The sequence below is a fragment of the Chiloscyllium punctatum genome, chromosome 47 (genome assembly GCF_047496795.1).
Source record: "Chiloscyllium punctatum isolate Juve2018m chromosome 47, sChiPun1.3, whole genome shotgun sequence".
NCBI lineage: Eukaryota > Metazoa > Chordata > Chondrichthyes > Orectolobiformes > Hemiscylliidae > Chiloscyllium > Chiloscyllium punctatum.
In genome coordinates this window covers 57872909-58017087 of record NC_092785.1, presented here as the reverse complement: position 1 = coordinate 58017087, position 144179 = coordinate 57872909, and the positions used below count along the sequence as shown (strand labels likewise).

At 48.2% G+C, this 144179-nt stretch overlaps 1 long non-coding RNA gene across 5 annotated transcripts; it reads left to right on the top strand.

Annotated features, from left to right (window-relative positions):
• The first annotated feature begins 42353 nt into the window (after window positions 1-42353).
• Window positions 42354-130197, top strand: LOC140468640 (uncharacterized). Of its 5 annotated transcripts, XR_011955781.1 has the most exons (11): window positions 42354-42473; window positions 73761-73889; window positions 77146-77228; window positions 80370-80456; window positions 81470-81561; window positions 84187-84291; window positions 89203-89308; window positions 92065-92147; window positions 101645-101751; window positions 122614-122683; window positions 124885-130197. It is a non-coding gene; the product is annotated as an uncharacterized lncRNA (long non-coding RNA). The 5 variants fall into 5 exon arrangements; XR_011955779.1 differs by lacking the exon at window positions 81470-81561; XR_011955782.1 differs by lacking the exons at window positions 80370-80456; window positions 81470-81561.
• The last annotated feature ends 13982 nt before the right edge of the window (window positions 130198-144179 follow it).

Here is a 144179-nt window from a genome sequence, read left to right as displayed (position 1 = left end):
GAGAGTGGGTGAGAGAGAGAGTGGGCGAGAGAGAGAGTGGGCGAGAGAGAGAGTGGGCGAGAGAGAGAGTGGTGAAAGAGAGAGAGTCGGCGAGGGAGAGACTGAGCGAGAGAGAGTGAGTGGGCGAGAGAGAGAGAGTGGGCGAGAGAGAGAGTGAGCGAGAGAGAGAGTGGGCGAGAGAGAGAGTGAGCGAGAGGGAGAGTGGGCGAGAGAGAGAGTGGGCGAGAGAGAGTGGGCGAGAGAGAGAGTGGGTGAGAGAGAGAGTGGGTGAGAGAGAGAGTGAGCGAGGGAGAGTGGGCGAGAGAGAGAGTGGGCGAGAGAGAGAGAGAGAGTGGGTGAGAGAGAGAGTGGGTGAGAGAGAGAGTGAGCGAGAGAGAGAGTGGGTGAGAGAGAGAGTGGGCGAGAGAGAGAGTGGGCGAGAGAGAGAGTGGTGAGAGAGAGAGAGTGGGCGAGGGAGAGACTGAGCGAGAGAGAGAGTGGGCGAGAGAGAGAGAGTGGGCGAGAGAGAGAGAGTGGGCGAGAGCGAGAGTGGGCGAGAGAGAGTGGGCGAGAGTGAGAGAGGGGGCAAGAGAGAGAATGGCTGTGAGAGAGAGTGGTGAGAGAGAGAGAGTGGGCGAGAGTGAGAGTGGGTGAGAGAGACAGTTGGAGAAAAGAGGACGAGAGGGAGACTGGGCGAGAGACAGTGGGTGAGAGAGAGAGTGGGCGAGAGAGAGAGTGGGCGAGAGAGAGAGTGGGCAAGAGAGAGAGTGGGAGAGAGTGAGAGAGGGGGCAAGAGAGAGAATGGCTGTGAGAGAGAGTGGTGAGAGAGAGACAGTGGGCGAGAGTGAGAGAGTGGGCGAGCGAGAGTGGAAGAGAATGAGAGAGGGGCAGAGGGAGAGAGTGGGCAAGAGAGAGAGTGTGGGTGACAGAGAGTGGGCGAGAGAGAGAGAGGGGATGAGAGAGGGAGTGGGCGAGAGAAAGCGTGTGAGTGAGAAAGTGGGAGTGAGAGAGTGGGTGAGAGAAATAGTGGGAGTGAGAGAGTGGGGTGAGAGAGAGTGGGTGAGAGTGAGGGAGTGGGCGAGAGAGAGATTGGGGTGAGAGAGTGTGGGCAAGGGAGATAGTGGGCGAGCGAGAGAGTGGGCGAGAGCAGGTGTGGGTGAGAGAGTGTGCACGTGAGAGTGAGAGAGGGGGCAGAGAGAGATAGTGCACGAGAAAGAGAGTGGGCGAGAGAGAGGGAGAGAGAGAATAGACGAGAGAAAGACTGGGCGAAAGAGTGAATGGGTGAGAGAGAGAGTGAGGGTGAGTGAGAGTGTGGGGGAGAGAGAGGGTGGGCAAGAGAGAGAGTGGGCGAGAGTGAGGGTGGGGGAGAGAGAGATAGTGGAAGAGAGAGAGAGTGGGTGAGAGAGAAACTGGGCGAGTTAGGAGTTGGTGAGAGAGAGAGTGGGAGAGAAAGAGTGGGCGATAGAGACAGAGTGGGCGAGAGTCGGTGAGAGAGAGTGGTGAGAGAAAGAGTGGGCGAGAGAGAGAGTGGGCAAGAGAGAGAGAGGGTGAGAGAGTGTGGGCGAGAGAGAGTGTGGGCGATAGAGAAAGAGTAGGCGAGAGAAAGAATGGGCGACAGAGAGTGGGTGAGAGACAGTGAAGGCGAGAGAGAGAGTGGGTGAGAAAGTGAGAGGGTGAGAGAGTGTGGGCGAGAGAGAGTGTGGGCGATAGAGAAAGAGTAGGCGAGAGAAAGAGTGGGCGACAGACAGTGGGTCAGAGAGAGTGAAGGCGAGAGAGAGAGTGGGCGAGAGAGTGTGCGTCAGAGAGTGGGCGAGAGACAGTGGGCGAGAGAAAGAGTGGAAGTGAGAGAGTGGGGGTGAGACAGAGTGGGCGAGAGAGAGTGTGGGCGACAGTGAGTGAGGGGGCAGAGGGAGAATGGGCGAGAGAGAGTGGGTGAGAGAGAGGGGGCAGAGGGAGATAGTGGGCAAGAGTGAGAGAGTGGGCAAAGGGAGTGGGCGAGAGAGAGTGTGGGTGAGAGAGAGACTGCGCAAAAGAGAGATTGGGTGAGAGAGATGTGCGAGAGAGAGAAAGAGTGGGCGAAAGAGAGTGGGCGAGAGAGAGATTGTCGAGAGAGAGTGTGAGTGGGCGAGAGAGAGAGTCTGGGCGAGAGAGAGAGTGGGCAAGAGAGAGAGTGGGTGAGAGAGAGAGTGGAAGAGAGAGAGAGAGTGGGTGAGAGAGAAACTGGGCGTGTTAGGAGTTGGTGAGAGAGAGAGTGGGAGAGAGACAGAGTGGGCGATAGAGATAGAGTGGGCGAGAGTCGGTGAGAGAGAGTGGTGAGATAAAGAGTGGGCAAGAGAGAGAGTGGGCGAGAGAGAGAGGGTGAGAGAGTGTGGGCGAGAGAGAGTGTGGGCGATAGAGAAAGAGTAGGCGAGAGAAAGAGTGGGCGACAGACAGTGGGTCAGAGAGAGTGAAGGCGAGAGAGAGAGTGGAAATGAGAGAGTGGGGGTGAGACAAAGCGGGCAAGAGAGAGTGTGGGAGAGAGTGAGTGAGGGGGCAGAGGGAGAGTGGGTGAGAGAGAGTGGGTGAGAGAGAGGGGGCAGAGGGAGATAGTAGGCGAGAGAGAGAGTGGGCAAAGGGAGTGGGCGAAAGAGAGTGTGGGTGAGAGAGAGTGTGGGCGAGACAGAGAGTGGGTGAGAGTGAGACTGAGCGAGAGTGAGAGAGTGGGCGAGAGAAAGTGGGGGAGAGAGTGAGAGTGTGGGCGAGAGAGAGTGGGCGAGAGAGAGTGGGAGAGAGTGAGAGAGTGGGGGAGAGAGAGTGGGCGAGAGAGAGTGTGGGCGAGAGAGAGAGTGGGAGAGAGAGAGGGCGAGAGAGAGTGGGCGAAAGAAAGTGTGGGCAATAGAGAAAGAGTAGGTGAGAGAGAGAGAGTGGGCGAGAGAGGGAGTGGGTGTGAGAGAGAGAAAGGGCGAGAGTGAGAGAGTGGGTGAGAGAGTGAGAGGGCTAGAGTGAGAGATTGGGCGAGAGAGAGTGTGGGTGAGAGAGAGAGTGGGTGAGAGAGAGAGAAAGGGCGAGAGTGAGAGAGTGGGTGAGAGAGTGAGAGGGCTAGAGAGAGAGTGGGTGAGAGAGTGTGCGACAGAGAGTGGGTGAGACAGAATGGGCGAGAGAGGGAGTTGGCGAGAGAGAGGGGGCAGAGGGAGATAGTGGGCGAGAGAGAGAGTGGGCAAGAGGGAGTGGGTGAGAGAGAGTGTGGGCGAGAGAGAGAAAGAGTGGGCGAAAGAGAGTGGGCGAGAGATAGAGTGAGTGGGCGAGAGAGAGTGTGTGGGTGAGAGTGAGAGTGAGTGGGCGAGAGAGAGAGTGTGGGTGAGAGTGAGAGTGAGTGGGCGAGAGAGAGAGTGTGGGTGAGAGTGCGAGTGAGTGCGCGAGAGAGAGAGTGTGGGTGAGAGTGAGAGTGAGTGGGCGAGAGAGAGAGTGTGGGTGAGAGTGAGAGTGAGTGGGCGAGAGAGAGAGTGTGGGTGAGAGTGAGAGGGGGAAGAGGGACATAGTGGGCGAGAGAGAGAATGGGCGAGAGAGAGAGAGTGGGCGAGAGAGAGAGAGTGGGCGAGAGAGAGAGTGTGGGTGAGAGTGAGAGTGAGTGGGCGAGAGAGAGAGTGTGGGTGAGAGTGAGAGTGAGTGGGCGAGAGAGAGAGTGTGGGTGAGAGTGAGAGTGAGTGGGCGAGAGAGAGAGTGTGGGTGAGAGTGAGAGGGGGAAGAGGGACATAGTGGGCGAGAGAGAGAGTGGGCGAGAGAGAGAGAGTGGGCGAGAGAGAGAGAGTGGGCGAGAGAGAGAGTGTGGGTGAGAGTGAGAGGGGGAAGAGGGACATAGTGGGCGAGACAGAGAGTTGGCGAGAGAGAGTGGGCGAGAATGAGAGATTGGGCGAGAGAGAGAGTGGGCAGGAGAGAGTGTGAGCGAGACAGAGAGTGGGTGAGAGAGTGAGAGGGCTAGAGTGAGAGTGTGGGCGAGAGAGAGAGAAAGGGCGAGAGTGAGAGAGTGGGTGAGAGAGTGAGAGGGCTAGAGAGAGAGTGGGTGAGAGAGTGTGCGACAGAGAGTGGGTGAGACAGAATGGGCGAGAGAGAGAGTTGGCGAGAGAGAGGGGGCAGAGGGAGATAGTGGGCGAGAGAGAGAGTGGGCAAGAGGGAGTGGGTGAGAGAGAGTGTGGGCGAGAGAGAGAAAGAGTGGGCGAAAGAGAGTGGGCGAGAGATAGAGTGAGTGGGCGAGAGAGAGTGTGTGGGTGAGAGTGAGAGTGAGTGGGCGAGAGAGAGTGTGTGGGTGAGAGTGAGAGTGAGTGGGCGAGAGAGAGAGTGTGGGTGAGAGTGCGAGTGAGTGGGCGAGAGAGAGAGTGTGGGTGAGAGTGAGAGTGAGTGGGCGAGAGAGAGAGTGTGGGTGAGAGTGAGAGTGAGTGGGCGAGAGAGAGAGCGTGGGTGAGAGTGAGAGGGGGAAGAGGGACATAGTGGGCGAGAGAGAGAATGGGCGAGAGAGAGAGAGTGGGCGAGAGAGAGAGAGTGGGCGAGAGAGAGAGTGTGGGTGAGAGTGAGAGTGAGTGGGCGAGAGAGAGAGTGTGGGTGAGAGTGAGAGTGAGTGGGCGAGAGAGAGAGTGTGGGTGAGAGTGAGAGTGAGTGGGCGAGAGAGAGAGTGTGGGTGAGAGTGAGAGGGGGAAGAGGGACATAGTGGGCGAGAGAGAGAGTGGGCGAGAGAGAGAGAGTGGGCGAGAGAGAGAGAGTGGGCGAGAGAGAGAGTGTGGGTGAGAGTGAGAGGGGGAAGAGGGACATAGTGGGCGAGACAGAGAGTTGGCGAGAGAGAGTGGGCGAGAATGAGAGATTGGGCGAGAGAGAGAGTGGGCAGGAGAGAGTGTGAGCGAGACAGAGAGTGGGTGAGAGAGTGAGAGGGCTAGAGTGAGAGAGTGGGCGAGAGAGAGTGTGGGTGAGAGAGAGAGTGGGTGAGAGAGAGAGAAAGGGCGAGAGTGAGAGAGTGGGTGAGCGTGAAACTGGGCCAAAGAAAGAGTGGGTGAGAGAGAGTGGGCGAGAGTGAGACTGGGCGAGAGAGAGTGAGTGGGCGAGACAGAGAGTGGGCGAGACCGAGAGTGGAAGAGAATGAGAGAGTGGGCGAGAGAGAGAGTGGTAGAGAATGAGAGAGTGGGCGTGGGAGAGAGTGGGCGAGAGAGAGAGTAGGAGAGAGAGTAAGAGAGTGGGCGAGAGAGAGAGTGGACGAGCGTGAGACTGGACGAGAGTGTGAGTGGGCGAGACAGAGAGTGGGCGAGACCGAGATTGGAAGAGAATGAGAGAGTGGGCGAGAGAGAGAGTGGTAGAGAATGAGAGAGTGGGCGTGGGAGAGAGTGGGCGAGAGAGAGAGTAGGAAAGAGTAAGAGAGTGGGCGAGAGAGAGTGTGGGTGAGAGAGAAAGCGGGCGAGAGAGAGAGTGGGCGAGACACAGTGTGGGTGAGAGAGAGACCGGACCAAAGAGAGAGTGGGCGAGAGTGTGACTGGGCGAGAGTGAGAGAGTGGGCGAGAGAGAGAGTGGGAGAGAGTGAGAGAGTGGGCGAGATATAGAGTGGGTGAGCGAAAGAGTGAGAGAGAGAGAGTGAGAGAGTGGGTGAAAGATAGTGTGGCCGAGAGAGAGTGGGCAAGAGGGAGTGGGTGAGAGAGAGACTGGACGAAAGATTAGGTGAGAGAGAGTGGGCGAGAGAGAGAAAGAGTGGGCGATAGAGAGAGTGTGGGTGAGAGTGAGAGGGGGGAAGAGGGACATAGTGGGCGAGAGAGAGAGTGGGCGAGAGAGAGTGGGCGAGAGAGAGAGAGAGTGGGAGAGAGAGTGGTCATGAGAGAGTGTTGGAGAGACAGAGAGTGGGTGAGAGAGATAGTGGGCGAGAGAGAGAGTGGGCAGGAGAGAGAGTGGGCGAGACAGAGAGTGGGTGAGAGAGAGAGAGAGAGTGGGCGAGAGAGAGAGTGGGTGAGAGAGAGAGTGGGCGTGAGAGAGAGTGGGTGAGAGAGAGAGTGGGCGTGAGAGAGAGTGGGTGAGAGAGAGAGAGAGAGTGGGCGAGAGAGAGAGTGGGTGAGAGAGAGAGAGAGAGTGGGCGAGAGAGAGAGTGGGTGAGAGAGAGAGTGGGTGAGAGAGAGAGTGAGCGAGGGAGAGTGGGCGAGAGAGAGAGTGGACGAGAGAGAGAGAGAGAGAGTGGGTGAGAGAGAGAGTGGGTGAGAGAGAGAGTGAGCGAGAGAGAGAGTGGGCGAGAGAGAGAGTGGGTGAGAGAGAGAGTGGGCGAGAGAGAGAGTGGGCGAGAGAGAGAGTGGGCGAGAGAGAGAGTGGTGAGAAAGAGAGAGTCGGCGAGGGAGAGACTGAGCGAGAGAGAGAGAGTGGGCGAGAGAGAGAGAGTGGGCGAGAGAGAGAGTGAGCGAGAGAGAGAGTGGGCGAGAGAGAGAGTGAGCGAGAGGGAGAGTGGGCGGGAGAGAGAGTGGGCGAGAGAGAGTGGGCGAGAGAGAGAGTGGGTGAGAGAGAGAGTGGGTGAGAGAGAGAGTGAGCGAGGGAGAGTGGGCGAGAGAGAGAGTGGGCGAGAGAGAGAGAGAGAGTGGGTGAGAGAGAGAGTGGGTGAGAGAGAGAGTGGGCGAGAGAGAGAGTGGGCGAGAGAGAGAGAGAGTGGGCGAGAGAGAGAGTGGGTGAGAGAGAGAGTGGGCGTGAGAGAGAGTGGGTGAGAGAGAGAGTGGGCGTGAGAGAGAGTGGGTGAGAGAGAGAGAGAGAGTGGGCGAGAGAGAGAGTGGGTGAGAGAGAGAGAGAGAGTGGGCGAGAGAGAGAGTGGGTGAGAGAGAGAGTGGGTGAGAGAGAGAGTGAGCGAGGGAGAGTGGGCGAGAGAGAGAGTGGACGAGAGAGAGAGAGAGAGTGGGTGAGAGAGAGAGTGGGTGAGAGAGAGAGTGAGCGAGAGAGAGAGTGGGCGAGAGAGAGAGTGGGTGAGAGAGAGAGTGGGCGAGAGAGAGAGTGGGCGAGAGAGAGAGTGGGCGAGAGAGAGAGTGGTGAGAGAGAGAGAGTCGGCGAGGGAGAGACTGAGCGAGAGAGAGTGAGTGGGCGAGAGAGAGAGAGTGGGCGAGAGAGAGAGTGAGCGAGAGAGAGAGTGGGCGAGAGAGAGAGTGAGCGAGAGGGAGAGTGGGCGAGAGAGAGAGTGGGCGAGAGAGAGTGGGCGAGAGAGAGAGTGAGCGAGAGAGAGAGTGGGTGAGAGAGAGAGTGGGCGAGAGAGAGAGTGGGCGAGAGAGAGAGTGGTGAGAGAGAGAGAGTGGGCGAGGGAGAGACTGAGCGAGAGAGAGAGTGGGCGAGAGAGAGAGAGTGGGCGAGAGAGAGAGAGTGGGCGAGAGCGAGAGTGGGCGAGAGAGAGTGGGCGAGAGTGAGAGAGGGGGCAAGAGAGAGAATGGCTGTGAGAGAGAGTGGTGAGAGAGAGAGAGTGGGCGAGAGTGAGAGTGGGTGAGAGAGAGAGACAGTTGGAGAAAAGAGGACGAGAGGGAGACTGGGCGAGAGACAGTGGGTGAGAGAGAGAGTGGGCGAGAGAGAGAGTGGGCGAGAGAGAGAGTGGGCAAGAGAGAGAGTGGGAGAGAGTGAGAGAGGGGGCAAGAGAGAGAATGGCTGTGAGAGAGAGTGGTGAGAGAGAGACAGTGGGCGAGAGTGAGAGAGTGGGCGAGCGAGAGTGGAAGAGAATGAGAGAGGGGCAGAGGGAGAGAGTGGGCAAGAGAGAGAGTGTGGGTGACAGAGAGTGGGCGAGAGAGAGAGAGGGGATGAGAGAGGGAGTGGGCGAGAGAAAGCGTGTGAGTGAGAAAGTGGGAGTGAGAGAGTGGGTGAGAGAAATAGTGGGAGTGAGAGAGTGGGGTGAGAGAGAGTGGGTGAGAGTGAGGGAGTGGGCGAGAGAGAGATTGGGGTGAGAGAGTGTGGGCAAGGGAGATAGTGGGCGAGCGAGAGAGTGGGCGAGAGCAGGTGTGGGCGAGAGAGTGTGCACGTGAGAGTGAGAGAGGGGGCAGAGAGAGATAGTGCACGAGAAAGAGAGTGGGCGAGAGAGAGGGAGAGAGAGAATAGACGAGAGAAAGACTGGGCGAAAGAGTGAATGGGTGAGAGAGAGAGTGAGGGTGAGTGAGAGTGTGGGGGAGAGAGAGGGTGGGCAAGAGAGAGAGTGGGCGAGAGTGAGGGTGGGGGAGAGAGAGATAGTGGAAGAGAGAGAGAGTGGGTGAGAGAGAAACTGGGCGAGTTAGGAGTTGGTGAGAGAGAGAGTGGGAGAGAAAGAGTGGGCGATAGAGACAGAGTGGGCGAGAGTCGGTGAGAGAGAGTGGTGAGAGAAAGAGTGGGCGAGAGAGAGAGTGGGCAAGAGAGAGAGAGGGTGAGAGAGTGTGGGCGAGAGAGAGTGTGGGCGATAGAGAAAGAGTAGGCGAGAGAAAGAATGGGCGACAGAGAGTGGGTGAGAGACAGTGAAGGCGAGAGAGAGAGTGGGTGAGAAAGTGAGAGGGTGAGAGAGTGTGGGCGAGAGAGAGTGTGGGCGATAGAGAAAGAGTAGGCGAGAGAAAGAGTGGGCGACAGACAGTGGGTCAGAGAGAGTGAAGGCGAGAGAGAGAGTGGGCGAGAGAGTGTGCGTCAGAGAGTGGGCGAGAGACAGTGGGCGAGAGAAAGAGTGGAAGTGAGAGAGTGGGGGTGAGACAGAGTGGGCGAGAGAGAGTGTGGGCGACAGTGAGTGAGGGGGCAGAGGGAGAATGGGCGAGAGAGAGTGGGTGAGAGAGAGGGGGCAGAGGGAGATAGTGGGCAAGAGTGAGAGAGTGGGCAAAGGGAGTGGGCGAGAGAGAGTGTGGGTGAGAGAGAGACTGCGCAAAAGAGAGATTGGGTGAGAGAGATGTGCGAGAGAGAGAAAGAGTGGGCGAAAGAGAGTGGGCGAGAGAGAGATTGTCGAGAGAGAGTGTGAGTGGGCGAGAGAGAGAGTCTGGGCGAGAGAGAGAGTGGGCAAGAGAGAGAGTGGGTGAGAGAGAGAGTGGAAGAGAGAGAGAGAGTGGGTGAGAGAGAAACTGGGCGTGTTAGGAGTTGGTGAGAGAGAGAGTGGGAGAGAGACAGAGTGGGCGATAGAGATAGAGTGGGCGAGAGTCGGTGAGAGAGAGTGGTGAGATAAAGAGTGGGCAAGAGAGAGAGTGGGCGAGAGAGAGAGGGTGAGAGAGTGTGGGCGAGAGAGAGTGTGGGCGATAGAGAAAGAGTAGGCGAGAGAAAGAGTGGGCGACAGACAGTGGGTCAGAGAGAGTGAAGGCGAGAGAGAGAGTGGAAATGAGAGAGTGGGGGTGAGACAAAGCGGGCAAGAGAGAGTGTGGGAGAGAGTGAGTGAGGGGGCAGAGGGAGAGTGGGTGAGAGAGAGTGGGTGAGAGAGAGGGGGCAGAGGGAGATAGTAGGCGAGAGAGAGAGTGGGCAAAGGGAGTGGGCGAAAGAGAGTGTGGGTGAGAGAGAGTGTGGGCGAGACAGAGAGTGGGTGAGAGTGAGACTGAGCGAGAGTGAGAGAGTGGGCGAGAGAAAGTGGGGGAGAGAGTGAGAGTGTGGGCGAGAGAGAGTGGGCGAGAGAGAGTGGGAGAGAGTGAGAGAGTGGGGGAGAGAGAGTGGGCGAGAGAGAGTGTGGGCGAGAGAGAGAGTGGGAGAGAGAGAGGGCGAGAGAGAGTGGGCGAAAGAAAGTGTGGGCAATAGAGAAAGAGTAGGTGAGAGAGAGAGAGTGGGCGAGAGAGGGAGTGGGTGTGAGAGAGAGAAAGGGCGAGAGTGAGAGAGTGGGTGAGAGAGTGAGAGGGCTAGAGTGAGAGATTGGGCGAGAGAGAGTGTGGGTGAGAGAGAGAGTGGGTGAGAGAGAGAGAAAGGGCGAGAGTGAGAGAGTGGGTGAGAGAGTGAGAGGGCTAGAGAGAGAGTGGGTGAGAGAGTGTGCGACAGAGAGTGGGTGAGACAGAATGGGCGAGAGAGAGAGTTGGCGAGAGAGAGGGGGCAGAGGGAGATAGTGGGCGAGAGAGAGAGTGGGCAAGAGGGAGTGGGTGAGAGAGAGTGTGGGCGAGAGAGAGAAAGAGTGGGCGAAAGAGAGTGGGCGAGAGATAGAGTGAGTGGGCGAGAGAGAGTGTGTGGGTGAGAGTGAGAGTGAGTGGGCGAGAGAGAGAGTGTGGGTGAGAGTGAGAGTGAGTGGGCGAGAGAGAGAGTGTGGGTGAGAGTGAGAGTGAGTGGGCGAGAGAGAGAGTGTGGGTGAGAGTGAGAGTGAGTGGGCGAGAGAGAGAGTGTGGGTGAGAGTGAGAGTGAGTGGGCGAGAGAGAGAGTGTGGGTGAGAGTGAGAGGGGGAAGAGGGACATAGTGGGCGAGAGAGAGAATGGGCGAGAGAGAGAGAGTGGGCGAGAGAGATGGAGTGGGCGAGAGAGAGAGTGTGGGTGAGAGTGAGAGTGAGTGGGCGAGAGAGAGAGTGTGGGTGAGAGTGAGAGTGAGTGGGCGAGACAGAGAGTGTGGGTGAGAGTGAGAGTGAGTGGGCGAGAGAGAGAGTGTGGGTGAGAGTGAGAGTGAGTGGGCGAGAGAGAGAGTGTGGGTGAGAGTGAGAGTGAGTGGGCGAGAGAGAGAGTGTGGGTGAGAGTGAGAGTGAGTGGGCGAGAGAGAGAGTGTGGGTGAGAGTGAGAGTGAGTGGGCGAGAGAGAGAGTGTGGGTGAGAGTGAGAGGGGGAAGAGGGACATAGTGGGCGAGAGAGAGAATGGGCGAGAGAGAGAGAGTGGGCGAGAGAGAGAGTGGGCGAGAGAGAGAGTGTGGGTGAGAGTGAGAGTGAGTGGGCGAGAGAGAGAGTGTGGGTGAGAGTGAGAGTGAGTGGGCGAGAGAGAGAGTGTGGGCGAGAGAGAGAGAGTGGGCGAGAGAGAGAGTGTGGGTGAGAGTGAGAGTGAGTGGGCGAGAGAGAGAGTGTGGGTGAGAGTGAGAGTGAGTGGGCGAGAGAGAGAGTGTGGGTGAGAGTGAGAGTGAGTGGGCGAGAGAGAGAGTGTGGGTGAGAGTGAGAGGGGGAAGAGGGACATAGTGGGCGAGAGAGAGAATGGGCGAGAGAGAGAGAGTGGGCGAGAGAGAGAGAGTGGGCGAGAGAGAGAGTGTGGGTGAGAGTGAGAGTGAGTGGGCGAGAGAGAGAGTGTGGGTGAGAGTGAGAGTGAGTGGGCGAGAGAGAGAGTGTGGGTGAGAGTGCGAGTGAGTGGGCGAGAGAGAGAGTGTGGGTGAGAGTGAGAGTGAGTGGGCGAGAGAGAGAGTGTGGGTGAGAGTGAGAGTGAGTGGGCGAGAGAGAGAATGTGGGTGAGAGTGAGAGGGGGAAGAGGGACATAGTGGGCGAGAGAGAGAATGGGCGAGAGAGAGAGAGTGGGCGAGAGAGAGAGAGTGGGCGAGAGAGAGAGTGTGGGTGAGAGTGAGAGTGAGTGGGCGAGAGAGAGAGTGTGGGTGAGAGTGAGAGTGAGTGGGCGAGAGAGAGAGTGTGGGTGAGAGTGAGAGTGAGTGGGCGAGAGAGAGAGTGTGGGTGAGAGTGAGAGGGGGAAGAGGGACATAGTGGGCGAGAGAGAGAGTGGGCGAGAGAGAGAGAGTGGGCGAGAGAGAGAGAGTGGGCGAGAGAGAGAGTGTGGGTGAGAGTGAGAGGGGGAAGAGGGACATAGTGGGCGAGACAGAGAGTTGGCGAGAGAGAGTGGGCGAGAATGAGAGATTGGGCGAGAGAGAGAGTGGGCAGGAGAGAGTGTGAGCGAGACAGAGAGTGGGTGAGAGAGTGAGAGGGCTAGAGTGAGAGAGTGGGCGAGAGAGAGTGTGGGTGAGAGAGAGAGTGGGTGAGAGAGAGAGAAAGGGCGAGAGTGAGAGAGTGGGTGAGCGTGAAACTGGGCCAAAGAAAGAGTGGGTGAGAGAGAGTGGGCGAGAGTGAGACTGGGCGAGAGAGAGTGAGTGGGCGAGACAGAGAGTGGGCGAGACTGAGAGTGGAAGAGAATGAGAGAGTGGGCGAGAGAGAGAGTGGTAGAGAATGAGAGAGTGGGCGTGGGAGAGAGTGGGCGAGAGAGAGAGTAGGAGAGAGAGTAAGAGAGTGGGCGAGAGAGAGAGTGGACGAGCGTGAGACTGGACGAGAGTGTGAGTGGGCGAGACAGAGAGTGGGCGAGACCGAGATTGGAAGAGAATGAGAGAGTGGGCGAGAGAGAGAGTGGTAGAGAATGAGAGAGTGGGCGTGGGAGAGAGTGGGCGAGAGAGAGAGTAGGAAAGAGTAAGAGAGTGGGCGAGAGAGAGTGTGGGTGAGAGAGAAAGCGGGCGAGAGAGAGAGTGGGCGAGACACAGTGTGGGTGAGAGAGAGACCGGACCAAAGAGAGAGTGGGCGAGAGTGTGACTGGGCGAGAGTGAGAGAGTGGGCGAGAGAGAGAGTGGGAGAGAGTGAGAGAGTGGGCGAGATATAGAGTGGGTGAGCGAAAGAGTGAGAGAGAGAGAGTGAGAGAGTGGGTGAAAGATAGTGTGGCCGAGAGAGAGTGGGCAAGAGGGAGTGGGTGAGAGAGAGACTGGACGAAAGATTAGGTGAGAGAGAGTGGGCGAGAGAGAGAAAGAGTGGGCGATAGAGAGAGTGTGGGTGAGAGTGAGAGGGGGGAAGAGGGACATAGTGGGCGAGAGAGAGAGTGGGCGAGAGAGAGTGGGCGAGAGAGAGAGAGTGGGAGAGAGAGTGGTCATGAGAGAGTGTTGGAGAGACAGAGAGTGGGTGAGAGAGATAGTGGGCGAGAGAGAGAGTGGGCAGGAGAGAGAGTGGGTGAGAGAGAGAGTGGGCGTGAGAGAGAGTGGGTGAGAGAGAGAGTGGGCGTGAGAGAGAGTGGGTGAGAGAGAGAGAGAGTGGGCAAGGGAGAGAGTGGGCGAGAGAGAGTGTGTGAGAGAGAGAGAGTGGGCGAGAGAGAGAGAGTGGGTGTGAGAGAGTGGGCCAGAGAGAGAGTGGGTTAGAGAGAGAGTGAGCGAGAGAGAGAAAGTGGGCGAGAGAAAGAGTGGGCGAGAGAGATAGTGCACGAGAGAGAGTGGGCGAGAGAGAGAGAGTGGGCGAGAGAGAGAGAGTGGGTGTGAGAGAGTGAGCGAGAGAGAGAGTGGGTTAGAGAGAGAGTGAGTGAGAGAGAGAAAGTGGGCGAGAGAAAGAGTGGGCGAGAGAGATAGTGCACAGGGGAGAGTGGGCAAGAGAGAGTGTGTGAGAGAGAGAGAGTGGGCGAGAGAGAGAGAGAGAGTGGGCGAGAGAGAGAGAGTGGGCGAGAGAGAGAGAGAGTGGGCGAGAGAGAGAGAGTGGGCGTGAGAGAGCGGGCGAGAGAGAGAGTGGGCGAGAGAGAGAGTGTGTGTGAGAGAGAGAGTGGGCGAGAGAGAGAGAGTGTGTGAGAGAGAGTGTGGGCGAGAGAGAGAGAGTGGGTGAGAGAGAGAGAGTGGGCAAGAGAGAGTGTGTGAGAGAGAGAGTGGGCGAGAGAGAGAGTGGGTGAGAGAGAGAGTGTGTGAGAGAGAGAGTGGGCAAGAGGGAGGGTGGTGGAGAGGGAGAGTGGGTTAGAGAGAGAGTCAGCGAGAGAAAGAGTGGGCGAGGGAGAGTGGGCGGGAGAGAAAGTGGGCAATAGAGAGAGTGGGTGAGAGAGAGAGTGGGCGTGAGAGAGAGTGGGCGTGAGAGAGAGTGGGTGAGAGAGAGAGAGAGAGTGGGCGTGAGAGAGAGTGGGTGAGAGAGAGAGTGGGTGAGAGAGAGAGTGGGCGTGAGAGAGAGTGGGCGTGAGAGAGAGTGGGCGTGAGAGAGAGAGAGAGTGGGCGAGAGAGAGTGTGTGAGAGAGAGAGAGTGGGCGAGAGGGAGAGAGTGGGTGTGAGAGAGTGGGCGAGAGAGTGAGTGGGTTAGAGAGAGAGTGAGCGAGAGAGAGAAAGTGGGCGAGAGAAAGAGTGGGCGAGAGAGATAATGCACGAGAGAGAGTGGGCAAGAGAGAGCGTGGGCAAGAGAGAGAGTGAGTGAGAGAGAGAGTGGGCGAGAGAGAGTGTGGGCGTGAGAGAGAGTGGGTGAGAGAGAGAGTGGGTGTGAGAGAGAGTGGGTGAGAGAGAGAGTGGGCGTGAGAGAGAGTGGGTGAGAGAGAGAGAGAGAGTGGGCGAGAGAGAGAATGGGCGAGAGAGAGTGTGTGAGAGAGAGAGAGTGGGCGAGAGGGAGAGAGTGGGTGTGAGAGAGTGGGCGAGAGAGTGAGTGGGTGAGAGAGAGTGGGCAAGAGAGAGCGTGGGCAAGAGAGAGAGTGAGTGAGAGAGAGAGTGGGCGAGAGAGAGAGTGGGCGTGAGAGAGAGTGGGTGAGAGAGAGAGTTAGCGAGAGAGAGAAAGTGGGCGAGAGAGAGAGTGGGCGAGAGAGAGAGTGGGTGAGAGAGAGAGTGGGCTTGAGAGAGAGTGGGTGAGAGAGAGAGAGAGTGGGCAAGGGAGAGAGTGGGCGAGAGAGAGTGTGTGAGAGAGAGAGAGTGGGCGAGAGAGAGAGAGTGGGTGTGAGAGAGTGGGCCAGAGAGAGAGTGGGTTAGAGAGAGAGTGAGCGAGAGAGAGAAAGTGGGCGAGAGAAAGAGTGGGCGAGAGAGATAGTGCACGAGAGAGAGTGGGCGAGAGAGAGTGTGTGAGAGAGAGAGAGAGTGGGCGAGAGAGAGAGAGTGGGCGAGAGAGAGAGAGTGGGTGTGAGAGAGTGGGCGAGAGAGAGAGTGGGTTAGAGAGAGAGTGAGTGAGAGAGAGAAAGTGGGCGAGAGAAAGAGTGGGCGAGAGAGATAGTGCACAGGGGAGAGTGGGCAAGAGAGAGTGTGTGAGAGAGAGAGAGTGGGCGAGAGAGAGAGAGAGTGGGCGAGAGAGAGAGAGTGGGCGAGAGAGAGAGAGAGTGGGCGAGAGAGAGAGAGTGGGCGTGAGAGAGCGGGCGAGAGAGAGAGTGGGCGAGAGAGAGAGTGTGTGTGAGAGAGAGAGTGGGCGAGAGAGAGAGAGTGTGTGAGAGAGAGAGTGGGAAAGAGAGAGTGTGTGAGAGAGAGTGTGGGCGAGAGAGAGAGAGTGGGTGAGAGAGAGAGAGTGGGCAAGAGAGAGTGTGTGAGAGAGAGAGTGGGCGAGAGAGAGAGTGGGTGAGAGAGAGAGTGTGTGAGAGAGAGAGTGGGCAAGAGGGAGGGTGGTGGAGAGGGAGAGTGTGTTAGAGAGAGAGTCAGCGAGAGAAAGAGTGGGCGAGGGAGAGTGGGCGGGAGAGGAAGTGGGCAAGAGAGAGAGTGTGTGAGAGAGAGAGTGGGCGTGAGAGAGAGTGGGCGTGAGAGAGAGTGGGTGAGAGAGAGAGAGAGAGTGGGCGAGAGAGAGAGTGGGCGAGAGAGAGTGTGTGTGAGAGAGAGAGTGGGCGAGAGGGAGAGAGTGGGTGTGAGAGAGTGGGCGAGAGAGTGAGTGGGTTAGAGAGAGAGTGAGCGAGAGAGAGAAAGTGGGCGAGAGAAAGAGTGGGCGAGAGAGATAGTGCACGAGAGAGAGTGGGCAAGAGAGAGCGTGGGCAAGAGAGAGAGTGAGTGAGAGAGAGAGTGGGCGAGAGAGAGAGTGGGCGTGAGAGAGAGTGGGTGAGAGAGAGAGTGGGTGTGAGAGAGAGTGGGTGAGAGAGAGAGTGGGCGTGAGAGAGAGTGGATGAGAGAGAGAGAGAGTGGGCGAGAGAGAGAATGGGCGAGAGAGAGTGTGTGAGAGAGAGAGAGTGGGCGAGAGGGAGAGAGTGGGTGTGAGAGAGTGGGTGAGAGAGTGAGTGGGTGAGAGAGAGTGGGCAAGAGAGAGCGTGGGCAAGAGAGAGAGTGAGTGAGAGAGAGAGTGGGCGAGAGAGAGAGTGGGCGTGAGAGAGAGTGGGTGAGAGAGAGAGTTAGCGAGAGAGAGAAAGTGGGCGAGAGAGAGAGTGAGCGAGAGAGAGAGAGTGGGTGTGAGAGAGAGAGTGGGCGAGAGAGAGAGAGTGGGCGAGAGAGAGAGTGGGCGAGAGAGAGAGGGTGGGCAAGAGAGAGAGTGAGCAAGAGAGAGAGGGTGGGCAAGAGAGAGAGTGGGCGAGAGAGAGAGTGGGTGAGAGAGTGTGTGAAAAGAGAGAGTGAGTGAGAGAGAGAGTGGGTGTGAGAGAGAGTGGATGAGAGAGAGTGGGTGAGAGAGAGAGAGTGGGCGAGAGAGAGAGTGGGCAAGAGAGAGTGGGCGAGAGGGAGAGTGGATGAGAGAGAGTGGGTGAGAGAGAGAGAGAGTGGGCGAGAGAGAGTGGGCGAGAGAGAGAGTGGGCGAGAGGGAGAGTGGATGAGAGAGAGTGGGTGAGAGAGAGAGAGTGGGCGAGAGAGAGAGTGGGCAAGAGAGAGAGGTGAGAGAGCGCGAGAGGGGTGAGAGAGAGAGGGGAGAGAGACATGGGTGTGAGAGGGGTCAGAGAGAAAGGGTGAGATAGTGAGGGTGTGAGAGGGAAGGGGTGTGAGAGAGAGACAGGGCGTGAGAGAGAGAGGGAGTGAGAGTGAGAGGGTGTGAGAGTGAGAGGGTGTGAGAGAGAGAGGGACTGAGAAAGAGGGAGTGAGAGTGAGCGCGAGAGGGGTGAGAGAGGGAGAGGGTGTGTGAGAGAGAGGGAGCGAGAGAGAGGGTGGGTGAGAGAGAGAGTGGTTGAGAGAGAGTGGGCGAGAGAGAGAGTGAGAGGGGGGCAGAAGTAGAGAGTGGGCGTGAAAGAGAGTGGGCGAGATGGAGTGGGAGAGTGTAGGGGGCAAGGGAGAGAGAACGTGTGAGAGAGGGAGGTGAGAGAGAGAATGAGGGTGAGAGAGCGCGAGAGGGGTGAGAGAGAGAATGTTAAGAGCGAGAAGGTGTGAGGAAGAGAAGGGGGTGAGAGAGAGGGGCTGAGAGAGAGGGGATGAGAGAGAGAGAGGGTGAGAGAGAGAGGGGTGAGGGAGTGTCATGAAAGAGAGGGGTAGAGAGAGAGGGAGAGAGAGGGGTGTAAGGAAGAGGGGTGAGAGAGGGGCGTGTGAGAGAGACAGGGGTGAGACAGAGAAGGCTGAGGGGGGGTGAGAGAGATGTGAGAGAGAGAGGGTGAGAGAGAGAAGGAGTGAGAGAGAGGGGGGTGAGAGAGGGAGAGAGAGGGGTGAGAGAGAGAGGGTGAGATATAGAGTGTGGGTGAGATAGAGTGGTGAGAGAGATAGAGAGGGGTGTAAGAGAGAGGGGTGTAAGAGAGAGGGGTGAGAGTGCGGGATGAGAGAGAGGGGAAGGGAGAGAGAGGGAGAAAGAAGGAGAGAGAGAGTAATGTAAGAGAGAGGGGTGAGAGTATGAGCGGGCTGAGAGAGGGATGAGAGAGAGGGAGGAGTGTAAGAGAGAGGGGGTAAAAGAGGGATGATAGAGAGCGGAGTGAGAGAGATAAGTGAGAGAGAGAGAGAGGCGTGAGAGAGAGAGACGGGGTGAGACAGAGGGGTCGAGAGAGAGGCAGTGTGTTAGAGAGGGCAGTGAAAGAGAGAGGGTGAGAGAGAGAGGAGTGAGAGAGAGAAGGGTGAGAGAGAGGGAGAGGTGTGAGAGAGAGAAAGGTGAGAGCGAGAGAGAGAATGTGTGTGTGTGAGAGAGAGGTGAGAGAGAGGGTTGAGAGAGAGAGGTGTAAGAGAGAGAGGCTGAGAGAGAGGGGTGAGAGGGAGATAGGGGTGAGAGAGAGGGGCGTGAGAGAGAGAGACAGAGAGAAGGGCTGAGGCAGAGAGGGTGAGAGAGAGGGGTGAGACTGTGAGAGGGTGAGAGAGAGAGAGAGAGGAGTGAGAGACAGAGAGGGAGCGAGAGAGAGAGTCGGGTGAGGGAGAGAGAGGGCTGAGAGAGGGGTGAACGAGAGAGAGAGGGGTGAGAGAGAGCGGGTGTGTGAGAGAGAGAAAGGATGAGAGAGAAGGGAGTGAGAGAGAGGAGGTGAGACAGACATGGGGTGAGAGAGAGAGGGATGAGAGAGGTGTGATGAGTGAGAGAGCGTGTTGAGAGAGAGGCGATGAGAGAGAGAGAGAGGGAGAGAGAGGGACGGGGTGAGAGAGTCAGGGGTGAGAGACGGGGGAGAGAGAGAAAGGTGGCGAGAGAGACAGGGGGCGGGATTGAGGGAGTGTGTGAGAGACGGGGTGAAAGAAAGAGAGGGTGAGAGAGAGGGGTGAGAGAGAGGGGTCAGCTAGAGCATGGAGTGAGAGAGAAAGGGGCGAGAGAGAGAGGGGTGAGAGAAAAGGGTGAGAGAGAGAGGGGTCGAGAGTGAGGGAGTGTGTGAGAGAGGGGCGTGAATGAGAGGTGAGAGAGAGGTGTGAGAGAGAGATGGGTGTGAGAGAGAGAGGGGAGAGAGAGAGGGGAGAGAGAGGGATGCGGGTGGGAGAGAGAGGGGTTGACAGAGAGAAAGGGTGGGAGAGAGAGGAGGTGAGACAGACAGGTGGTGTGAGTGGGGCGTGAGTGAGAGGGTGAGTGAGAGTTTTTAGACAGAGAGAGGGGTGAGAGAGAGAGGGGATGAGTGAGAGAGGGTGTTGAGAGAGAGGTGGCGAGAGAGACGGGGGTGAGATTGAGGGAGTGTGTGAGAGATGAGTTGAAAGACAGAGAGGGGTGAGTGAGAACATGGGGTGCGAGAGAGAGGGGTGCGAGAGAGAGGGTTGAGAGAGAGAGGGGTGAGAGAGAGAGGGGTGAGATAGAGAGGGGTGAGAGAGGTGGGTGAGAGAGAGGGGTTTGAGACGATGAGGGTTGAGAGAGAGGTGTGAGAGAGAGTGAGAGAAAGAGGTTTTGAGAAAGGGGTGAGAGAGAGGGGTTTGAGAGAGAGTGGAGGATGAGAAATGGGTGAGACAGATAGAGAGAGGTTTAAGAGACAGGGGAGAGAGAGTGGGATGAGAGAGCAGGGTAAAGAGAGAGGGGAAGAGAGACTGAGTGGTGGAAGAGAGAGGGGTGAGAGTATGTGAGGGCTGAGAGAGGGGTGAGAGAGAGGGAGGAGTGTAAGAGAGAGAGGGGTAAGAGAGGGATGAGAGAGAGGAGTCAGAGAGAGAAGGGTGAGAGCGAGAGAGAGAGAGGGTGAGAGAGAGGGGTAAGAGAGAGGGTTGAGAGAGAGAGGGGTGAGTGAGAGAGGGTGTTGAGAGAGAGACGGCAAGAGAGATAAGGGGGCGAGATTGAGGGCGTGTGTGAGAGACGGGTGAAAGACAGAGAGGGTAAGAGAAAAGGGTGAATTCTAGGGGTGAGCGAGAGCATGGGTTGAGAGAGAGAGAGAGAGGGGTGAGAGAGGAGGCGAGAGAGAGGAGTCAAAGATAGAAGGGTGAGAGCGAGAGAGAGAAAGGGTGGGAGAGAGAGGAGGTGAGACAGACAGGTGGTGTGAGTGGAGGGTGAGAGAGAGTGTGAGAGAGGGGGGTGAGACAGAGAGAGGGGTGAGAGAGAGAGAGGGGATGAGCGAGAGAGGGTGTTGAGAGAGAGGTGGCGAGAGAGACAGGGGGTGAGATTGAGGGAGTGTGTGAGAGATGGGTGAAAGAAAGAGAGGGTGAGAGAGAGGAATGAGAGGAGTCAGACAGAGAAGGGTGAGAGCGAGAGAGAGAGAGGGTTGAGAGAGAGAGGGGTGAGTGAGAGAGGGTGTTGAGAGAGAGGCGGCGAGGGAGATGGGGAGGAGATTGAGGGAGTGTGTGAGAGACGGGTGAAAGACAGAGAGGGTGAGGTAGAGGGGTGAGAGAGAGGGGCATGAGTGAGAGAGAGAGGGTGAGAAAGATAAGGGGATGAGAGAGAGATGTGTGAGCGGTTGAGAGAGAGCGGGTGAGAGTGTGAGATAGAGTGTGGGTGAGAGAGACCGTGGGTAAGCGTGGGAGAGAGGGTGAGGTGGTGAGAGAGAGAGGTTGAGAGAACGAGAGAGGGGGTGTGAGATAGAGGGGTGAGAGATAGTGGGGTTTGAGAGAGAGTGAGAGAGAGGGATGAGTGAGATAGTGAGTTGAGATAGAGAGAACGGGTGAGAAGAGAGGTGAGGGAGAGAGGGGGTGAGAGAGAGAGAATGTGTATGCGAGATGGTGTTGAGAGAGAGGGGGTGAGAGAGCGAGACAAGGTGAGACAGGGGTGAGAGAGAGGGGGTGAGAGAGAGGAGGGGAGACAGACTGGAGGTAAGAGAGAGGGGGTGAGAGAGGGGGTGAGAGAGAGGGTGAGAGAGAGGGTGAGACAGGCGGGGAGAGAGAGGGGTGTGAGAGAGAGGGGAGATGAGTGAGAGACGGTGTTGAGAGAGGGGAGGTGAGAGAGAGGGGGAGAGAGTAATGGGGTGAGAGAGTGACGGGGGTGAGAAACAGGGAGAGATGGGGAGGAGAGAGGGGGGAGAGAGCGCGGTGTAAGAGAGAGAGGGATGAGAATAGGAGAGGGCTTAGAGAGGGGTGAGAGAGAGAGGGAGGAGTGTAAGAGAGAGGGGGGTAAGAGAGGGATGAGAGAGAGGGTTAGAGAGCAGAGGGGGAGAGAGAGCTGAGAGAGAGAGGGCTGAGAGAGACGGGAGAGAGAGAGAGACGGGGTGCGAGAGAGAGGGCGAGAGAGAGGCAGTGTGTGAGCGAGGGCGGTGAAAGAGAGACAGGGGCTGAGAGACAAGGGAGAGATAGAGGGGGTAGAGAGAGGAGGGACACAGAGAGAGGGAGAGAAAGAGAGGGTCGAGAGAGAGGGGCGAGAGTGTGAGGGGGACAGAAAGAGGTGGTGCGAGAAACAGGGGGCGAGAGGGAGGGAGTGTGTGAGAGACGGGGAGAAAGAGAGAGAGTGAGGGAGAGCGGTGAGTGAGAGGGGAGAGAGAGCATGACATGAGAGAGGGGTGAGAGAGAGGGAGTGTGTGAGAGAGGGGAGTGAAAGAGAGAGAGGGTGAGTGAGAGAGGGTGAGAGAGAGAGAGGTGGCTGAGAGAGAGAAGGGTGGGAGAGAGAGAGAGGGATGAGAGAGCGAGGGGGTGAGAGAGAGGGAGTGTGTGAGAGGTGGGTTGAAAGGGAGAGAGTGTGAGAGAGAGGGGTGAGGGAGAGAAGGGTGAGAGCGAGAGAGAGAGTGGATGAGAGAGAGAGAGGGATGCGAGAGGGAGGGTGTGAGAGGGGGTGAGAGAGAGAGTGGGTGAGAGAGAGAGGGGGATGAGAGACAGAGAGGGGGAGAGAGAGAGGGGTGAGAAAGAGAGGGGTGAAAGAGAGAGAGGGGTGAGAGAGAGCGGGGTGAGAGAGAGAGGGTAAGAGGGAGAGATTGAGGGATGAGAGAGAGGGTTGAGAGAGAGAGGGGTGAGTGAGATAGTGAAGTGAGATAGAGTGAACGGGTGAGAGAGAGAGAGAGAGGTGTGAGAGAGAGAGGGAATGAGTGAGAGAGGGTATTGTGAGAGAGGCAGTGAGAGAGAGGGACATGGGAGAGAGGAGGTGAGAGAGACGGGGGTGGGAGAGGGGGATGAGAGATAGAGAGGGGTGAGATAGAGAGGGGTGAGAGAGTGAGGGGGGTGAGGGAGAGAAGGGTGAGAGCGAGAAAGAGAGTGGGTGAGAGAGAGAGGGATGAGAGAGAGGGTGTGAGAGAGGCTTAAGAGAGTGAGGGGGTGAGAGGGGGGTGAGAGAGAGAGCAGTGAGAGAGAGAGAGGGATGAGAGACTGAGAGGGAGTGAGAGAGAGAGAGTCAGGTGAGGTAGAGAGAGGGGAGAGAGAGGTGTGAGAAAGAGAGGGGTGAAAGAGAGTGAGGGGTGAGAGAGAGAGAGACGGGGTGAAAGAGAGAGAGGGTAAGAGGGACAGATAGAGGGATGAGAGAGAGGGTTGAGAGAGAGAGGGGTGAGTGAGATAGTGAAGTGAGATAGAGAGAACGGGTGAGAGAGAGAGGTGTGAGAGAGAGGAGGTGAGTGAGAGAGGGTGTTGCGAGAGAGACAGTGAGAGAGAGAGGTGTATGAAAGAGAGAGGAGGTGAGACAGACGGGGGTGAGAAAGAGGGGGTGAGAGATAGAGAGGGGTGGAGAGAGAGGAGCTGAGACAGACAGGGGGTGAGAGAGACGGGGTGAGAGAGAGGGGATGAGAGAGAGGGTGAGAGAGAGTGGTGAGACAGAGAGAGGGGTGAGAGAGAGGGGGATGAGTGAGAGAGGGTGTTGGGAGCGAGGCGGTGAGAGAGAGAGTGGGAGAGACAGTGACGGGGTGAGATAGTGAGGGGGTGTGAGATAGAGGGGCTGAGAGACAGGGAGAGAGATAGAGGGAGAGAGAGAGGAGGGAGAGAGTGAGGGGGAGAGAGAAAGGCGCGAGAGAGGGGGGCGAGAGAGAGAGAGAGACGGCGAGAGAGACGGAGGTGAGAGGGACTGTGTGAGAGACGGTGTGAAAGAGAGAGAGGGTGAGGGAGGGGGTGAGAGAGGGGGTGAGCGAGAGGTTGGGGTGAGAGAGAGAGAGGGTGAGAGACAGGGGTGAGAGAGAGGGGGTGAGAGATGGGTGAGCGAGAGAGAGACGGCGATAGAGACAGGGGGCGAGAGAGAGGGGAGTGTGTGAGAGACGGGGTGAAAGAGAGAGAGGGTGAGGGAGAGGGGTGAAAGAGAGGGGTGAGCGAGAGGATAGGGTGAGAGAGTGGGGGTGAGAGAGAGAGTAGTGAGGGAGAGAGGGGAGAGAGAGTGACGTGGTGAGAGAGTCAGGGGGTGAGAGACAGGGGGAGAGATAGAGGGCGAGAGAGGGGGGAGAGAGAGGGGAGAGAGAGAGGGTGGAGAGTGTGACGGGGAAGAGAGAGAGGCGGGAGAGAGAGGAGGCGAGAGAGAAAGGGGCGACAGAGATGGGGTGAGAGAGAGGGAGTGTGTGAGAGACGGGGTGAAAGAGATAGAGGGTGAGAGAGGGGTGAGAGAGAGAGGGGTGAGCGAGAGCATGGGGTGAGAGAGAGGGGGGAAGAGAGAGAGGGAGATGAGAGAGACGCAGTGTGTGGGGGGGGTGAAAGAGAGAGAGTTTGAGAGGGAGAGGGGTGAGAGAGAGGGGTGAGAGAGAGGGGTGAAACAGAGGGGTGTGAGAGAGAGAGGTTGAGTGGGAGAGAGGTGAGAGAGAGGGGCGAGAGAGAGGGGATGAGAGAGAGGGGGGCGAGAGAGTGACGGGGTGAGTGAGGGGGTTAGAGAGACAGGGTTTGAGAGAATGGGCAGAGATAGAGGGGGAGAGAGAGGGGGGAGAGAGAGAGGGGGGTTGAGTGAGAGAGTGTGTTGAGAGAGAGGCAGTGAGAGAGAGAGGGGTTGGGATAGAGAGGAGGTGAGGCAGACACGGGGTGAGAGAGAGGGGTGAGAGAGAGGGTGAGAGAGAGTGGTGAGAGAGAGTGAGGTAAGAGAGAGGGGTGAGAGAGGGCTGAGAGAGAGAGAGATGGGTGAGAAGAGGGGTAAGAGAGAGAGATGTAAGAGAGAGGGGTGAAAGCGAGAGAGAGAGAGAGGGTGAGAGAGAGGGGTGAGAGGGAGATGGGTGAGAGAGAGAGAGGGCTGAGAGAGAGTGGGTGAGAGTGAGTGGTGAGAGAGATTGTGAGCGAGAGAGAACGTGAGTGAGAGAGTGTGAGCAAGAGACGGAGGGAGTGAGGAAGAGAGGGGGTGAGAGAGAGAGCGGCGTGTCAGGGAGAGTTTCTGAGAGTTGGGTGAGAGAAAGGGGGTAAGAGAGAGGCGGGAAAGAGAGGGGGGGAAGAGAGAGGGGTGAGAGAGGGGGTTGAGAGGGGTGAGAGAGAGCGGAAGAGAGAGAGAGTGGATGGGATGGGGGAGAGAGGCGCGAGAGAAGGGGAGAGAGAGGGGTGAGAGAGAGGGATGAGAGAAAGGGATGAGAGAGTGGGGTGAAAGACCGGTGAGAGAGAGGGGAGTGAGAGGGGGGAGAGACAAGAGGGAGAGAGGAGTGTGAGAGAAATGGGGTGAGATGGGTGGAGAGAGAGGGGAGAGAGAGGGGGGAGAGAGAGGGGAGAGGTAGGGAGAGAGAGGAGGAGAGAGGGAGTGAGAGAGCGGGAGAGGGGGGAGACAGAAGGGGAGAGCGGGGGTCAGAGAGAGGGGGAGAGAGGGAGGGGTGAGGGAGGGGGAGAGATGTGGCGAGAGAGAGTGGGGAGAGAGGGGGGAGAGGGGGGGGAGAGAGAGGTGGAGAGAAAGGGGAGGGAGGGGTGAGAGTGAGGAATGATAGAGGGGTGAGAGAGGGGGGAGAGGGGGAGGAGGGGTTGAGAGAAGGGGAGAGAGGGGGGAGAGAGAGAGGGGGTTGAGAGGGATGAAACAGCGGGAGACATATGGGGAAGGGGATGGGGAGAGAGGGGGTAGAGAAGGGGTAGAGAGAGGAGTAGAGGGAGAGGGTGGCAGAGAGAGGGGTGACAGAGAGGGGTGAGAGAGCGGTGAGAGAGTGGTGAGAGAGAGGGGAGTGAGAGAGGGGTGTGAGAGGGGGGAGAAACGGGAGGAGAGAGGAGTGTGAGAGAAGGGTGAATGAGAGGGGGATGGGAGAGATGGTGTGAGAGAAATGGGGTGAGATGGGTGGAGAGAGGGGGAAGAGAGAGGGGAAAGAGAGGAGGGAGAGAGGGGAGAGGTGGGGTAGAGAGAGGAGGAGAAAGAGGGAGAGAGAGCGGGAGAGACGGGGAGACAAAGGAGGGAGAGCGGGGGGCTTAGATAGAGGGGAGAGACGGGAGGAGAGAGGGTGTGAGAGAAGGGTGAGAGAGAGTGGGAGGGGAGAGAGAGTGTGAGAGAAATGGGGTGAGATGGGTGGAGAAAGGGGAAAGAGAGGAGGGAGAGAGGGCAGTGGTGGGGGAGAGAGAGGAAGAGAGAGGGAGAGAGAGGGGGAGAGAGAGGGGAGAGAGAGGGGGGAGATGGGAGAGCGAGGGGCAGAGACAGTGGGGGGAGAGAGGGGGAGAGAGAGGGGGAGAGAGGTGTAAGAGAGAGGAATGAGAGAGAGGTGAGAGAGAGGGGAGAAGGGGAGTGAGGTGGGCGAGAGAGATGGGGGAGTGTGAGGGGTGAGAGAGTGGTGTGAGAGAGAGAGGGGTGAGACAGAGGGGTGAGACAGAGGGGAGGGGAAGAGGGTGAGGGAGGGGAGAGAGGGGGAGAAGTGTGAGGGGGAGAGAGGGGAGAAAGGGGGAGTGAGAGAGGTGGAGTGAGAGAGGGGGAATAGAGCACAAGGGGGCAGAGAGAGGGGGAAGAGAGAGAGAGAGGCCGGGAGGGAGAGAGGGTGAGAGAGAAATGGGTTGAGAGTGAGAGGGAGTGTGAACGAGGGGTGAAAGAGAGGGGTGAGAGAAAGGGGTGAGAGAGAAGCATGAGAGAAAGGGGTGAGAGAGGGGGCAGAGAGAGGGGGAGAGAGGGGGAGGGGGAGGGGGGGAGGGGGAGAGTGGTGGGGGAAGATTGATGGGCGAGAGAGAGGGGGGTGAGAGAGAGGGGGAGAGAGGTGGAGTGAGAGAGGAGTAGAGAGCACAAGAGGGGCAGAGAGAAAGGGGAAGAGAGAGAGAGAGGTGGGGGAGAGAGGGTGAGAGAGATGGGTTGATAGTGAGAGGGGATGTGAGCAAGAGAGGTTGAGAGTGTGAAGGGGTGAGAGAGAGGGGTGATAGAGTTGGGTAGAGAGAGGGTCGAGCAAGAGAGTGGGGCGAGAGAGGGGGCGAGTGAGTGAGAGAGAGAGAGAGGGGGCAAGAGAGAGAGAGGTGCAACTGAGCGGGAGGAGGGGATGGAAATGAGAGAGAGAGTCTGAGAGAGTGAAAGAGCGCATGAGAAGGGAAAGAGAGAGAGAGAGAGAAAGATAGAGAGGGGACAGAGCGTGATAGGGAGAGATAGCGGGCAAGCCAGAGACAGAAGGATGAGGGAGAGGGAGACGCAAGGGAGAGAGAGAGACGGGTGAGAGAGAGGGTTTGGGTGAAGAGTGAGTGAGGGGAAGGGAGAGAGAGAGTGAGAAAGAGAGAATACGAGTGAGGGGGTGAGAGCAAGGGAGAGAGAGAGTGAGAGAGAGAGAGAGAGATGTCTTGAGGTAGCAGTGCTAACCACTGAGCCATTGTGCCGCGCAGCTGGTCAGTGCTAGGCCCATTGCTGTTTGTCATCTATATCAATGATTTGGATGAGGATGTTTAAGGCATGATTAGAAAGTTTGCAGATTACACTAAAATAAGTGAGGAAGGTTCTCAGCAATTGCAACAGGACCTTGATCAGCTGGGGAATTGGGCTGAGAAATGGCAAATGGAGTTTAATACAGACAAGGGCAAGATCTTGCATTTTGGAAAGTCACATCAAGACAGGGGTTTCATGGGGCAAGGTAGGGCCTGAAGGAGTGCAGTGGGACAGAGGGACCTTGGATTCCAGGAGCACGGCTCTCTGAACTCAGGGAGACAGGGCAATGAAGAAGGCTTTTGGCACACTGGGCCCTTCACCAGTCAGGGCATGGAATATCGAAGTTGGGAAGTTCTGTTGTAGTTGTGCAGGATGTTAGTGAGGCCGCACTTGGAGTATTGTGTTCAGTTTTACCCACCTTGCTATCGGAAGGATGTTATTAAACTGGAAAGAGTGCAGAAGAAACTTACAAGGATGTTGCCAGAACTCAACTAGACAGATATAGAGAGAGGTTGGACAAGCAAGGACATTTTCTTTCGTGTGTAGGAGACTGAGGGGGTGTCCTTATAGAGGTGTATAAGGTCATGGAAGGCATGGATAGGGTGAATACACTCAGTCTTTATCCAAGGCTTGGGGAATCAAGGATGAAAGGGCATCAGTTTAAGGAGAAAGGGGAAGATTAAAAGGGAACCTGAGGGACAATACTTTTACCAGAGGGTGGTACACATACAGAATGAACTACCAGTGCAAGTGGTCGAGGAGGATCCATTCAATAACATTTAAAATGCACTTGGACAAATACATGGAGAGGAACGTATTGGAATGATATGGGTCAAGTGCAGGGAAACTGGGTTAGTGTGAATGGACCAGTTTGGGCCAAAGAGCCTGTCTCCATGCTGTAGAACTCTATGACTCTATGAACATACCCAGGTATCCCATAATACAGAAGCGACCAAAGCAATATGCACACGAGCCGGTACAAATGTGAAACAGTCCTGCAGAATTTGGCAGGAAGCCAGCCTGGCCTTGCAGTGAAGGATTCCTGGTACAGGAGCTGTGGTGAGATGCCCAAAGAGAACCTGGGAAGGAAGCTGGAAAGCTCACTCCACTGCCGATAGCCTGGAGGACCCCCGGCTGGGATAAGGCAGCTGGGATCCGGTCACCCAAGGGAAACCTACAGGCTGTGACAGAGCTATGTCCCCGACACAATGAGCAGGACAGAACAGGGCAGGAAAATCTCACCCACATGGAACTACTCCAGTTCCAATTGGGAAGAGCCCAATCCAGTGAAAGGAGGGTCTCTGGGGATGGGGAGGCAGCCTCAGGTTACATGGACAATCTGGAAGTACAGTGTATGAGCTCCAAGCAGCTGCATGGGTCCTGTACACCTACAACACGGAACAACTCACATCAGGCCCTAGTAGGGGGTGTCAGGAGCAAATACAATCCCTAGGGAACAAGGACTCCTCCCAGAATGGGATAATGTGTGCCTTTGGGGTTCTACCTCCCCAGGGAGATAATGACAGGCCCCACACTGACACATCACAGATGGGGTCTCCCACTGCCTGTCTCCCAGGTAACTGCATCTTTTGCCCCCAGCCCTGACCCACAGACGGACCCAGATTCCATGAATCCTGTGGTTACCCAGTGTAAAGCAGCTTATGGTCTCACTCCGTACACAACAGCCATTCCAGGCACCCAGCTGGTGGGCAGCACCAAAAAGGCCACTCTGTTTGATCCTGTCTCAAACCCAGATACATTTTTGAATGAGATAGACCGACAGTCTGTCATACACGGACTGGATGCTGACAAATAAATTAAATTAATCACCATGTGACTTTGTCCAGCAGGCCATTCAGCCCTCGCTGAGGGACAACAGTGAGGGAGGGACATCCACGATGAAATGAAGGCAGCGGTCCTCACTGCTCGAGAAAAGTCCCATCCCGGGTTAGTGACAAACAGCGTAAATATTTGTTCCAGGAGAACACCCACACTAACATTCCTCACTGTCAGTTACAGCAGTTCACCAAGGGCTGGGTTAATGACAGCTGTAAGGACACTTTCGGTGGGCCACTGGGCTTGGTGCAAGGGATTCCAATTATCCCAAGGGACAATGTTAGGATGGGGATCTTTGAAGTTGAAAGTATCGGAATTACATTAAAAAAGGTATTTGGATGGGTTATCATGATTCCCTCCCACATGCTGTGGAGATAGAGGGGACATTGACAAGGACCACCCTTACGTAAATGTGAAGGAACAGGCCATACCACGGCATTCCCATCGCCTGTCATTAAATAATTCGGCTCCTCTCACATCAAGCTGTGGTCCTAACTGCACTCACCTTCATATATCTCGGGATACCGGTGGTTAGGATTGCAGGCTGTAACAGATGGGTACGATCATGGTGAATAATGCTTGGATACACCCCCAGGGACTGGAAGGTAGATGGAACTCCCCGGGTGATCACCTTAGTTTCATTCATTTGCAGTGTTTGAGTGTTCCTGTCTGGGCCCAGTATTGATTGCCTGTCTGTAGCTGCTCGGGAGCTGGTTTTGGTGGTGAGCTGCCTCCTTGAACTGTTGCAGGTGGTGGACTCACAATGTCCTTCGGGAAGGGAATTCCTGGAGTTTGAGCCAGCAGGTCTCATTCCCTTGCATTTATTCTGCTCACTGGATGTTGGCGATGCATCACTATTCTGTATGGATTCTCAGAACGGAATATGTTTTGTCGAAACAGTTTGGAGAGCCACAGTCACTCAGTGGTTAGCACTGTTACCTCACAGCGCCAGAGACCTGGGTTTGATTCCACTCCTGAGCGACTGTCTGTGTGGAGTTTGTACATTCTCCCTACATCTGTATGGGTTTTCTCCCACTGTTCAATGGTGGGCATTTTGGACAGATTGCCCGTAGTGTCGAGGGATATTCAGGTTCGCTGGAATAGCCATGGGAAATGTAGGGTTTCACAGATATCATCAGGGGATAGATCTGAGTTGGATTCTCTTCAGAGGGTCATTGTGGTCTCGATGGGCTGAAGGGCCTGTTTCTGCTCTGTAGGGATTCTATGATATCACTTATCAGCCATATGACAATCGGTTTGACCAATGTACAAAATGGTTTTCGCTCAAACAGCAGGCTACTCTGACAACAAACATAACCAGCTTTTAAAATTAGGTTTGTAATTCATTGTATAAGCTTCTTTCTATTCAAAAGACTGGGTGGGGGAGGGGGAATGGGTAAAATGTTCCTGCCTCCTTGCTAAAACACAGATAGACAGCTAAGAGATGCTGGGTATATTGGACAAGTTATACTCCCAAATCACAAAAGCCAGACAGCAGCCAGATGGTTATCCCATCAGCATAATGTCAAAGGCAACAGTTCCCCTGGGCAGACATATCCCTAATAACGTCTCCACTAAACAAAGGAGGGCCCAAACAGGAAGGTACCGGGTCCTGCTACACAAAGAAACTAACAGGAACAAGCCATCCAAATGATTAGCAACGCTTTACACTGTTAACTGATTCTCTGAATTGGCCAGAAGTATAGAAAGTTCTGGGAAACCATCCAGAAATGAACAAAACCAGGGATCACCTGCAGACTGATCTCTTGAATTTTCTGGAGGCTTTCTGAGGTGACCAACATGGCAAGGGACAGAGACCAGCTCACCATCCAGAGAGAGGGAGAGAGAGTGGGAGAGAGAGACAAGCTGAAGGAAACCTCAGGAGCATGGGAGAGAGGGAGTGTGAAAAACCATTGAGAGAGAGAGAGAGCTGGAACCAACTGGAATACTGAGTGTCACCCCTTCAGTCTGTCCATGCTTTAACGCCTGTTTGTCTCAGTCTGACTTCCCCTTCTCTCTTTGTCCTTCTCTCTCCCTGTCTGTCTCTTTCTCTCAATCTGCCTTTCTCTCACACCCTCCCTCTCTCTGTCTGTCTCTGCCCCATCTTTCTCTCATCCCCCTTCTCCATCCCCACTCGCTCTACCTCTCTCTCTTTTTCTCACCCTCCCTTTCTCTTTTTCTTTATTTCAGACCTGAAAGTGCTCACCCAATTTTGACCCCGCTAAAAACATTTGCCCCTCATTTTAACTCTCCTCAGAAATTTATTCCCTTCCCCAAAAACCTTCCCTCCCAAATGCCTACCTTACCAACTGTGCCCCCCTCAAATATTTCGCTGCCCCCAACATTGCTGTGATCCCCACTCCCTGGGGCAGAGGGAAATGAGTGGAAAAGTGTGGAGCTGGAAAAGCCCAGCAGGTCAGGCCTGACCCATCGACTCTCCTGGCTGACCTGCTGTGCTTCTCCAGCTCCACACTTTGTAACTCTGACTCTCCAGCATCTGCAGTCCTCACTTTCTCACACAGGTAAATGAGTCTGGGTTGACTGACTCGCCTGAGACGATTTTAATGTACAGCAAGATCCCAGTCCGAGAATTACAGAAGGTTTACATCACAGATGGAGTCCTTTCTGCCCATCATCCCCCCTCCCCCATTAAATGATCCTTGACCGGTTCAGGATCCTCAGGATTGGCCCCTGAATGGCCTCATTGACTATCCTTCCTGTGCAGACCTCTTCACAACCCTGTCTCAGATTTTGCATCACATGCTATCCCTCCCTCCATCTCTCTCTGACAACAGCCCCTCCTTTCTCCACCAACCCCAAAACTCCATCAAACCCTCCCCCTGTCTCTGGCTGTCCCAGTCTCTCCTTGTCTCCCACTCTCCCCCTTCCCATGCAGACTCACAGTCCCTGGGCTGGAGGACATAGTGCAGAGACTAACTCACCTTTTGACTGACTGCTGTAATGCACAGCAAGATCCCACTCTGAAACCGTCGCCAAGTACACACACTGTCCTTCTCCCTCAATAGATGTCCTTCCCACTCTCTATCTCCCTGTCTCTCTCACTCTGTCCTTTTCTAACTCCGCGTCCCTGACTCTTACTGCCCATTTCTCTCTCTCCACTTTCTCCATCTCCACTCTCTCCATGTCTCTCTCTCTTTTTATCACTCTCCCTTTCTCTTTCTCTTTTTCTTTATTTCAGACACACTCAGAAAAGTACTTCATGTTCCTTCCACTCACCCCCTCCCCACAGTGGGGGTAAAACCTGGGAGAGATCAGGCACTGAGGCAAGCTCTTCCCATTGCCCCTTCCCCAGTCACTGGGACAGAGCAGAGGGGTCCAGGGAGAAAGAGGGAGAGAAACTACAGGAGAGAAAGAGAGATGGACGGACAGACAGTGAGAGGGAGGGAGAGAACAAGAGAAAGACAGGCAGGCAGAGGGGGGTAGAGGAAGTGAGAAGAACTGAGAGAGAGCAGACAGAGACAGAGAGAGAGAGAGAAAGAGAGAGAGTTAAACTCCAGGAAGAGAAATACAATGTCAGACAGATACAAGGAGAAAATGGGAGGAGAAAAACAGGGAGAGTTCAGGCAGACAGCAAGACAGAAATCCCAGGGAGAGATATAGGACAGAGAGAGAGAGGAGTTACAACAGCAGAGAGATAGAGCTGAGAGAGTGGGGTGGTAGTGGGGGCTATGATGTTGCTAGAGTGATGTACAGACAGGAATAGCAAGATCCCACAGAGCTGAGAGACAGATGCAGAGAGAGATGAGCAAGGTGTTAGTTTTGTGAAAGACTGAATGATTAAGCATTCCTGAAAAACCAGGTGAGGTGACAAAGGGGGAAGGGAATCTACTGGGAAATGTAAACAGGACAGAGATGTGAAGGATGGTGAGAGATAGGGATTGAAGGAAAGATGTGGGAGAGAGAACTGGGAAAAACAAAAACAGACATGAGAGCTGCAGAGAGAGAGGGAAGGAGTGAAATCTGTGGGATCAGATCCCTCTCTAGCATTTTGCTCCTTTCTCTCTCCCCGTTCCCACAGACGGCCTGAATCCCACAATTTGTGTGTGTGTGTGTGTGTGTGTGTGTGTGTGTGTGTGTGTGCTCTCGTCTGATAATTCCTTATCGCAGAATAATTTGATTCTCTGTCTCTGTACTGTCCGGGTTTCAGCTCCCAAATCAATACTAAATCATTCACGATTCTATTGAATAGTAGAGCAGGCTCGAGGGGCTGAATGGTCTCCTCCTGTTCCTATTACAGATGGTCTTATGTCCTTAACACTACCTCCCAGCTCTTGGTCCCCACACTGGAGGTTATGACTCCACAAGGCCCTGATCTGTAGAGTGCTGCACTCTTCCGTGAGTCTCGGAGGGAACCAGTCTGATTTGGATTGGAGTTGGAGCCTCTCAGTGAGAAGTGAAATCTCCTCGAGGTTCCCCTCAGTCTCTCACTGTAAGGTGGAGCAGGCCAGTCTCGGGGAAGCAAACAGCAGGCCCGGTCTGCCCTGTCCTCCAGCTCCATTTCAGAAGGCCACATGGGAGGGGCTTGGTTCCTTCATCAGCTTCCCATGCTCTCCCTTCTGGGTTAGGGTGGGGGCTGAATGGCCTTGCTCCTGGCTCTTCTTGAGGTGCAGGCTGGCAATGATTGTGTTATACACGGCATGCCCCTGGAGTGAGGTTGGTTAGCTCAGTTGGCTGGTCAGTTAGCTTACCACACTAGCTGAAGTTACTCTGAAGGACTCTCCTTCCCAACCTTTCCCCTCAGTTGGGCCCTGGTGACCCTCTGATTAAATCCCCACCAGACCCCACTCTGTAATGAGGAGCTGTCCCATGCTCTGGTAAGACTACAGTGACATTTCATTGGTTTGTTCCTGGAGCACTGTGTGCAGGACTAGTCACTGCATTGTCAGAGGGATGTTAGTGTGTGGGGAAGGTTTACTGGATGAATCCCCACTGGAATGAACAGCACTCTCTTTCCCCCAGTTAATTCACTCTTGCAGCCTTTGTGTCTTTGGAGACACGAGGACCACCTCACCTGAAACAGCAGCTGGATTTTATATTCATTAGATTGGCTAGTTTACACACACACAGACACACACACACAGACACACACACACGCAGACACTCACACACATATACCCACACACACACAGACACACACACACAGACACACACACACGCAGACACTCACACACATATACCCACACACACACAGACACTCACACACAGACAGACAGACAGACACACACACGCACAGACACACACACAGACACACACAGACACACACACACAGACACACACACACACAGACACTCACACACAGACAGACAGACAGACACACACACGCACAGACACACACACAGACACACACAGACACACACACACAGACACACACACATACACACACATACACACACACACAAACATACACACACACACAGACACTCACAGACAGACAGACAGACAGACACACACCCACACACAGACACACACACAGACACACACAGACACACACACACAGACACACACAGACACACACCCACACACAGACACACACACAGACACACACAGACGCACACACACAGACACACACACACTCACACACACTCCCTCAAGCACACACACACAGACACACACACACTCCCTCAAACACACACACACACACACTCCCTCACACACACACACACAGACACACACACAGACACACACACATACACACACACACATACACACACATACGCACACACACACATATACACACACACATACACACACACACCTACACACACACACACACAGACACACACACACATACACACACATACGTACACACACACAGACACTCACACACAGACAGACACACAGACACACGCACAGACACACACACAGACACACACAGACACACACACACACGCACAGACACACACACAGACACACACAGACACACACACACAGACACACACACAGACACACACACACTTACACACACACACATACACACACACAGAGACACTCACACACAGACAGACAGACAGAAACACACACGCACACACACAGACACATACAGAGAGACACACAGACACACACACAGACACACACACAGACACACACAGACACACACACACACAGACACACACTCCCTCAAACACACACACACACAGACACACACACACTCCCTCAAACACACACACACACAGACACACACACACACACTCCCTCAAACACACACACACAGACACACACACACACACACACACACACATACACACACACACACATACACACACATACACACACACACACATACACACACTCATACACAAACACACATACACACACACACACATACACACTAAGACACACCCTCAAACACACACAGCCACACACTCTCACATGAACATTCACTTTCTCTCTCACGCACACATATACAGACACACAGATTACACATGCATCCACTCATTCACACACACAAACACGGGCAGTCTCTCTCTCTCAAACACACACACACACACACACACACACACACACACACACACACACACACATACACATACACAGCTGTAAAGGCATGGTTGAGGTTTTGCTGGAGAAATGATTTCTCCGAGGACTGAACCCTGATCTCACTTGATGACTGCTCCGGGGGACAGACAACAGCTACAGAAGACTTGTTGGATCTTCCTGTGCACCACCTCTTGTATCGACAGCATTATTCTGTTTAGGTGCCTGCTTTTCTAAAACATCTCCAAGCAACAAGTAACAATAGATTGATGAAAGATTTCACCCAAACCATGTTTCAGACACATGCTGCTGATCATGCTGTTCGTGACCCTCTGACAGTGTGGCACTCCCTCAGTACTGACTCTCTGACACTGCAGCACTCCCTCAGTACTGACTCTGTGTCAGTGCAACACTCCCTCAGTACTGACATTCTCACAGTGCAGCACTTCCCCCAGATTGATCCTCTGACATTGCGGCAATCCCCCATGACTAATCCAACTGATAGCGCAGCACTCCCGCAGTCGTATCCTCTGACAGTGCAGCATTCCCTCAGTACTGACCCTCTGACAGTGCAGCACTCCCTCAGTACTGACCCTCTGACAGTGCAGCACTCCCTCAGTACTGATCCTCTGACAGTGCAGCATTCCCTCAGTACTGACCCTCTGACAGTGCAGCACTCCCTCAGTACTGACCCTCTGACAGTGCAGCACTCTCTCAGTACTGACCCTCTGACAGTGCAGCACTCCCTCAGTACTGACCCTCTGACAGTGCAGCACTCCCTCAGTACTGACCCTCTGACAGTGCAGCACTCCCTCAGTACTGACCCTCTGACAGTGCAGCACTCCCTCAGTACTGACCCTCTGATAGTGCAGCACTCCCTCAGCACTGACCCTCCAACAGTGCAGCACTCCTTCCGTACTGACACTCTGACAGTGCAGCACTCCCTCAGTACTGACCCTCTGACAGTGCAGCACTACCTCAGTACTGACCCTCTGACAGTGCAGCATTCCCTCAGTACTGACCCTCTGACAGTGCAGCACTCCCTCAGTACTGATCCTCTGACAGTGCAGCACTCCCTTGGTACTGACCCTCTGACAGTGCAACTCTCCCTCAGTACTGTTCCTATGACACTGCAGTACTCCCTCAGAACTGACCCTCTGACACTGCAACAGCTCCTTGGCACTGCGCCCCTGACGGTGCTGCAATCCCTCAGTACTGACCCTCTGACAGTGCAGCACTCCATCAGTACTGACCCTTTATCAGTGCAGCACTCCCTCAGTACTGACCCTCTGACAGTGCAGCCCTCCCTCAGTACTGACCCTCTGACAGTGCAGCACTCCCTCAGTACTGACCCTCTGACAGTGCAGCACTCCTTCAGTACTGACCCTCTGACACTGCAGCACTCCCTCAGTACTGACCCTCTGACAGTGCAGCACTCCCTCAGTACTGACCCTCTATCAGTGCAGCTCTCCCTCAGCACTGCTCCTTTGACACTGCAGCACACCCTCAGAAATGACGCTCTGACACAACAGCATTCCCTCAGTACTGACACTCTGACTTTGCAGCACTCTCTTTGTACTGACATTTCTACAGTGCAGCATTCCCTCTGTACTGATACTGATACAGTGTGGCATTCCCTCAGTACTGACCATCCGACAATGTAGCCCTCCCTCAATACAGATGCTCTTACAGTGCAGCACTCCCTCGATACCGACCCTCCAATAACGTGGCATTTTCTCAGTACTGACTCTCCGACAGAGCAGAACTCCCTCAGTACTGACACTCTGACAGTGCGGCACTGCCCCTGTCCTGCACTTCTGATAGTCTGGCAATGCCTCAGTACTGAGCGAGTGGCAGTGCAGCACTCCCTCAGTACGGACCCTCTGAAACAACACTCCCTCAGAACTGACACCCTGACCGTGTAGCGCTCCCTCAGTAATGAACCTTTGAGTGTGCATCACTCTCTCAGTACTGACCCTCTGGCAATGCAGCAATCACTCAGTACTGACTGTCCGACACATAGTGTGGAGCTCCCTCAGTATTGACCCCCTCACAGTGCGGTGATCCCTCAGTACTGACCCCCTCAGAGTGCGGTGATCCCTCAGTACTGACCCCCTCACAGTGCGGTGATCCCTCAGTACTGACCCCCTCACAGTGCGGTGATCCCTCAGTACTGACCCCCTCACAGTGCGGTGATCCCTCAGTACTGACCCCCTCACATCGCGGTGATCCCTCAGTACTGACCCCCTCACAGTGCGGTGATCCCTCAGTACCGACCCCCTCACATCGCGGTGATCCCTCAGTACTGACCCCTCACATCGCGGTGATCCCTCAGTACTAATCCCCTCAGAGTGTGGTGCTCCCTCAGTACTGACCCTCTCACATCGCGGTGATCCCTCAGTACTAATCCCCTCAGAGTGTGGTGCTCCCTCAGTACTGACCCCCTCACAGTGCGGTGATCCCTCAGTACTGACCCCCTCACATCGCGGTGATCCCTCAGTACTAATCCCCTCAGAGTGTGGTGCTCCCTCAGTACTGACCCCCTCACAGCGCGGTGGTCCCTCAGTACTAATCCCCGCAGAGTGTGGTGCTCCCTCAGTACTGACCCCCTCACATCGCGGTGGTCCCTCAGTACTGACCCCCTCACAGTGCGGTGATCCCTCAGTACCGACCCCCTCACATCGCGGTGATCCCTCAGTACTGACCCCCTCACATCGCGGTGATCCCTCAGTACTAATCCCCTCAGAGTGTGGTGCTCCCTCAGTACCGACCCCCTCACATCGCGGTGATCCCTCAGTACTGACCCCCTCACATCGCGGTGATCCCTCAGTACTAATCCCCTCAGAGTGTGGTGCTCCCTCAGTACTGACCCTCTCACATCGCGGTGATCCCTCAGTACTAATCCCCTCAGAGTGTGGTGCTCCCTCAGTACTGACCCCCTCACAGTGCGGTGATCCCTCAGTACTGACCCCCTCACATCGCGGTGATCCCTCAGTACTAATCCCCTCAGAGTGTGGTGCTCCCTCAGTACTGACCCCCTCACAGCGCGGTGGTCCCTCAGTACTAATCCCCGCAGAGTGTGGTGCTCCCTCAGTACTGATCCCCTCACATCGCGGTGGTCCCTCAGTACTAATCCCCGCAGAGTGTGGTGCTCCCTCAGTACTGACCCCCTCACATCGCGGTGGTCCCTCAGTACTGACCCCCTCACAGCGCGGTGGTCCCTCAGTACTAATCCCCGCAGAGTGTGGTGCTCCCTCAGTACTGACCCCCTCACATCGCGGTGGTCCCTCAGTACTAATCCCCTCAGAGTGTGGTGCTCCCTCAGTACTGACCCCCTCACATCGCGGTGGTCCCTCAGTACTAATCCCCGCAGAGTGTGGTGCTCCCTAAGTACTGACCCCCTCAAATCGCGGTGGTCCCTCAGTACTAATCCCCTCAGAGTGTGGTGGTCCCTCAGTACTGACCCCCTCACAGCGCGGTGGTCCCTCAGTACTAATCCCCTCAGAGTGTGGTGCTCCCTCAGTTCGAACCCTTTCACAGTGCGGTGCTCCCTCAGTAGTAACCCTCTCACAGTGCGACACTCTGACAGCATGGCCATCCATTAGTACTGACCGTCAGAGAGTACGCACTTCATCATTACTGACCCTCTCACTGCACAGCAATCCCTCCATCCTGACTCACTGACAATGCAGCACTCCCTCCACACTGACCCTCTGACAATGCAGCACTCCCTCCACACTGACCCTCTGACAATGCTGCACTCCCTCCATACTGACCCTCTGAGAATGCTGCACTCCCTCCATACTGACCCTCTGAGAATGCTGCACTCCCTCCACACTGATCCTCTGAGAATGCTGCACTCCCTCCACACTGACCCTCTGACAATGCTGCACCCCCTCCACACTGATCCTCTGACAATGCTGCACTCCCTCCACACTGATCCTCTGACAATGCTGCACTCCCTCCACACTGACCCTCTGATAATGCTGCACTCCCGCCACACTGACCCTCTGATAATGCTGCACTCCCGCCACACTGACCCTCTGACAATGCTGCACTCCCTCCACACTGACCCTCTGATAATGCTGCACTCCCTCCACACTGACCCTCTGACAATGCTGCACTCCCTCCACACTAACCCTCAGACAATGCTGCACTCCCTCCACACTGATCCTCTGATAATTCTGCACTCCCTCCACACTGATCCTCTGACAATGCTGCACTCCCTCCACACTGACCCTCTGACAGTGTAGCACTTCCTCAGTACTGACCCTCTGACAGTGTAGCACTCCCTCAGTACTGACTCTCTGACAGTGTGGAAGTGGCCCTATACAGACCCTCTGACAGTGTGGCCCAATCTCAGGACAAAACCTCTGACAGTACTGCACTCCCTCAGCACTGACCCATTGACAGTGTTTTACTCCCTCAGTACTGACCCATTGACAATGTAGCACTCCCTCAGTACTGACCCATTGACAATGTAGCACTCCCTCAGTACTGACCCATTGACAGTGTAGTACTCCCTCAGCACTGACCCATTGACAGTATAGTACTCTCTCAGTACTGACCCATTGACAATGTAGCACTCCCTCAGTACTGACCCATTGACAGTGTAGTACTCTCTCAGTACTGACCCATTGACAATGTAGCACTCCCTCAGTACTGACCCATTGACAGTGTAGTACTCTCTCAGTACTGACTCATTGACAGTGTAGAACTCCCTCAGCTCTGACCCATTGACAGTGAAGTACTCCCTCAGCACTGACCCATTGACAGTGAAGTACTCCCTCAGCACTGACCCATTGACAGTGTAGCACTCCCTCAGTACTGACCCATTGACAGTGTAGCACTCCCTCAGTACTGACTCTCTGACAGTGTGGAAGTGGCCCTATACAGACCCTCTGACAGTGTGGCCCAATCTCAGGACAAAACCTCTGAAGGTACTGCACTCCCTCAGCACTGCCCCATTGACAGTGTTTTACCCCCTCAGTACTGACTCTCTGACAGTGCAGCACTCCCTCAGTACTGACTCTCTGACAGTGTGGAAGTGGCCCTATACTGACCCTCTGACAGTGTGGCCCAATCTCAGGCCAAAACCTCTGACAGTACTGCACTCCCTCAGCACTGACCCATTGACAGTGTAGCACTCCCTCAGCACTGACCCATTGACAGTGTAGGACTCCCTCAGTACTGACTCATTGACAGTGTAGTACTCTCTCAGTACTGACCCATTGACAATGTAGCACTCCCTCAGTACTGACCCATTGACAGTGTAGTACTCTCTCAGTACTGACTCATTGACAGTGTAGCACTCCCTCAGCTCTGACCCATTGACAGTGAAGTACTCCCTCCACACTGATCCTCTGACAATGCTGCACTCCCTCCACACTGACCCTCTGACAGTGTAGCACTTCCTCAGTACTGACCCTCTGACAGTGTAGCACTCCCTCAGTACTGACTCTCTGACAGTGTGGAAGTGGCCCTATACAGACCCTCTGACAGTGTGGCCCAATCTCAGGCCAAAACCTCTGACAGTACTGCACTCCCTCAGCACTGACCCATTGACAGAGTAGGACTCCCTCAGTACTGACTCATTGACAGTGTAATACTCTCTCAGTACTGACCCATTGACAATGTAGCACTCCCTCAGTACTGACCCATTAACAGTGTAGTACTCCCTCAGCCCTGACCCATTGACAGTGTGGTACTCCCTCAGTACTGACCCATTGACAGTGTGGTACTCCCTCAGTACTGACCCATTGACAGTGTAGTACTCCCTCAGTACTAACCCACTGACAGTGCAGCACTCCCTCAGTACTGACCCTCAGACAATGAGGCACTCCCTCAGTACTGACCCTCTGACAGTGCAGCACTCCCTCAGTACTGACCCTCTGACAGTGCAGCACTCCCTCAGTACTGATCCTCTGACAGTGCAGCACTCCGTCAGTACTGACCCTCTGACAGTGCAGCACTCCCTCAGTACTGACCCTCTGATGGTGCAGTGCTCTCTCAGTGCAGATCCTCTGATAGGGAGGCTTGCCGTCTGGACTGACCCTCTGACAGTGTGGTGCTCCCTCAGTACTGACTCTCTGACAGTGCAGCACTCCCTCAGTACTGACCCTCTGACAGTTTGGAAGTGGCCCTATACTGACCCTCTGACAGTGTGGCCCAATCTCAGGCCAAAACCTCTGACAGTACTGCACTCCCTCAGCACTGACCCATTGACAGTGTAGTACTCTCTCAGTACTGACCCATTGACAATGTAGCACTCCCTCAGTACTGACCCATTGACAGTGAAGTACTCCCTCAGTACTGACCCATTGACAGTGTAGCACTCCCTCAGCACTGACCCATTGACAGTGTGGTACTCCCTCAGTACTGACCCATTGACAGTGTAGTACTCCCTCAGCACTGACCCATTGACAGTGTCGTACTCTCTCAGTACTGACCCATTGACAATGTAGCACTCCCTCAGTACTGACCCATTGACAGTGTAGTACTCTCTCAGTACTGACTCATTGACAGTGTAGCACTCCCTCAGCTCTGACCCTCTGCCTCAGTCCTGCACCTCTGACAGTCCAGCAGTGCCTCAGGGTACTCTCTATCTGACAGTGTAGCACTCTCTCTGTACTAACCCTCTGACAGTGCAGCACTCCCTCAGTACTGACCCTCTGACAGTGCAGCACTCCCTCAGTACTGACCTTCCGACATTGCAGCACTCCCTCAGCACCGACCCACTTTTTTTCTATTTAACAGAGTCTTGTGGAAATTTGGAGACATAGGGTTTGCAGATTCTGAGGAAGCATGAGAGAGACACACAAACCAAACCCTGTCTGAAACTCTCTGCAATAGAGTATTCAGAGGCACAGAGTCACTGAGATGAAACTCTCTGCAATAGACTATTCAGAGGCACAGAGTCACAGAGATGCACAGCTTGGAAATGGACGGTCCTATCCAACTTGCCCATACCAACCAGATATTCTCATCTCATTTCATTCCATTTGCTAGCACTTGGCTGATATCCCTGTAAACCCTTCCTATTCACATACTCATCCTGATGCCTTTTAAATGTCGCAATTATAACAGCCCCCATCACTTCCTCTGGCAGCTACCTGCATGCCCTTGAATAAGTGCTCAAACATTCATACTGTCGATACAAACTCTAATAAACACCAACCTACGAAAGGATATCATTGTCATTTTCAACTGACCCTTTGCTTCTTCATTCCGCTGATTTGAACAGAGGTAAAGAAACAGAGTTAGTGACCATCCACCGTCACCCTGTTATGAAACTTATTTTCAAATGTGGCTTGTATGTGATTCCCACCCCCTCTAATAGTTGCCTGGAAGGTGGGGGTGGGGTGTCCTCTCCTGCTGCAGTCCTTGGGTGTCCCACAGTGATGTTAGCTAGGGAGCTCCAGGAGTTTGACCTGAACCATGTAAAGAGCTCTCTTACTGGAGTGTCCTTTTTAAAGTTGGGAAGTTATTATAGACCAGGAGGACCCGAGAGCTGCTGTCTTGTCAGAGAGAGAGGCTGGTGGGTCACACACCTCAGCTGAGGGGCGAGGTTGAGAAGCTGGGGCCTTCATGGTCATTTCAGACATGATAGAGATTGAACCAACAATGTTGGCATCACGAACCTGTTAGCTGTGATAACTGACCCCCCCTTTGTAGCAGAGGGATTCAATCCCTTTAATAGAGCAAGCTTTAGAATTCAACACTAAAATCAATCTGTACGGACGCACTAGAGACCTGAAACATCAATACAGAGATTGCTGAAGAAGCTCAGCATGTCCGGCAGCATCTCTGAAGGGAGAGGGAGAAAGAGACAGAGAGTTCACCTTTCAATCCAGTGATTTCTGCGGGAAAGTTCCTTCAGAACAGACCGTTTTGAGGAAGGGTCACTTGACAAAGGCACTTCACAAAGATCCTGATCAATGTAACTTTGTGATGTTAGTTCAGAAGGAACAGCTCAGACCTAACATTTCGGTGTGCCTTTGTTCTGTATCTGTTCTCCCATGTAGCCCGCCCTCCGAATACAATACCTTACAAAGCCTTAAACCTGTTTGTCAACTTTCAGCAGAAGCAGCCTCAGGGCATTGAACACAGACTGAATTACTCAGTGACACTTGGATCAGGTAGTTCTCAAGTAAACAGATGGTGGGGAAATTCAGCACAATTCAGCAGGTAGCAACGGTGAAGAGAGAGGAACAATTCGCATTCCAAGTGACTCTTCCTCAAAACGGTCTGTTCTGAAGGAACTTTCCCGCAGAAATCACTGGATTGAAAGGTGAACTCTCTCTCTGTCTCTTTCTCCCTCTCCCTTCAGAGATGCTGCCAGACATGCTGAGCTTCTTCAGCAATCTCTGTATTGATGTTTCAGGTCTCTAGCGCGTCCGTACAGATTGATTTTAGTGTTGAATTCTCAAGCTTGCTCTATTAAAGGGATTGAATCCCTCTGCTACAAAGGGGGGTCAGTTACCACAGCTAACAGGTTCGTGATGCCAACATTGTTGGTTCAATCTCTATCATGTCTGAAATTACCATGAAGGCCCCAGCTTCTCAACCTCGCCTCTCACCTGAGGTGTGTGACCCACCAGCCTCTCTCTCTGACAAGACAGCAGCTCTCGGGTCCTCCTGGTCTATAATAACTTCCCAACTTTAAAAAGGGCACTCCAGTAAGAGAGCTCTTTACATGGTTCAGGTCAAACTCCTGGAGCTCCCTCCCTAACATCACTGTGGGACACCCAAGGACTGCAGCAAGAGAGTACACCCCACCCCCACCTTCCAGGCAACTATTAGAGGCTGTGGGAATCACATACAAGCCACATTTGAAAATAAGTTTTATTACAGGGTGAGGGTGGATGGTCACTAACTCTGTTTCTTTACCTCTGTTCAAATCAGCGTAATGAAGAAGCTCAGGGTGGGTCAAAAATTACAGAGGGTCAGTACTGAGGGAGCACCATCCTGTCAGAAGGTCAGTACAGAGAGAGTGCTACGCTGTCAGAGGGTCAGTACAGAGAGAGTGCTACGCTGTCAGAGGGTCAGTACAGAGAGAGCGCTACACTGTCAGAGGGTCAGTACTGAGGCACTGCTGGACTGTCAGAGGAGCAGGACCGAGCCTGAGGGTCAGTACTGAGGGAGTGCTTCACTATCAATGAGTCAGTACTGAGGGAGTGCGACACTGTCAATGAGTCAGTACTGAGGCAGTGCTGTACTGTCAGAGTATCAGTTATGATGGAGTGCTGTACTGTCAGAGGTTTTGTCCTGAGATTGGGCCATACTGTCGGAGGGTCAGTATAGGGCCACTTCCACACTGTCAGAGAGTCAGTACTGAGTGAGTGCATCACTATCAGAGGATCAGTGTGGAGGGAGTGCTGTATTGACAGAGGATCAGTATGGAGGGAGTGCAGCATTGTCAGAGGGTCAGTGTGGAGGGAGTGCAGCATTGTCAGAGGGTCAGTGTGAAAGGAGGGCTGTATTGACAGAGGATCAGTGTGGAGGGAGTGCAGTATTGTCAGAGGATCAGTGTGGAGGGAGTGCAGCATTGTCAGAGGATCAGTGTGGAGGGAGTGCTGCATTGTCAGAGGGTCAGTATGGAGGGAGTGCAGCATTATCAGAGGATCAGTGTGGAGGGAGTGCAGCATTATCAGAGGATCAGTGTGGAGGGAGTGCAGCATTGTCAGAGGGTCAGTGTGGAGGGAGTGCTGTATTGACAGAGGATCAGTGTGGAGGTAGTGCTGCATTGTCAGAGGGTCAGTATGGAGGGAGTGCTGCATTGTCAGTGAGTCAGGATGGAGGGATTGCTGTGCAGTGAGAGGGTCAGTAATGATGAAGTGCGCACTCTCTGATGGTCAGTACTAATGGATGGCCATGCTGTCAGAGTGTCGCACTGTGAGAGGGTTACTACTGAGGGACCGCTGCACTGTGAAAGGGTTCGAACTGAGGGAGCACCACACTCTGAGGGGATTAGTACTGAGGGATCACCGCGCTGTGAGGGGGTCAGTACTGAGGCATCACCGTGCTGTGAGGGGGTCAGTACTGAGGGATCACCGCACTGCGAGGGGGTCAGTACTGAGGGATCACCGCGATGTGAGGGGGTCAGTACTGAGGGAGCACCACACTCTGAGGGGGTCAGTACTGAGGGATCAACGCGCTGTGAGGGGGTCAGGACTGAGGGAGCACCACACTCTGAGGGGATTAGTACTGAGGGATCACTGCGCTGTGAGAGGGTCAGTACTGAGGGATCACCGCACTGTGAGGGGGTCAGTACCGAGGGAGCACCACACTATGTGTCGGACAGTCAGTACTGAGTGATTTCTGCATTGCCAGAGGGTCAGTACTGAGAGAGTGATGCACACTCAAAGGGTCATTACTGAGGGAGCGCTACACGGTCAGTGTGTCAGTTCTGAGGGAGTGTTGTTTCAGAGGGTCAGTACTGAGGGAGAGCTGCACTGCCAAAGGGTCAGTACTGAGGGAGTTCTGCTCTGTCGGAGAGGCAGTACTGAGAAAATGCCACGTTATCGGAGGGTCGGTATCGAGGGAGTGCTGCACTGTAAGCGCATCGGTATTGAGGGAGGGCTACATTGTCGGAGGGTCAGTACTGAGGGAATGCCACATTGTAGAAATGTCAGTGCAAAGAGAGTGCTGCAGTGTCAGAGTGTCAGTACTGAAGGAATGCTGTTGTGTCAGGGCGTCATTTCTGAGCGTGTGCTGCAGTGTCAAAGGAGCAGTGCTGAAGGTGTGCTGCACTGTCAGAGGGTCAGTACTGAGGGATTGCAGCACCGTCAGGGGCGCAGGGCCAAGGGGCTGTTGCAGTGTCAGAGGGTCAGTTCTGAGGGAGTACTGAATGATCAGAGAATGTGCCGCATCATCTGAAAGTCAGTATGAAGGTGCCCCACACTGTGGGAGGGTCAGTATACGTGCAATGCCTCACTGTCAGAGGGTCAGTACTGAGGGAGTGCTGCACTGTCAGAGGGTCAGTACTGAGGGAGTGCTGCACTGATAGAGGGTCAGTACAGAGGGAGTGCTGCACTGATAGAGGGTCAGTACTGAGGGAGTGCTGCACTGTCAGAGGGTCAGTACTGAGGGAGTGCTGCACTGATAGAGGGCCAGTACAGAGGGAGTGCTGCACTGATAGAGGGTCAGTACTGAGGGAGTGCTGCACTGTCAGAGGGTCAGTTCTGAGGGAGTGCTTCACTGTCAGAGGGTCAGTACTGAGGGAGTGCTGCACTGTCATCGGAACAGAATTGAGGGAGAGTTGCACTGCCAGAGGGTCAGTACGGAGGGGATGCCACACTGTCAGAGGGTCAGTACTGAGGGAGTGCCACACTGTCAGAGGGTCAGGACTGAGGGAGTGCTGCACTGTCAGAGGATCAGTACTGAGGGAGCTCTGCACTGTCAGAGGGTCATTTCTGAGGGAGTGCTTCACTGACAGAGTGTCAGTACTGAGGGAGTGCTGCACTGTCAGAGGGTCAGTACTGAGAGAGTGCTGCACTGTCAGAGGGTCAGTACTGAGGGAATGCTGCACTGTCAGAGGGTCAGTACTGAGGGAGTGCTGCACTGTCAGAGTGTCAGTACTGAGGGAGTGCTGCACTGTCAGAGAGTCAGTACTGAGGGAGCGCTGCACTGTCAGAGGGTCAGTACTGAGGGAGTGCTGCACTGTCGGAGAGTCAGTACTGAGGGAGCGCTGCACTGTCGGAGGGTCAGTACTGAGGGAGTGCCGCAAAGTCGGAGGGTCAGGACTGAGGGAGTACTGCAATGTCAGAGGGTCAGTACGGAGGGAGTGCTGCACTGTCAGAGGATCAGTACTGAGGGAGTGCTGCACTGTCAGAGGATCAGTACTGAGGGAGTGCCGCAAAGTCGGAGGGTCAGGACTGAGGGAGTACTGCAATGTCGGAGGGTCTGTACTGTTGAGTGCTGCAATGTCGGAGGGATTGTACTGTAGGCGAGCTGCACTGTCAGAGGGTCAGTACTGAGGCAGTGCTGCACTGTCAGAAGGTCAGTTCTGAGGGAGGGCTGCACTGTCAGAGAGTCAGCACTGCAGGTGTGCCATACTGTCGGAAGGTCAGTACTGTGGAAATGCTGCACTGTCAGAGGATACGACTGAGGGAGTGCTGCTCTATCGGGGGGGTCAGTAATGGGGGATTGCTGCAATGTCAGAGGGTCAATCTGGGGGCAGTGCTGCACTATGAGAAGGTCAGTACTGAGGGAGTGCTGCAGTGTCAGAGAGTCCGTACTGAGGGAGTGCTGCACTGTCAGAGGGTCAGTGCTGAGGGAGTGCTGCACTGTCAGAGAGACAGCACTGTGGGAGAGCTGCAGTGTCAGAGAGTCAGTACGGAGGGAGTGCTGCACTGTCAGAGGGTCAGTACTGAGGGAGTGCTGCACTGTCAGAGGGCCAGTACTGAGGGAGTGCTGCACTGTCAGAGGGTCAGTACTGAGGGAGTGCTGCACTGTCAGAGGGTCAGTACTGAGGGAGTGCTGCACTGATAGAGTGTCAGTACTGAGGGAGTGCTGCACTGTCAGAGAGTCAGTACTGAGGGAGTGCTGCACTGTCAGAGGGTCAGTACTGAGGGAGTGCCGCACTGTCGGAGGGTCAGTACTGAGGGAGTGCCGCACTGTCGGAGGGTCATTACTGAGGGAGTGCTGCAATGTCGGAGGGTCTGTACTGTTGAGTGCTGCAATGTCGGGGGGATTGTACTGTAGGAGAGCTGCACTGTCAGAGGGTCAGTACTGAGGCAGTGCTGCACTGTCAGAAGGTCAGTTCTGAGGGAGGGCTGCACTGTCAGAGAGTCAGCACAGCAGGTGTGCCATACTGTCGGAAGGTCAGTACTGTGGAAATGCTGCACTGTCAGAGGATACGACTGAGGGAGTGCTGCGCTATCGGGGGGGTCAGTAATGGGGGATTGCTGCAATGTCAGAGGGTCAATCTGGGGGCAGTGCTGCACTGTGAGAAGGTCAGTACTGAGGGAGTGCTGCACTGTCAGAGAGTCAGTACTGAGGGAGTGCTGCACTGTCAGAGGGTCATTACTGAGGGAGTGCTGCAATGTCGGAGGGTCTGTACTGTTGAGTGCTGCAATGTCGGAGGGATTGTACTGTAGGCGAGCTGCACTGTCAGAGGGTCAGTACTGAGGCAGTGCGGCACTGTCAGAAGGTCAGTTCTGAGGGAGGGCTGCACTGTCAGAGAGTCAGCACTGTGGGAGCGCTGCAGTGTCAGAGAGTCAGTACTGAGGGAGTGCTGCACTGTCAGAGGGTCAGTACTGAGGGAGTGCTGCACTGTCAGAGGGTCAGTACTGAGGGAGTGCTGCACTGTCAGAGGGCCAGTACTGAGGGAGTGCTGCACTGTCAGAGGGTCAGTACTGAGGGAGTGCTGCACTGTCAGAGGGTCAGTACTGAGGGAGTGCTGCACTGTCAGAGGGTCAGTACTGAGGGAGTGCTGCACTGTCAGAGGGTCAGTACTGAGGGAGTGCTGCACTGTCAGAGGGTCAGCACTGAGGGAGTGCTGCAGTGTCAGAGAGTCAGTACTGAGGGAGTGCTGCACTGTCAGAGGGTCAGTACTGAGGGAGTGCTGCACTGTCAGAGGATCAGTACTGAGGGAGTGCTGCACAGTCAGAGGGTCAGTACTGAGGGAGTGCTGCAGTGTCAGAGAGTCAGTACTGAGGGAGTGCTGCACTGTCAGAGGGTCAGTACTGAGGGAGTGCTGCACTGTCAGAGGATCAGTACTGAGGGAGTGCTGCACTGTCAGAGGGTCAGTACTGAGGGAGTGCTGCACTGTCAGAGGGTCAGTACTGAGGGAGTGCTGCACTGTCAGAGGGCCAGTACTGAGGGAGTGCTGCACTGTCAGAGGGTCAGTACTGAGGGAGTGCTGCACTGTCAGAGGGCCAGTACTGAGGGAGTGCTGCAGTGTCAGAGAGTCAGTACTGAGGGAGTGCTGCACTGTCAGAGGATCAGTACTGAGGGAGTGCTGCACTGTCAGAGGGCCAGTACTGAGGGAGTGCTGCACTGTCAGAGGGTCAGTACTGAGGGAGTGCTGCACTGTCAGAGGGCCAGTACTGAGATAGTGCTGCACTGTCAGAGGGTCAGTACTGAGGGAGTGCTGCAGTGTCAGAGAGTCAGTACTGAGGGAGTGCTGCACTGTCAGAGGGTCAGTACTGAGGGAGTGCTGCACTGTCAGAGGATCAGTACTGAGGGAGTGCTGCACTGTCAGAGGGTCAGTACTGAGGGAGTGCTGCACTGTCAGCGGGTCAGTACTGAGGGAGTGCTGCAGTGTCAGAGGGTCAGTACTGAGGGAGTGCTGCACTGTCAGAGGGTCAGTAGTGATGGAGTGCTGCACTGTCAGAGGATCAGTACTGAGGGAGTGCTGCACTGTCAGAGGGTCAGTACTGAGGGAGTGCTGCACTGTCAGAGGGTCAGTACTGAGGGAGTGCTGCACTGTCAGAGGGTCAGTACTGAGGGAGTGCTGCACTGTCAGAGGGTCAGTACTGGGGGAGTGCTCCACTGTCAGAGGGTCAGTACTGAGGGAGTGCTGCACTGTCAGAGGGTCAGTACTGAGGGAGTGCTGCAATGTCAGTGGGTCAGTACTGAGGGAGTGCTGCACTGTCAGAGGGTCAGTACTGAGGGAGTGCTGGACTGTCACATGGTCAGTACTGAGGGAGTGCTGCACTGTCAGAGGGTCAGTACTGAGGGAGTGCTGCACTGTCAGAGGGTCAGTACTGGGGGTGTGCTCCACTGTCAGAGGGTCAGTACTGAGGGAGTGCTGCACTGTCAGAGGGTCAGTACTGAGGGAGTGCTGCACTGTCAGAGGGTCAGTACTGAGGGAGTGCTGCACTGTCAGAGGGTCAGTACTGAGGGAGTGCTGCACTGTCAGAGGGTCAGTACTGAGGGAGTGCTGCACTGTCAGAGAGTCAGTACTGAGGGAGTGCTGCACTGTCAGTAGGTCAGTACTGAGGGAGTGCCACACTGTCAGAGGGTCAGTACTGAGGGAGTGCTGCACAGTCGGAGGGTCAGTACTGAGGGAGTGCTGCAGTGTCAGAGGGTCAGTACTGAGGGAGTGCTGCATTGTCAGAAGGTCAGTACTGAGGGAGTGCCACACTGTCAGAGGGTCAGTACTGAGGGAGTGCTGCACTGTCAGAGGGTCATTTCTGAGGGAGTGCTGCACTGTCAGAGGGTCAGTACTGAGGGAGTACTGCACTGTCAGAGGGTCAGTACTGAGGGAGTGCTGCACTGTCAGAGAGTCAGTACTGAGGGAGTGCCACAGTGTCAGAGTGTCAGTACTGAGGGAGTGCTGCACTGTCAGAGGGTCAGTACTGAGGGAGTGCTGCACTGTCAGAGGGTCAGTACTGAGGGAGTGCCACACTGTCAGAGTGTCAGTACTGAGGGAGTGCTGCACTGTCAGAGGGTCAGTACTGAGGGAGTGCTGCACTGTCAGAGGGTCAGTACTGAGGGAGTGCTGCACTGTCAGAGGGTCAGTGCTGAGGGAGTGCTGCACTGTCAGAGAGTCAGTACTGAGGGAGCACTGCACTGTCAGAGAGTCAGTACTGAGGGAGTGCCGCACTGTCGGAGGGTCAGTACTGAGGGAAGGCGGCGCTGTCGGAGGGTCAGGACTGAGGGAGTACTGCAATGTCAGATGGTCAGTACGGAGGGAGTGCTGCACTGTCAGAGGATCAGTACTGAGGGAGTGCTGCACTGTCAGAGGGTCATTACTGAGGCAGTGCTGCAATGTCGGAGGGTCTGTACTGTTGAGTGCTGCAATGTCGGAGGGATTGCACTGTAGGAGAGCTGCACTGTCAGAGGGTCAGTACTGTGGAAATGCTGCACTGTCAGAAGATACGACTGCGGGAGTGCTGCGCTCTCGGGGGGGGTCAGTAATGGGGGATTGCTGCAATGTCAGAGGGTCAATCTGGGGGCAGTGCTGCACTGTGAGAAGGTCAGTACTGAGGGAGTGCTGCACTGTCAGAGGGTCAGTACTGAGGGAGTGCTGCACTGTCAGAGGGCCAGTACTGAGGGAGTGCTGCACTGTCAGAGGGTCAGTACTGAGGGAGTGCTGCACTGTCAGAGGGCCAGGACTGAGGGAGCGCTGCACTGTCAGAGTGTCAGTACTGAGGGAGTGCTGCACTGACAGAGGGTCAGTACTGAGGGAGTGCTGCACTATCAGAGGGTCAGTACTGAGGGAGTGCTGCACTGTCAGAGTGTCAGTACTGAGGGAGTGCTGCACTGACAGAGGGTCAGTACTGAGGGAGTGCTGCACTGTCAGAGGGTCAGTACTGAGGGAGTGCTGCACTGTCAGAGGATCAGTACTGAGGGAGTGCTGCACTGTCAGAGGGTCAGTACTGAGGGAGTGCTGCACTGTCAGCGGGTCAGTACTGAGGGAGTGCTGCAGTGTCAGAGGGTCAGTACTGAGGGAGTGCTGCACTGTCAGAGGGTCAGTAGTGATGGAGTGCTGCACTGTCAGAGGATCAGTACTGAGGGAGTGCTGCACTGTCAGAGGGTCAGTACTGAGGGAGTGCTGCACTGTCAGAGGGTCAGTACTGAGGGAGTGCTGCACTGTCAGAGGGTCAGTACTGAGGGAGTGCTGCACTGTCAGAGGGTCAGTACTGGGGGAGTGCTCCACTGTCAGAGGGTCAGTACTGAGGGAGTGCTGCACTGTCAGAGGGTCAGTACTGAGGGAGTGCTGCAATGTCAGTGGGTCAGTACTGAGGGAGTGCTGCACTGTCAGAGGGTCAGTACTGAGGGAGTGCTGGACTGTCACATGGTCAGTACTGAGGGAGTGCTGCACTGTCAGAGGGTCAGTACTGAGGGAGTGCTGCACTGTCAGAGGGTCAGTACTGGGGGTGTGCTCCACTGTCAGAGGGTCAGTACTGAGGGAGTGCTGCACTGTCAGAGGGTCAGTACTGAGGGAGTGCTGCACTGTCAGAGGGTCAGTACTGAGGGAGTGCTGCACTGTCAGAGGGTCAGTACTGAGGGAGTGCTGCACTGTCAGAGGGTCAGTACTGAGGGAGTGCTGCACTGTCAGAGAGTCAGTACTGAGGGAGTGCTGCACTGTCAGTAGGTCAGTACTGAGGGAGTGCCACACTGTCAGAGGGTCAGTACTGAGGGAGTGCTGCACAGTCGGAGGGTCAGTACTGAGGGAGTGCTGCAGTGTCAGAGGGTCAGTACTGAGGGAGTGCTGCATTGTCAGAAGGTCAGTACTGAGGGAGTGCCACACTGTCAGAGGGTCAGTACTGAGGGAGTGCTGCACTGTCAGAGGGTCATTTCTGAGGGAGTGCTGCACTGTCAGAGGGTCAGTACTGAGGGAGTACTGCACTGTCAGAGGGTCAGTACTGAGGGAGTGCTGCACTGTCAGAGAGTCAGTACTGAGGGAGTGCCACAGTGTCAGAGTGTCAGTACTGAGGGAGTGCTGCACTGTCAGAGGGTCAGTACTGAGGGAGTGCTGCACTGTCAGAGGGTCAGTACTGAGGGAGTGCCACACTGTCAGAGTGTCAGTACTGAGGGAGTGCTGCACTGTCAGAGGGTCAGTACTGAGGGAGTGCTGCACTGTCAGAGGGTCAGTACTGAGGGAGTGCTGCACTGTCAGAGGGTCAGTGCTGAGGGAGTGCTGCACTGTCAGAGAGTCAGTACTGAGGGAGCACTGCACTGTCAGAGAGTCAGTACTGAGGGAGTGCCGCACTGTCGGAGGGTCAGTACTGAGGGAAGGCGGCGCTGTCGGAGGGTCAGGACTGAGGGAGTACTGCAATGTCAGATGGTCAGTACGGAGGGAGTGCTGCACTGTCAGAGGATCAGTACTGAGGGAGTGCTGCACTGTCAGAGGGTCATTACTGAGGCAGTGCTGCAATGTCGGAGGGTCTGTACTGTTGAGTGCTGCAATGTCGGAGGGATTGTACTGTAGGAGAGCTGCACTGTCAGAGGGTCAGTACTGTGGAAATGCTGCACTGTCAGAAGATACGACTGCGGGAGTGCTGCGCTCTCGGGGGGGGTCAGTAATGGGGGATTGCTGCAATGTCAGAGGGTCAATCTGGGGGCAGTGCTGCACTGTGAGAAGGTCAGTACTGAGGGAGTGCTGCACTGTCAGAGGGTCAGTACTGAGGGAGTGCTGCACTGTCAGAGGGCCAGTACTGAGGGAGTGCTGCACTGTCAGAGGGTCAGTACTGAGGGAGTGCTGCACTGTCAGAGGGCCAGGACTGAGGGAGCGCTGCACTGTCAGAGTGTCAGTACTGAGGGAGTGCTGCACTGACAGAGGGTCAGTACTGAGGGAGTGCTGCACTATCAGAGGGTCAGTACTGAGGGAGTGCTGCACTGTCAGAGTGTCAGTACTGAGGGAGTGCTGCACTGACAGAGGGTCAGTACTGAGGGAGTGCTGCACTGTCAGAGGGTCAGTACTGAGGGAGTGCTGCACTGTCAGAGGGCCAGTACTGAGGGAGTGCTGCACTGTCAGAGGGCCAGTACTGAGGGAGTGCTGCACTGTCAGAGGGTCAGTACTGAGGGAGTGCTGCACTGTCAGAGGGTCAGTACTGAGGGAGTGCTGCACTGTCAGAGGGTCAGTACTGAGGGAGTGCTGCACTGTCAGAGAGTCAGTACTGAGGGAGCACTGCACTGTCAGAGAGTCAGTACTGAGGGAGTGCCGCACTGTCGGAGGGTCAGTACTGAGGGAAGGCGGCGCTGTCGGAGGGTCAGGACTGAGGGAGTACTGCAATGTCAGATGGTCAGTACGGAGGGAGTGCTGCACTGTCAGAGGATCAGTACTGAGGGAGTGCTGCACTGTCAGAGGGTCATTACTGAGGCAGTGCTGCAATGTCGGAGGGTCTGTACTGTTGAGTGCTGCAATGTCGGAGGGATTGTACTGTAGGAGAGCTGCACTGTCAGAGGGTCAGTACTGTGGAAATGCTGCACTGTCAGAAGATACGACTGCGGGAGTGCTGCGCTCTCGGGGGGGGTCAGTAATGGGGGATTGCTGCAATGTCAGAGGGTCAATCTGGGGGCAGTGCTGCACTGTGAGAAGGTCAGTACTGAGGGAGTGCTGCACTGTCAGAGGGTCAGTACTGAGGGAGTGCTGCACTGTCAGAGGGCCAGTACTGAGGGAGTGCTGCACTGTCAGAGGGTCAGTACTGAGGGAGTGCTGCACTGTCAGAGGGCCAGGACTGAGGGAGCGCTGCACTGTCAGAGTGTCAGTACTGAGGGAGTGCTGCACTGACAGAGGGTCAGTACTGAGGGAGTGCTGCACTATCAGAGGGTCAGTACTGAGGGAGTGCTGCACTGTCAGAGTGTCAGTACTGAGGGAGTGCTGCACTGACAGAGGGTCAGTACTGAGGGAGTGCTGCACTGTCAGAGGGTCAGTACTGAGGGAGTGCTGCACTGTCAGAGGGCCAGTACTGAGGGAGTGCTGCACTGTCAGAGGGCCAGTACTGAGGGAGTGCTGCACTGTCAGAGGGCCAGTACTGAGGGAGTGCTGCACTGTCAGAGGGTCAGTACTGAGGGAGTGCTGCACTGTCAGAGGGCCAGGACTGAGGGAGTGCTGCACTGTCAGAGGGTCAGTACTGACGGAGTGCTGCACTGTCAGAGGGTCAGTACTGAGGGAGTGCTGCACTGTCAGAGGGCCAGTACTGAGGGAGTGCTGCACTGTCAGAGGATCAGTACTGAGGGAGTGCTGCACTGTCAGAGGGTCAGTACTGAGGGAGTGCCGCACTGTCAGAGGGCCAGTACTGAGGGATTGCTGCACTGTCAGAGGGTCAGTACTGAGGGAGTGCTGCAGTGTCAGAGGGTCAGTACTGAGGGAGTGCTGCACTGTCAGAGGGTCAGTACTGAGGGAGTGCTGCACTGTCAGAGGATCAGTACTGAGGGAGTGCTGCACTGTCATAGGGCCAGTACTGAGGGAGTGCTGCAGTGTCAGAGAGTCAGTACTGAGGGAGTGCTGCACTGCCAGAGGGTCAGTACGGAGGGAGTTCCACACTGTCAGAAGGTCATTACTGAGGGAGTGCCACACTGTCAGAGGGTCAGTACTGAGGGAGTGCTGCACTGTCAGAGGATCAGTACTGAGGGAGTGCTGCACTGTCAGAGGGTCAGTACTGTGGGAATGCTGCACTGTCAGAGGGTCAGTACTGAGGGAGTGCTGCACTGTCAGAGGGTCAGTACTGAGGGAGTGCTGCACTGATAGAGGGTCAGTACTGAGGGAATGCTGCAGTGTCAGAGTGTCAGTACTGAGGGAGTGCTGCACTGTCAGAGTGTCAGTACTGAGGGAGTGCCGCACTGTCGGAGGGTCAGTACTGAGGGAGGGCGGCGCTGTCGGAGGGTCAGGACTGAGGGAGTACTGCAATGTCAGAGGGTCAGTACGGAGGGAGTGCTGCACTGTCAGAGGATCAGTACTGAGGGAGTGCTGCACTGTCAGAGGGTCATTACTGAGGGAGTGCTGCAATGTCGGAGGGTCTGTACTGTTGAGTGCTGCAATGTCGGAGGGATTGTACTGTAGGAGAGCTGCACTGTCAGAGGGTCTGTACTGAGGCAGTGCTGCACTGTCAGAAGGTCAGTTCTGAGGGAGGGCTGCACTGTCAGAGAGTCAGCACTGCAGGTGTGCCATACTGTCGGAAGGTCAGTACTGTGGAAATGCTGCACTGTCAGAGGATACGACTGAGGGAGTGCTGCGCTCTCGGGGGGGTCAGTAATGGGGGATTGCTGCAATGTCAGAGGGTCAATCTGGGGGCAGTGCTGCACTGTGAGAAGGTCAGTACTGAGGGAGTGCTGCAGTGTCAGAGAGTCAGTACTGAGGGAGTGCTGCACTGTCAGAGGGTCAGTACTGAGGGAGTGCTGCACTGTCAGAGGGCCAGTACTGAGGGATTGCTGCACTGTCAGAGGGTCAGTACTGAGGGAGTGCTGCACTGTCAGAATATCAGTACTGAGGGAGCGCTGCACTGTCAGAGGCTCAGTATTGCGGGAGTGCCGCACTGTCGGAGGGTCAGTTCTGAGGGAGGGCCGCACTGTCAGAGGGTCAGGACTGAGGTAGTGCTGCAATGTCAGAGGGTCAGTACCGAGGGAGTGCTTCATTGTCAGAGGGTCAGTACTGAGGGAGTGCTGCACTGTCAGAGGATCAGTACTGATGGAGTGCTGCACTGTCAGAGGGTCATTACTGAGGGAGTGCTGCACTGTCAGAGGGTCAGTACTGAGGGAGTGCTGCACTGTCAGAGGGTCAGTACTGATGGAGTGCTGCACTGTCAGAGGGTCATTACTGAGGGAGTGCTGCATTGTCGGAGGGACTGTACTGTAGGAGATATGCACTGTCAGGGGGTCAGTACTGAGGCAGTGCTGCACTGTCAGAAGGTCAGTTCTGAGGGAGGGCTGCACTGTCAGAGAGTCAGCACTGCAGGTGTGCCATACTGTCGGAAGGTCAGTACTGTGGAAATGCTGCACTGTCAGAGGATACGACTGAGGGAGTGCTGCGCTATCAGGGGGGTCAGTAATGGGGGATTGCTGCAATGTCAGAGGGTCAATCTGGGGGCAGTGCTGCACTGTGAGAAGGTCAGTACTGAGGAAGTGCTGCACTGTGAGAAGGTCAGTACTGAGGGAGTGCTGCAGTGTCAGAGAGACAGCACTGAGGGAGTGCTGCCGTGTCCGAGGATCAGTACTGAGGGAGTGCTGCACTGTCAGAGGGTCAGTACTGAGGGAGTGCTGCAGTGTCAGAGAGTCAGTACTGAGGGAGTGCTGCACTGTCAGAGGATCATGACTGAGGGAGTGCTGCACTGTCAGCGCATCAGTCTGGGGCCTACCTGCATTGTAAGAGAGGCAGGACTGAGTGAGTGCCACACTATCAGATGGGCTGAATGGCCTAATTTCTGCTCCCATGTCTTGTGGTCTAAGAGGAATATCTGAAATTGTTCAGTATATTTCTGCCTCTGCTTCCTACAAACCCTGCTCAGCAATGATTCCCACGTTCAAATTCCAGAGGCTGTGTTCAAACAGACCGCCTTCATTTGGTTACCACCCTCTTTTCCCAGGGATCAAGTTTTCGTTTCGTGTGACTGACCTGCCAGCTCAATTGTATATTTTCATGCTGCAGGACTGAGGTTTATTCCTCAGCTTCCATGTGCTCATCCCAAATGAATCCCACTGCCCCACACTCAGCACAGTCGGGTGTTCCTTATTTCTGAGCTTCCCAATGCTAATCCACACTCCTCCAAATCGTATCGCAGGCGAATTGCCTGGGAGAGAGGAGTGCTAAGAGAGGAAATAAAAATCTGAAAGTACCTTACAGTGACATTAATGGTGAATTGATAATGACAGAAAGAGTAAGTTGTGGAACACAGTGAGAATTTGTGCATGGACCCAGAGGCTACAGTGAATGGATTCATTTTGTCAGTGCTCATTGGGACAGGGTTGATATGAAATTGTGAAGATGCTCCTTGATACAATTAAATGAATTAGCATATATAGAGAGAGAGATGGTTCTGAGTGTTCTGGCCTTCTTCCAACCCAATAAATCTCCAAATGTATCTCAGTTTACCGAATGAGGTGATGGAGGAAGGAGCAGGTACACTTGCAAACATTTTCAAATCCCCTCTGGCCACAGGAGAGATGTCTTCGGACTGACCATGTGGTACTGTTATTCAAGAAGGAGCATGAGATATATCAGCCAGCTACAGGCCAGTCAGGCTAATATCGTGGGTGGGACGTCTGTTGGAAGCAATTTTGGGAGATAGAATTAATCAGCATTTAAAGAGACTGGAGTTCATGAAGACCAGTCAGAATGGTTGTGTTAAGGAGGGGTCAGGTCTGACCAATGGGATTGCACTTTTTAAGGAGGTGATCAGGTGTGTAAAAAGGGGCAACACTTTCCTGTCGCCTGCTTGGAGGTCAGTAAGGCTTTTATCAGGACCCATATTGGAAACTGATAGTGAACATAAAAACTCAAGATCCAAGGAATTTGGCGCAGAATGCTGAGTGGCAGGAAGCAGACAGTGATGGCCCAATTAGAAATCTCTGTTCATGTCTCGCTGTTGGGGTCTTGCTGATGTGGTTGATAGAAAAGATTTAGATTTGAATGGTGGAGGGTTAATCATTGGGTTCATGAATGATATGAAGATTGGTTGGGTGATAAATACTGAGGATGATAGCCTTAGATTACAGAAGGATGGAGATGGCCTTGTCAGATGGACCGATCAGTGGCAACGGGTGAGGTGCCTGAAGACTGGAGGGTGATTAATGATGGGCCATTATTGAAGTAAGGCTGCAAGGAACAGCCATTGAACTATGGAGCTGTGAGCCTGATGGCAGTGGGGGGTAAGGTGTTGGAGGGCATTCTGAGAGACAATTTACATGGATTTGGAAAAGCAAGGATTGATTAGGGATGGTCAGCGTGGCTTGTGGAAATGGTTTGGGATGGAGGCCACGTCCATTTTAAAAGATTCAGATCTTTTTAAACAATCAGTGAAAAATAACATCACCAGGTGCCTTAAACATGGATTGGAGAAAAACTGTTGTCAATGTATGGTCACTTGATGCTTGGAGACTCTCTAGAAAAGCAGGCACCCAAACAGACCAATGCTATCGATGCAAGATGCGGTGCACAGGAAGATCCAACAAGTCATTTGCAGTTGCTGTTTGTCTCCCTGGAGCAGTCATCATGCGAGATCAGGGTTCAGTCCTTGGAAAGTGACCTCTCCATTGAACCTTCCTCCACGTTTGTACAGTAACCGTGGTTTTGTGTGCTTATCTCTGTGAGAGAGAGACACAGAAAGCGAGTGTCTGTCCGTGTGTGTGAGAGAGAGTGCATGTGTGCGTATCTCTGTGTGTCTGTGTGTGTGAGAGGGATTATGTGTTTTTGTACGTGTCTGTCTGAGTGTGTGTTTGTGAGAGAGTGTGTGTGTGTCTGTGTTTGAGGGAGTGAGAGTGTGTGTATGTTTGAGAGAGTGAGTGTTTGTGAGAGAGAGAGAGTGTGTGTGTGTGTGTGTGTGTGTGTGTGTAAACTAGCCAATCTTATCAGGTGCCCATGAATATAAAATCCAGCTGCTGTTTCAGGTGAGGTGGTCCTCGTGTCTCCAAAGACACAAAGGCTGCAAGAGTGAATTAACTGGGGGAAAGAGAGTGCTGTTCATTCCAGTGGGGATTCATCCAGTAAACCTTCCCCACACACTAACATCCCTCTGACAATGCAGTGACTAGTCCTGCACACAGAGCTCCAGGTACAAACCAATGAAATGTCACTGTAGTCTTACCAGAGCATGGGACAGCTCCTCATTACAGAGTGGGGTCTGGTGGGGATTTAATCAGAGGGTCACCAGGGCCCAACTGAGGGGAGAGGTTGGGAAGGAGAGTCCTTCAGGGTAACTTCAGCTAGTGTGGTAAGCTAACTGACCAGCCAACTGAGCTAACCAACCTCACTCCAGGGGCATGCCGTGTATAACACAATCATTGCCAGCCTGCACCTCAAGAAGAGCCAGGAGCAAGGCCATTCAGCCCCCACCCTAACCCAGAAGGGAGAGCATGGGAAGCTGATGAAGGAACCAAGCCCCTCCCATGTGGCCTTCTGAAATGGAGCTGGAGGACAGGGCAGACCGGGCCTGCTGTTTGCTTCCCCGAGACTGGCCTGCTCCACCTTACAGTGAGAGACTGAGGGGAACCTCGAGGAGATTTCACTTCTCACTGAGAGGCTGCAACTCCAATCCAAATCAGACTGGTTCCCTCCGAGACTCATGGAAGGGTGCAGCACTCTACAGATCAGGGCCTTGTGGAGTCATAACCTCCAGTGTGGGGGCCAAGAGCTGGGAGGTAGTGTTAAGGACATAAGACCATCTGTAATAGGAACAGGAGGAGACCATTCAGCCCCTCGAGCCTGCTCTACTATTCAATAGAATCGTGAATGATTTAGTATTGATTTGGGAGCTGAAACCTGGACAGTACAGAGACAGAGAATCAAATTATTCTGCGATACGGAATTATCAGACGAGAGCACACACACACACACACACACACACACACACACAAATCGTGGGATTCAGGCCGTCTGTGGAAACGGGGAGAGACAAAGGAGCATAATGCTAGAGAGGGATCTGATCCCACAGATTTCACTCCTTCCCTCTCTCTCTGCAGCTCTCATGTCTGTTTTTGTTTTTCCCAGTTCTCTCTCCCACATCTTTCCTTCAATCCCTATCTCTCACCATCCTTCACATCTCTGTCCTGTTTACATTTCCCAGTAGATTCCCTTCCCCCTTTGTCACCTCACCTGGTTTTTCAGGAATGCTTAATCATTCAGTCTTTCACAAAACTAACACCTTGCTCATCTCTCTCTGCATCTGTCTCTCAGCTCTGTGGGATCTTGCTATTCCTGTCTGTACATCACTCTAGCAACATCATAGCCCCCACTACCACCCCACTCTCTCAGCTCTATCTCTCTGCTGTTGTAACTCCTCTCTCTCTCTGTCCTATATCTCTCCCTGGGATTTCTGTCTTGCTGTCTGCCTGAACTCTCCCTGTCTTTCTCCTCCCATTTTCTCCTTGTATCTGTCTGACATTGTATTTCTCTTCCTGGAGTTTAACTCTCTCTCTCTCTCTCTCTCTCTCTCTCTCTCTCTCTCTCTCTCTCTCTCTCTCTCTCTCTCTCTGTCTGCTCTCTCCCAGTTCTTCTCACTTCCTCTACCCCCCTCTGCCTTTCTCTTGTTCTCTCCCTCCCTCTCACTGTCTGTCCATCCATCTCTCTTTCTCTCGTGTAGTTGCTCTCCCTTTTTCTCCCTGGACCCCTCTGCTCTGTCCTAGCGACTGGGGGAAGGGGCATTGGGAAGAGCTTGCCTCAGTGCCTGGTCTCTCCTAGGTTTTACACCCACTGTGGGGAGGGGGTGAGTGGAAGGAACATGAAGTAGTTTTCTGAGTGAGTCTGAAATAAAGAAAAAGAGAAAGAGAAAGGGAGAGTGATAAAAAGAGAGAAAGACATGGAGAGAGTGGAGATGGAGAAAGTGGAGAGAGAGAAATGGGCAGTAAGAGTCAGGGACGCGGAGTTAGAAAAGGACAGAGTGAGAGAGACTGGGAGAGACAGAAAGTGAGAAGGGCATATATGGAGGGAGAAGGACAGTGTGTGTACTTGGCGACGGTTTCAGAGTGGGATCTTGTTGTGCATTACTGCAGTCAGTCAAAAGGTGAGTTAGTCTCTGCACTATGTCCTCCAGCCCAGGGACTGTGAGTCTGCATGGGAAGGGGGAGAGTGGGAGACAAGGAGAGAGTGGGACAGCCAGAGACAGGGGGAGGGTTTGATGGAGTTTTGGGGTTGGTGGAGAAAGGAGGGGCTGTTGTCAGAGAGAGATGGAGGGAGGGATAGCATGTGATGCAAAATCTGAGACAGGGTTGTGAAGAGGTCTGCACAGGAAGGATAGTCAATGAGGCCATTCAGGGGCCAATCCTGAGGATCCTGAACCGGTCCAGGATCATTTAATGGGTGAGGGGGGATGATGGGCAGAAAGGACTCCATCTGTGATGTAAACCTTCTGTAATTCTCGGACTGGGATCTTGCTGTACATTAAAATCGTTACAGGTGAGTCAGTCAACCCAGACTCATTTACCTATGTGAGAAAGTGAGGACTGCAGATGCTGGAGAGTCAGAGTTACAAAGTGTGGAGCTGGGGAATCACAGTGGGTCAGCCAGGAGAGTCGATGGTTCAGGCCTGACCTGCTGGGCTTTTCCAGCTCCACACTTTTCCACTCATTTCCCTCTGCCCCAGGGAGTGGGGCTCACAGCAATGTTGGGGGCAGCGAAATATTTGAGGGGGGCACAGTTGGTAAGGTAGGTATTAGGGAGGGAAGGTATTTGGGGAAGGGAATAAATTTGGGAGGAGAGTTAAAATGAGGGGCAAATGTTTTTAGCGGGGTCAAAATTGGGTGAGCACTTTCAGGTCTGAAATAAAGAAAAAGAGAAAGGGAGGGTGAGAAAAAAAGAGAGAGGTAGAGCGAGTGGAGATGGAGAAGGGGGATGAGAGAAAGATGGGGCAGAGACAGACAGTGAGAGGGAGGGTGTGAGAGAAAGGCAGATTGAGAGAAAGAGACAGACAGGGAGAGAGAAGGACAAAGAGAGAAGGGGAAGTCAGACTGAGACAAACAGGCGTTGAAGCATGGACAGACTGAAGGGGTGACACTCAGTATTCCAGTTGGTTCCAGCTCTCTCTCTCTCAATGGTTTTTCACACTCCCTTTCTCCCATGCTCCTGAGGTTTTCTTCAGCTTGTCTCTCTCCCTCTCTCTCTCCCTCTCTCTGGATGGTGAGCTGGTCTCTGTCCCTTGCCATGTTGGTCACCTCAGAAAGCCTCCAGAAAATTCAAGAGATCAGTCTGCAGGTGATCCCTGGTTTCGTTCATTTCTGGATGGTTTCCCAGAGCTTTCTATACTTCTGGCCAATTCAGAGAATCAGTTAATAGTTTGAAGCGTTGCTAATCATTTGGATGGCTTGTTCCTGTCAGTTTCTTTGTGTAGCAGGACCCGGTACCTTCCTGTCTGGGCCCTCCTTTGTTTAGTGGAGACGTTATTAGGGATATGTCTGCCCAGGGGAACTGTTGCCTTTTACATTATGCTGATGGGATAACCATCTGGCTGCTGTCAGGCTTTTGTGATTTGGGAGTATAACTTGTCAAATATACCCAGCATCTCTTAGCTGTCTATCTGTGTTTTAACAAGAAGACCGCAAAATTTCACCCATTCCCCCTCCCCCACCCAATATTTTGAATAGAAAGAAGCTTATACAATAAATTACAAACCTAATTTAAAAAGCTGGTTATGTTTGTTGTCAGAGTAGCCTGCTATTTGAGCGAAAGCCATTTTGTACATTGGTCAAACTGATTGTCATATGGCTGATAAGTGATATCATAGAATCCCTACAGAGCAGAAACAGGCCCTTCAGCCCATCGAGTCCACAATGACCCTCTGAAGAGAATCCAACTCAGATCTATCCCCTGATGATATCTCTGAAACCCTACATTTCCCATGGCTATTCCAGCTAACCTGAATATCCCTCGGCACTACGGGCAATCTGTCAAAAATGCCCACCATTGAACAGTGGGAGAAAACCCATACAGATGTCGGGAGAATGTACAAACTCCACACAGACAGTCGCTCAGGAGTGGAATCAAACCCAGGTCTCTGGCGCTGTGAGGTAACAGTGCTAACCACTGAGTGACTGTGGCTCTCCAAACTGTTTCGACAAAACATATTCCGTTCTGAGAATCCATACAGAATTGTGATGCATAGCCTACATCCGGTGAGCAGAATAAATGCGAGTGAATGAGACCTGCTGGCTCAAACTCCAGGAATTCCTTCCCGAAGGACATTGTGAGTCCACCACCTGCAACAGTTCAAGGAGGCAGCTCACGACCAAAACCAGCTCCCGAGCAGCTACGGACAGGCAATCAATACTGGGCCCAGCCAGGAACACTCAAACACTGCAAATGAATGAAACTAAGGTGATCACCCGGGGAGTTCCATCTACCTTCCAGTCCCTGGGGGTGTGTCCAGGCATTATTCACCATGATCATACCCATCTGTTACAGCCTGCAATCCTAACCACCGGGATCCCGAGATATATCAAGGTGAGTGTGGTTAGGACCACAGCTTGATGTGAGAGGAGCCGAATTCGTTAATGACAGGCGATGGGAATGCCATGGTCTGGCCTGTTCCTCCACACAAGAGGTTAGTGAGTAAAATTAGGGCGCACGGTATTGGGGCAAAGTACTAGATTGGATAGAGAATTGGTTGGCTAATAGGAAACAAAGGGTAGTGATTAACGGCTCCATTTCGGAATGGCAGGCAGTGACCAGTGGGGTACCGCAGGGATCCGTGCTGGGACCGCAGCTTTTTACAATATATGTAAATGATATAGAAGATGGTATCAGCAATAACATTAGCAAATTTGCTGATGATACAAAGCTGGGTGGTAGGGTGAAATGTGATGAGGATGTTAGGAGATTACAGGGTGACCTGGACAAGTTAGATGAGTGGGCAGATGCATGGCAGATGCAGTTTAATGTGGATAAATGTCTGGTTATCCACTTTGGTGGCAAGAACAGGAAGGCAGATTACTACCTCAATGGTATCAAATTAGGTAAAGGGGCTGTTCAGAGAGATCTGGGTGTTCTTGTCCACCAGTCAATGAAGGCAAGCATGCAGATACAGCAGGTCGTGAAGAAGGCTAATAGCATGCTGACCTTCATAACAAGAGGGATTGAGTATAGAAGCAAAGAGGTGCTTCTGCAGCTGTACAGGGCCCTGGTGAGACCACACCTGGAGTACTGTGTACAGTTCTCGTCTCCAAATTTGAGGAAAGACATTCTGGCTATTGAGGGAGTGCAGCGTGGGTTCACGAGGTCAATTCCTGGAATGGCAGGATTGCCTTACACGGAAAGACTGAAGCGACTGGGCTTGTATACCCTTGAGTTTAGAAGACTGAGAGGGGATCTGATTGAAACGTATAGGATTATGAAAGGATTGGACACTCTGGCAGGAGGAAACATATTTCCGCTGATAGGGGAGTGCCGAACCAGAGGACACAACTTAAAAATACGGGGTAGACCATTTAGGACAGAGATGAGGAGAAACTACTTCACCCAGAGAGTGGTGGCTGTGTGGAATGCTCTGCCTCAGAGGGCAGTGGAGGCCCAGTCTCTGGATTCATTTAAGAAAGAATTGGATAGAGCTCTTAAAGATAGTGGAGTCAAGGGTTATGGAGATAAGGCTGGAACAGGATACTGATTAGGAATGATCAGCCATGATCATATTGAATGGCGGTGCAGGCTCGAAGGGTGAATGGCCTACTCCTGCATCTATTGTCTATTGTCTATTGTCTATTCTCTATTTACGTAAGTGTGGTCCCTGTCAATGTCCCCTCTATCTCCACAGCATGTGGGAGGGAATCATGATAACCCATCCAAGTACCTTTTTAAATGTAATTCCGATACTTTCGATTTCAAAGATCCCCATCCTAACATTGTCACTTGGGATAATTGGAATTCCTCATACCAGGCCCAGTGCCCCACTGAAAGTGTCCTTACAGCTGTCATTAACCCAGCCCTTGGTGAGCTGCTGTAACTGACAGTGAGACATGTTCGTGTGGGTGTTCTCCTGGAACAAATATTTACGCTGTTTGTCACTAACCCGGGATGGGACTTTTCTCGAGCATTAAGGACCGCTGCCTTCATTTCATCATGGATGTCCCTCCCTCACTGTTGTCCCTCAGCGAGGGCTGAATGGCCTGGTGGACAAAGTCACATGGTGATTAATTTAGTTTGTTTGTCAGCATCCAGTCCGTGTATGACAGACTGTCGGTCTGTCTCAACCAAAAATGTATCTGGGTTTGAGACAGGATCAAACAGAGTGGCCTTTGTAGTGCTGCCCACCAGCTGGGTGCCTGGAATGGCTGTTGTGTACGGAGTGAGACCATAATCTGCTTTACACTGGGGAACCACATGATTCATGGAATCTGAGTTCGGCTGTGAGTCAGCGCGGGGGGCAAAAGGTGCAGTTACCTGGGAGACAGGCAGTGGGAGTCCCCATCTGTGAGCGGGTGTGGATGTGTCAGTGTGGAGCCTGTCAGTATCTCCCTGGGGAGGTAGAACCACAAAGGCACACATTATCCCATTCTGGGAGAGTTCCCAGTTCCCTAGGGATTGTATTTGCTCCTGGCACCTCCTCCTAGGGCCTGATGTGAGTTGTTCCGTGTTGCAGGTGTACAGGACCCATGCAGCTGCTTGGAGCTCATACACTGTCCTTCCAGATTGTCAATGTAACCTGAGGCTGCCTACCCATCCCCAGAGACCCTCCTTTCACTGGATTGGACTCTTCCCAATTGGAACTGGAGTAGTCCCATGTGGGTGAGATTTTCCTGCCCTGTTCTGTCCTGCTCATTGTGTCGGGGACATAGCTCTGTCACAGCCTGTAGGTTTCCCTGGGGTGACTGGATCCCAGCTGCCTTATCCCAGCCGGGGGTCCTCCAGGCTATCGGCAGTGGAGTGAGCTTTCCAGCTTCCTTCCCCGGTTCTCTGTGGGCATCTCACCACAGCTCCTGTACCAGGAACCCTTCACTGCACGGCCAGGCTGGCTTCCTGTGAAATTCTGCAGGACTGTTACACATTTGTACCGGCTTGTGTTCCTATTGCTTTGGTCGCTTCTGTATTATGGGACACTTAGGTATGTTCATAGAGTTCTACAGCACGGAGACAGGCTCTTTGGCCCAAACTGGTCCATCCACACTAACCCCGTTTCCCTGCACTTGAACCATATCCTTCCAAAACGTTCCTCTCCATGTATTTGTCCAAGTGCATTTTAAATGTTCTTAAATGTATCCTCCTCGACCACTTGCACTGGTAGTTCATTCCGTATGTGTACCACCCTCTGGGTAAAAGCATTGTCCCTCAGGTTCCCTTTTAATCTTCCCCTTTCACCTTAAACTGATGCCCTTTCATCCTTGATTCCCCAAGCCTTGGATAAAGACTGAGTGCATTCACCCTATCCATGCCTCCCATGATCTTATACACCTCTATAAGGACACCCCCCTCAGTGTCCTACACATGAAAGAAAATGTCCTTGCTTGTCCAACCTCTCTCTTTATCTGTCCAGTTGAGTTCTGGCAACATCTTTGTAAATTTCTTCTGTCCTCTTTCTAGTACAATAACATCCTTCCGATAGCAAGGTGGGTAAAACTGAACACAATATTCCAAGTGCGGCCTCACCAACATCCTGCACAACTACAACAGACCTTCCCAACTTCGATATTCCATGCCCTGACTGGTGAAGGGCCCAGTGTACCAAAAGCCTTCTTCACTGCCCTGTCTCCCTGAGTTCAGAGAGCCGTGCTCCTGGAATCCAAGGTCCCTCTGTTCCACGACACTCCTTCAGGCCCTACCATTCACCATGAAACCCCAGTCTTCATGTGACTTTCCAAAATGTAAGATCTCGCTCTTGTCTGTATTAAACTCCATTTGCCATTTCTCAGCCCAATTCCCCAGCTGATCAAGGTCCTGTTGCAATTGCTGAGAACCTTCCTCACTTATTTTAGTGTAATCTGAAAACTTTCTAATCATGCCTTAAACATCCTCATCCAAATCATTGATATAGATGACAAACAGCAATGGGCCTAGCACTGACCAGCTGCGTGGCACAATGGCTCAGTGGTTAGCACTGCTGCCTCACAGCACCGCGGATCTGGGTTCAATTCCAACCTCACAGGATGCTCTGTGGGGGTTAGATCCTGTTAGGGTTAGATTTCCTACAGTATGGAAACAGGCCATTTGGCCCAACAAACCACACCGACCTGCTGAAGAGTAACCCACCCAGAGCCATTCTCCCTACCCAACATTTACCCTTAACGAATGTACCTAGCAATATGGGCAATTTAGCCTGGCCAATTCATCTGACCTTCGCATCTTTGGAATGGGGAGAAAACCGGAGCACCCAAAGGAAACCCACACAGACACAGGGAGAATGTGCAAACTCCACACAGTCACCCGAGGCTGGGGTCGAACCTGGGTACCTGGCGCTGTGAGGCAGCAGTGCCAACCGCTGAGCCACCATGCCACACCAACTGAGTTTGTACATTCTCCCCATGTCTGCGTGGGTTTCCTCTGGGTGCACCGGTTTCCTCCCACAATCCAAAGATCTGCAGGTCAAGTAAATTGGCAATGCTCAATTGCCGAGAATGTTCATGGATGTGTAAGTTGCGTTACTCAGGGGTAAATGTAGAGTAATAAAGTAGGGGAATGGGCTTGGGTGGAATAATCTTCAGAGGGCCAGTGGACTTGTTGGGCCGAAGGGCCTGTTTCCACAGAGGAAGGATTCTATGATTCTATGACCGCTGAGGCACACCATGAGTCACAGGCCTCCAGTCTGACTGTTACACTCTGCTTCCTACCATCAAGCCAATTGTGTACCCAGCTTGCCAACGCCCCCTGGATTCCATGCGATCTAATCTTCCAGAGCAAGGTACCATGTGGAACCTTATCAAAGGCCTTCCTGAAATCTGTAGAGTCTAGATGTACTGGCCTGCCCTCGTCAAACTTCCTGATCACTTCAATAAAGAACGCTGACTAATTTGTGAGGCATGGTCTCCCATGCACAAGGCTTTGCTGACTCCTCCCAATCAAATGTTGTATTTCCAAATGCATGTCTATCTAATCTCTCAGCATCTTCTCAAGTAACTTACTTACCACGGATGTTAGGTTTACTGATCTATAGTTCCCAGGTTTATCTTTGCAGCCATTCTTGAATAAGGGTGTAGCATATGCTGTCCTCCAGTCTTCCAGGACCTCACCCGTGGCTAAAGGTGAGGCAAAAAGATCAGCAGGGACTCCACAAGAACTTCCCTCACCTCTTGAGGTGCTGTTGGATATGTTTGGTCAGGTCCAGGAGATTTATACACCTTCATACATTCTAATGCATTCAACACATCCTCTCCTGTGATATGGACTGACACCAAGAGATCATCACTAACTTTCCCAAGTTCCCAGGCCTTCATGTCCTTCTCCAAGGTCAACACAGAGGGGAAATAACTCCTGCATTTCTGCACACACGTCCACTTTCGTCCTTGAAGTGTCCTATTTTTCTCTCGAGTTATTTTTTTTTTCCTTGGGAGGGGGAGATTGTAGTGTTGGGTAGGGATCAGTCAGGGAGGGGGAGATTGTAGTGTTGGGTAGGGATCAGTCAGGGAGGGGGAGATTGTAGTGTTGGGTAGGGATCAGTCAGGGAGGGGGAGATTGCAGTGTTGGGTAGGGATCAGTCAGGGAGAGGGAGATTGCAGTGTTGGGTAGGGATCAGTCAGGGAGGGGGTGATTACAGTGTTGGGTAGGGATCAATCAGGGAGGGGGAGATTGCAGTGTTGGTTAGGGATCAGTCAGGGAGGGGGAGATTACAGTGTTGGCTGGGATCGGTCAGGGAGGGGTGATTGCAGTGTTGGGTAGGGATCAGTCAGGGAGGGGGAGATTACAGTGTTGGGTAGGGATCAGTCAGGGAGGGGGAGATTACAGTGTTGGGTAGTGATCAGTCAGGGAGGGGGAGATTACAGTGTTGGGTAGGGATCAGTCAGGGAGGGGGAGATTACAGTGTTGGGTAGGGATCAGTCAGGGAGGGGGAGATTGCAGTGTTGGGTAGGGATCAGTCAGGGAGGGGGAGATTGTAGTGTTGGGTAGGGATCAGTCAGGGAGGGGGTGATTACAGTGTTGGGTAGGGATCAGTCAGGGAGGGGGTGATTACAGTGTTGGGTAGGGATCAGTCAGGGAGGGGGAGATTACAGTGTTGGGTAGGGATCAGTCAGGGAGGGGGAGATTACAGTGTTGGGTAGTGATCAGTCAGGGAGGGGGTGATTGCAGTGTTGTGTAGGGATCAGTCAGGGAGGGGGAGATTACAGTGTTGGGTAGTGATCAGTCAGGGAGGGGGAGATTACAGTGTTGGGTAGGGATCAGTCAGGGAGGGGGAGATTGCAGTGTTGGGTTGGGATCAGTCGTGGGGGAGATTGCAGTGTTGGTTAGGGATCAGTCAGGGAGGGGGAGATTGCAGTGTTGGGTAGGGATCAGTCAGGGAGGGGGAGATTGCAGTGTTGGGTAGGGATCAGTCAGGGAGGGGGTGATTGCAGTGTTGTGTAGGGATCAGTCAGGGAGGGGGAGATTGCAGTGTTGGGTAGGGATCAGTCAGGGAGGGGGAGATTGCAGTGTTGGGTAGGGATCAGTCAGGGAGGGGGTGATTGCAGTTTGTGTAGTGATCAGTCAGGGAGGGAGAGATTGTAGTGTTGGGTAGGGATCAGTCAGGGAGGGGGTGATTGCAGTGTTGGGTAGGGATCAGTCAGGGAGGGGGAGATTGCAGTGTTGGGTAGGGATCAGTCAGGGAGGGGGAGATTGTAGTGTTGGGTAGGGATCAGTCAGGGAGGGGGTGATTACAGTGTTGGGTAGGGATCAGTCAGGGAGGGGGTGATTACAGTGTTGGGTAGGGATCAGTCAGAGAGGGGGTGATTGCAGTGTTGGGTAGGGATCAGTCAGGGAGGGGGTGATTGCAGTGTTGGGTAGGGATCAGTCAGGGAGGGGGAGATTGTAGTGTTGGGTAGGGATCAGTCAGGGAGGGGGAGATTACAGTGTTGGGTAGTGATCAGTCAGGGAGGGGGAGATTACAGTGTTGGGTAGGGATCAGTCAGGGAGGGGGAGATTGCAGTGTTGGGTTGGGATCAGTCGTGGGGGAGATTGCAGTGTTGGTTAGGGATCAGTCAGGGAGGGGGAGATTGTAGTGTTGGGTAGGGATCAGTCAGGGAGGGGGTGAGTGCAGTGTTGGGTAGGGATCAGTCAGGGAGGGGGTGATTGCAGTGTTGGGGAGGGATCAGTCAGGGTGGGGGAGATTGCAGTGTTGGGGAGGGATCAGTCAGGGAGAGGGGTGATTGCAGTTTGTGTAGTGATCAGTCAGGGAGGGGGTGATTGCAGTGTTGGGTAGGGATCAGTCAGGGAGGGGGAGATTGCAGTGTTGGGTAGGGATCAGTCAGGGAGGGGGAGATTGTAGTGTTGGGTAGGGATCAGTCAGGGAGGGGGTGAGTGCAGTGTTGGGTAGGGATCAGTCAGGGAGGGGGAGATTGCAGTGTTGGGTAGGGATCAGTCAGGGAGGGGGAGATTGCAGTGTTGGGTAGGGATCAGTCAGGGAGGGGGAGATTGCAGTGTTGGGTAGGGATCAGTCAGGGAGGGGGTGAGTGCAGTGTTGGGTAGGGATCAGTCAGGGAGGGGGAGATTGTAGTGTTGGGTAGGGATCAGTCAGGGAGGGGGTGAGTGCAGTGTTGGGTAGGGATCAGTCAGGGAGGGGGTGAGTGCAGTGTTGGGTAGGGATCAGTCAGGGAGGGGGAGATTGCAGTGTTGGGTAGGGATCAGTCAGGGAGGGGGAGATTGCAGTGTTGGGTAGGGATCAGTCAGGGAGGGGGAGATTGCAGTGTTGGGTAGGGATCAGTCAGGGAGGGGGTGAGTGCAGTGTTGGGTAGGGATCAGTCAGGGAGGGGGTGATTACAGTGTTGGGTAGGGATCAGTCAGGGAGGGGGAGATTGCAGTTTGTGTAGTGATCAGTCAGGGAGGGGGTGAGTGCAGTGTTGTGTAGGGATAGAGGGAAATCAGGAGGGCAAAAAGGGGACATGAGATTGCTTTGGCAAATAGATTTAAGGAGAATCCAAAATGTTTTTATAAATCCATAAAGGACAAAAGGGTCCCTGGGGAGAGAATAGGGCCCCTCAATGATCAAGACAGTCTGCACGTGGAGCTGCAGGAGATGGGGGAGAAACTGAACAAGTATTTCCTGTCGAGAAGGACATGGAAGATATCGAATAGAATGATGGTTTGAGAAGTAGCATTGGGAAATAGATGATGTCATCTTGCAAAATGTCCACATTACAGAGGAGGAGGTGCTGGATGTCTTGAAATGGTTAAAGGTGGATAAATCCCCAGGACCTTATCAGGTGTAATCTCGATCTCTGTGGGAAGCTAGAGAAGTGATTGCTGGGCCTCTTACTGAGATATTTGTATCATCGATATTCACAGGTGAGATGCCAGAAGACTGGAGGTTGGGCTAACATGGTGCCACTGTTTAGGAAGGCTGGTATGGACAAGCCAGGGAACTACAGACTGGTTCGCCTGTCATCAGTCGTGGGCACGTTGAGCGACGGATACATGAGGGACAGGAATTACATGTGTTTACAGAGGCAATGTCTAATTGGGGATAGTCAGCATTGCTTTGTACGTGGGAAATCATGGCTCAAGATATTGAGTTTTTTGAAGAAGTAACAAAAGGATTGATGAGGGCAGCGCGGTGGATGAGTGATATAGACTTCAGTAAGGTGTTCGAAATGTTTCCACATGGGAGATTGGAGAGCAAGGATAGATCTCACCGAATACAGGGAAAACCAGCCATTTGGATACAGAACTGGCACGAAGGTAGAAGACAGAGGGTGGTGTGGGGGGTATTTTTTTTCAGACTGGAGACCTGTGACCAGTGGAGTGCCACAAGGATCGGTGCTGTGCCCACTACTTTCCATTAATTATATAAATGATTTGAATGTGAACACAGCAGGTATAGTTAGTAAGTTTGCAGATGACACCAAAATTGGAGGGGTAGTGGACAGTGAAGAATGTTACTTCACATTACAACGGGATGGTGAACTGATGGGCCAATGGGCTGAGGGGTGGGAGATGGACCTTCATTTAGATAAATGGGAGGGGCTGCATTTTGGGAAAGCAACTCTTCGCAGGACTGATCCACTTAATGTTAATGTCCCAGGGAGTGTTTCTGAACAAAGAGACCTTGGAGTGCAGGTTCATTGTTCCTTGAAAGGAGAATTGTGGGTCGATAGGATAGTGAAGAAGGTGTTTGGTATGGTTGCGTTTACTGATCAGTGCATTGAGTAGAGGAGTTAGGAGGTCATGTTGTAGCTATACAGGACATTGGATAAGCCAGTTTTGGAATATTGCGTGCAATTCTAGTCTCCTCCCTATCGGAATGATGTTGTGTAAATTGAAATGGTTCAGAAAAGATTTGCACAAACGCTGACAGGATTGGAGGATTTGAGCTAAAGGGAGAGGTTAAATGGGCTGGGGATGTTTTCCCGAGAATGTCTGAGGCCGAGGGATAACCCATATGGAGGTTTCTAAAGCTATGAGAGGCATGGTTAGGTTTAACAGACAAGGTCTTTTCCCTGGGGTGGGGGAGTCCAGAACTGGAGGGCCTAGGTTCAGGATGAGAGGGGAAAGATATAAAAGGAACGTAAGGGACAACGTTTTGATGTGGAGGGTGTTGCGTGTATGGAATGACCTGCCAGATGAAGTGGTGGAGACTGATACAATTACTGCATTTAAAAGGCATCTGGATGGGTATACGAACAGGAAGGGTTGAGAGGGATTTGGGCCAAGTGCTGGCAAATGTGATGAGATTATGTTCGGATATGTGGGTGGTGTGGATGAGTTGGACACCGAAGGCCTTGTTTCTGTGCTGTCCATCTCTCTGACTGTAAATGTTTTGTACTGTCCATTTCCAGCCATACACTTCACGGTTTCCCCTGTTTACCTTGGTCAGTTCTCCTCTCAAACACATGTCAATGGCTTTGGTTGTGATTGTAGGGTGTGCTTTATGGTCACTTTAAAAATCCATCATCTCACTGAATTCCACGACACTACAATTTCCCAGAGGATATCTCAGTGTGACATTACTCCTTCCCACAGCATCATCACCCAACGGTCGATCTGAGATAGTCACCTCCCTGGCCGTTTCCACAATGTCTTATTCAAAGAAACACTGACACAAACATTCAAAGAGGAGTTCGGAGAACATCCCTTTTGCCGATGTGACTGTCCCAGATTATACAAAGACTGAAGTCTCGCAGAATTATCACAGTGCCTTTGTATTACACAGGAATACATTGGAATGTGGAACAGGGTTGAGCAATGAAATGCTGTTAGGCAGCCTCTAAACTGTTCACCTGCTTGTGTTGTTGACACGTGTTACCCAGAATCTCCATTCGGACTGATTCAGCTTCATCATCTGAGGCCAAATGCTTTCTCTGTTATGCCTTTGTTACCCATTACTGTCAGGGTTACCCATCCTGCACTCCCTGAGACCCCTCAAGGAGGTGTACAATAGAATATTCATGTTCCACCTTTTGTTCACCCTGTCACCACTAAATCTCATTTATCTCTGTGCCCCAGTCTATCCTCCTTATTGTAGAGACTTTATCCATTCCAAAAAAGAACATTACGATTGACTCTTTCCACAATTTCTTGTCACAGTCCAATTCACTGATGTACAGTTTCAGTTAAACTCTGTCTCTTCCTGTTCCTTTCTGCTTGTCTTCAGCTACATTGCCATTTCTGTTTGGATTTGGAAAGCTCCTTTCACCTGAACCCTGGCCCTGCATCCTCTCTGTCAGTTTAAAGTCCTTTCCATAAGCTTACCGACATGGTTGACCAGGACACTGCTCCCAGCAGTGTTATGTTTAATTCACTCATGGGATGTTGCTGTCTCTGGCAGGCCAGCATCGCATGCCCACCCTGAGCTGCCCTTGAGCTGAGTGCCTTGCTGGATCATTACAGAGATCAGTTTAGAGTCAACCCCATCGCTCTGGGTCTGGATCATATGTAGGCCAGACCCGCTGCCTATAACAGATTTCCATTCGGAAAGAATATTAGGCAGTTAGATGGGTTATACTGGACACCAGCATTAACATCTGGATGAACAGTCAGGTGAGAATAGCACGAGGCCATCACCTGTCCCACTCGTAGCTAACCTGTCACTGAGTACGGATCCCCGTGCACCATGAATCACAACCCTTTCATCATGACCATTGTGTGATCCTGATACCTTCCTGCACTCTGGTGATATCACTCAGTCTCTCTCCATGTGGTATCCCTCAATGTGTGGGTCTAATTGCTGCCTCTGTCAGTGTCTCTCACTCTTGCAGCTACTCCAGATCCTGACCCAACAGCATTCTCCATTCCAGAGGGACACAGCAGCACAGGCCAGGGATGGAGACAGGGATTTTCCAGATCTCTGTGGGACTCAGTGCCATTCTCCATGTGTAACCCTCACTGCATCAGTCTAATTTCCCATTCTGTCTGTTTCTCTGTCTCCTGTAGGTCATCTGGATGTTCCTGTCTCAGCCGAATTCCTAACTCTTGTCTCGTCCATAACCACATCAAAGACGGTTGGTCAGTCAGAGAGACATGAAGAGGGAGGTCTGGAGCCTTCAGTAAATCCTGCAGTCGGTAAGATCACTCACAGTGAACAGCACAGGGAGGGGTTAGTGACCTTCTGTATTCAGACCTGGAAGACAGGACATAGACACCGAACTGGGCAAGGTAAAGCAACATTCTAGGCTTCATTCACATCATCTTGTGAGGGACCTGCTTTCACCTCTGCTGTACTGGTCCTCACTGAGACTTCTCTCTCTGACTCTCTCTCTCACCCCCTCACTCTCATTCTTTCTTTCTCACCCTCTCTTTCTCTCTCACCCCCTCACTCACTCTCCACCCAAACTCTCTCTCTCACCCGACTTCTCTCTCCCTCGCATCCCTCTCTCTCTCATCCCTCTATCACTGGATTGCCCTCTATCTCTCCCTATCAGCTTTGCCTCCTCGATATCTATCTTTCTCTCTCTCTCTCTCGCTCGCGCTCTCTCTCTCGTCCCCTTCTCGTGCGCTCTCTTGCTCTCAGACTCTCTGTCTCATTTCCTTCCCCTCCCTCCCACTCATTTGCACCTCTCTCTCTCTCTTGCCCCCCCTCTTGCCCCCCTCGGTCTCGCGCTCTCGCTCGCCCCTCTCTCACTCACTCGCCCCTCTCTCTCACCCCCTCGCCCCTCTCTCTCACCCCTCCTCACTCTCAACCCATCTCTCTCTCACCCTCTCTCTCCCTTCCCCTCTTATGCTCTCTTCCCCCTCTCTCACTCACCCCTCTCTCCCCTTTTCTCACCCCCTTGCTCTCATTCCCCCTCTCAACATTTTGTATTTCTATTATCATGCTTATAATTTCACAAAAATACTATTGAGAACTTTAGACCTCAGGCCAGAGATGGAGATATTAGGTCATTGCCAAAGCATTGCCAAAAAGCAGGTTTTGAGGGATGTCTTAAAGGTGGAAAGCAGACCTGTGAGGTTTTGGCTGCAAATTTCAGACCATGCTGCTTCAGCAAGTGTAGAAACAGCCACACAGGTGAACTAATGAATTAACAAATGGTTGGGAGTCTCGAAGAAAATGGGTTGTCCAGGTCTCAAAGTGTGTGTGGTGCAGGGAGTTAGGGACTATGACAGCCAGGAATTAAATCAAGTGTGAGAATTTTAAATTGAGGGATATTGGCCAGGTGCTGGCAGGTGAGACTAGATTGGGTTGGGGTATCTGGTCGGCATGGACGGGTTGGACCGAAGGGTCTGTTTCCATGCTGTACATCTCTATGGCTGTACGCTGTTGATTCTAATTAGGAGCCTTTTGATGAATCAACAAGCAGTGATTTAGACTTTCTTGAGATTACAGGGAGGTTGAATATGGGAAGCTGGCCCTGAGTGTGTTTGGAAAATGAAGTCTGGAGATAACACACAACGGATGAGAGTTTCAGTATATGAGCTGAGACAAGGGTGGAATCAGCTAGAATTAGTGATCTTGGAGTGGGACTGGGCTGTCACCCTCACCTCGCCTCTGGGATTCAGCTGGTAGCCAGATTGTGAATCAGGGCGGTAACACAATCGGGAGCTGAGTGGTCCTGGTGGAGCCTAAAATGAGTGTCACTCAGCTGGCTGTTGCTGAGCAGCTGCTGCTTGGTAGCCCTGTTGATGACATCTTCCATCACTTTACTGCTGATCGAGTGTGGACCGATAGAGGGAAATTGCCTGAGTTGGGTTGCCCTGTGTTTTTGTGTTGAACATCCCTGGGCAATGTTCCACATTGTTGGTCAATGCCAGTGCTGGAGTGGTACTTGGCTTGGTGGGTGGCAAGTTCTGGAGTACAAACCATCAGTATTATTGCCAGAATATTGGCAGGGCCCATAGCCTTTGCACTATTTAACCATTTCTTGATGTTATTCAAACTGAATTGAATTGGCTTAAAACTCACATCTGTGATGTTAGAAACCACTGGAGAAGGCTAAGATGGATCATCCCACTTTACACTTCTGGCTGAAGATTGCTGCAAATGCTGTCATCTTATCTGGTGAATGGGTGTGTGAGACCCCTCCATCAGTAAGGGTGGGGATATCTGTGATGCTTCCTCCAGTGAGTTGTTTAATTATCCATCACCGTTCACAACTGGGTGTGGCAGAACTGCAGAGCTCCGATCTGTTCCACTGGACGTAGGATCACTTAGCTTTACAGATTGTGCTGGAGTACAGTTCTGCTGCTGTTGATGTCCCACAGTGCCTCAGAGATACCCAGTTTGAGATCCTGCATCTCTTCAAAGTCTGTCCCAATTAGAACGGTGATAGTGTCACTCAACACAATGAAGGTTTTTCTCAACTTTAAGGCAAGACTTGTGTCTCCAAAAGGAATGTGTGATGGTCGCTCTTACCGATACTGTCATGGCCAGATGTATCTGCAGCTGGTCAATTCATAACAATGAGATCAAGTATGTTTTTCCCTCTTGTTGGTTCCCTCACCACCCGCTGCAGACTCAGTTGAGCAGCTATACCCTTTAGGACCTGACCAGCTCAGTCAGTAATTCTGTTGCAGAGCAAGTCTCGATCATGGACATTGAAATCCTGTACCCAGAGTACATTTGACATCATTTTATTGCCTCAGTGCTTCCTCCAAATGTTGTTCAACATGAAGGAGAACTGATCCATCAGCCAAGGGAGGATGGTATGTGGTAATCAGCAGGAGCCATGAAACCTACTGGTCTCCGGAGCCAATGCTGTGTACTCCCAGGACAAATCCTCCCTGTCTGTACACCACTGTGCCACCACCTCTGCCTGGTCTGTCCTGCCGGTGGGACAGGACGTATCAGAGATTTCAGGAGAAAGTGAAGACTGCAGATGCTGGAGATCAGAGTCGAGAGTGTGGTGCTGGAAAAGCACAGCAGGTCAGGCTGATGAAGGGCTTAGGCTTGAAACATCGATTCTCCTGCTCCTCGGATGCTGCCTGACCTGTTGTGCTTTTCCAGCACCACACTCTCGATATCTAGGGATGGTGATGGTGGTGTTTGGTTATCTTTGTAAGGGATGATTCCGTGAGTATGACTATGTCAGGCTGTTTCTTGACTAGTCTGTGAGACAGCTCTCCACGTTTTGGCACCAAAAACCATATGTTAGTGAGGAGGACGTTGCACCATCGAGAGGGCTGATTCTGTGGTTGTAATTTCTGGTACCGTGTTAGTTGCCAACTGGTCCATCCACTTTCATTCCTGTGTTGAGACTTTGCAGTGATTAGTACAGTGAGTAGCTGGCTGGGCCGCTATCAGGTTGGCAGGAATTTTTTCGCCATTGACAATGGTTTCATGGAGTTCAGATTTCTAATACGTTATTTATTTTCTTGAATTCAGATTCCACCGTCTGCCAAGATGGGATTCGAACCAGGACTTCAGCCGTTTGTTTTAATATTCTGGATAAAAGCTAAATACATCAGGTTTGTTCACTCATTTTAAATATCACTAACCCTGGTTTTGTTTCTTTGTAAAACACTGTCCATCGTCCTGTCTCCTCCATCCTCCCCTCCAACAACGAGTGAGGAGCACATGGGGTTTCCCTGTCACTAAGACTGAGATAATCCGATCTGCTGTTTCTCTCCCTCCCACTAGCCCACTGAGTCAAACTGCCTCACGTGGTGTTCCTGGTTTTTGTCCTGAACCTACATCTTTCTCCAGTGTCTTGTCAAGCCTTATCAGAGCTCACCTTGACCCTTTACCCTAATCTCGCTAAACTCACTTTCCAACTCTCTTTCCTCTGCTGCCGCCTCATCACTCCCCCTCGCCAATTCAGAGATATTGTTCCTTGTTCTGTCTGTTGGTCTTTTTCTGGTTATGTCCTTCTCTCCCATTCTGTGAAAAACTAATATTTGACCTCACGGTTGTTGGAAAATCCTGCTCCATCTCCACTCTCCCTTTCCTTTCTGAATTCCTTGCATTTGCTGTCCCTCAACGATCTATCCTTGGTCTCTCCTGTATCTCACGTAAATAGTGCCAGGAAGTGATATCATCCAAAAACACTGTGTTAGGTTTGACATGTACACTGACGATGCCCAGCTCTCCCTCCCCATCATCCCTCTCCATTACTCCACTGTTACTCAGTTATCAAACTGCTTATCACATTCCCACTACTCGATTAGCTGCAATTTCAGCCAATGAAACATTGTCATGGTTAAACCCATTGCCTTACCTTTACCTTTCTGCTGAGCCCCTTCCTCCCACTGGGAACTCTCTGAGGCAGAACAACACTCTTCACAATATTGCTGTTCTATCTGACCCCAAGGTGACCTTCTGATCAGACATCCACACAATCACAACACCAGGAATTCCAATCTCTTAAACGTTGCTTTTCTCCACCTCACCCCAGCTCCATTGCTACTGAAACCCCTTACCCGCATCTGTGTCACCTTAAACTTGAATCCAAAACAGAACCCTTGATTCCGTGACTCATAATCTGGTTTCAGACTCCCCTCTCAGTATTTACCCTCAGACACATCCTCTCAGTATTTATCCTGTCAAACCTCTAAAGAATCCCATCTGTCTCAATGAGATCACCTCTCTTTCTCCAAAATTCAGTGAGTAGAGTTCCAAACTTTTCAGCCTTTATTTAAAAGATAATCCCTCCAAACCAGGGATCATCTCATTGAATCTTCCCTGAAATGCCTCCAATAAAGTGACACATTTCCTTCTCTAAAGGGACCAAAACTGCTCTCATTACTGCAGATATGGTGGTCTCACCAGCACTTCCACACGTTACTCTCAGGTATATACTCCAAACTCTAATACTGAAAACTTTTGAAACAAACATTCGATTCCCCTTCCTGATTCCCTGGTGTAACTGTGTGGTAGCTTTCTGTGTTTACTGAACAATTACCCCAGGTCCCTTTGTGGTGCAGCTTTCTACAGTTTCCACCATTTAAATAGTACTTTGTTCTTTTATTATCTCCTCCAAAATGAGCAACTTCCCATTTTTCCCAAGTTACACCCCATCTGGCAACTTGTTGCCTCCTTCTCCTGTGCATCTCTCTCTTTTCATAATCCTCTTAGACATTTACAGTTATGCCTTTTCTAGGAGATATCACCCCCCCCCCCCCCCCCCCTTCCCATTCTTCCAAGCATTTACTGGGAGCACTGGGCAGTGGGAAGCAGACAGAGTTGCTATCTTTTTAGGGATACGCTTTGGAGTGATTGGGAGGATCTTCCTACCCATTGGTCAGGATGGAGACAACGTGCCCATCGTTAGGCATTAGCCTTTCACACCCGTGTCTTATTGATGAGGCAGAGCGGCAGCACGGAATGAAAGAAAAGAAAGTCATTCTTGTTCCCCATAACTCACTGACGCTTGGATCATTTTCTCCAATGTGTCAAAGAACAGCTGTGTTCAGTCACATGAGATCTCCAGTTGGAATCTCCTAGAAACCCACAGATTTCCCTCTGAGTTGACTGCTGATGTCCTCTAGGGTAATATGTACAGTAATCCTGGGCCACAAGGAGGGGATGGTGTGAGTTTCTAACTTGAACTGATAGTGACAGATTTTATATACTTGTATCACGGGATATTACAGGTGGACATTCAGATGGTAATCTCAGTAAATATTCTGCTAAACTCTGATTGAATTACTCAGTATATCAGGATCTGGATATTCGCATTGTGTGTGTGAGTATTGTGCTCCAGATCAATCCCATTTGCTGCTTAAAAATTCTCCTTTGAATCATCGCATTCTCTCAAAAGGTCTCCCCAAACCTTCAATGTGTCATGTAATCCTTTTATGATGACCTGATGAGTGTAAGGTTTATTATTCGAATGTGTAATTTTTGTATAAGGATGTCTCAGAGAGGGAGCAGAATATTCTTAAAGGGGAGAATAACCATTTTGAGGGGAGGCTGTTGTTTATTGGTATCAATGACATAGGAATTGAAGAGTTCACATTATTGGATCATTGGAATCTCTTGTGGGGTAGAATTGACCTCCATCAGAAGGATGGATTGTACTGGCACTGGAAGGGAACAATTGCTAGTGCTATTAAGGAGGCATTAAACCAGTGAAGGAATGTGGGTAAACCCAGAGAGAGAGTGAGCGAAGAGCTAAGTCTGATGCTTGTACAGTTCAGACATCAAACAGTCAAGGCAAACAAGGGCAAGGAACAGAATGAGCAGTTACACTGCATATGTTTCAATGCAGGGGGCAGAGGAGCTCAGGGTATGGTTTTGAACATCGCACTGGAATATTATAGCAATTACAGAGGCATGACTTAATGATGGATAGGACCAGCAGCTTAATGTTCCAGTGTATAGATGCTATAGCAAAGATAGAAAGGGGGCAAAAGAGCAGGGGAAGAGGTATTTTTGATTAGGGATAACATTACAGCTGGGCTTCAAGAGGGTATTCCTGGGAGTACATCCAGGCAGAACTGAGAAATAAGAAAGGGATGATCCCCTTATTGGGATGGTACTATTGCCCGCCTCCCCACTTCCCCAATAGTCAGCAGGGAGTTGAGAAGCAAATTTACTGAGAGATCACTTATCTGTAAGAACAGTATGGTTGTGTACAAGACTTGACCTTCTTTGTTATTCATTCACAGGATGAGGGTGTCACTGGCTGGGCCCAAAGGGCAGTAAAGAGTCAACTTCATTGCTGTGGGTCTGGAGTCACATGTAGGCCAGACCAGGTAAGGATGGCAGATTCCTTCCCTGAAGGATATTAGCGAATCTGATGAGTTTTTTTTTCGCAATAATCAACAATGGATTCGTGGTCTTTAATAGATTCTTAATTCCAAATTTTTATTGAACTCACATTCCACTGTCTGCCGTGACGGGATCCAAACCCTGGGCCCCAGAACGTTACCTGGGTGTCTGGATTATCCATCTAATGATAATCTCACTAGGCCATTTGGTAGGGCGAGTGACTGAAGTATCCGTGGGGCAGCACATCAGCACCAAAGATCCCATGGTCTCTGCAGAAGATAGAAAGGGCTGGGGAGGGAGATATATCCCTGGTGGTGGGGTCTGACTGTAGGTAGCAGACATAGCAGAGGTTAATGGAGATTAGTGGGTGGCAGGTGAGGACCGGGGGATTATATTCTTATTGTGGTTGGAGGGGTGGGGGGAAGGCGGAGGTACAAGAAGTGGAGGATATGCGTTGGAGTGCATTGTTGATCAAGTGGGAGGGAAATGCGGTCCTTGAAAGAGGAAACCTTTCTGGGATGTCCTGGAGTGGAATTGCTTCTTTTGGGAGCAGATATGGCAGAGGCGGAGGAATTGGGAGTACAGGATCACGTTTTTACAGGAATGTACTCGAGGGTAATCAGGAGAGCAAAAAGGGGACTTGAAATATCTCCAGGACATAGTTTAAGGAGAATCCAAAGAGATTCTACAAATACTTTAAGCATAAAATAATAACCAGACAGAGAATAGGACCCCTTAAAGATCAACAAGGCCATTTATGGAACAACAGGATGTGGGAGAAATACTATGCTATTCTATTCTAGAGAGTTTGGAGAAATAAATAGTGATAACTTGAAAAGTGTCTATGTTACAGAGGAGGAAGTACTGGATGTCTTAAACAGTAGCAAGGTGGATAAATCCCTGGGACCTGATCAGGTGTATTCCAGAAATTTGTGGAAAGCTAGGAAGGTGTTGGCAGTGCCCCTCCCTAAGGTATTTATATCATTGTTTGTGACAGGTGAGGTGCTGGAAGATGGGTGCCATTATTTTAAAAAGGTGGGAAGGAAAGGCCAGGGAACAAGAGAACAGTCAACCTAACGTCAGTGGTAGGTAAGTTGTTGGAAGGGATTCTGAGGGACAGGATTTACATGTATTTGGAAAGACGAGGATTGATTAGGGATAGTCAACATGGCTTTGTGTGTGGGAAATTCTCTCTCTCTAACTTAATTGAGTTTTTTTGAAGATGTGACAAAGATGATTAATGAAGGCAGACTGTGGACGTTGTCTATATGGACACTGAACGATGTTCCACATAGCAGACTCGTTAGCAAGGTTAGATAACATGGAATGTTGGGAGAACTAGCCATTTGGATACAAAACTGGCTTGAAGGTAGGAGGCAGAGGGTGGTGATGGAGGCTTGCTTTGCGGACTGGAGGCCTGTGAGCAGCATTGTCCTGCAGGAATGGGTATTAGGTCCTTAAATAAATGACTTGGATGTGAATGTATGAGATATGATCAGTGGGTTTACAGAAGACACCAAAATTGGAGGTGTAGTGGACAATGAAGCAGGTTAGTTCAGAATGCAACAGTATCTTGACCAGATGGGCCATTGGAGTGAGGAATGGCAGACTGGGTTCAATTTAGACAAATGTAAGCTGTTGGAATTTGGAAAGGCAAATCAGAGCAGGACTTGTACACTTAATGGTAAAGTCCTTGGGAATGTTGCTGAACATAGAGACCATGGAGTGCAGGTTCATTGTTCCTTGAAAGTAGAGTCGAAGGTAGGCAGACTAGTGAAGGTGGTGTTTGTTATGCTTATATTTATTGGTCAATGCATTGAGTTCAGAAGCTGGGACGTCAAATTCTGGTTGGACAGGACATTGATTAAGCCATTTCAGGAATTATGTTTTAAGTTCGAAATTCCCTGTTCTGGAAAGGATGTTGTGAATCTTGAAAGAGTTCAGACAAGATTTTCAAAGACTTTGCTCGGGTTGGAGGATTTGGGCTACAGGGAGAGGGTGAATAGGCCAGGGTTAATTTCCCTGGAGAGGCAAAGACTGAGAGGTGACTTCATGGAGATCGATAAAGTCATGAAGGGCATGGATAAGGTGAACAGCCAGGGTCATTTCCCCCCAGTTAGTTGGGTTCAAAACAAGATCACATGGACTAAAGTTGAGAGGGCAAGGACTTAAAATGGATCTAAGGGGCAAAGTTTTCAAGCTGTGTGTGGTGTATGTGTGGAATGAGCTGCCGGATGAAGTAGTGGAGGCTGATACAATTACAACATTTGAAAGGCATCCGATTGGGTACGTGAATAGGAAGAGTTTCCAATGATACGGACCAATAGCTGGCACATGGGACTCCGTTTGTTGAGGATTCCTCGTTGTCATGGACAAATTGGACCAAAGGTCTGTTTCTGTGCTGTACATCTCTATGACACTAATAAATGAAAATAAGATGTGTTCCTCTTTTGTGGAGAGCTAGCAGAAGCACAGATAATTGTCCTTGGAGCTGAGAAGGTTAAGCAGTGATTTTGACCAGGTGCAAATTTGTTTCTAGGATATCTAATCTGCAGAGAGAGGGGAATTGTTAACAATGTCACAATTTTAGTAACTGTTTTCAGGTAATTGGCAAATAATGTGAATATGTGAACATTATTTTATTCAGTAAGTTCTGAGTATCTGGAACAGTCTGAATGGCAGCTGGACACAGACTCAGCAGTTATTCATAATCAGATTTAGAATTTTACTTTTTAAGGGAAGATTTGGGGGGCTATGGGCAAAGGGGAAGGGAATTGGGACAGATTTGCAGCATCTCCAGAGGAAGAGGGTACATCCCAAATGGGCTGAATAGCCCCAGCCCCTGTGCTCTGTGATACTGCCCCCATTGACTGTGAATGTTGAAGCTCATCCCAGGGCAGAGAGAGGGAGGATCCCACCACTCACCTCACAATGGGCCCCGAATGATTGATATCAGCGCAGGCCAATAGGGGGCAGAGGGCAGTACTGGAGGACCAGGTTGTACCAGTTTGTCCTCCAACCAATTGGAGTGAATGAGGGCATCCTCAAGGCTGGAACTAAAGAAAGGCACATATCACAGAGATCTGAGAAACTGGAGGACATGAGATAGGGAGCTTTCTGTGGCTGGTGAGGAATTATATAAATCAGGAAGAGTTGTGAGGCTGGATGAAGTGACAGTGATCGGGAGAGTTGTGAGGATGGAGGAATTTAGAGTTAGTGAGGATTAGAGTCATAATGTTATACAGCAAGGAAACAGGCCCTGTGGTCCAACCAGTCCATGCCAACCATAATTCCAAACTGAACTAATTGTACCTGCCTCCGCTTGGTCCACATCCATCCAAATATTTCCTAGTTATGTACTTATCTGAATGTCTTTTAAATATTGTAATTGTATTCACAGCTACCACTTCCTCTGGAAGTTCATTTCACATGTATAATTTTTTTAAAAACCCTAATGTCTTTTCTGAAATCTTTCTAATTTCTTCTCAAAATGAATGCAGCACAGTTTTGAATCCCCCCCCCTCCCCCCCCAGCAAAACACTTTCTGATTTTGTAAACCTGTAATAAGGTGACCCCTCAACCTCGTGCACGCCAGTGAAAAAAATTCCCAGCCTATCCAGCCTCTCCTTAGAACACAATCCCTCCATTCATGGCAACATCCTGGTAAATCTCTTCTGAACCTGCTCCAATTTAATGATATCCTTCCTATAACAGCACAACCAGAACTGGACACAGTATTCCAGAAGAGGCCTCCCCAACGCCCTGTACATCCTCAACATAACGTCCCAACTCCTGGACTCAAAGGTCTGAACAATGAAGGTAAGTGTGCTAAGCACTTTCTTAACCACCCTGTCTACATGTAACACAAATTTCAAAGACCTGAAGCCCTCGGTCGCTTTGTTCCCATATCACTACTCAAGGCTCTACTTTTATTGAGTGTAAGTCCTGCCCTCGTTTGTTTTGTCAAGATGTTATATTTTGCATTTATTCCAATCAAAAAAATTTTTTGAGTATAAAGGCAGTAGCAGTATAATTAAAAGAGAAATCAGGAGTCAAAAAAGGGCCGTGAGATAGCTTTGGCAAATAGGGTTAAGGATAATCCGAAGGGCTTTTGTAAATACATGGGAAAAAAAAGGCTAACTAGGGAGAAAATAGAGACCCTCAAAGATCAGCAAGGCAGCCATTGTGTGGAGCTGCAGGCGATGGGTGAGATAGGAAACAAGTATTTTGCATTAGTGTTTACTGTGAAGAAGTACATGGGAGATATAGAATGTGGGGAAATAAATGGTGTCATCTTGAAAAATGTCCATATTACAGAGGAGGAGGTGGTGCTGGATCGGTGGCTAAGGAGCTGGTGCAGGGGAAAAGGATTCACGTTTTTTGGATCATTATGATCTCCTCTGGAGTAGAGTTGACCTGCATAAGAAGGATGGATTGTACCTCAATTGGAAGGTGTCTAATATCTAGGCAGGGAGACTGGCTGGTGATACTCGGGAGGCATTAAACCAGTGAGGGAGTGGGTATAAACCCAAGAAGGTAGTGAGAATAGAGGTATGTCTGAGGCTGGTACAGTTCAGAAGTCAAATAGTCAATGCAGGCAAGGGCAAGGAACAGAATGAAGACGGACTGAGCAGTTGCACTGCATTTACTTCAATAGAAGATGCCTGACAGGGAAAGCAGATGAGCTCAGGGTGTGGTTTTGAACATGGCACTGGGATATTATAGCAATTACAGAGGCATCACTCAGGGATGGATAGGCCTGGCAGCTTAATGTTCCAAGGTATAGATGCTATAGCAAGGATAGGAAGGGGGACAAGAGAGGAGGGGGAGTGGCATTTTTGATTCGAAATAGCATTATGTTTTTGCTTAGGGAGGATATTCCTGGGAGTATGGTCAGTGAAGTTATTTAGGTGGAACTGGGAAATGAGAATGGGATGATCACCTTATTGGGGTTTTCTGCATGGATTTCGTCTGGGCCCTCTGGTTTCCTCCCACAGTCCAAAGATGTGCAGGTTGGGTGGATTATCCAGGCTGAATTGCCCGTAATGTTCAGGGATGTGCAGGCTCTGGGAAATGCAATGTTACAGGGGCAGGTTAAGAGGCTTTCAGGGTCAGTATCAATGTGATGGGCTGAATGACCTGTTTCCACACTGTTGGGATTCTCTGATAATTCTATTTTTAAAATATTTACAGAAAATAATAGACCAGATCGAAAAGTTAAGGTTCTGAATTGGACAAAGGCCAATTTTGATGGCACAAGGCAAGAACGTTCATCTGGCCCCTCAAGCCTGCTCTACCATTCAATAAGATCAGGGCTGAGCTTTTCATGGCCTCAGCTCCACATTCCTGCTCTCTCACCATAACCCTTAATTCCTTTCCTGTTCACAAATCTACATTTTGCCTTAAAAGCATTCAAGTTGATAACGTCAAATGCTGCACTCGGCAGGGAATTCCACAGATTCACAACCCTTGAGCTGAAGAAGCTCCTCCTGAACTCAGTCCTAAATCTGCTCCCCCTTATTTTGAGGTAATGCTCTGTAGTTTGAACCGACCCCAGTGGAAATAGCCTCCCTGCTTCTATCTTATCTACTCTCTTCATAATTTTATTTTTTCCTATCCAACCTCCCATTCCTCTAAATTACAATGACTATAGAACCAGTTTTCTCAATCTCTCCACATACACCAACCCTCTCAACTCCCAACTCAAACTAGTGAACCTCCTGTGCCAGTGCATCCTTGCTAATGTAAGGGGACCAAACCTGGACACAGTACTCCAGGTGTGGCCTCACCAGCATCCTGTACAGCTGCAACATAACCATACCTCTAGCAATGAAGGACAATATTCCCTTCACTGCCATAATTACCTGCTGCACCTGCAAACCAACTTCCTGAGATTCATGCACAAGGCCACCCAGCTCTCTCTGCACAGCAGAATGCTGCAAGATTTCACCATTTCATCATCCAGTTTTCTGTTCGTACGACCAAAATGGATGACCTCACATTTCCCAACATTGAACTCCATCTGCCAGATCATTCACTTAACCTATCTGTATCCCTGTGCAGACTGACAGTGGCCTCTGCAGACATTGCTCTACCTCATCTTTGTATCAAATGTGAACTCTGACACCGGACACTTGGTCCTCAACTCCAAAACATTTGTGTAAATTGCAAACAGTTGTAGTGCCAACACTAATCCAAACACCCATTTATCCCCATTCTTTATTTTTTGCTGGTTAACCGATCCTGTATCTATGATAATACATTACCAATAATGCTGTGCATCTTTACCTTATTCAGCAGCTTTTTGTGTGGCAACTTATCGGATACCTTCTGGAAATCCAGGTACACCACATCCACCGAGTCCACCTTGTCCAACGCACTCGTCGTATCCTCAAATAATTCCAGTAAATGTGTTCTACATGACCTGTCTTTCCTGAATCCATGCTGTGTCTGCTCAATGAGACAATTTCTACCCAGATATCTCACCACTACTTCCTTGAGAGGTTCAAGCATTTTCTCCACTACAGATGTTAAGCTAACGGGTCCTTTTGAAAAATAGTGGCACCACATTTGCAGCTTCCAGTCTGTCAAAACCATTCCAGAATCCACCAACTTTTAGTGAATTTTCACGAGTCTATTTGTTATTCTCCACCCCCCGCCCCCCCAGCCCCCCCCCCCCCCCATCTCCTTTATTCCCTGGGATGCAATCCATCAGAGCCTGGATACCCATCTACCTTTAGGCTGTTATCTTTCCCAACATTACCTCTTTACTGGGAATGATTGCTTCTGTATCCTCATCTGCCATTGCCTCCATAGGCCTGCGACAATGAGAGTACACAGACAGTATGTTCCTGTTAAGGCCAAGGCTGGTAGGTGTACAGAATGCCGCCTGTTGAAAGAAATTGAGAGCCTGGTCAAGAAAATGAAGCAGGCGTATGGCAGGTAAAGACAGCTGTGTTTGTGTAAATCCCTAGAGGAGTATAGGGGCAGTAGGAGTATACTCGAGGTAAACCAGGAGGGCAAAAAGGGGACATGAGATAGCTTTAGGAAATAGGTTTAAGGAGAATCAAAGGTGATTGTACAAATACACTAAGGACAAATGAGTAACCAGGCAGATAATAGGTAACCGCAAATCAAGGCTGTCTGTGGAACCGCAGGAGGTGAGAGAGATTCTGTATGAGCGGAGAGGTTTTACAAACAAAATGTGCACATCGGAAAACACAAATTTGAACATCACAGTCTTGTGTTTTCAGTAAACGGGGAATTGCCTCTGTGTGGCTGCAGGCATGGGTGCGCGCCACCATCTTTATTTGGGGCAAGAATTCACTGGAAACATGCGGAGCCACCAGTTTTTTAGGGGGCAAGGTGCAGCCAGGCGCATGTGCAGCCTTTCTCTGGTACAGAGTCATTGGGCAGGATTTACACAGAGCACATTCAATCTCAGAGAAATGGATGTTTATTTCTGGATTTGTTTCGTCATTCATTTAAATGATTTGGTATCGTAAATGAGTTTGCAGGTCATACAAAATTGGAGGTGTTGTGGATAATCAAGAACGTTACCTCAGATTACAATGAGATATTGGTCAGATGGGGTATAATTTAGATAAATGTGAGGTGCTGCATTTTGGAAAACCAAATCAGGGCAGGACTTATACACTGAATGACAAGGCCCTGGAGATGTTTGCGGAACAAAGAGACCTTGGACTGAAGGTTCATAGTCCTTGCAAGTCAAGGATAGGATGCTGAAGAAGGTGTTTAGTATATTTTCCTTTATTGATTCGAGCATTGAGTATAGGATGTGGGAGGTCATGTTACTATACAGGACATTCGTTAGGTCACTTTTGGAATATTGTGTGCAATTCTGGCCTACCTCCTATCAGAAGGGTGCTGTGAAACTTGAAAGGTTTCATAAAAGACTTACAAGGATGTTGTTAGGGTTGGAGGATTTGAGCTACAGGGTGAGGCATAAAAGGCTGGGGCTGTTTTCCCTGGAGTGCCATAGGCTGAGCAGTGATGTTATAGAGATTTATACAATCATGAGGGGCATGAATAGAGTAAATGAACAAGGTGTTTTCCCTGGAGTGGTGGTGTCCAGAATTAGAGGGCATTGCTTTAGGGTGAACGGAGAAAATTTCAAAGGGGCCTAAAGGACAACTCTTTCATGCAGTGGGTGGAATGAGCTGCCAGAGGAAGTGATGGAGGCTAGTACAATTAAAACATGTTAAAGGCATCTAACTAGACATATGATATGTTTAGGAAGCGTTTACAGGGATATAGGCCAAGTGCTGGCAAATGGGAATAGACTAGGTTCGGATACCTGTTTGGCAAGGATGAGTTAGACCGAAGGGTCTGTGTCGGTGCTATACATCTCTATGACTGTGGGATCATAACAGCTTATACTGCTCTGCTTCATCTCTGGGTTCCCTCATGACCACTTTGTCAATATCTAGCTTCCTCAATCTTGAACAATGGGTGTATTTTTGGTCTGTTTGGTTTTTTACTATTATTGTTACAGACATTTTTGTAAGTTAATTTTTCAATGCCGCCCAGCCCCTGACCATGTGCTGCTTATCAATATTTTCCGGAAAATCTTTAATGGTCGAGAATTCCTTTTTCCAATAAGCAAGTGTATCTTCCTTCCATTTCTGACTATCTCATTCTGCACCATTTTCATTCCCTGTAATCCATTTTGCACTCCTTGAAACATCAACTGTGTTTCTCCTTCCACAGATACTAGTGATAAATGCCAAAGCCCTGTTGCCTGGGAGAGGGTGATGTTTGACTTTCTTGTACAGCTGCAGTTTGTGTGGTGAAGGTGCTCCCACAATGTGGTTGGGTAAGAGATATTACAGAGTATTCATTACAGCAACAGTGATGATTTGAAGGTAATGTCCAAATCAACAACAGTTCATATTTTTATTGTCATGCTTATAATTCCACAAAAATATTATTTCGAATTTTAAACATCAGGCCAGAGATGGTGATATTAGGTCAGGTGACCAAAAGCGTTGTCAAATAAGCAGGTTTTGAGAAATGTCTTAAAGGAGGAAAGCAGACCTGAGAGGTTTTGGCTGTGAATTTCAGAACGTGTTGCTTTGGCAACTGTGAAAGCAGCCACACTGGTGAAGTAATGAATTAACAGATCATTGGGAGTCTCGAACAGAATGGGTTGTCGAGGTCTCAAAGGGTGTGTGACGCAGTGAGCTAGGGATGATCACAACCAGGAATTAAATCAAGGGTGAGAATTTTAAATTGAGGGATGTGGGCCGGATGCTGGCAGGTGAGACTAGATTGGGTTGGAATATCTGGTCGGCATGGACGGGTTGGATTGAAGGGTCTGTTTCCAAGCTATACATCGCTGTAGCTCTATGTTCTTGATTATGAATAGCAGCCTTTTGATGGATCAACAAGTTCTGGTACAAGGGAGTACTTGGGCAATAGAGATTTAGTTTTTCTTGAGATTACAGGGAGGTTGAATGTGGGAAGCTGGCCAGGAGTATGTTTGGATAATGAAGTCTGGAGATAACACAAGGTGGATGAGAGTATATGAGCTGAGACAAGGGTGGAATCAGCTTAGTGGCCTTAGAGTGGGACTGGGCTGTCACCCTCACCTCACCTCTGAGATTCAGCTGGTTGTCAGGTTGTGAATCAGGGCGGTAACACAATCAGGAGCTGGGTGGCCCTGGTGGAGCCTAAAATGAGTGTCACTCAGCTGGCTGTTGCTTGATAGCCCTGTTGATAACATTTTCCATCACTTTACTGCTGGTCGAGTGTGGACTGATAGATGGAAATTGGCTGGGTTGTATTGCCCTGTGTTTTTGTGTTGAACATCCCTGGGCAATGTTCCACATTGTTGGTCGATGCCAGTGCTGGAGCGGTACTTGGCTTGGTGGGTGGCAAGTTCAGGAGCACAAACCATCAGTGTTATTGCCAGAATATTTGCAGGGCCCATAGCCTTTGCACGACTTAACCATTTCTTGATGTTATTCAAACTCAACCGAACTGGCTTAAACTCACATCTGTGATGTTAGAAACCACTGGAGAAGGCTGAGATGGATCATCCCACTTTGCACTTCTGGATGCAGATTGCTGCAAATGCTGTTGTCTTATCTGGTGCATGGGTGTGTGAGGCCCCTCCATCAGTCAGGGTGGGGATATCTGTGATGCTTCCTTCAGTGAGTTGTTTAATTGTCCATCACCGTTCACAACTGGGTGTGGCAGAACTGCAGAGCTCCGATCGGTTCCACTGGATGTAGGATCACTTAGCTCTGTTGCTTGCTGCTGATGCTGTTTGAAATGCAGATGGTCCTGTTTGGTAGATTCACCAGGTTGGCACTTCATTTTTAAGTCTGCCTGGTGCTGCTCATGGCATGCCCTCCTTTCCTGTCCATTGTGATGGGTGAGAGCGGGATTTGCAAACCCATGAGATTACAGATTGTGCTGGAGTACAGTTCTGCTGCTGTTGATGTCCCACAGTGCCTCAGAGATACCGAGTTTGAGATCCTACATCTCTTCAGAGTCTGTCCCATTTAGAACGGTGATAGTGCCACTCAACGCGATGGAGGTTTTTCTCAACCTTAAGCTAAGACTTGTGTTTCCAAAAGGAATGTGTGATGGTCGCTCGTGCTGATACTGTCATGGACAGATGGATCTGCAGCTGGTCAATTCATAACAATGAGATCACTCTTGTTTTTCCCTCTTGTTGGTTCCCTCACCACCCGCTGTAGACTCAGTTGAGCAGCTATACCCTTTAGGACCTGACCACCTCAGTCAGTAATTCTGTTGCAGAGCTCGTCTCGATAGTGGACATTGAAATCCTGTACCCAGAGTACGTTTGACACCATTTTACTTCCTCAGTGCTTCCTTCAAATGTTGTTCAACATGAAGAAGAACTGATCCATCAGCCAAGGGAGGACAGTACGTGGTAATCAGCAGGAGCCATGAGATTTCCTGGTGTCCGGAGTCCATGCTGAGTACTCCAAGGGCAAATCCTCCCTGTCTTGTGCCATGACCTCTGCCTGGTCTGTCCTGCTGGTGGGGCAGGACATATCCAGAGATTTCAGGAGAAAGTGAAGACTGCAGATGCTGGAGGTCAGAGTCAAGAGTCTGGTGCTGGAAAAGCACAGCAGGTCAGGCTGATAACTGGCTTAGGCTCGAAACATCGATTCTCCTTCTCCTCGGATGTTGCCTGACCTGTTGTGTTTTTCCATCACTACAATCTCAATCTCTTGGCATGGTGATGGTGGTGTCTGGTCATTGTCTGTAAGGGTTGATTTCATGAGTATGAGTATGTCGGGCTGTTCCTTGATTGGTCTGTGAGACAGCTCGGCACAATTTGGCACCAAACTCCAGATGTTAGTCTGGAGGACATTGCACCACTGAGAGGGCTGATTCTGTGGTTGTATTTTCTAGTGCCTTCTTAGATGACGAGTGGTCCATCCAGTTTCATTCCTTTGTTAAGACTTTGCAGTGATTAATACAGTGAGTAGCTGGCTGGGCCACTGTCAGGTTGGGAGGGTTTTTTCTGCCATTGACAATGTTTCCATGGAGATCAGGAGATTCCTAATTCCAGTTATTTTTTCTTGAATTCAGATTCCACCATCTGCCAAGATGGGATTCGAACCAGGACTTCAGTCGTTTGTTTTAATATTTTGGATAAAATTTAAATACATTAGGTTTGTTCACTCACTTTAAATATCACTTACCCAGGTTTGGTTTCTTTGTGAAACACTGTCCATCATCCTGTCTCCGCCATCCTTCTCTCCAACAACAAGAGTTTGGAGCACATGGAGGTTCTCTGTCACTAAGACTGAGATAATCCGATCTGCTGCTTCCCCCCCCCCCCCCCCCCCCCCTCACGTGGTGTTCCTGGTTTTTGTCCAAACCTACATTTTTCTCCAATCTCATCTCCTGTCAAGCCTTATCAGAGCTCCTCTTGACCCTTTACCCTAATCTCACTAAACCATAGACTTTCCAACTCTCTTTTCTCCTCCACCTCATCAGTCCCCTTCACCTATTCACAGACATTGTTCCTTGTTCTGTCTTTTCTGGTTATGGTCCTTCTCTCCCATTCTGTGAAAAACTGATATTTGACCTCACGTTTGTTGGAAAATCCTGCTCCATCTCCACACTCCCTTTCCTTTCTGAATTCCATGCATTTGGTGTCCCTCATGGATCTATCCTTGGCCCCTCCTGTATCTTGCCTACATACTGTCAGGAGGTGATATTGTGCAAAAGCACCATGTTGGGTTTAACATGTACACTGATGTTGCCCAACTCTCCCTCCCCATCATCCCTCTCCATTACTCCACTGTTACTCAGTTATCAAATTACTTACCACATTCCCACTACTTGATTAGGTGCAATTTCCTCCAATGAAACATTGTCACAGTTAAACCCATTGCCTTACAAATTCCTTTTCCTAACTGCTGAACCTCTCCCTCTCACTGGGAATTATGCAGCAGAACTAGACTCTTCACAATGTTGCTGTTATATCTGACGCGAAGCTGACCTTCTTATTAGACATCTACACAATCCCAAACACCAGGAATTCCAATCTCTAAACCGTTGCTTATCTCCTCTTCACCCTAGCTCCATTGCTACTAAAAACCCTTACCCATGTCTGTGTTACCTTTAAACTTGACGAATCCAAAGCAGAACCCTTGATTCTGTGACTGGCTCAGAATCTGGTTTCAGACTCCCCTTTCAGTATTTACCCTCAGACACATCAGTATTTATTCTGTCAAACCCCTTAAGAATCTGGTGGTGCGGTCTGATTGTTGCTGGTGGAAATGGCAGAGGATGATGTGTTGTATCTGGGTGGAAGGTAAGGACTTGGGGTGGGGGGGGGGGGGTGTTCTATCCTTGTTGCAATTGGAGGTGTGGGTTTCAAAGGCAGAGGTGCAGGAAGTGGAGGAGATATAGTGGATGGTATTGACCACATGGGAGGGGAAATTGCACTCCTTGAAATATGGGGCCATTTGGTATGTTCTGGCCTCACTGGAACACTGCAGTAAGCATGAGACAGAGATGTTGGCCAGGGAACAGGCTCGTGTGTTAAAGTGGCAGGCAGCTGGAAGCTCGGGGTCTGTTTTTGCAGCAGAACGTAGATCATCAGTCGCCATTTCCGCCACCTCCACTGAGATGCTGCCAGACACAGGTTCCTGTCCCCTCCGTTAACAGCTATGCACCCCCCCCCCCCCCCAAGCCAGATGGTAATCCACTCCTTTGTCTTTCCAAATGTTCGAGTCTCTCTTTGGGTTATGTCCCTGCCTATTATTTACTCTTTAACCCCTATGATCTGCAGGTTAGTTGAATTGGCCAAGCTAAATTTCCCATAATGCTCAGGGATGTGTAGGTTAGTTGCATTAGTCAGGAGAAATATACAGTAATAGGGTAGGTGAATGGGTCTGGGTGGGATACCCTTCGGAGGGATGCTGTGGACCTTTTGGGCCAAATGGCCTGTTTCCACAGCGTCAGAATTCTAATTTTCCCAGCTCCATCGGTTCTGAGGAATGGCCACTGGACAGATTTTTGTTCCCAGATGCTGCCAGACCTGCTGAGCTTTCCCAGCACCTTCTGCTTGTTGTTCCTGATTGACACCATCCATACACCTTCGGGGTTTGATTCAGACAGGGGGAGGATCCCACCACTGACCTCACAATGGGGTCCAGCTGATTGATGGCAGCTTCGGACCAATAGGAAAAGGTGGTGGGACTGGTGGACCAAGTGCAACTAGTTGGTCATCCAAACAATGGGAGTGAATGAGGGGCGTGGCCAGTGGTATGACACGTCACCAGTAACTCTGCTGATGCAGTGCCACGTAACTCGGCCGTCGGTGAATGTGGGAGACACAAACAGGGAAGGGGAGAGTGGCCTTGGAGACGGAGATAATGAGTCACTTTCGACTGGAAAGTTTTAATTACACTCTGTGCGGTTTGAAAGTCTGAACTAGAAACTCTTAATCCCCCGTTTGCAGCAGATGGGAAAGTGGCTGCGGCCCTCAGGCTGTGAAAGGTCCTGGGATATGGCCGCCATTTTTATTGGGGGTAAGGTATAGTGAGGCGCATGTGCATGTCACCTTCCTCGGGTGGTGGTGGGGGGGGGGCGTGCAACTTGAAAAGAGGCATTTACACATCAAGCACATACCAAGAAAAAAGTGTGTCTTTATATTCTTCCTGTACTGACTGAGTTTTGTTTTGTGAATTCATTTCATAGGATATTAAATGAGAATAATTGGGGCTGGGATCTCAAAAGCAAGTTTTTACAGTCAATGGGGTCATCAGGATCTGAATGTTATTGGCATTTAACTGTGGAAGGAGAAAGGTTTCTCTGCTCTGTTTGTGGGAAGATATCTCCAATATTTTTGTTAAGAAGAAAGATGTACAAATTCATGATTGGGTCACCCTTTGGGTATCTGCTGTGTTCTGGGCCCTACAGCTGAGGAAGGAGATATAAGCCTGAGAGGGAGCACAGATTTATCCAAATTACACCTCGTCTCTTTGTAAGAACTCTCAGATTTAGACCCAATCACCCACTTCATGATGTTAACCTGTAAACTTCATATTTTTAATTACCTGTAAACTTCCCATTAAAAATCCTTTTGGACTAAAATTCCATTACCTTTTCAGGTGGAATGTTCCAGCTTCTGACAACTGTCTGTTCATTCCGAAACTGCTGAGGTCCATGTTGACTCTGGGGTTACAAAGGGCTGAATTGAAAGATGAGGTGCTGTCCCTGAGCTCCCATTGAGATGCATTGGAACAGTACAGGAGGCTGAGGGCAGTGTAGGTGTGAGCAGACAATGAAAATGACAGGGCTGCACTGTGAGGGCTGCTTGGCTCAATGAGAGTGTTTTGGAGTTGGGTGTAAACAGAGTGGGGTGAGACAGGGAGAAGGTGAAGCTGAAACTCAGTTTTAGTTCAGGCCTTTCAGAAATTCACAGTCCCAATGGGAGCAGCCAGTTTTTAAGTGATACCTGCGGAGTATTTTTTTAACAGTTTTTAAAGTATTTTTTTCCTGAGGGCAGTTGAGAGTTAACCACATTGCTGTGGGTCTGGAGTCACATGTAGGCCAGACCAGGTGAGAATGACCGTTTCCTTCCCTACAGGACATTAGTAAACCAGATGGGTTACTAACAATCAACAATAGTTTCATGGTCATCATTCGCCTTTTCATTCTAGATTGTATTGAATTCCGATGCTGCCATCAGCCATGTTGGGATTCTATCCCTAATCCTCGGAACACTGTACATATCACTCATCTGGCAGGAATACCATTAAGCCATAGCCTCCCTTTTTAGCAATGTTTAAAATAAAGTTCCATCATTCTACGTGTACAATGTGAGATAAAATACTGCAACGTCCATGTGTCAGCCTCTCCAAAAGGTCAATCAACAGAAATTTGTTTGAGGGCGAAATATTTCACTTATTTTTCGGGGGGGGGTGGGTTATTAAACAAAAATGAATCCAAATAAAAACCTTAAGCCACGGCCATGTAATTTCTGAAGCCGGAGGGAGATTACAGAGACAGGGAGGGTGGTGAGGCTGGAGGGGGATTACAGAGACAGGGAGGGTTGTGGGGCCAGAGGGGGATTGTTGTCCAAACATCACTGTGGTGTACATGGACTGCAGCATTTCAGGGAGGCGGTTAACCACCACTTTCTCCAAGACAAGTAAAGGTGGCCAATAAATACTGGTCTGGGCAGCAAGGGCAACCCCCAGTGAATAAAACCAAGCAGTGACCTCTCTGAGCTGACTTGTTGTGAAGTTAAAAACCTCTCTGGAAATGGAGTGGGCAGAGAAGAGAAACAGTGACATTTCACAGTTGCCCTCAGAGAGACCTCACCCTTGGAAGTACTCAGAGCCGGGGATCAGCTCAGTGAGTTTCAGTCTCTTCAAATATCAATCTTAGTCGGTTTTATTTTATTAAATCTACAATCGTGAGTCAGGTGACTATTTCTTTTTAATGTCTTAGGGTCTCTTGATTAAATGTTTAAGATATAAAACGTAAGCATTAAGTTATTCTCGGGCAGTATTTTTCGAGCAGTAAGACTGTGCCTTTGTCTTGGTCTGTCGATTGTTAAGGCGGAGAGATGGCCTGTTGTAGAGTGGCGTGCTGTTCCTGTCAGATGAGGGAGATTAGGGAGAGTTTCAATGATCCTGATAATTGTCTGCAGGAAGTGTGATTGCAAATCCTATTGGAACGTATGGATTGGTGGAGGAGTGATTAAAGGCAGTGAAGAATTGACAGGAGCCGGGGGTGGGGTGGGGTGGGGTGGGGTGGGGTGGGCGGTGTGATAGCTGGCAGTCTCAGGAATGCAGGATACTGCAGATACAGTCAGGTAGATGGGTTACCTCCAGGAAAGCTAGGAGGGGTAGGTTGGTACTGCAGGAGTCTCCTGTGGCTATCCCCATCTCAGACAAGTATACGGTTTTGGAAAATGTAGGTGGTAATACACTTTCAGGGGAATGTAGCACTGACAGCCAAGTTACTGGTACTGAGACTGGCTTCTAACATAATGTGAAGTATATCCAGTTCCACACGATCGATGGTGAGAGGGGACTCTCTAGTCAGGGGCACAGTCTGCCGTTTCTGCAGCTGACAGTGAGACATCAGAATGGGGTGGTGCCGCCCTGGTGCCAGTGTCAAGGATGTCTCTGAGGGAGCAGAATATTCTCAAAAGGGAAAATAACCAGTGGGAGGTCATTGTACATTGGTACCAGTGGCGTAGGAAGGTGAAAGCATGGGGTCCTGACGAGCAGGGAGATTTGCTAGTGCCACTCGGGAGGCATTAAACCAGTGAGGGAGTCGGGGTAATCCTAAAGGGATAGTGAGAAAAGAGGTGAGTCTGAGGCTGGTACTGTTCACAGGTCAGACTGTCAAGGCAGGCAAGAGCAAGTCACAGAATGAGGTGCGATGGACCAGTTACACTGCATTTATTTCAGTGCAAGAGACCTGACAGGTCAGGCAGTTGGGCTCAGGGTATGGTTTTGAACAAGGCTGTCTATGGAACCACAGGGGGTGCAAAAGATATGCAAATATTTCACGTCATTTTTATTGGTGAAGTATATGAAGCTCGAGAGTTTGGAGAAATAAACACTGGTAACTTGAAAAGTGTCCATGTTACAGAGGTGGTGGTACTGGATGTCTTAAATCGCATCAAGGTGGATAAAGCCCTGGAACCTGATCAGGTGTATCCTGGAACTTTCTGGAAATCTAGGGAAGTGATTGTTGGGCCTCTCCTGAGGTATTTGTATCATTGATAGCGACAGGTGAGGTGCCATTATTTTTAAAAACGTGGTAAGGAGATGCCATGGAACAAGAGAACAGTGAGCCTGAAGTCAGTGGCAGGCAAGTTGTTGGAAGGGATTCTGAGGGACAGGATATCCATGTGTTTGGAAAGGTAAGGAATGATCAGGGAGAGTCAATGTGGCTTTGTACATGCACAGTTGGGTCTCACTAACTTGAGTGAGTGTTTTGAAGTGACAAAGAAAATTGATTAAGCCAGGCGGTGAACATTGTTTATATGGACATTCAACAAGGTTCCACAAAGCAGACTGGTTCGCAGGGTTAGATAACATGGAATGCAGGGAGAGCAAGCCATTACAAAACTGCCTTGAAGGTAGGAGACAGAGGATGATGATGGAGGGTTGCTTTGCGGACTGGAGGCCTGTGAGCAGCAATGTGCTGCAAGGATGGATATTGGGCCCTTAAATAAATGACTTGAATGTGAATATATGAGGTATGGTTAGTAGGTTTACAGAAGACACCAAAATTGGATGTGTAGAATAAAGAAGGTTAGTTCAGAATACAACAGGATCTTGATCAGATGAGCCATTGGAGCAAGGAATGGCAGACGGAGTTCAATTTAGATAAATGTGAGCTGTTGTATTTTGGAAAGGCAAATCAGGGCAGGACTTATACACTTAATGGTAAAGTCCTGGGGAACATTGCTGAACAAAGAGATCTTTGAGTGCAGGTTCCTAGTTCCTTGAACGTAGAGTCACAGGTAGGTAAGGGAGTGAATGCAGCATTTGGTATGCTCCCCGTTATTGGTCAATGCATTGAATGCAGCTGTTGTAACGTCATATTGTGGCTGGACAGGGCACTGATTGAGGCCCTTCTGGAATTCTGTTTTCAGTTCCAATCTCTCTGTTCTCGGAATAACGTTGAGAAACTTGATAGGGTTCAGAAAACATTTGCAAGGATTTTGCCAGGGTTGGACGGTTTGAGCTTATTGGGCAAGGCTGAATAGGCTGTCTATTTTCCCTGGAGAGTTGGAGTCTGAGCGGTGATCTTATAAAATCATGAAGGGCATGGATAAGGTGAGCAGTCAGGGACTTTTTCCCAAGTTCGGTGGGTCCAGAACTAGAGGGTACAGGCTTAAGGTGAGAGGGAAAAGATTTAAAAGGGATCTAAGGGGCATCTTATTCATGTTGAGGGCATTGCAAGTATGGAGTGAACTGCCAGAGGAAGGGGTGGAGTCTAGTACAGCAGCATTTAAAAGGCATTTGATTGGGTACATGAAGAGGAACGATTTAGAGGGATAAGGGTGAACCGCTGGCAAATGGGACTCCATTAATGCTCTCCGTTATTGGTCAATGCATTGAATACAGAAGCTGGGATGTCATATTGTGGCTGGACAGGACATTGGTTAAGCCACTTCTGGAATTCTGTTTTCAGTTTGAATTTTCCTGTTCTGGGAAGGATGTTGTGAAACTTGAAAAGGTTTGGACAAGATTTACAAAAACGTTGCCAAGATTGGAGGATTTGGCCGACAGGGAGAGGCTGAATAGGCTGGGGCTATTTTCTCTGGAGAGTCAAAGACTGAGAGGTGACTTCATGGAGATATATAAAATCACGAGGGGTGTGAATAAGGTGAGCAGCCGGGGTCCTATTTCCTCAGGTTAGGTGGGTCCAAAACTAGAGCACCTGGGTTTAAATTGAGAGGGGAAACATTTAAAAGGGATCTAAAAGGCAACGTTTTCAAGCTGAGTGTGGTGTGTGTATGGGAGGGGTTACCAGATGAAGTCGTGAAGGCTGAAAAATCACAACATTTAAAAGGCTTCCAATTGGGTCCATGAATAGGAAGGGTTTTGATGGATACAGGCCAATAGCTGGTAAATGGGAATCCATTCGTTTAGGATTCCTCGTTGGCATGGACGAATTGGACCGAAGGTCTGTTTCTTTGATCCTAATAAATTAAGATGCATTCCTCTATTTTGTGGCGAGCTAGCTGAAGCAAACATAAATATCCTTGGAGCTGAGAAGGTGAAGCAGTGATTTCGACCTGGTGCAGATTTGGTTCCAAGGTCTTGAATTTGCAGAGAGAGAGAGGAATTGTTAGCACTGTTACAATTTTTAGTAACTACTTTCAAGTAATTGGCAAATAATACAAGGTGAAAATGTGAATACTATTTTCCTCAGTAAGTTCTGAGCATCTGGAACAGTCTGAACGACACAGATTCAGCAGGTATTCTGAAACAGACTTGGAATTTTACTTTTTAAGGTAAGATTTGGGGGGCCGTGGGCACATGGGAGGGGACTTGGGACCGACTTGCAGCATCTCCAGAGGGAGAGAATACAGCCCCAATGGGCTGAATAGCCCCCAGCCCCTGTGTTCTGTGATACAGCCCCATTCACTGTGAATGATGGAGCTCATCCCAGGGCAGAGACAGGGAGGAACCAACCACTCTCAATCGGCGCCAGCTTAATTAACGACAGCTCCAGACCAATAGGAGAGGTTGTGTGGTCCTGCAGCCAATGGGAGTGAATGAGGGGTGTGGCCAGCAAGACAGCGCCTGTCCATGAGCTGTGCAGATGCCGTGTCACTGTTTGGGGTTGGGAGAGACAGCAGAGACTGGGACAGAGGCTGTGGGACCTGAATTACAAACTCCCGGTAAATTAAAACCAAAAGAACTGCAGAAGATGTAAATCAGAAACAACAACCAGGAGGTTCTGGAAAAGCTCAGCAGGTCTGGCAGCATCTGTGATGAGAAATCAGATAAAGTTTCAGACCCAGTGTCCCTTCCTCAGGACAGATATTACTGAGAAAACAAGTCAGTTTTAGTGCAGAAGTTAGTGTGGGGGGAGGATAAAAGGAGTAAACGATAGGTGGGGATAGAGTGAGAAGAACGGTTGGGTAAAGGAGTGGATAACAATCTGTCTGGGGGAGGATGATTAGCTGTTAATGGAGACTGTTAGTGGCTAACTATAGGTAGTGTGTAATGGCAGACTGTGAAAACTGGTGTGTGGGGTAGGGGGCTACGACATGAGGTTGTTAACTTATGGTTAGCATCAATGAAGTAAACACAATGACTGCAGATGCTGGAAAGCAAATAGTGGATTAGTGGTGCTGGAAGAGCACAGCAGTTCAGGCAGCATCCAACGAGCAGCGAAATCGACGTTCGCTGCTCGTTGGATGCTGCCTGTTCTGCTGTGCTCTTCCAGCACCACTAATCCAACTTATGGTTAGCCACTAGCTGTCTCCATTGTGAGCTGTTCCCCACCTATATCACTCCACGATTGAAGCTGCCGAGGACACGAACCTTTGGAATATCCTCCCTAACTCCCTCTCTCCGCCTTAAAGATGTATCTAAAAATCGTTCTCTTTAATCAACGTTTCCATCATTCGTGAAGCATTTGAGGAGATTTGTCAATGTGAAAGGCTCCATACAATGCAGGTAGTTGTTGTTATTGTCTGACCTCAGGAGAAACAGGGATGAGCCCTCTCTCTCTCATACCTGATGAACAGCAGTAAAAGCAGGAAGCACTGAGCATGCTCCAGCCCACAGTGGGCTTCGGATTATTGATATCAGCGCAGGACCAATAAGAGTGGGGGAACTGTGGCTAGAGGTGCTCGTTGGTCCTTCAACCAATCAGAATGAATGAGGGGCGGGGTAATACTCAACCACGTGATAAACTTCACTGACAGCACAGTGCTGTTGTGACCAAGGCATTGGAAATGTGTGAAGGTGCAGGGCAGGGGGAAGGAAAAACTTATTGACCAGGAAGAGGAGGAAATTTTCATGGTATGGGATGAGAGGTTTTACAGAACTTGGTGCACGTAGTAAAACACAAATTTAAAAATCCCAAATTCTGCACCATTTTCCCTCCCGATAATGCATTTTGCACTCCCTGAAATATCAACTATGTGTTTCTCCGTCCACAGATACCAGTGATCAGTGCTAAAGCCCGATTGCCTGTGGAGAAGGTGATGTTTGACTTCCTTGTACAGCTACAGTTCGTGTGGTGAAGGTGCTCCTACAATGTGTTTGGGTAAGAGCTGTTATAGATTATTCACTCAGCGACAGTGAAGAATTGACAAAATGTGTGCAAATCAACAACAGTTGTTTTTTTTTATCATGTTTATAATTCCACAGACATATGATTGAGAACTTGTGACATAAGGCCACAGCTGGAGATATTAGGTCAGGTGATCAAAAGAATTGCCAAATAAGCAGGTTTTCAGGAATACCTTAAAGGAGGAAAGCAGGTCTGAGGGGGTTAGGGTGGGAATTCCATACCGTGTTGCCTTGGCAACGGTAGAAACAGCTAGACAGGTGAAGCATTGATTAAACATATCGTTGGGAGTCTGAAAGAAAATGAGTTGTCGAGGTCTCACAGATTGTGTGGTTCAGGGAGACAGGGATGTTCACAGCCAGGAATTACATCAAGGGTGAGAATTTTAAATTGTTGCTTGTTAATAGGAGCCTTTTGATGAATCAACAAGTTTTGGTACAAGTGAGCGCTTGGGCAGTAGGGTTTTAGATACTCTTGAGATTACATGGAAGTTGAATGTGGGAGGCTGGCCAGGAGTGTGTTTGGATCATGAAGTCTGGAGATAACACAGGGATGGACGAGTATTTCAGTAAATGAGCTGAGACTAGGGTGGAGTTGGGTGATGTCACTGATGTAGGAATAGTGCTTTTGGAGTCGGGCTGCTCCTCCTCCTCATCACTCCCCCTCCCCAGTTCACAGATATTGTTCCTTGTTCTATCTGTCTGTCTTTTCGGGTTATGTCCTTCTCTCCCATTCTGCTACAAACTAATATTTGACCCCACCGTTGTTGCAAAAACCTACTCCATCCTGACTCTCCCTTTCCTTTCTGAATTCCTTGTATTTGGTGTCCCTTAAGGATCTCTCCTCGGTCCCTCCTGTTTCTCACCTACATACTGCCAGGAGGTGACATTGTCCAAAAGCACCGTGTTAGGTTTCACATGTACACTGACAATGCCCAGCTATCCCTCGCCATCATCCTTCTCCATTACTCAGTTATCAAACTGCTCATCACACTCCCACTACGCGATTGGCTGCAATTTCCTGCAACGGAACATTGCAATGGTTAAACCCATTGCCTTCAGTTGCTATTACAAATCACTTTCCCTTACTGCTGAGCCCCTCACTCTCCCTGGGAACTGTCTGAGGCAGAACCACACTCTTGACAATATTGCTCTCATATCTGACCCCAAGGTGACCTTCTGATCAGACATCTACACAATCACAAACACCAGGAATTACAATCTCTTAAAATGTTGCTTCTCTCCACCTCACCCCAGCTCCATTGCTTATGAAACCCCTGACCCGTGTCGGTGTTGCCTTAAACTTGACGAATCCAAAACAGAATCCGTGATTCTGTGACTGACCCAGAATCTGGTTCCAGACTCCCTCATGATGAGAAACATCCTCTCAGTATTTACCCTGTCAAACTCCTTAAGAATCCTACATGTTACAATGAGATCCCCTCTCATTCTTCCCAAATCCAGTGAGTAAAGTCCCAACGTCTTCAGCCTTTTCTTAAAAAATAATCCCTGCAAACCAGGGTTCATCCCAGTCAATCTTCTGTGAAATGCCTCTGATGAAATGATGTATTTCCTTAAATAAAGGGACCAAACCTTCTGTCATTACTCCAGATGTGGTCTGACTCGCACTTTATAAAGTTCCTCTCAGGTATATACTCCAAACAACTCCCTTTAAACTTGCACAGATGTTGTTGGAAATGCGCAGAAGATCATGCAGCATCTGTGAAGAAAAATCAGTTAAAGTTTCGGGTCTGGTCACCCTTCCTCAGATACGTTAACTCTAATTTCTTTTCACAGATGTTGCTAGACCTGCTGACCTTTTCCAGAAACTTCTGTTTCTCTTCCTGGTTTACAGCATCTTCAGTTGTTTCGGTTTTCATATCCTTGAAACTTGCCATCTCTCTTATAGAATTTGTCATTTCCACCTTGGAAAAAAGATTCACATTTGTTTGGTCTCCCCTACCCTGAGGAACAAAGAAACCATGGCTAGTCACCCTATCATTGCTCCTCATAACTTTATAAAATTCAATAAAGCCACCTAAAGTGTCCAGTGCTGCAGGGAAATAGCCTCAGCCGATTCAGCCTCTCCCTATGGTTCACGTGTTCCAATACTTGCAACACCCTAGTAAAACCATTCTGAACTCTTGCAAGTTTCCCAACATCTTTCCTATAACAGGGAGACTGGAATTGAAAGCAGTCTGGGGATTCCAAAAGTGGCCGAGCCAATAAACCGTACAACCGAACCATGATCTCCCAACTCCTATACTCAATGCACTGCCCAATACCAGCTAGCATACCGCACACCACCTTCACTGACCTGTCTACCTTCAACCACACTTTCAAGGAACTGTCAACCCACACTGCATGGTCTTTTTGTCTGTCAACACTTCCCAGGAACTTGTCATTCAGAGGTTGAGTCCTATTCTGGTAACATCTTTCTGAAATCAGGGAGACCACAATTGAATGTAATATTCTAAAACTGGCCTCCCCAATGCCCTACTCAGCCACAACGTGCCCTCCTAACCCCTATACTCAGTGACAGAATCCCTACAGTGTGGAAGCAGGCCTTTCGGCCCATGGGACCATACCAACCATCGGAACAGCATTCCACCCTAACTCTGTACCCTACCATTACCCAAAGCTCATCCAGCTAACCTGCGTGTCTTTGGATTGTGGGAGGAAATTAAGAGCACCCAGCGGAAGCCCACGCAGACACACAGGGAGAATGTGCAAACACCGCACAGACAGTGGAATCGAACCAGAGTCCATTTATTGGTCAGCGCATTCCATTCAATGTTAGTGTCCCAAATGCCATGTTCAGCACCTGATCTCTCAGAAACTCTACTTTCCAAGAACTAAGCAGTTGTTCTGAGCTCTTCGGAGGGAATTAAGGTCAGGATGAGAAAACAGGAACTGGGTTGAGTTTTAGATCTACAAAATGACTCTCCATCTTTCCACTCTGTTTCTCCCCCTCCCCCCACTCTGTCTGTTCCCCACGCTCTGTCTCCCCACCCCCCAACAGTCTGTTCTCTTTCTCCCCCCTGTCTGTCTGTCTCTCCCCCTACCTCTGTTGGTCTCTGCCCCCCCCCCCTTCCCCCTGTCTGTTCCCCTCCTCTCTAAACCCACTTTCTGTCCCCATCTGTCTCTGTGCCACCCCTTTCTATCCCCCCCCTCTCTTTCCCCACCCATTTCTGACCCACCCTTCTCGATCCAACCACCCTCTGTCTGCCGACCCTCCTTCCCAGTCCCCTAGTTCTGTACTCCCCCACTGCAGGGCAAATATCTTGTCTATTTACGCTATCCATGCCCAGCCTGATTTTAAAAATCTCTTTCAGGTCACCATTCAGCCTCTGCCGCTCCTGGGAAAACAGCCTATCCAACCCTGGCAACATGCTATAATTCTTTTCTGACCTCTTTAAAGTTTAAGAACATCCACCTGATAGGAAGGAGAACAGAATTAAATGGAATATTGATTCGGCAACTTTTGCAATGTCCTCTACAGTCACAATATGTCATCCTAACCCCTATACTCAATGCTCTGACTGATAAAGACAGGCAGACCAACTGCCGCCTTCACTATCCTATCGACTTGCTACTCTACTGTCAAGGAACTATGAACCTGCACTCCAAGGACTCTTTGTTTAGCAGCACTCACCAGGAACTTACTATTAACTGTATAAGTCCTGCTAAAGTTTGCTTTTCCAAAATGCAGCAGCTCGTATTTTTCTAAACTGAACTCCTCAGCCCATTCACCCATCTGATCCAGATCCTCTTGTACTCTGAGGTAATCTTTTTCCCTGCTACTACATCTCCCATTTTGGTGTCATCTGCAAACTTACTTACAATACCTCTTATGTTCACATCCAAATCATGGATATAAATGGCGAAAAGTAGTGGATCCAGCCCCAATCCTTGTGAGACTCCACTGGTCACAGGCCTCCAGCCTGAAAAGCCCCCTCTGCCTTCTACCTTCGGGCCAGTTCTGTACTCCATGTGATCTAACCTTGCTGAGCAGCCTCCCATGAGGAACCTTGTCAAACACGTTACTGAAGTCCATGTAGATCATGTCCATGCTCTGACCTCAGCAATCCTCTTTGTTACTTCTTCAAAAAAACTGAGTCAAATTCATGAGATATGATTTCCCATGCACAAAGCTGTTATTGGTATCCAGGATTTAACTCTGTACATTGGGGTCTGCGTTGCCCAGTTATAGGTGTTAATATTCTGGATGAAGTTCAAGGACGCCAGCATTTTCTCAGTGAGTCTGTATTGAGTCTTGTTCATGTCACCAACACAGGGGAGTTCCTTTTGAAAGGCAGTCCCTGTATCCCTTGCCCACCAGGAAATAGTGTACGTGTCCTTACCTCTGGATCAGGAGGATCAGGCTCAGAGTTGAGTAACAGCATCTTTGAAGAGGCTGATTAGTAAACCTGCCCAAGCCACCAGGCCATACTGTCTCCCAGCTGTCCCTGCCTGAGCCTCCAAACAGACCCTTCCTGTAGTTTCTCTCCTGTCAGACTCTCCCATTGCTCAGTTTGTCCAGGATCCCCTCCTGCTGCTGCACTGCTCCTGTCCCTCACTGACCTGTCCATCCCCCAGTGTTCACCACATTCATTCATTGTTTACAATCTCGTTGTCCCAGTCCTCCAGCCCCGCCCCCTCCACCCTATAGAGACAGCTCAGTGGTTGGCACTGCTGCCTCACAGCACCAGGTACCCGGGTTCGATTCCGGCCACGGGCGACTGTCTGTGTGGGGTTTGTGCATCCTCCCACAATCTAAAGATGTGCAGGGCAGGTGAATTGGCCATTCGAAATTGCCCATAGTATTGATTAAATTAGTTAGGGGGCATAGGTCTGTGTAAGTTACTGTTTGCAGGGTCGGTATAGACTTGTTTGGCCGAAGGGCCTGTTTCCATACTGTAGGGATTCTGATATATTGGGCAGCAGCTGCTGTCAATCACCTGGACTCCTGTATGATCGGGAGCTCGTGCTGTAGGAGGGGAGACAAGTGCATGGGTGCAGTGCTGGCAATTGTGGGATGTGAGGGATTAATCTATCATTGGCAGCTTCATCCCTCTAGGAGCAGGACCCAGGGGAATGGCCTCTCTCTTGCTACCCTGATATGTGATCAGACTATCAGTGGTGCAGCGTTTTGCAGAAAGTTATTAGAACTCTTTTGTGAAGATTCAGGGTTGTTATGGAAAGGGACAAGGATGGGCCTGCAATTAGAATTCTAATTTGGCTCATTTTAGTAAGATGGGTCTTGGCCAGAGTGTGCAGGAAGCTGTGTATGCAGGATGGTTCTCATCAGGAGCTAGGAAACTGGATTCGAAGAGAGAGTGTGTGAGAACTGGGTGTGGAGGAAAGGAGTGGGGGGATTGGTTTGGATTTCAGTTCACAGAAGAGAGAAATTGTGAGACTGAGGTTTAAAGCTTTGGGGGAAACAAGAAAACTACAGTTTAATACTACAATTGTCTTATGAATTTCCATCCTGTATTAACAGTGGTAACTTGTGTGCTCTGTTGTATGGTACTGAAAGGGTGGATTTGCGGATGAGAAATACAAATTGAACTTCATGGTCAAATCTGATAGTTACTTGATCCGTGCCGATCTGAATATCATTGGCCTTTTCATCTGGATGGAAAGGTGTGCATTCTGTCCGTGGGCAAATATTTCAAATCTCAATGTGACTGGAAAAGTACTGAGACACAGCCAAGTCCATGTCAGCGTGGTGAGTGTGGAGAGAGAGTTCATTTGTTTTTGAAAGTCTGAAAAATCATGGCACATTTCCCAGGAACAATGAAGCCACAACTTTGCTTTGTAAAAGGACAAGTCTTTAATTAACCATGCAACCAGAAAGACACAAGGATACCTGCACCATGGGGAACACTATGAAAACGGGATTGTTGTAAAGGGGTTCATTCTCGATCATGGATTGTAATCCATTGGCATTGTCCCGTCGGTTCCAGCCCCGCAGGGAAACACTGGAAATATGATGGATGTAATGGAGGTTTCAGTTATTAAACTGTAAAAAGTGCAGAACAATTTACAAGGATGTTACCAGGGCTCAGGGGTCTGAGTTATAGGGAGAGGTTGGACAAGGGAGGATTTTATGTTTGGAGCAGAGGAAACTGAGGGGATTCTTTTCTAGAAGTGTATAAGACCATGAGAGGCATGGATAAGGTGAATGCACTCAGTCTTTTTCCCAGGAACTCAAGGATTGGACGGCTTGATTGGATCAGTTGAAGGTTAGAGGAGAAAGAATAAAAGGGAAGCTGAGGGGCAACTGTTTTACACAGAGGGTGGTATGTATATGGAATGAGCTGCCAGTGGAAATGGTTCAGGCAGGAACACTCACAACAGGTAAAAGACATTTGGACAAATACATGGATAGGAAAGGGTCAGAAGCAAATGGGCCAAGTGCAGGGAAATGGAGTTAGCGTGGATGGACTTTCTGGTCAGCATGGGCCAAAGGGCCTGTCTCTGCTGTCAGACTCTATGACTCTAAGTGCATTTGCTATTTCTCCCACTAACTCTGTTGGTATCCTGGGATGTATCCCATCAGGGCAATGAGACTTGTCTACCTTTAGCTACATTAGCATATCCAGTTCTAACTCTTTCACGATAATGGTTATTATCTAGGTCCTCACCTTCCTCAGTCTCCTTACAAATTACTGGCATGTTCTTCGTATCCTCCACTGTGAAGACTGACTGCTGTGTGCTCATATTCCTGAACCCTGCTGGATAGGAATAACTAGGCACAGAACTCAGAGAGGTCTTCTTTGAGACTTTATTGATGAGACATGGCAGTTACCTGGATAGTGTACAAGCAAAACACCTTCAGGCAGCATCAAGTAACTCCCCACCTGTCCAATGTACAGCTCCCACTCTTATACCTTTGTGGTTTGGGACTTTGAATAGAGACTGTCTCTCAGTATTATCTCCATGGCAACGGCAGTTAGAAAGTCTAGTTCAGTTCAGCACTTTGTGGTTAAACCACACACCGCTCCCCCACGCCCCTGTGGCTCCCTCAAGTATGTGATAGGCACTTCAGTTTCAGTGGGGCTGTCTATCAGGATTCTGATGTGGAGGAGCTGGTGGTGGGGTGGACAAAGTTTAAAAACCACACATCACCAGGTTATAGTCCAACAGGTTTATTTGGAAATACAAGCTTTTGGAGTGTGCTGTGATTTTTAACTTGCTTAGGATTATCTCTATGGTAACAGTTAAGTGCTTCAACAATTCGAGGCCATATGTTCCCCAAACATCATGTTCCCCTCTAGCAGTATAAACTGTTATTCCAGCCCTGGGGATAGCTATTAATCACTTTTCTCCCCCAATCCCATCTCGCTTTCTGTTGATCTTTAAAGTTTTTCTAATCTCCATGGTCATTGCCAATCTGTATGCATTCTATTTCAGTTTGATAGACTCCCTTATTTCCTGAGCCACCCATGGCAGATTATTCCTTTTTTCCTAAAGTCCTTCCTTTTCCCTGATATATACTTTTGCTGAGCACTTCAAAAAATTTCTTTGATATTCCCGCACTGTCCGTCAACTTTCCCACCATAAAGTCTTTGTTTCCAGTCTACATTAGCCAACTCCTGCCTCATCCTATTGTCGTCTCCTTTTGTTTAAGCACTGGATCTTGGGATTGGATTTAATCTTCCAACTTTTCATCTTTGTTCTAAATTCAACCAGACTTATCAGAATTCTTTTATCAGATTACGTGGTGAGGCGATGTTTCCTGGGTGTTTTGGTTTTCATTGTCAGTGACCTTGGCTTTGTAATAAAGTACAGGATGGATATTCACACTGCGAATGTACGACGCAATCTAAAACCATAAATCACTGTCTCCCCTCAGTTTAAAATTGCAAAATCATTATCTCCTACACGCTTCCTCACTATCTAAGATTGGAATGCTAATCCACCTGACTATCTGTCATTTTCCGAAAATCTCCTTTGGTGAAGGTGGTGATTTTTGGATTCAGCTTTCCAGTTATTACCGCCTCTCCAAGAACACCCTGCTTTATCCTCAATCATAGAATAGCCTTTATCCACAATCATAGAATAGAATCTCAACAGTGTGGCAGGAGAGCATTGGCCCATCAAACCCCACCAACCATCCAAAGAGCATCCCACCTGGAGCACTCCATCCTTTTAACACTGCATTTCCCATGGCTGATCCACTGAATCTGCACAATCATGGAGACTGTGGACAAGTCCACACGACCCGCCGAAGCGCAACCCACCCATACCCCTACATTTACCCCTTACCTAACACTACGGGCACACACAGAAACACAAAAGGTAGCATGTGTACCTGAGATGAATGAACCTGGACTTAGGAAAATGTGACAACAATCACAACTAGTTAGAATTACAGAATCCCTTAGGCGCACAAAGAGACTATTCGGTCCATCGAGTCTACAATGACCTGCTGTCCCACCCTACCTCCATAACCCCACATTTAGCATGGCTAACACAACCCACCTTACCTACACACTACAGGCCATGTTAGCACAGCCAATCCATCAAACCTGCACATCTGTGGGAGGGTCACATATTATGTCTAAGTGCTCAGGATTGTGGATGAAGGCTCACAAATACTTGACTCTGACGCAAATCCTCTTTTATTTACAAAATAAAATCTGGGGGAAATTGCAGCCAGACAGATTTCCAATTATCTCATGAGGAAGAGAATTCACAACTTGTGCCCCTGACCCAGGATGCGCAGTGAAGTCACAGAGGTCTGGGAACCATCAGAAATGTAACAAGTTGTGTGCAAGGTGGGGGTGAGACAAGGACAAAAAGACAGTCTGTCACACGGGGGAAGGCAGGAGAAATTAAATTGCAGAAATGGTAGTCCCTCAAGGCCATGGGGAATGGATTTAGGGCTGGGAAAGAAACCAGGAAACAAGGTGAGCAGCTCTGAAAGAAATACATTGAAAAAACAGATTATAACAACATAGAGGGCAGAGTACACAGTCTGAAATTGCTGCTCTCATTGGTGAGTACATAACGCTGTAAAGCCTGGGTCATTCTATTACAGCCAACACATGCAGGATAGGCCAAGTGCTGAACTTTCTGATAAATTTATTCTGACATTTGGAATTCAGGTCGGATGATGTTCATAAATTCTCAAATTGGACTTGACTTTAATATTCTGGAGAAATGTTAAATCAATCACAATGACCCCATTCTGCAGACTTTAGTCCACAGCCCTGCATGTTCCAGCATCTCAGTTACATCCATGTCCTTTTATTCTAATGTGATGCTGGTTACTGCCTCTGCCAGTCCATCAATGAGTTCCTGCTCCCCACCATCTCTGAGTGAAATGAATTCTCCTCTCCCCTTCTTTCTGGGAATTAGTTTCAATCTAAATCCTCCAGTTTCTGACCTCTCAGTTAATGAATAGCTCCTTCCTATCCACTCGATCTGGATTTTATCACTTCAATTAAATCTCAGCTCATCCTCCTCAGAAATCATCCCCAGCCTATCCAATCTCTCCGCAGAGCAGATATTTTCCAATTGTAGAAACATTCTGATCAATCTCCTCTGTACCCTCTCTGGTGTGATCACATCAACCCTGGAATAAGGGGATCAGAAATGTGGGCAGTATTAGATTAGATTAGATTAGATTACTTACAGTGTGGAAACAGGCCCTTCGGCCCAACAAGTCCACACCGCCCCGCCGAAGCGTAACCCACCCATACCCCTACATCTACATTTACCCCTTACCTTACACTATGGGCAATTTAGCATGGCCAATTCACCTGACCTGCACATCTTTGGACTGTGGGAGGAAACCGGAGCACCCGGAGGAAACCCACGCAGACACGGGGAGAACGTGCAAACTCCACACAGTCAGTCGCCTGAGGCGGGAATTGAACCCAGGTCTCCGGCGCTGCGAGGCAGCAGTGCTAACCACTGTGCCACCGTGCCGCCCACTTTAACCGCAGTCAATTTCAGGGTTACCCTTAATTCTGTTTGCTAAAAACTGCTCGTGTCCTCCCTTTGCTTTTCTTAACTCTCTCTTTAAATCCTTCCTAGCTGATCTGTAACTCTCTATTGCTTCATCTGTACCATTTTGCCTCATCAACACATAAGCCTCTTTCTTCTTTTTAACAAGAGATACAATTTCTGTAGTAAACCATGGTTTACAAACTCTGTGCCAGTTGGGTCACCCCACAGACATTGACTTTCCAAAGAGAACAATCCAAGATTTTCTAACCTCTCCCAATCCAGGCAACATCCTGGTAAACCTGTTTCCACCTTCCCAAAAGCCTTCACCTTCTTCCTATAATGTGGTGATCAAAACGGCACACAATCCCCGAAAGGTGGCCTGATCATAGTTTTATTATCACTCCCCTGACTAAAGAAGGCAAGCCTGCCATTCACCTCCTTCACCACTTTCAGGGATCTTTCAGCTTGCAACTGAAGATCCCTCTGTATATCAGTGTTGCTCAGGACCCTTCCGTTTATTGTACAAATTCCTCTTGCTTTGTGTCTTCCAAAATGCATCACCTCACACTTGTCTGAATTAAAATATATCTGCAATTTCCCCACAAAACTTTCTGACTCATCTCTTTCTTGCTGTATCCTTTGACATCATTCTTCACGATTCACAACTTCAACAGTTTGTGCCATCTACAAACTTGCTAATTAAAACGTTTACATTTTCAAACTTTTCATTTATATATATTACAAGCAACAGATGTCCCAGCTCTGACCCTTGTGGAACAGAGGCACTGGTCACAGACCTCCAGCCAGCAACATACCCCTACACAACTGTTACTGGAAGAAATATCAAAGAGGAGCCTTGAGTTCTGTGCTGAGCACCACGACCAATGTTTATTCAGAGCTCCTTACTAATACAGGATGGGAAAGGTCCCTCTCTGGCTCCCCCAGATAAGTCCAGCATTTTGATGTGTTTACTTCATACGATCCAGTAATATTTTCCCCCTGACCTGAACTCCAGAGTTTGGAATGTCAGCTCGGATATTTCCATGTTTCCTTTCCCAGTCTCTGATTCTCTCAGCTCATGCGGCTGCTTTGCCAGTTCTTTTACAAATGGTTTAACCCTATCCTTGTCATTGCACATCTCCGGCCCTCCCACTACCACCCATCTCCGGCCCTCCCACTACCACCCATCTCCGGCCCTCCCACTACCACCCATCTCCGGCCCTCCCACTACCACCCATCTCCGGCCCTCCCACTACCACCCATCTCCGGCCCTCCCACTACCACCCATCTCCGGCCCTCCCACTACCACCCATCTCCGGCCCTCCCACTACCACCCATCTCCGGCCCTCCCACTACCACCCATCTCCGGCCCTCCCACTACCACACATCTCCGGCCCTCCCACTACCACACATCTCCGGCCCTCCCACTACCACACATCTCCGGCCCTCCCACTACCACACATCTCCGGCCCTCCCACTACCACACATCTCCGGCCCTCCCACTACCACACATCTCCGGCCCTCCCACTACCACACATCTCCGGCCCTCCCACTACCACACATCTCCGGCCCTCCCACTACCACACATCTCCGGCCCTCCCACTACCACACATCTCCGGCCCTCCCACTACCACACATCTCCGGCCCTCCCACTACCATACCCTGTGGTATCTGCATAGTCCATCCAGTCACTAATTCAAAGGGGGACTGTCCCGTCCCCTTTGCTGGGGTTGTCCTCAGTTTCATTAGGCTGCTAAATAGTACTCTAACCCATCACTGTCCTGTCTCTGAGAGAGCCTTAGTCAGACTAGCTTTCAGTGTCTGCGTCATTCCTTCTACTGTCCCAGAGCTCTGGGGGTGGTATGGGGGATGGGATTTCTGTTCAGTACCAAACAGGGCACATAGCTAAAGAGCTATGTTCCCTGTAACATTTGTCCCTTGGTCAGAATCTGCAGGGGAATGCTTCCACCCATTGAGTAAACCTATTTACTAAAACCCAGCAGGACTTCCTTCCCTGGGATTGGGTGTGTGTGTAAAATCCATCTGTAATTGTTCCCATGGGCCCCTGGGTCCCTGCTGCTGCCTCCATTTTATTGCTTTCCCTGGCTCACACTGTGAACAGACTACACACCTTCGACAAAACCTTGCTGTATTTCTCCCTGTTCCAGGCAAGGATTGTAGTGGATCATCTGATATTGCATTTTATCCTCCCCAATATGGGCCAGCCCATGATATGTTTTTAATAATGTTTGTCTTATACAGTGGAGTGGCACTGCTGGATCATCCAGACTCTGACGTGTCCTATTACTGCCCCACCCTTTTCCCATTCCTGTTTCTGCTGTTGTGGGACTGTTTCTGGGAATATCTTTAAACCTTCCTCTCTCACTTCTGTAGCTACGGCCATTGCCATCTCCTCAAATGTCTGCACTATTTCAGTCAGTATTTCACATATAAGATTATTAAAGGATTGGACACTCTGGAGGCAGGAAGCAAGTTTCTGCTGATGGGTGAGTCCTGAACCATGGGACAAATTTTAAAAATAAGGGGTAGGCCACTTAGAACAGAGTTGTGGAGAAACTTCTTCACCCAGAGATGGTGGGTATATGGAATGCTCTGCCCCAGAAGGCTGTGGAGGCCAAGTCTCTGGGTACTTTCAAGAAAGAATTGGATAGAGTGATTAAGGATAGTGGAATCAAGGGTTATGGGGATAAGGCAGGAGCAGGATACTAATTGAGGATGATCAGCCATCATCATAATGAATGGTGGTGCTGTCTCGAAGGGCAGAAGGGCCTACTCCTGCACCTATTGTCTATTGTCTATTCACCTGCCTTATCCACAAACTTACTGCCCCATTGGTGTGGGGTTTTGATTACCTTGTGAGCTCTAATTCTCATTATTGCTGCTTCACTGGGAAAGTTAGCTGCTTCCACTAACTCTCTGACTTGTCCTTCATGCTCTACGTGCCCACAGACAGGGTGATTTACCCTCACCGAGCCCAGGCTATCACTTGGTCATGAACTATACCAAAGGCATGCTGTCTCTCTGTGTATATGCTGACTGCCTGACACCTGGCTAATGTCCGCGCTTCTGTCAGGGCTCGTGATGGTTCTGCCATTTCTGGGTAATTCTCCAAAAAAGTCCTCCAATAATTAAACAATCCTAAAGTTTGCCTTATCCCCTTCACAGTGTGCGGGTGGATAGTTTTGAAATCATGGTCTTTCGTTTCACTGGGATTGTCCCCCTCCGTTCCTGATTTGATCTTCCTGATGTGATGTCCCAGGTACATCTCTCCCTACCTTCCCACGCTCTGTGGGTTAATTTTAAGCCCGGCCTGCCTGACCTGACCCAATACTCTATGTAATATCCGGATATGTTCTTTCTCACCAACTGAGGCAATGAGGTGTTGGTAAGATTAAATCGATGCACTCCATCAGCCATATATAGGTGGGATATACTGGAATATTATGAGGTCCCTGAGGTAACTGGATCCAGGTCTACTGCTTTCCTCAGACAGTAAATACTAGCTTATTCTGACCGTTCTAGGTCCACAGTAACCCATTCACAATATCAAGGGCTGAGACTGTATCCTGTTGCAATTTTAATCCATTAAATAAAGTGGTGTGGTTCACTACTGTAGGATACTCTTTAGTGGCAGATTTACTGAGGGAGGTCTAATCAATAGTGAGGTGGGATGAGCTGTCCGGCTTATGTGAGTTAGTCTGGGATACTGTTGGTCTGACTATTCCCTGCTTCTCTCAATCTGTTACTGTCACAATTATTGCCTCCTCAGCCCCAGCTTTAATGGGATCCAGTTTGGGTGGGGAGTGAGAGGGCCCTCGATCTTTACAGGATCTACAGATAATAACCCACATTCCTGTTTGAGTTACCCGCCCTGCTGTTTGGGTCCTAGCTATAACTCCCCAGATTCTGTGACTGTTCCAGTCTCCCTGCAAGGTAACTACTCTGGAGATGTCGCCTCTCCTTTGCTTCCTGTCCTGGGCCTGGCCAGATTGTACCCATATTAGAGTTTGTGCCTCTACATCAATAGTTGCTCTGAACTGTTCTAAAATGGCAACTTCCAGAATGGTCCCTTCCTCAGTTTCACACTCCCATATCTGAATATATTTTGCCATATCGATGATCTGCATTGGGACAGATTTATTTCATCCAGCTTCCTTGATTCCCTCTCCAACTGCTCTCATTTTAGTAATTGAGGGGTGAGGGGCAAATCCGTTTCGGTAACTGATATAGATGCTCCTTTTATTAATATTTGTTCTGCTGGTTCCCAAACACAGCGTCAATGAATATTCATGTGCCTACGTGAACACAGGCACACACACAATGTGAACATCTATCTCCCTCTCTCTGCCTACGTTCCTTGTCTATGTGCCCTTTCCTGCTTCCCTTGTAACATTGTGGGTCTGGTTACCCTCCCTGTACTGTACTACCCTCCCTGTGTTTCTGAGTTTGTCTCAGCTCTCATGGCCCAATTCAGAATGTGATTAGAATGATCTCCCACTGGCAGTCCCACGTTTATAATTACAGTTAAATAGGGTCCCATGTCATCTGTTAAATACATCAAACCTATTTCATCATCACAGGTTGGGGTTTGGTAATCCCCCGTGGTCCTTACACACCTCAGGCTTCCTCTCTGTATGATCCTCGATATTACCCTTGGTTCCCTGAGACACCAAGGTTATTTTAGCCCATTCAGTCTGTCCCCTCCCCAGTGTATCCCTGTAATATCTGTGAATGCCTGAAGGCACTCATCGGCTGTGCACTGGGGGGGGCTCAAACCCTCACCCACTCATTGCAGAGACAGGTTCTGCTGTACACGTCCGGGCATCTTGGCATAAAGGATTTTGGCCTAACACCATCATCGGTGAGACTGTACCTCAACTAATTCATCCATATTGTCCCAATAAGGTCCGTTATTACCATTTCTCTATCAGGCTGGGTGTTAACACACCAACATCTGTTATTCAGCAGGTGAACGGTTCATGTTTGGTTTCTGTCAGTTCCCTTTGTTGCTCCCTACTGTCTGTCCAAGTTGACCTTTGATGCCCAGTGGTGCCACAGACACGGCCTTCTGGGCCTTATAGGGCGGTGGGTCATCCCACCCATTGTCGTCCCTCTGTCCATACGTGGATGCTTTGTCATCTAACCCGTTCCAGTCAGTGTCACCATCCTCACTGCCTTCTGAGGACAGCGGGGCACTCGGTACCTCCCCCACTGTAACTACCACCTGGCCCTTTGGCTTTAAGGCCTCACGTCAGAGAGCCACCACCTTCACTTGTTCCTGTTTCCCATAATAATTCAACACATCCTGTCATTCCTGGAATAACACAGAGCAAAATGTGAATTTGGTTTTACTTGAAATATTAATAATTTGACATTCACTTTACATATCTTTAAAGGTGAAAATTCTACTCTGATTATTTAAGTGAATTTAACATGATCATACAGTGAAAATAACCCTCATAATCAACGATAATGAATGAACTGAATAATATGTGATTATTTGTACAAGTTCTTGCATTGAAAATTCAATTTTATTTAATGTTTGTCACCCATTACACCATGGGCATTGTTATTAGGGAATAAAGTAATGGAAGGATATCAGAGAAAATAAATAGACTTGAATTTTAGCTTCACTGGAATAATGAACCAAAACAATATTTGGAAATATGGGTAAACTACATAACAAAGTTTCCAGTGTCATTATTGACGTGAAAACTATTTTAGTTTGCTAGTTGTTTTGCACTAAGAATAATTGGAACTGAATTGTGATTATGAATTGACCATTTAAAATATATTTTAAAGAGAATAGTCATATTTTTTGGAGGAAATTAGGAAAGTAAATAAATATGTATACATTGGTATTAATAGTTTTAAAATGTTTAGAAGTTGACTGGGATTATTTGATTGAGAGAGGCTGCATGATTATTAAGACTAATTCACCTTTTTCATTGCATTGTTGGTTTCACTAGAATCTGTTGTGGTCTAAGCTCTTGTTGTGTGCAATGGACTGTCACTCATAACTTAATTAACCTGCGAGTCCCTGATCAGGTTTCCTTTGTCTGTAAGACAGTCTGTAAGTTTGGGGCACACCTGCTTTTCTGAGGGGAAACAGAGATTCTTTTCAAAGGAAATAAGTGGCAGTTCTCACTGAGAATGTTTTCTACCACACACCATAAACAGGGAAGGGTTTTTCTGAAGAATTTCATTGTCTATCTATAAACTGATGGTACCTGTGATTGTCAGTTTGTGGAGGATTCAGCACATTTGTTCTGAGCTGTTTTTATACAAGCAGTTGGCTCATTCTGTCTTTGCCAAAAATGTTGTTTACTTTCCCCTTTTACTGTGATTCTGCAGGTTAGAATATTCTGAGAGTCAATAATGTCCAATAACTGAACATTGAATGATTTTGACTCTAACAGAGCAGTGGCCTTGTTTTCAGCTCATTATTCACTTTCCATTTCCTGGTTGTGTTGAATGTTACAGAAACAGGCTCTGAGCAATGTTTCCATTCACTTGTGTTGGAGTCACTGTCAGCCACGTGGTCAGTCAGTTTCAGGCTGATGGATCAGTTTCTCTGTCCTATTAGATGGTGGTCACTTGCTCAGTTTCCGATGGCTCACCTGAGCGTCAGTCCATCAGCTGCTGAAACCCTGCATCCAGCATTTGTTCCCTCTCACAGTGACTACTCCAATACAGTCCCAGCTTGTCTCCCACATTCACCTCCATATACTCATGATCACCTCAGATTCTACTGTCTGTGTCCTTTCAGCAAGTTGTGTAAGACACCGACTTCAGTTTTAACCTGATCTATATTATGTTCAGAAAGATCATTTCAAAATGTGGTTCACTGCTTCTTCAGGACCTTCCTGAAGAAGGGCTTATGCCCGAAACGTCAATTCACCTGGTCCTTTGATACTGCCTGACCTGTGCTTTTCCAGCAACACATTTTCAGTTGTAATTGTAGTAACCAGTTAATTACAAGTTACTGACAAAATATTTTAAGAGAAGCTGCTATTGGTGGTGGAAATGCTGCTGGTTGGTATAAAAGAGGGCTTGGGTGAATACTGTACTCGGTTTTGATGAGAAAGTTGAGCAATGTAAGATTCTTTTATCTTTGTTAATAAGAAGAGGCAGAGATTGTAGCTAGGACATCCACAAACATCTACCCTCACCACCACTGATGTTCAGTAGCAGCAGTGCCAATCAAGCGGGCTGCTTTATTCCGATGGTATCAAGTTTCTTGAGTGTTGTTAGGGCTGCACTCATCCAGGCAAGTGGGAGTATTCCATCACACTCCTGACTTGTGCCTAGTAGCGTTTGGACAGGATTTCAGGAGCCAGGAGTTGAATTACTCTTGTAGCCACTGTGTTTATGTGGTGAGACCAATTCCGTTCCTGATCAATGATTATTCACAGGATAATGTTGATAGTGGGTGTTCAGTCATGGTAACACCATCGAATGTCAAGGGATGGTGGTTAGGTTATGTCTTATATGTGATAGCCTGCATTTGTGTGGCATGTATGTTACTTGCCTCCTGTAAGCCCAAGCCTGGATATTGTCCAGATCTTGTTGTACTTGGACTTGGACTGCTTCAGTACCTGAGAAGTAAATTATTTATTAACACTAAATAGTCACGAGATTATGCAAATTCCTTTTTCTATCAAATGTCACGGACTGTATCTTATGGTCACTCTCCTATTCACTTTCATTATCTTTTTATTTTCTTCTTAATTCAGACACAAATGTTTGAACATCGATCAGTATAAAATTACATAAATTAAAATCACATAGCATGTTTCGACAAGTAAACTAATTGAATGAAATACATTACTTCTGTATTGTCTGCATTTTGACAAAAAATAATTCTCTTCAATAACTATTGAATGGCTCATTTATTGTCCTCAATCCATCAATCTTCGTATTATATTTCAGTCTTCAGTTTACCGATCTTAATGTACGTCTAATCAACATCAGCGCAAAGTGATTTTAAAATATTGAGTCAATTTATTTGTTCAGAATACAACATTTATTAGGAATTCACTATCCTTATAATAATTGCAGAATAATTTGTTTGTCTTTCTAATGTGTTTCGTCAGATCCATATATTATTTTAATCCATATTTTAATTTAATCCATTGAAACAATGCGATTGTTTTCAGGTTAACTATCCCACAATGGAACCAATCATTTTGCATGCAAAACGCTTTGTAAACTGACTTTTGCTGTTTTGAATAATCACAGTAATCTCAGCCTTATGAATTCAGAAAACTGGAACGACTTTTCACTGCAATAATTCCTGTTCATGTCTGCACATTGCACAGTCATGTAGCAAAATTAAATTTCTCCTTCTTACAAGTGTACTGATAGATTTTCGAAAATCTAAGTGTTGCTCTATCTAATTAATGTTCAGTTCAGTAGGGGGTATAAATGTGTAATAATGGCTCAGTACATGAAGTAATGTGAAGATATTGCAATGTACAAACTCACAATGATTGTGAATATCAATTTTTATTTTAACCATGGAAACACAGTTGAATTGATTAAATTATATTTCACTTCAATGCTCACATTCATTGTATTTCTAATCACAATAAGAGCAAACTATTTCATGTGACAAAATTATTTAAAATTCATCTCACTTTTATATGGATACAAAATAGAATTAACACCCGTTTGTTCTTTCCTTGACCAATCACAGTGAAGTTTGAATTGTAGAATGCTAGACTGATACAGCACGGAAACAGGCCATTCAGCCTAACTTGGCATTCCGGCCAAGTTTCCTAAACTAAACTAGTCCCATTTCCCTGTGTTTCTCCCATACCCCTTTGGACGTTTTCTATCCAATAAACTGTCCAAAAGTCTTTTAGATGTTGTAATTGTACCAGCCACTGCCCTTCCTCTCACAGCTCATCCCAATATGTGAAAAACAGTGTGGAAAAGTTGCCCCTCAGACCCCTTTTAAATCTTTCCTCCTCACCTTAAAAATTATTTACACCGTAGAATCTTTAAGACTGCAAAGTTATTAAAAGTTGAGAGGTATTTAGAAGCAGCATAATACTTTATTCATACTTTATCGGTGTTCAAACATTTGTGTCTGAATTAAGAAGAAAATAAAAAGATAATGAAAGTGAATATGAGAGTGACCACAAGATACAGTCCATGACATTTGATAGAAAAAGGAATTTGCATAATCTCGTGACTATTTAGTGTTAATAAATAATTTACTTCTCAGGTACTAAAGCAGTCCAAGCCCAATTCATACTTTAATCAGTGATGTGAAGCAAATAAATTCAAGATGTTGTGATCATTATAATGAACAACAGTTACAAGTTGAGACAATGTTGGTTGAAAAGCAATTCAGTCGACACTTAGATATTTTCTAATCAACTCTGAGGTGTTTTGACACATCTCTGTTGAAGGTGGGAATTGAACCCATGGCTCCTGGTCTACTAGTACACACATTACCATAATATTCCCATGCAGGAAGGGCAGGACTATAATCACATACTTACTGTGTTTATTCACAGGGAAAACTGCTCAGATATTTATTGTTATAATTGGACTAGGATTGTATTAGACAGTTCCATTGTGTAATGGATAAAAAGAATTAGTAATTTCTAATAATGATGGAACGAAGCAACAATGGTCTTAAATAAACATAAATCTCATGATAATCAAGTAAGTCAATTTGTTTGAAGCAGTTATTCATGTGCATAAGTTAAAATTAACCTGCTTTTTAATGCACATGAATTGGAAATAAAGCATTAGTCATTCAATGTGACTACTCAGCGATGGACAACTTCCCTCATTTTCAAAAAAATGTGATTTCTAAGAATTCAAGATTTATTGTAAAAGCATAGAACAAACATTTGTTAATTCTGGTTTATTTACACAAGGAACACGTGTAATTTAAATAATGCTTAACATGAAAAATACTTAGCTTTTATTGTAATAATCAGAACTGTAACAATGTTAGAATTGAAGTGAAATACAATCAATACAAGATTGTAAACAAAACTGTGGATGCTGGAAATCACAAACAAACTCAGTAATTGCTGGAAAATAACTCAGCAGGTCTGGCAGCATCTGTGGAGAGAGTTGGGCCCAGTGACCTTTCTTCAGACTGCACTTTTTCTTACAACCAATTCAATCCAGCTAAGATTCCACACTTAAAATTATTTTTGCTAAGATTAAGAGATTGTAGAGTGCAATATTGTTTGTATCAGTTGATGTACTGAGACATAGTTCCACATATACAGCTGGAGATATTGGATTTCAACAATGATTACCGGTTAGATTTTGGTAATAATTAGTTTTAAAATGGCTGATAACAAATTTAAGAATGATGAGAAAACCCCTATTGCAATGTAATTGTGCAATATGTTGGAAAAAAATTAAATATTTATGTGAAAAATAGTTAGCAATTTCTTAATTGATAAGACTGATTAATGATCCTTCCATTAATACGAGAATTCAAATAAAAGAGAATGAGTGAGTTAAAATGAGTGTTGGGTGAGAGAACTTTGGTTGATTGCAGGTGTGTTGACCTGAAAAGAATGTCAATATTTCATTATGATACTGGCCTTAATAAATAATGGATTGAACGAAAATGTAAATCTCATGATGGTGTGATAATTGAAATGACAATTAAATAATATTTAATGTGAGAATGCAACACTTAAGATGATACAATATTTTCAAAGCAGTTTGTACTGGATAATGAATTAAAATATTGGGTTAATTTTTTAAAAAATCTCACTTTAGAAGATTATTCATCAGAATTATTCTGTCATTGAAAAAACCTCATTTCTTCAAGAATTCTGCATTTACCTCATTTTCTGTCTTTTATCCACAGGGATCTGTACTGGAACCCTTCTGTTTGCGATGCAATTATATAGAAGTGACATGGATTAAAATCTAATTGGGTGAGTTAATAAGTTTGCAGATGATATCACGTTCAGTGCAGTTGGGGACAGTGTAGAGTGTTGTCAAATAATGCAGCAGGAAAAAGAGAAATTGCAGATATGGGCAGAGTAATTAAAGGTGAAGTTTAATCCATACAAGTGTGAGGTGTTTCACTTTGGAAGCTCAAATGTTAAAAAAAAGTAGATAGTTAATGGCAGGACCCTAACAGCTTTATTATTCAAAGGGATCTTGACGTTCAAGACCATGGCTCCCTGAAAGTGACCATGCAAGTAATTAGGTGGTTAGGAAGGCAAATGGCATGCTTGCCTTTATTGGTCAGGGAACTGGTTACAAGAGTCAGGAAGTCATGTTGTAACATTTTAACACTTTGGTTAAGGCATACTTAAAGTATTGTATTCACTTTTGTTCGCCATGTTCCAGGAAGGGTATGGATGCTTTGGAGAGGGTACAGAGGGCATTTACCAGGATGCTGCCTGGATTTGGAGAGGCGAGAAAAATTCAGATTGCTTTTTTGTGAAGTGGCGGAGACTGGGGGAAGACTTGATGGAAGTCTGTACAATCATTAGATACGTAGATAGGGTTGACGGTCAGAAAGTTTTTCCCAGAGTTGAAGCGTCAAAAACTACGTGACATGTGTTTAAGGTTAGGAGGGAAAGTTCAAGGGGCATGTAAGGGGCAATTTGTTTTGTACACAGGGAGTGATTGCTGTCTGGAATGGACTTCCAGGGTTGGTGGTGGAAGCAGATACATTAAGGCTCTTTAATGTTCATTTCGATAATTTGGAAGGATATGAACAAAGGGTAGGCAGAAGGGATGAGTTTCTTTTGCATTATGTTCAGCACAACTATGGGCCAAATGGCCCATTCCTGTGCTGTACAGATCTTTGAGAGAAAGCTAATGTCTATCTCATATGACATTTAATCTAATCAATATTTAGCCACTGGTGTCAGAAATAGGAAGGAAATAAGTAGATAACGAACTTGACTATAATCTAAAAATATAGTCAATTAAATTTACAGAGGTAATTTTTTTATATTTGTTCTGAATTATCAGATTAGCAACTTTGATGGAGATGTGTTTAAATTGTTTGCAGTTATTGATGTTCTGACCCAGAATTACCCTTGTTAAACTGAAGATTGGACCAGAAACCTGTTAGAAAACTTGAAAATATTCAGTAAGGTGCGATGCACATCATAATTTCTTACTGCCTATACTACAATAACAAAATCTTTCAGGTCTACACCAAAAAGCATTGATTTGCAGCCAATGCTCATTATAAATATCTGAATGCTACTCGTTTCAACAATCAAAGTAATCTCAGCCTCATTTATAAAGAGATATCTTAGACATTTCACTAATAATTACTGTTTATGTTGAGACATTGCTCGTTCAAACATTAATGAGATTTCTCATTAATATTCAGTTCAATGATAGCATATTAATAATTTAGTTATTAATATCTAATAATTGATCAATCCAGTAAGGGATATAACAGTGGAATTATGGCTCAGTACATTAACTGATGGAAAGATATTGTTGTGTTCACTCTCCCAATTATTGTAAATATCGATGTGTATTTTGATTTGATTTGATTTTTCTTCAACATGAAGTTTTATTGTATTTCTGATCACAGTAATAGTTAAATTTTTTAAAGCTAAAAAAATTCAAATTTGTGACTTTTTTGTCAACAAGAAAAAAGAATTTACATGCGTATGTTCTTTTCTTTATCAGAGTAAATTTTGAATTGTTGGAAGTTATACATATGTGTAAGGAAGGGGAGCTGCCTGCAGCTGAATAGTCACATTGAATGATTTTTTATTGCGATTACATCCTGCTGCTAATCATTCTAGTTATCTTTTCAATTCAGGAAAAACTGCTTTAAACATATTCCACAGTTGTATTTTGCATGAATTTACAATAAGCGCATGGTATGTGTATTTATCTTTCTTTCATTTCCATGATTTTAATTTTTAAGTAAGAGCATATGTGCTTAGTACCATATCACAGCAAACCCGTTTGGAAATATTGAATCACTTAATGTGTCAGTGTTCTAAAATAGATTACCAATTCATTGTTAGTCCAACAATCACACAGTAATTTAATTTAGGTTTTGTAACAAATATCGTGAGATTCACATTTCAATTTAAATCATTATTTCATAGTGCCAATTTTACTAAGAAAAAATTATCTTTTATTCCAGGTCAACACAACCACAAACCAAGCAATGATCCCTCATCCAACACTGACAGGAAATATCTGATATCTTCTCATTTGAATGTTCACAGAAATCATTGGATTCATATTCAGCCTTACAAATGAAGATACATCTGATTGTTTTCGACTCCAATTCTACATGTTGCGGATTGTAATATGACATTTCTAATCATTTTAAGTTTACAGTGACTAGTTTTAACACTAATTGTTACTTATATCTAATATGTAATCATTGATCAAATCAGTATAGTCGGCTTTAAGTGTGGAATTAAGTCTCAGTGACGTAAGCATATTGCATGGTACAGTTTCCTAATGGTAGCGAATGTTGATTTTTATTTTAATGCTGAAATCCTTATTGATTTGCTGCTGTAGGGAAGCCCTGAGCAGCCTGCCTTGGAATTAAAACACAAAATGGTGGAGGGGAGATAAATAAGACCAACAGTGTGTTTCAGTCTTAAGTTAAAAAAAGAACATTTTGTACAATCCTACTCCAAGTCCATAAGCATGCAATTCCAGACAGTCATATTCCAGATAGTGATAAGAGAATGCAGGCACACAGAAAAATGACCAACCCTGACTTTCATTAATGAAAGAATAATTGTCCCAGTGAATGAATAAACACCAGCTGCAGGATAGAGCCCAGCTAACTTCCACAGCGGCTGTCAGGGAAACAGGCAGGGTTTGATTGTCAGAAATAGCTACTATTTTAAAATTGCTCAGAACATTTAAAACTTTTCTAATTACATATTCTTGAGAATTGTAAATAAGGCATAGTGAGAGGCCCAAAGGACTGCAGAAATTAATTTTGTAATGTGAGGAAATAAAATGCACAGAGATCCCAAGGCCTGGAGATTATAGCACCTGTAAAACACCATGAACCAATAGGAAATTCGGGCTATCCATATTGATGTTCATCCAAGATTAGGTGTTCTACAGGATTGGGTGTCTGAATCATGATGGAACGACTGTAACCACATTGCATGTGGACATTGTAATACAGAAGGTGTGTAAAAATACTGCTTTTTACTGTACACATTAGTGTGTCATGGACCTCCCTTCCTAGATTGGCCTCGGGGGGATGATCCCTGCATTAACTGATTGCAGCATGAGTAAACATCTTCCACTTGCCTGAGTTCGGCCTATCTCCTCAGTCTTCATTCCCTGTCAGGGGAAATCACTCCTACAGCTATGGTGACATTTAAATTCAATACAAACACTTATTATCTGTGAAATTATTCCTTGCAGAGCGATATCATTTTCATGTTAATTTTTTAAATTTTTGTTTTCAAGAAAACAATGGAGGAACATCCATTTGTTATTTCGTTCAACTTATACTAAATTTTAAATTATTGACAGGACTACACATGGGGGTGGTGGGGGGAAGAACGATTCTTCAGCTCAAATGTCACATTAAGTGACAATTTCCATTTTTCAAATCATGTGACCTCCAAAATGATATTTATTTTAATTTCATTTTGAGGTAGTTTTATTTTCTTCCAACATTAGTTGTCAATGAACAATAATCACACAATTATTAGTTTTTTTTTGCTACAAAATGACTTCCTGTACCAAATGTCATTGACTCTATGTTTAGTGCATAATAATACCCACTTTCCCATCCTCATTATTTTCTTCCTAGTTCTGACATTTATCTAAACATTTATCATGATAAAAGTTACATTAATAAAATAGACATGAACCAACCAAAAAAAAGTTGAACGATGTTCAATTGTTGCTGAGATTTTTTAATTATTAAAGCCACGTTTTATATTTTAATTTTCAGTTTATTTATCTTAATGAATAGACAATCGACATCAGAGCAAAGTGCATTCAAAATATTAAGTCAATTTATCTATCAGGATTTTAGAAACAATTATCAATTACAATAATTACGCAATACTTTAACTTAGGCTTTATAACAAGTACAATGTGCTTTTAATACCTTCCATATTTCTTCGTGTGAGTGCTACAACATTAAAACTTGTTTGATAAGGCCAATACGCCCACAAAAGACCAATAATTGCCATTGCAACATCATTTGTAAGTATCTGACTTTTGCTCATTTGAAAGATCACAGTCTTCTCAGCCATTGAAATTCAGAGAACACCAGTTAATTTACACTGCAATATTTCTCTTCATTTCTGAACATTACTCAGTGGAATAGTAAGAGGAGATACCTCATTATTCTTAAATTCATTAATGAAATATTTCAAATCGATTTGTTGCCAAAACCTAATAATTGTTCAATTCGGTAAGGGGTGGACATGTGGAACTTTGTTTTCATATAATAACTAATGCAACTAATGCACAATCACTCAATCATTCTAAATATTGCTTTTCATTTTAAACTTGGAAACACTTTTGAATTGATTTGATTAGAAATCACTTCAATGTTAACATTTATTGTGTTTTTAATCACAATAACAATTGAATATTTTTCACGTGCAAAATCATTGAAATCCCCATGAATTTTTTGAAGCACACAAAAAAGGGTTGGCATCTCTCTTCTTTCATTAAACAACCACAGGAAATGGTGACTTAGAAATCGTGTATTTTAGAAAGAATGAAAGTTGTCTTCAGCTGAATAGGCACATTGATTGACCAATTCATCATTTTGTTCCAATTTACATGTAGATCAAAAGCATTGTAATTTGCATTTCTGAAAATGTGGAACTTATGAACATATAGAATAATTATATTCATTTTTATTTATAATGCACAGTAATCACACAATTCTGTCAAGTTGTCATTCCACAAAGTGATCATAAAAATCATGTTAAATTAAGACATTTGTTAACTCCCATCATTATTGTAAATTACTACTGAATTTTCAGAAGATTGTACACAGTATCCAACCATTTAATTCCAATCCAATTATCGCAATAAACATCTGATTAGTTTTCAGCCCTGCCCAGCCTGGTTGGGAATGTTATGAAGGAATCTAGTGCAACTCTGGTCGTGTATCTGTTACCAGACCAGAGTTGTCTGGTCGTGTCTCTGTTACCAGACCAATTTCAATTCCCACCTTCCACAGAGCTGTGCCAGAGCAGCTCTGAATGTTGAGAAGAAAATATCTAAGAATCGAATGAATTGCCTTTCAATTCAACATGAGATATGTTTTCATTTGTTGTTCATTCCAATAATCACAGTATCTGCTATGTATATTCTTCAGTCCGCTAATAACAGAATGTATCTAATTACACTCAATCAATATTCTTTGCAAAATATTTGATAATGTTGCATTCACAAAGATGAAATATGCAAAGTAAAGATAGAACTTGATGCTTCAAAGGTATAAATATTAGAAAAAAATTAAGTTATTCTTCAGTTAAATAAACAAATGCCACTTCCTACTATATATCAATTTTTAGTTATTGATCTGTTTATGAGTTGTCTGAAATTTGTTTTTAGTTTTCCATTCATCTATTTATATTGAATGTACGATTGAAATGTTCTGAAAATATCCGAGTGCATTCATTTGAAAACTGAATTTGCATATTTCTCTCTAATCCAGTTTATTGCATGATGACTTAACAGTGTTTTGTTCAGCAAACCTCCTGAATTCCGAAAAATTGTCTAATCTTAAATAAGATCTTTCACACCCAGTTATCAGTCTGTTCCTAATTCATGTAAATATCTAAATTTATTGAAATCAATGTTCACACAAAACAGTGCACATAAAGCGACACAAAGATATTCATCATCAGCTGATTACTATTCAGTGGAATAACCTGAGTAAGTATCTTATTGTTCCTAGGACAAATGACAACAATAAACATTTATTTACTATTCTATGCAGTTAATGCAATTGAGGTGCTATATTTCAGCTCAGTCGTTAATGTTGATTTATATTGTTTAAACCAATAATTCTACTTTATCACAGATATTGACTATACTACAATAATGTTGTAAAGCCAATCTTTGTCAATCTACCAATCTTTAAGCTCCATTTTTGTTGTGTGTGTACAAGAGACAATTCAAATTATAACCATTTTTATTACAAATTGAACAAATACTGCATTTTAAATTTGTGAACTTCCCACATTTTTGCAAAAGGGTTAGCCTTCACTGTATATGTCACATTTAAAAACCTGCTATTTCAAATAATGAGTGCTACAAAATGATTATTGTTTTCATTTCATTGTGAGAAAAGAACTGCTTTGACCATGTTGATTTTTTTGGCATTTCTATTCCAACATTATTCATCATTGTACAAAAATGACAATATTATTAAAATCACATATACGCTACATGTCATTGACTACATTGTTCAGTTTCAAGCTCACTTTCATGACTTACGAATTCTCTTCCTAATTCTGACACAAATCTTTCAACATTGATCATAATATTGATCATTTAATTGATGTAACATATCTCTACAAGGAATCCGTCTAATGGAAATTCACAATTCTTGTATTACGTACATTTTTTACTTAAAAAAAGAAGAATTTTGCTCAATAATCACTGAATGGCTCATTTTCTTCAATCCATAAAGCTAGGTACAATGTTTTATGCCTCAATTTACTGATCTTAATAAATATCCAATCAACATCACAGCAAAATGCTTTTGAAATATTGATTCATTTTAATTCTTCAAAATACAGCATTCATTATCAAGTCATTGCCATTACAATAATGGCACAATTATTTTTAAATAAGTCTTTTGAACACATACAATGAGATTCACATTTAGATTTAATCCATTATTTCTGAGTACTAATAGTACAGTATGAAAATGCCTTTATTTTTCAGGTCATCTACCCCACAAAGGAACCAATGACTTCCCATCCAACGTCATTGCAAGTATCTGATGTTAGCTCATTTGAATGATCACGGTAATCTCAGTCTTAAAATTCAGGAAAATGTAATTACTTTTAACTGAATTAATTCCAGTTCATTTCCAGACATTGCTCAATCACTTGCAAAAAGAGATTATTCATTATTCTTTAATGCATTGACAGACTTTGATAATTCAATTGTTGCTGATTTAGAATAAAAATAATAATTATTCAATCTAGTAGGTCGCGCAAATGTGGATTTACGGCACAGTATATGAACCACTGCAAATGTATTGCAGTGCACAATCTCTCAATCATTGTAAATATCAATTTTTATTTTATCTGTTGAAACATAGTTGAATTCAATTGATTATATTTGACTTCAATGCTCACATTTATTGTGTTTGTAATCATAATACAGCTTACGGATGTTTCATGCAACAAAATCAAATGAAAAAGAATTAACATCTCTATTCTTTCATTCAACAATGGCAATAAATTTTCATTTTTTAAATTTTGAACATTTTGGAAAGAAGGGATGTTGTCTTCAGTTGAATTCTTGCAATGACTCAACTAATTCACAGTGTCCGCTACTTATTCTCTTTGGGTTCCTATGGAAAGAAGTTAACTAGTTATTCTGGTTGTAATTTCCTGGAAAATATTTGACAAATGTTGTGGTTTTAAAGGTGACAAGACTAAGTGCTCGAAAGTCATCAGTTATTTTGTTAGAAACAGCTTGATTCAAACATTTCGAACACAGACACACACATACACACACACACACACACACACACACACACATTGTTATTCTGCTGTGTAACAAGAGGGAAAACAAGTCGCTTTCTTCGGCATTAAGTAAATATATGCCACTTCCAATTATTCATTAGTCAGCTAATTATCTACATTTGTCATTAAAAATTGCAATTCGTCGAAACATTGTTATGAACTTTGATCAAATTAAACTTTTAATTATTGTTTATTCATGAATTGGCGGGATTTTGTATTTTTTATTTTCATTACACCTATTCGTATTGAATGCAAGATTGACATTCTTTGACAATGCCCGACAGTGTTCATTTGAAACTTGTTTTTGACGTATCTTTCACTGATTTTACTTATTGCAAAAGATTACATGGTACCTCAGTGGTTAGCAATACTGGCTCACAGCGCCAGGGACATTGGTTTGATTCTCTCCTCGGGGGACTGTGGGGACTTTGCACGTTCTCCCCAAGTCTATGTGACTTTGCTGTGGTGTCCTCCCACAATCCAAACATGTGCAGGTTAGGTGAGCTGGCCATGCTAAAATGCACATTGTGTTCAGGGATATGTGTATTAGTCAGCAGTAAATATGAAGAAATATGATTGGAAAAAGTGTTTGGGTGGGTTACTCTTTGGAGGGTCATTTTATTCAAACAAATGGCCTGTTATCGCACTGAGGTAACAGGGATGCTTTCGTGGCATCGCTAGTATTAAGGTGCAGCCCGAGATATAAGCCATGTTGGAACTGAAACGGAGGAATCTCCAGAGAGGCTGCAGAATGACATCGCATCCATTTGAGTTTCTTTAAATCACTGACGAGCAGGAAAATGTAAACGGCGAGGGCGAGTGGGGAAGTGAGGAAGTTGCAGCTGTGGTGAAAGTCCAACGGTCCTTCTGAGAGTGTAATTTCTTTCATTGCTGTTGCTGATTGAATGAGCCACTAACGTGCGAACTGCTCCAAAATATGATTCAGAACCTCTGGTGCCAATTCTCGCAAGTTGAATAACGACAGACACCTTCCAAATGAGGTCTTTCACAGACGACTTTGGGGTACATTTGACAGACAGACAAGTTCAGGAATCCGTGGTGCGCTGTGACACCAGCGCATCAGCTTCTTCCCTGTCTTTGAACCGAGCCGCCTGCGCAAGGAATGCGAATGCGGTAATGCTTTTCTTGGACGGATCAGAAGGGGGTAACTACACTCTCAAACAGAATGGCATATGATCAGAACCAGGTTGGAGAAAAACTTTACAATGCTTTGCACTGTTAGTAAATGGAAAATGGAATTGCATTGCATTGCACTACGAGAGAAGATTTATTCAAGCAAACTCGAAAGCAGGTTTGCACATGGGAAAGCAAGCAAGAAAGCTCCGTTCTTGTCTGTCAAAGGCTGCAGTTGAAGAGCAAAGCAGTTTCTGCCCAGTTTCGGACTGGGGACCTTTCGCGTGTACGGCGAACGTGATGACCACTACACTACAGAAACAAGCCTCGGTCGCCCCCCGCCCTGCGGCTCAGTGGCATCCAGCACTGAAAGTTGAAGCCATTCTACCTTTCACCTTTCTGTTTCCATGAGCTCGTTGTTTAATGGGACTTGTTTAATTTTGGCTATGTGGTGAGCATGGACGAGATACACCGAAGTATCTGTTTCCACTCGGTGTCCCCCAATAACGTTGTGTTGCTTACACCTCCTTTAAAGAATTTCGTGTTTGCGGAGCTTACCGTCGCAGTCTGTGGCAAAATCATTTAGTCTGTTCGACTGCTCACGGGAAAGGTAGTATTGTAAAACACTGCAGAAACGAATGACACCCTTAATTTTGCTCCGACTGACCATACTCCGTGAAAGTTTCCCAGATTCTCAGTTAAGGATTTTTGCAGCTGGAAGTTACCTCAGAAACCCTGTTAATTCGTAATGGATTGAGCGAATCGCAAAACAGAAAGCATTTAACACGGAACACAAACAAAACTGGAAAACCAAATGCATTTTCAGACACAGCGAGCATGAATGCTAAATGTGAGACAGTCCGGGGGCATGAGCCATAAAGTAATCACACAACTAACAACAGGGCAATTCCAAACTACTCTTTCAAACATACTGGAGCCTGAGTGCACCACCACTTCCCAGACAATGCTGCAAAGAGACAAAGAAAGAACATAATAAGAATGGGCCATAAAAAGTGAATTTCACCAATCACAGTCTCGATTAGATTACCTTTCCCTTCCGATGACTCCAGGACGGAAATGAAGGAAGTGGGAGAAATTCAATAACATATGACATCGAAATAGATTGGAACGATTTTCTCATTGGCCAGAAAACCAAATAACGACGAGTCGACTCACCGTAGGACTCTGTTTCGCAACAGCGATGAAATAACAGTCTCCATTCGGTTGCAGTAAAAGCTCAACTTGCCTGGAACTGAAAGCAACAGTAGAGCTGCTGGCGATTTTCCTTGCGGGAGGCGAACACGATCATGACAGCACAGATATTGATTGGAAGCTCTTTAGATCAAGTAGATTGGATGGGGCGGTGTTTGTGCAGTGTGTCCAGGAAGCTTTTCTAACGCAGTATGTAGATTGTCCAACCAGAGGGGAGGCCATATTGGATTTGGTACTCGGTAACGAACCGGGACAAGTGGTGGGCTTGTTAGTGGGTGAACATTTTGGTGATGGCGACCACAATTCTGTCACTTTCACCTTGGTTATGGAGAGGGATAGGTGCACACAACAAGGAAGTTTTTACAATTGGGGGAAGGGAAATTACGATGCTGTAAGACAGGATTTGAGGAGCATACGTTGGGAGCATAGGCTGTCAGGGAAGGATGTGGTGGAAATGTGGGACTTTTTCAAGGAGCAGATACGACGTGTCCTTGATATGTATGTACCGATCAGGCAGGAAAGAAATGGTCGTGTGAGGGAGCCTTGGTTGACGAGGGAGGTTGAATGTCTAGTAAAGAGGAAGATGGAGGCTTACATAAGGTTGAGGAAACAAGGTTCAGACAGAGCAGTGGAGGGATACAGGATAGCCAGAAGGGACCTGAAGAAAGGGATTAGGAGAGCTAAGAGAGGGCATGAAAAATCCCTGGCGGATAGGATCAAGGATAACCCCAAGGCATTCTATGCGTATGTGAGAAACCTGAGAATGACGAGAACGAGGGTAGGTCCGATCAAGGACAGTGGTGGGAGACTGTGTATTGAGTCGGAAGAGATAGGAGAGGTCTTGAACAAGTACTTCTCTTCAGTATTTACGAACGAGAGGGACTGTATTGTTGAAGAGGAGAGTGTGAAACGGACTGATAAGCTAGAAGAGATATCTGTTAGGAAGGAAGATGTGTTGGACATTTTGAACAACTTGAGGATAGACAAGTCCCCCGGGCCTGACGGGATATATCCTAGGATTATGTGGGAAGCAAGAGAGGAAATTGCAGTACCGTTGGCAATGATCTTCTCGTCTTCACTGGCAACGGGGGTGGTACCAGGGGACTGGAGAGTAGCGAATGTTGTGCCCCTGTTCAAAAAAGGGAATAGGGATAACCCCGGGAATTACAGGCCAGTTAGTCTTACTTCTGTGGTCGGCAAAGTAATGGAAAGGGTACTGAGGGATAGGATTTACGAGTATCTGGAACGGCACTGCTTGATTAGGGACAGCCAGCACGGATTTGTGAAGGGTAGGTCTTGCCTTACAAGTCTTATTGAATTCTTCGAGGAGGTGACCAAGCATGTGGATGAGGGTAGAGCAGTGGATGTAGTGTACATGGATTTTAGTAAGGCATTTGATAAGGTTCCCCATGGTAGGCTTATGCGGAAAGTCAGGAGGCATGGGATAGAGGGAAATTTGGCCAATTGGATAGAAAACTGGCTAACCGGTCGAAGTCAGAGAGTGGTAGTAGATGGTAAATATTCAGCATGGAGTCCAGTTACAAGTGGAGTTCCGCAGGGATCAGTTCTGGGTCCTCTGCTGTTTGTAATTTTTATTAATGACTTAGATGAGGGAGTCGAAGGGTGGGTCAGTAAATTTGCAGATGATACAAAGATAGGTGGAGTTGTGGACAGTGAGGAGGGCTGTTGTCGGCTGCAGAGGGACTTAGATATGATGCAGAGCTGGGCTGAGGAGTGGCAGATGGAGTTCAACCCTGCCAAGTGTGAAGTTGTCCATTTTGGAAGAACAAATAAGAATGCGGAATACAGGGTTAATGGTAGGGTTCTTGGTCAGGTGGAGGAACAGAGGGATCTTGGGGTCTATGTACATAGATCTTTGAAGGTTGCCACTCAGGTGGATAGAGTATGTAAGAAGGCCTATGGAGTATTATCGTTCATTAGCAGAGGGATTGAATTCAAGAGTCGTGAGGTGATGTTGCAGCTGTACAGGACTTTGGTTAGGCCACATTTGGAGTACTGTGTGCAGTTCTGGTCGCCTCACTTTAGGAAAGATGTGGAAGCTTTGGAGAGGGTGCAGAGAAGATTTACCAGGATGTTGCCTGGAATGGAGAGTAGGTCATACGAGGATAGGTTGAGAGTTCTCGGCCTTTTCTCGTTGGAACGGCGAAGGATGAGGGGTGACTTGATAGAGGTTTATAAGATGATCAGAGGAATAGATAGAGTAGACAGACAGAAACTTTTTCCCCGGGTACAACAGAGTGTTACAAGGGGACATAAATTTAAGGTGAAGGGTGGAAGGTATAGGGGAGATGTCAGGGGTGGGTTCTTCACCCAGAGAGTGGTGGGGGCATGGAATGCGCTGCCCGTGGGAGTGGTAGAGTCAGATTCATTGGCGACCTTTAAGCGGCATTTGGATAGGTACATGGATGGGTGCTTAATCTAGGATAGAAGTTCGGCACAACATCGTGGGCCGAAGGGCCTGTTCTGTGCTGTATTGTTCTATGTTCTATAATTGCCATTGCAACATCATTTGTAAATATCTGACTTTTGCTTATTTGAAAGATCACAGTCTTTTCAGCAATTGGAATTGAGAGAACACCAGTTAATTTACACTGCAATATTTCTCTTCGTTTCTGAACATTACTCAGTGGAATAGGAAGAGGAGATACCTCATCATTCTTAAATTCATTAATAAAAGTTTTCAAATCGATTTGTTGCCAATACCTAATAATTGTTCAATTCGGTAAGGGGTGTAATTGTGAAACTATGTTTCCATATAATAACTAATGCAAGGACATTGCAATGTACAATCTCTCAATCACTCTGAATATTGCTTTTCATTTTAAACTTGGAAACACTTTTGAATTGATTTGATTGGAAATCACTGCAATGTTAATATTTATTGTGTTTTTATTCACAATAACAATTGAATATTTTTCATGTGCAAAATCATTCAAATCCCCATGAATTTTTTGATGCATACAAAAAAGGGTTGGCATCTATCTTATTTCATTAAACAATCACAGGAAATGGTGACTTGTTAGAAATCATACATTTTCAGAAAGAATGAAAGTTGTCTTCAGCTGAATAGGCACATTGATTGCCCAATTCATCATTTTGTTCCAATTTACGTGTAGATCAAAAACATTTTAATTTGCATTTCAGAAAATGAGAAACTTCTGACCATATAGAATAATTAAATTGATTTTTTGTATATAATGCACACTAATCACATAATCCTGTCAAGCTATCGTTCCACAAGTGATCATAAAATCATGTTTAATTAAGACATTTGTTAACTCCCATCATTATTGTAAATTACTACTGAATTTTTAGTAGATTACACACAGTATCCAACCATTTAATTCCAATCCAATTATCACAATAAACATCTGATTACTTTTCAGCCCTGCCCAGCCTGTTTGGGAATGTTATGAAGGAATCTTGTGCAACTCTGGTCGTGTCTCTGTTACCAGACCCGAGGGTACAATTTCAATTCCCACCTTGCACAGAGCTGTGCCAGAGCACCTCTGAATGTTGATAAGAAAATATCTAAGAATCGAATGAATTGCCTTTCAATTCAACATTAGATATGTTTTCATTTGTTGTTCATTCCAATAATCACAGTATCTGCTATATATTTTCTTCATTCTGCGAATAGCAGAATGTATCTAATTCCACTCAATCAATGTTCTTTGCAAAATATTTGATAATGTTGCACTCACAAAGATGAAATATGCAAAGTACAGATATTCCTTGATTTTCGTTTGTTCTGAAGAGCTGAGTTCAGACTGCACATAGAACTTGATGCTTCAAAGGTATAAATATGAGGAAAAAATCAAGTTCTTCTTCAGTTAAATAAACAAATGCAACTTCCTACTATATATCAATTTTTAGTTATTGATCTGTTTATGAGTTGTTGAAATTTGTTTTTTGTTTTCCATTCATCTATTTATATTGAATGTAAGATTGAAATGTTGTGAAAATATCCGAGTCCATCCATTTGAAATTGAATTTGCATATTTCTCTCTAATCCAGTTTATTGCATGATGACTTAACTGTGTTTTATTCAGCAAACCTAGTGAATCATAAAAATTGTCTAATCTTAAATAAGATCTTTCACACCCAGTTATCAGTCTGTTCTGAATTCATGTAAATATCTAAGTTTATTGAAATCAATGTTCACACAAAACAGTGCACATAAAGCGACACAAAGATATTCAGCTGATTACTATTCAGTGGAATAACCTGAGTAAGTATCTTATTGTTCCTGGGACAAATGACAACAGTAAGCATTTATTTACTATTCTATGCAGTTAATGCAATTGATGTGTTATATTTCAGTTCAGTCGTTAATGTTGATTTATATTGTTTAAACCAATAATTCTACTTTATCACAGATATTGACTATACGGCAATAACGTTGGGAAGCAATTTTTTGTCAATCTAACAATCTTTAAGCTCCTTTTTTATTGTGTGTGTACAAGAGACAATTCAAATTATAACCATTTTTATTACAAATTGAACAAATACTGCATTTTAAATTTGTGAAGTTCTGACATTTTTCAAAAGGGTTAGTCTTCACTATATATGTCATGTTAAAAATCTGCTATTTCAAATCATGCGTGCTACAAAATGATTATTGTTTTCATTTCATTGTAAGAAAAGAACTGCTTTGACCATGTTGATTTTATGGCATTTCTATTCCAACATTTTTCATCATTGTCCAAAAATGACAATATTATTAAAATCGCATATATGCCACATGTCATTTACTCCATTGTTCAGTTTCAAGCTCACTTTCATGACTTACGAATTTTCTTCCTAATTCTGACACAAATCTTTAAACATTGATCATAATATTGATCATTTAAATTGATGAAACATATCTCTACAAGGAATCCGGTGTATGGAAATTCACAATTCTTGTATTACGTACATTTTTTACTTAAAAAAAGAAGAATTTCGCTCAATAATCACAGAATGGCTCATTTTTCTTCTATCCATAAAGCTAGGTACTATGTTTTATTCCTCAGTTTACTGATCTTAATAAATATCCAATCAACATCACAGCAAAGTGCTTTTGTGATATTGAATTATTATAATTCTTCAAAAGAGCATTCATTATCAAGTCATTGCCATGATAATAATGGCACAATTATTTATAAAAAAGTCTTTTGAACAAGTATAATGAGATTCACATTTACATTTAATCCATTATGTCTGAGTACTAATATACAGTATGAAAATGCCTTTATTTTTCAGGTCACCTACCCCACAAAGGAACCAATGAATTCCCATCCAAAGTCATTGCAAATATCTGATGATTGCTTATTTGAATGATCACGGTAATGTCAGCCTTAAAATTCAGGAAAATGTAATTACTTTTCACTGAATTAATTCGAGTTCATTTCCAGACATTGCTCAATCACTTGCAAAAAGAGATTTTTCATTATTCTTGAATGCATTGACAGACTTTGATAATTCAAGTGTTGCTGATTTATTTAATAAAAAATAATGATTATTCAATCTAGTAGATTGCGCAAATGTGGATTTACGGCACAGTACATGAACCACTGTAAAGATATTGCAGTGCACAATCTCTCAATCATTGTAAATATCAATTTTTATTTTACCTGTTGAAACATAGTTGAATTCAATTAATTATATTTGACTTCAATGCTCATATTTATTGTGTTTGTAATCATAATACGACTTACGGATGTTTCATGCAACAAAATCAAATGAAAAAGAATTAGTATCTCTATTCTTTCATTCAACAATGGCAATAAATTTTGATTTTTTAAATTTTGAACATTTTGGAAAGAAGGGATGTTGTCTTCAGTTGAATTCTTGCATTGACTCACTAATTCACAGTGTCCGCTACTTATTCTCTTTGGGTTCCTATGAAAAGAAATTAACTAGTTCTTCTGGTTGCAAATGCCTGGAAAATATTTGAGAATGTTATGGTTTTAAAGGTGACAAGGCGAAGTGATCGTAAGTCATCATTTATTTTGATACAAAGAGCTGGATTCAAACATTTCGAACACACACACACACACAGTTATTCTGCTGTGTGACAAGGGGATAAACAAGTCGCTTTCTTCGGCATTCAGTAAATATATGCCACTTCCAATTATTCATTAGTCAGCTAATTACCTACATTTGTCATGAAAAATTGCAATTCGTCTAAATATTGTTATGACCTTTGATCAAATTAAATTTTTAATTATAGTTTATTCATGAATTGCCGGGATTTTGTTTTTTATTGTTTTCCATACACCTATTCATATTGAATGTAAGATTGACATGCCTTGACAATGTCGGAGAGTGTTCATTTGAAACTTTTTTTTTCGTATCGTTCACTGATTTTACTTATTGCATAAGATTACATGGTACCCGGTTAGCAATGCTGCCTCACAGCGCCAGGGACATTCGTTTTATTCACTCCTCGGGTGACAGTGGGGACTTTGCACGTTCTCCCGAAGTCTACGTGACTTTGCTGTGGTGTCCTCCCACAATCCAAAGATGTGCAGGTTAGGTGAGCTGGCACGCTAAATCGCACACTGTGTACAGGGATATGTGTATTAGTAAGCAATAAATGTGAAGAAATATGATCGGGAAAAGTTTTTGGGTGGGTTAATCTTTAGATCTTTCAAACAATTGGCCTGTTATTACACTGAGGTGACAGGGGTGCTTTCGTGGCGTTGCTAGTATTATGGTGCGCCCCGAGATCTAACCCATGTTGGAAGTGAAATGGAGGAATCTACAGAGAGGCTACAGAAAGACATCGCATCCATTTGGTTTTCTTTAAATCACTGACGAGCAGGAAAATGCAAACGGGGAGGGCGAGTGGGGAAGTGAGGCAGTTGCAGCTCTGGTAACGAACTGCTCCAAAACATAATTTAGGACCTCTGGTGCCAATTCTCGCACGTTGAATAACGACAGACAGCTTCCAAACGGTCAGCGCCGTTGGACTGGTTCAGCCGAAACAGCAGCGATGGAATTCGAACCCATGCCTCTGTCGAAACTGCAGCCATAATTCAGCGATTTAGACCGCGCGGCCACGCTACCAACACGCCCAGCGCGCCGTTTTCTTGCACTTCCAATTGTGCTCCTGCATAGCAACAGCTGCAAACTGACGTGAAAACGGTTCCATGATCCCTCTCCGACTCGCACAGTTGCGGGGATGTGCCCGTCTACAATATCAATTTCTCAGCAGATAACGATAGCCCATCAATCCAGACAAAAATCACTGGTAAGCTGAGTCTATCTTCTCAGACTGGATTCAGCTACAAATGTATCTGTGAGTGCGTGCAAATATATGATCGGTTATGATTGGGTCAAATTACCATGAGCTACTTGACATTACTGCAATTTCAATTCTTGCTTTGCTAAATGATTTCACCCATTGCTCAATACAGGACAACTTTCACGTTTACACGGAACACGAAACACACCGGACTACAGAAAAAACGCACGAAGCTGAGCAGGCCGTGTCCCAAATCGTACCGTGTAGCATAGTTTCAGTCACTGTGTCTGTTTTGCAGAATAAGGTTCCCAAAGAATGATCCACCCTAAAACCGGAGGTAGCATTACAATCCGAGAACAGATTACATTGTGAGGAAGGTCTGACCTCGGGGCCGGTTCGAGATGTCACTTTCCTTGCCTTTTACCTTAACAGTGCAATTTGCTGCAGAGATGTTCACTCCTGGACACGAGCCACATGGATACCAACTGAGTTGGAAACCTGAGTGGGAATCGATGAGAAAAAGCGACTCAATAAAGTTTAACAAGTTCCATGGTGCTTTTTAGAAATGCAGTTTCTGTTCACCTCAATCCAAAAGGCAGTTTCTGAACATAGTAACAGAAGTCAACCCCACCCCCACTCCGGAAGAGGTGCTAACTGCCCTTGATTGCTTTTTGTTCTCGATGTGAAGAGCTCTCACGCCTGAGTCACCGTCACGTCTCTGGTTGCTGAGTGAATCGCAAAGAATGAATTTCACCAGAGCTGCTACTGCCTCACTTCCCCACTCGCCCTCCCCGTTTACATTTTCCTGCTCCTCAGTGATTTAAAGAAAACCAAATGGATGCGATGTCATTCTGTAGCCTCTCTGTCGACTCCTCCGTTTCAGTTCCAACGTGGCTTAGATCTCGGGGCGCACCTTGATACTAGCGACGCTATGAAAGCACAGGTCCAGAGGTTCCTCTGAGAGTGTAATTTCTTTCATTGCTGTTGCTGATTGAATGAGCCACGAACGTGCAAACTGCTCCAAAACATGATTTAGGACCTCTGGTGCCAATTCTCGCATGTTGAATAACGACAGACAGCTTCCAAATGAGGTTTTTCAGAGACGACTTTGGGATGTATTTGACAGACAGACTAGTTGAGGAATCCGTGGTGCGCTGTGACACCAGCGCATCAGCTTCTTCCCTGTCTTTGAACCGGGCCGCCTGCGCAAGGAATGCAAATGCGGTAATGCTTTTCGTGGAAGGATCAGAAGGCGGTAAATACACTCTCAAACAGAATGTCATATGATCAGAACCAGGTTGGAGAAAAACTTTACAATGCTTTGCACTGTAAGTTAATGGAATTACATTGCACTTCACTACGAGAGCAGATTTGTTCAAGCAACTTCGAAGGCAGGTTTGCAGATGGGAAAGCAAGCAAGAAAGCTCTGTTCTTGTCTAGGCTGCAGTTGAAGAACAAAGCAGTTTCTGCCCAGTTTCGTACTGGGGACCTTTCGCGTGTGTGGCGAACGTGATGATCACTACACTACAGAAACAAGCCTCTGCCGTTCCTGCTGCAGCTTTGTGGCATCCAGCACTGAAAGTTGAAGCCATTATTCGTTTCCAATATCTCGTTGTTTCCCAGCGTAATTGACATCTTGAAAACGTAAAAAAAAGACACGTGAAATTGATGACAAAATATAGACAAGGATGTCGTCAGTGTTTGGACCGTAGAGCGAGGTGGAATAGGCTGGGACGACGTTTCCTGCAGCGTAACGGCTGCGACATGATCTAATGGAAGGGTTGTAAACTGAGTATTTACGTGTTTTACCCAAGTTGGGGTGAGTTGAAAACTCGAGAGCATAGGTTTTAGGTGAGTGGGCTGAAATTGACAAAGGACCTGAGGCACATTTCCCACACAGAAGGTTGTGCGTGTATGGAATGAGCTCCCAGAGGAAGCGGAGGAGGCTCAGAAAATTGCAATGGTAATCGGATCATTTTCTGGATAGGATGGGTTTCGAGGGTTTGGGGCCAAATACTGGGGAACTGGACTTGTTTAAATTTGGCTATGTGGTGAGCATGCTCGAGATACACCGAAGTATTTGTTTCCAAGCGGTGTACCCCAATAACGTTGTGTTGCTTACACCTGCTTTAAAGGATTACTTTTTAGCGGAGCTTGCCGTCGCAGTCTGTGGCACAATCCTTTACTGTGTTCGACTGCTCACGGGAAAGGTCGTATTGCGAAACACTGCAGAAAGGAACGACTTCCTTACTTTTGCTCCGACTGACCATACTCTGAAATTTTCCCAGATCCACAGTTAAGGATTTTTTCAACTGGAAGTTACCTCAGAAACCCTGTTAATTCGTAATGTAATGAGCGAATCTCAAAACAGAAAGCATTTAACACGGAACACAAACAAAGCTGGCAAACCTAATGCATTTTCAGACACAGAGATGCATGAATGCAAAATGTGAGACAATCCGAGGGCATGATTTATAAACTAATCTCACAACTAACAACAGGGCAATTCCAAACTACTCTTCCAAACATACTGCAGTCTTAGTGCACCATCACTTCCCAGACAATGCTGTAAAGAGAGAAAGAAAGAACATAATAAGAATGGGCCATAAAAAGTGAATTTCACCAATCACAGTCTCGATTAGATTACCTTTTCCATTCCGATGTCTCCAGGACGGAAATGAAGGAAATGGGAGAAATTCAATAACATATCACATCGAAATTCATTGGAACGATTTTCTCATTGGCCAGAAAACCAAATAACGACGAGTCAAGTCACTGCAGGACTTTGTTTCACAACAGCAATGAAATAACATTCTCCATTCGGTTCCAGTAAAAGCTCAACTTGCCTGGAACAGCAGAGGTGTTTGCGATTTTCCGCGTGGCTGGCGAACACGATCCTGACAGCAGAGACTCTTTGAAGTATTTGGCTCTATCCCACACCACAGTTAATTCTCTAAAGCAAGTCCATTTTCCTTTTGTTTTCAACATCAACATGCTGTGGGGACCAAAACAACACTTTAACAATGCTGCCGCGTTGGAGTTGATCAGCAGAAATGGCAGTGGTGAGATTCGAACCCACGCAATTAAACATTTATATACACACACACACACACACACACACACACACACACACACACACACACACACACACACACACACACACACACACACACACACACACACACACACACACACACACACACACACTCACACACACACACACTCAACCCTCCACCACAACACTATCCCCTGTAACTAAACAGATATACGTAGAAATGCACAAATACACAACTGTTGACCACCACATTGTTTTATGCCATTAAACAGATATTCTCAGAAACACACACACACAAACACACACAAAACCCCCGACCAGCATGTTGTTGCCTGCCATTAAGCAGAAACACACGCACAACCCTCAAGCACCACATCGCCTGCCATGAAACAGATATACTCAGAAACAAACACATACAACCCTCCACCACCACCCTGTCACCTGCCATCAAACAGATATACACAGAAACAAACATACAATCTTCTACGAACACCCTGTCTACTGACCTTAAACTGATAGACACAGAAACATACACAACCCTCCACCACCATCTGTCACCTGCCACTAAGCACACAGACACAGAAACATAGACACTCTACCCTCCAACACCACCGTGTCTCCTGCCATTGAATAGAGATACGCAGAAACACACACAACCCTCCATGACCATCCTGTCTCCTGCCATTGAACAGGTATACAGAGAAACACACACACCATCATGTCTCCTGCCATTAAGCACATATACGCAGAAACACACGCACACAACCCTCCACCACCAACATGCCACCTGCCATTAAACAATTATACACAGAAACACACACAGCACCCTCCACCACCACCCTGTCCCTAGCCCTTAAATAGATATACACATTAACACACACGCACACAAACCAATATGACTACCCTGCCTCCTGACATTAAACAGGTAGACACCGAAACCAACGCACAACCCTGCACCACCACCCTGTCTCCTGCCTTTAAACAGATATACACACAAACACACATACATCCCTCAACCACTCCCCTGCTTCCTGCCGTTAATCAGATATACACAGAAACACACA